Consider the following 119,017-nt stretch of genomic DNA (forward strand, 5'->3'; position numbering starts at 1 on the left):
TCAAGACCGGACCTTCTGCATTAGGTTCCGATGTAAGGACCAAACGATCATAATGAATCGTGTCCCATTCAACATTTGCTACGGCAAAACTAAGGCCCGGCCACCGGCCACAGCCTCCGATGTAAGGACCAAATGATCATAATGAATCGTGTCCCATTCAACATTTGCTACGGCAAAACTAAGGCCCGGCCACCGGCCACAGCCTCCGATGTAAGGACCAAACGATCATAATGAATCGTGTCCCATTCAACATTTGCTACGGCAAAACTAAAGGCCCGGCCACCGGCCATAGCCTCCGATGTAAGGACCAAACGATCATAATGAATCGTGTCCCATTCAACATTTGCTACGGCAAAACTAAGGCCCGGCCACCGGCCATAGCCTCCGATGTAAGGACCAAACGATCATAATGAATCGTGTCCCATTCAACATTTGCTACGGCAAAACTAAGGCCCGGCCACCGGCCATAGCCTCCGATGTAAGGACCAAACGATCATAATGAATCGTGTCCCATTTTTCATTTACTACGGCTAAGGAAGGAAGAATTAAAATTCTCATATGTACAAGCATTTTGCAAACGCAAAGTTACCAAAAGTTGGTATAACAAAATCTTGGGTGTCTTTCTGTTAAAAGGACTTCGCCCCGATGGTAACCGCCGTATTCCGGCACTGCCCCACTCACATACTCTATATCGAGGATTGTGCCCGAAATTCGATAAAGGCGACAAGGTCACAATGACCCAAGCCAAAGCTCAGCAAATTCCCCCAAAACGGGGACTGCTACATCAAAAACTTTGCCAAGGTTGAAAAAATACTGACCCTAAAGAAAATGCCTATCGTAATTCGGAGACATCTGAACTTATGAAGCATCGGATAAGTCCCACGGGACGGTGAATTAACGACTATGAGTCGACCTGTCCTAAAACGGACCAACAATCATGACAAAAAATAATGGCAAACATTCAAAACGAAGAAATAAGAAGGTAACGACGAGCTGCCGGAACCACCGGTTTTCGGGAATTATCCACTTCCCGTTACTCCGATAGATCGCAGATCCGGGAAGTGTGGGGCTATCTGTATACGGTAAAAACCGGATGTGAGCCAAACCGGTTGAACGGGAACCGGGGGAAGGAACAATGATGCGCCCGAGGCTACTCGCCCTTGATCGAAACAGTGCCTGGGCCGAAGCTGAGCAAGGGCACCGACTGATCTGCCCTCTGCATCGTTGAAACGGCCAAGCCCGAGGACTCGGGATTTCATGGCCGTTGGTCCGCATGACCGTTAGTCCGAGTGACCGTTTGTCCGTGTGGCCGTTGCAGACGGGTCACGCGCCAGTAACGTCCGGTCATGGTCAACTACCTACCATGCGTGTGTCAGACGGCGCCGTCAGTCTAATCCCACCAAATTCGTGCAGAGCAGTCCTTTTTATTATTATTTTATTAACTCATATTGTATGAGAACCATGGGAGTGCCACTATAAATAGGGCATGTCCCCTTCCTTTAAGGGGGTTGGCTTCTACATTTTCCAAGAACACTTGTAATAGAAAAATATATATGCAATCTCTCTCTCAATATTTGATCCGGCCAAGGCCGTTTGTTTCCATTTACGTTGTGTTTCTTCCATTAAGTATTCAACATGACTTCTAAACGTTCATGTCCGTAGCAAATTAAGCAAATCACCGTTACTAGCCATTTTATTACCAAATACTCACACGCTTATTTTCCGCTATCAAATATATATATCAAGATCCAAGCACATATCCTATACCCGCGTACAAATTCAATTGGTTTCCCAATTTCGGGGTAAACAAAATTGTATAACCTTGTATTTGAATTTGAATAGTCAAATATGTAATCTTTGATAATCTTATCAAGTTTGGATCTACCTAATTATGTGCAATTTGAATTTGAGTTGAAAATAAAATCTTTTATGAATTTAGATTTAAGATAAATATTTCTTTTAATTCCTTTCACATATTTCTTTTTTAAAGCTACCACAGAGATATGTAGACCCCAACCTCTCAAAAAATATATCAGAGTGCATACGTAAATTTTTACAGTTCGTGCTTCGCATAACTACCCCGTGTAAGCTCCTTAGTATGATACATATACGCATTGTGTTAGTGTTGAGATCAATAATATGATATACAGGTGTAAGCTTCAATCAAATAAAAACAACCTACAACATCTTAGAATATGTCTTCGTGTTTTAATTCTCATCCTTTTTGTCTCTTATCTAAAAGGATGGACTTTGCCGTCTATCTAGATTCACCTTTCCTTTAACCTGAGCTGGCAGGTTAGCAAAGTTGGTGTATCTTATAGCTTGTGTGAGGTTATATTATGGGGAAGCAAGTAAATCAGTCACTTAATTTGTCTCCCTAAAACAGTGGGTAAAAGTGAAGTTCATCTCATCTTACGGTGTCTTAATTAGATTCATTGCCCCGTCCATCTGCCAAGGCATATGATTTGTCATGAAAATGCAGTTCATAAGTAATACTGAGTTAAATGTCATCACAAATCTAACTTAGATCCTTTCAAAATCTCTCAAGATTCATCCACTATTCTTTAAGCTACCACCAGAATCAAGCTTAAAGATGTCCGAGGGAGGCTTTTTCGCAATACTGCGCTGCTCAACTTATGCACCATTTGTATGCCCATTAATAAATCAATTATCTCCCACCTCAAATATTGTTCAAAGCTAGGAAATTGTCTATGTACCACCATGGTGACAGTAGTAAAGATTTCATAAGCAACTCAAGTCATAAAGTATTTAACAAAGCCATATTTGTTACTGCATCTGGCCTTCCACAATTCCATAATAATTACAGGGGTGATCCTATAAACAAAAGCAGCAATGGGATTACATTTGCAATCTTATACGCAAAATACTGCTAAGTTTTCGTTAAGATCAACTTCCGCTTATACTGAAGTTGTTGTATTTGGCAGTTGTTGAATGATTATTAAAATCTATTGCTATAACTTTTAGTCTTTTTAACTATACGTCCATTCGATATGAATTGTGAATTCTGTTTTTAAGTTCTTATACAATTCTTAATAGTTTCGCCTATTGTACATTCTTGAATTTTGTAATTGTGGATTGCATTTGTAGTATGCCATGAGCCTGACATTTTTATGGTCTTCTAACATTACAATATGGAGAAGTAAATGAAGATTTTCCTCTTGATGATGTTTTTCATACACTATCAGCAAACGGGTACCATCAGAGCTATTCGGATACAGGGATTATTTCTTAGGCATTGTAGGTGTTAGATGTTGGCTTCTGTATAGTCTTTTCAATAACATTTGATTTTGACGCTGGCTTAACAGGTATTGTTGCACTCACAATTCTGTGAATGAAGATAATGATCATAGGAACAATTCACCAAGCAAACCATCATATTCTGTTATGAAAAGATCTTCAGCTACCTCTTGAAATAGTACTTCAGCAAAAGACTGCATTGGAACCTCAATGATAAGCTCAACAGAAGTTCAAGGAAATTATTCCTATGATCCTTATAATAGAAATATATTGTGGATGTTTTCAGGGGGAAACGGAAGTCCGTGAAGTTCAAGTGTCTCCAAAATTTAAAATTTCAGCTTAAGATGATTGTTGTAACGATTTCACATATTAGTTACATACAAACATAGAAGATATAAGGTGAAAGTTGTATGTTCCCAGTATCTTCTTGGTATAGTCGTTTTGTGAATAAAGTTACCATACAGAAATTTTTCATGTCTTTGATCTGTGAACTTCTGAATTTAAGTTTTTTTGACATTGACAATGATATAGTTCAGAGTAGCGCTTTGCACAATGCCACAAAGAAGATTTCAAAAATTATTGTACGAAGTTGGATCACAAATTTATTTGATTGGCTAGTACAACATTGACGGTTGTATGTGCATGATGCTCATGTCTTTGTGCATTATCCTTTGTCAAATGATTTATGGTCACTTTAACATCAAATTTTGATGCTAAAAAATACTCATCCATGTTAAAACTACTATGCTTTAAATTATAAATTTTTTCACATTTATGTCACAATTAATTTTATTATACCTAAATATATATTGTCTAAGAAGAGCACGCTTATGTTCTGTTAATACTATTCAAGATGATTAGAACTTAAAGATAAGATTGCTACAATTATCACTCTTCGCTCTTTTTTCTTTGAAACAATCTGCGCACCGCGCGGGTATGTATGCTAGTATAAAAATAATATTATACTATATTTGTTTCGATCTTTATGGCTTACCTAAATTTACTCTGTGCTAAATTTTAAAAACAAGAAACAGATTTATGAAACTTATAGTCTTTTTTTACACATGCTACAAGATTTTTGTGGCTATAAAAATATAATAAAATGAGAAATTTAAAGTGAAACTATTTTTAGATATAAAAATATGTCATTATTTCTTGAAATGAGATAAATGAAAAGATTAATACTAAATTATTTTCAAATATAAAAAGCTGAGCAGATGGATTAGTAAACGACTATATTTCTATGTTGAAAAATTCTTGGCCATAAAGGTTATTCTTCTCAAAGCTATAAGTTTCAATGATAATAACTCGTCCAAAAGATAATTTTCTCTTCCTTTTTTGTCAAAATAAAATATGGAAAAGGGCCAAAATTACCCCTGAACTTTGAGAAATAGTTTATTCACACCCTTTGTTATACTATAGAGCCAATTATACCCTTATCATTATACTATAGGATCAATTATACCCTTTGTTATACTATAGGGCCAATTATACCCTTATCGTTATACTATAGGATCAATTATACCCTTATGTGTAACAGCTGTCACGTGGCATCATCCCAGACCTTCAAAATTATTTTTCCCTCAAATAATTTTTTACCCACTAAAATAACGCAACGCGACCCGAATTTATTTTATCCAGCCAAACTTATACGGACCCAACCCATTTACCCTAAAAACCATCTCCCTCCTAAACACACTCTCTCGCTCTCTCTCTCATCTTCTATGACCAAAACACACATTGTTGGTGCTGCAGCCGCTGCATGCTCACTAAGATTTCTGATTGTGAGGAGTAAGGCAGATCTAGCTCTTGAAATGTTGATGAAAACAGCACACACCTATTTGATGAAGTGGTGAATATTATTAAGAACAGGGCTCTATATCAACCAGTGCCTCGTGTTGTCTTTGTCATTTATATGTCTTAAAAAGGTCTTAGTGGTTTTGAATACTCAATAGCTGCTATATGAAGTTTTGGTGCTCTCCTCATACTCATCTTCATGGAGTTTTGGAGAAGTCGGCGATTTAGTTTGACGATAGAGAGAGAGAGAGAGAGTGTTTTGGGGGGGGGGGGGGGGGGGGGATGGTTTTAGGGTAAATGGGTTGTATCTGTATAAGTTTGGCTGGAAAAAATAAATTCGGGTCGGGTTGAGTTGAATTATTTTAGTGGGTAAAAAATTATTTGAGAGGAAAATAATTTTGAAGGTCAGGGATGATGCCACGTGGCTGCCGTTACACATAAGGATATAATTAATCCTATAGTATAACGGTAAGGGTATAATTGACCCTATAGTATAACGAACTGTATGAATGAACTATTTTCCAAAGTTCATGATAATTTTGGCCCTTTTCCGAATAAAATAATGCTGCCGTCATGTCTCTCTAGGGGAGAATTTCATCGCTTAGAAAAAGTACAAAAACGAAAACCAGAGTATTGCAAGCAATTTCCAAAGTACTCCTTCGTTTCAATTATTTATCTCAGTTTGATTTGGCATAGAATTTAAGAAAGTAAAGAACATAAATTTTAAAAAATAAAGAATATTTTTTAATCTCATAATCTTAAATTAATTAAATGTATAACATATCAAAATGTCATTAATCCTATCATCTTAAATATATCATGTGAAATGTTAGAAATCTTATTTTGAACAAACTAAAAAGAAATACAAAACAAACAAATTTAAATAGATGTATTTAATGTATCCTACTGTCTAAGGCGAGAGAGGCATTTGGAGCTTATCATGATTAAACGTGGCGTAATAAGAACTTTGTCCTATTCCCACTGTATATTATTACTTTCTTTTATTATATCAAAAAAACGTCGATGGTATAAAACTATATAATTGGAAATAAACAAGAGAAACAAACTAATAATTTTGTAGAAAGGAGGGAGAGATTGTATTTCACTTCTTGTTGATATCTCTTACAAATTGAGAACTTAACCATCTATTTATAGAGATGGTAAATCTCTTGATGAAGTCATCAATGACAACACCAAGAGTTAAAATCAAACTTCTGTTGCTTCATTTCTTCATTTCATGCATGTCACCAAATGTACATGTACCTTGCTTCATTTTCTTCATTTCATACATGTCACCAAATGTACATGTACCTATTCTTTTTAGGACATGTGGAAAATCTAGACTCTATGGACATTCATATATATATATATATATATATATATATATATTTTATAACACTCCCCCTTGGATGTCCATTGATAGATAATATGCCTCGTTAAAACCTTACTAGAAAAAAACCCAGTGGGAAAAATTCTAGTGAAGGAAAAAGAGTACATATTTCTAATAATATACATTTTGGTTGCCTCATTAAAAACCTTACAAGAAAAACCCAGTGGGACGAAACCTTGTATGGAAAAAAGAGTACAACATGTATTAACTTCCCCCTGATGAGAACTTCAGTCCAAATATTTGAGTCTTCGCATTCCAATCTTGTGCACCATCTTCTCGAAAGTTGCGGTTGGTAGAGACTTGGTGAACAAATCATCCATATTATCACTTGAACGAATCTATTGCACATTGATATCACTATTCTTTTGGAGCTCGTGTGTGAAGAACAACTTTGGTGAAATGTGCTTTGTCCTATCTCCTTTTATGAATCCTCCTTTCAATTCGGCAATGCATGCTGCATTATCTTCATATAGGATTGTAGGTATTTTATCACATTTCAAACCACACTTTTCTCGAATGAGATGTATCATTAACCTCAGCCACACAACTTCATGGCTCGCTTCATGAATAACTATTATCTCAGTATAATTTGATGAGGTATCCACAATAGACTGCTTTGTAGATCGCCAAGATATGGCAGCGCCCCCACAAATAAATACATAGCCTGTTTGAGATTTAGCTTTGTGTGGGTCAGATAAATACCCTGCATCGGCATAACCAACAAGATCGGGACTGCAATTGCTAGAATAAAATAAGCCCAAATCGATAGTTCTCTTTAGATACCTCAATATGTGTTTAATTCCGTTCCAGTGTCTCTTTGTAGGAGCACAACTATGTCTCGCTAACACATTAACTGAAAATGCTATGTCAGGCCTTGTGGTATTGGCAAGATACATTAGTGCACCAATTGCACTAAGATATGGTACTTCTGGACCAAGAATTTCCTCATTCTTTTCTTGAGGTCGGAACGGATCTTTATTCGCATCAAGTGATCGAACAACCATCAGAGTACTTAATGGATGTGCTTCATCCATATAAAATTGTTTCAACACTTTCTCTGTATAGGCAGATTAATGGACAAAAATGTCATTTGTCAAATGTTCAATTTGCAAACCAAGGCATAATTTTGTCTTTCCAAGATCTTTCATCTCAAATTCCTTCTTTAAATAATCAATTGCCTTTTTGAACTCTCCAGGAGTTCCAATAAGGTTTATGTCGTCAACATATACAACAAGTACAACAAACTCCGATCTTACTTTCTTTATAAAAACACATGGGCAAATTGCATCATTTGTATAGCCTTCCTTTAACAAATATTCACTAAGGCGGTTATACCACATGCGCCCGGATTGCTTCAAACCATTAATAGATGGCGTGCCTCGTTAAAACCTTATTAGGAAAAAACCCCGTGGGAAAAAGTCCTAATGAAGGAAAAAGAGTGCACATATCTAATAATACGCTTTGAGAGCTGCCTCATTAAAAACCTTGCCAGGAAAACCCAAATGGGACAAAACCTTGGTCAAGGGAAAAAAAGTACAGTGCGTATTTTCTCCCCCTGATTAAAGCATCACATAATTCTTGACGATGATGTGACAAATCTTGTATACTAACTTATCATATCTTGAGATTGATAGAGCTTTTATCAGATCTGTCAAATGATCATTTGACGAACTGGTTGATGATCTGCATCTTCCTTTCTCAGATAGAGTTGCATCATCGCCGTATAATATTGTTGCAATCAGGACAAGTACACCATGACTTGCTTCATAATCTGTTGTTGTCTTTCTATGATTTGACTGTCATGACAATAATCCTTTATGGAAATAGATAACACATCTGGATTGAATTCTTAAGTCGATAAGATGAATGCCCTGTATGTCCAAAACACTTGACAATATTGGTTAGGACAAATACATTCATGTTAGGGCTTTCATTTGCAATATGCAGTTGATCTATTTCAATAACTCCATGTTGGAGTAAATTATATCATGCCTGTAGTTATATCAAGATATATAAATGCATCAACTGCACAAATATATGGTACTTCAGGACCATTTCAATTTTCTCATTTCAGCAGATATAATCAAGTGTTTTTGGAAACTCTTCAAGAGCTCCAATAATATTCAAGTCATCAACTTGCATAATAATATGAAAGGTTCTGATTATCATATAGAGACAAGGGTAAACATGATCTTATTTGTACCCTTCGTCAGTAAATATTCATTAAGGCGATTTCAGTACATCAGCCTTGATTCATTTAATCCATTTAAGGATTTTAAACAAGTTTCCCAAGAATTTGTATATGCTTCAGGCATTTTGAATCCTTCAGAAATTTTCATATAAATTTTGTCAAGTAAGCCATATAAGCTGTGGCAACTTCCATCATTATAAATAATGTGACATTTTCTGATGTTTGGACTGCTGGCCCAATAAACATTACGTTTACCAAGATGCATCATTTTACTTGGTAATTATTTCCCCATCAACATGCTTTAAGTGACGTAGAAATCAAATCCTCACAACCTTATACAATATTGCGCGCTATATTGTATCAAAATACTGTCGACAAGATATCATGTTGTATCGGTTCGCAATTCGACATAACTTACTGAGATCTTATCACTTCATTATTTTCAGGTACCTGAACCTCTCATAAGGTTTCATGAAGTGTTATGTCGACGGCTCTTCAAGAGCACTTTGCCTCCTTATTATGATCATTTGCTCCTCCTTTTTTTTCAAGGATTATTATATTTGGAACCGATTGGTCTACCATGCTCCATGCATATTGTAGACTCTGTCCTTCAGGGACATTAGGAGCATTTTGCAGATGAAGTATGAAATAGTTGGGTCAGCAATTGCTTCCAGCATTTGACTTGAATTATCTGAGGATCATACTGATGATAATTCACAACATATTTCTTAGCTGCTTATTCTCTCCCCTTTATTTTAGTGACATATGTCCCCATTTTCTTTGGGAAAATCCATCTGTGTGCATCATGGTATATCCATTAATCATGTACCGCACATCAAATGCTAAAAGATGGAAATATCTAGTTCCTGATCCTGAACCAAATATGAGGGGAGAATTTATCAAAATTTATTGATCTGAAGCACACAAGTGCTGTTGTATGCAATATATCATATCTCAGACCAACATCTGAAACTCTGTTCTCATAAGCAATGGTTTGGCTGTATTATGGAGGCATCTAATGCCAAACCAACTTAGATATAAACCAGCATTATCAAGATGATTGTCTTAATTACATATTCTGAAAATTGTGCTTCCAACTCAATCATTTTGAGCAAGCAACTTCGTAAATGTCAAATTGCTAGTTGACAATAAACATACATGAGACCGTCTTATAGATGCATCTATTTAAGACATCACATTACAGGTGAAGGGGCCCACATTCACCTTTTATATTTTTCAGAATTTTGGGGATTCAGTCCCAACATTAGCTGGTGTAATCAACTTATCATGAGAACAAGCAACACAAACAAATTCTTGAAGAATCTTCTAGTTCTTCAATATGTTTTAATACTCAATTAGCACATCAGATTTAAATCAGGACGATCAAAATGGTCTTGTCAACTGATAAAATTATCTGTACCCGTAAACTTCAAGTTTACTATGACGAGTGCTATTTCTTTTAATAAACTTCTGGTTTACTATTGCATGAAATTGTATATCAATAAACTTCTAGTTTATCGTGGTATGTGATCTCATCATGCTCGGGTAACATTTCACTTGTGTATTTCTTACCTATAGTAACTTGAAGATATTTAATATTCCAATCATTTGTAGTCTCAATATGATAACCATTTTTATTGTTAGTAAACTTCAGGTCTACTACAGTGTTCCGATCGTACCAATTACGATCTACGATGAATGGTATTATCATATATAACATCTTCAAGAGACTTCAATTTATTTATCATAATCAGATATTATTTGGACATTGCTAGTGTCATGATACTTGTAAATAAAAAATTAGCTCTTCTGGAGCCTTTGGTCATTAATTTCTATTACCAAATATTTCTTATCCCTCTTTTATCCCCTCACAAAAGCAAGTTATCGATTAGTTTACTTCTGGTACCATGAAAACAAATTTCTGAGTTTGCTACTTCTAGAGTAGATTTCTGAGTTTACTACTTCGGGAGTAAAGCATAGAATATTCAGAATATTACTTCTCAATTATTCTACTTCTTCTGCAGATGATTCGTATTATTTTCACAACCAAATGCACTTTCATATTTATAGGCTTTACTACATACTATTACATTCACTTCAGGGAATGAACACGTATTTGCAACATTTATCAAATTTTCTCATTCTTGAGGAATGAAATATAATCATTTGAACGTGCCTTAAGCATATCAAATAGTGATAGCTTATAACCTCTTTTAAGATACTGCTACTTCAGGAGCAAATTGAGCTATACATATGATGTAGAGATTTTTTTTTTCTAACACATCTTCAGTTGTAATCACAACAAAGCCAACAAAATATTACCACTTCCGATGGTTAATTTTCTTTCTTCAATTTCTGCCAGAGCGTAAGCTTGTATATGCTCATATTTATAATCAAGTTATAAATCCACAAAAAATAAACAAGGTAAAGACGTTACCTGATGAACGTGGCTAGATTATAAAAAGGATGTTTGATTTTTTTTTTTCATCCTCATGTAAAATTCAAAGAATCTAGCTGGAACACATCCAACAATGAGCATGGCTCTAGTTTGCTGGAATGTTTGGTGCTATATTTCTTGTACCGGGCCATCCTTCTACCCAATTCTGACAAACTCATGCTGACGCATGGCAGGACTATATTTTGAGGAGTATCACCATGTCACCTGCAGATCACTAGCACAATACACACATCTTACACATAAGAATTAAATAGATACGTAACTGGGGGTGAAATTGTCCACCAATAAGGACCTTGACTCATCCTTATCAAAAGAGGCACCATTAGATATAAAATATAGAGAATATATTTCTCTCCAATCTCACGAGATTGTATCCAAATAAAACTGTACATGCATCACTAGACTAAAACACGTAATTATAATCATAGGTGATGGACATATTTATTCAAGCTCAAAGGAACCAAAGAGCATAAGTAATTAATACTTATCTTATAAATAGTAGAAGGATTTCATCATTGGCTGAATTTTGAGTTGCTTCGATCTTTCTAAAGCACATGACCAATATGGCAGAGTCTCGTGCTGATAACGTGTTATAAAACTATATAATTGGAAATAAACAAGAGAAGCAAACTAATAACGTTGTAGAAAGGAGGGAGAGATTGTATTTCACTTCTTGTTGATATCTCTTACAAATTGAGAACTTAACCATCTATTTATAGAGATGGTAAATCTCTTGATGAAGTCATCAATGACAACACCAAGAGTTAAAATCAAACTTGTGTTGCTTCATTTCTTCATTTCATACATGCCACCAAATGTACATGTACCTTGCTTCATTTTCTTCATTTCATACATGCCACCAAGTGTACATGTACCTATTCTTTTTAGGACATGTGGAAAATCTAGACTCTATGGACATTCATATATATAGTTTATAACAGTCGATATATTATATAATTGAACTTGAATATGGATTTGAATTCGGAACTTTGGGAGTTCAAAATATTCATGAATACTTCATTAATTAATTTTTATAAAGTGGAAAGTGCATATAAAAAAGATAGATTCTCTCTTTATGTGTTTACTCTAACTGTAATCCGTACTCCGTGTTTCTATGTTATATATTAGTTAATCAAACCGCGCGAAGAAACAATTTTGTTAATGTAAATTTTGATAACTAAAATAAAAAATAAGTTATGTAATGTAAGTCAAAAATAAGTTATATAATGTAAGTCATACAATAGTTATATTGCAATTCTAAGCATGTCGAGAAAAATATAAATAACCAAAAATTACAAATCAAAGGTCTAAAAAAAATAGTAGATAAATCAATATAATAAAGCACTACCTATATTATTTTTTGTAGTTTTATAAGACAAAGTTCTTAGGAACGCCCTTTCACTTAGGGGAAAAATTATGTAATGTGAATTCTTGCCTTCCTTTCTAGTAAAATGTTGTTCATAAACAATATTCATTAATATGAATTATATTGTTTATTAGTAGTAATTAGAATTGAAAAGTGATCATCTATGTATATAGTTAGAGACTTTTAGTGTTGTAATTTTAATGCTGTTCATAAGCATTGCTCCTACTAATTATTACAAGTAGTATTTATTAGTAGTTATACTTGAAGACCTTTTGAGATTTCTAAAATAAAGTTGACGAAAAAAAAGCAAAACAAAATAGAAATAACTAAGTAAAATTGTCATTTTAGATAAGAGTCATGAGGCCTTCTATTTCATCATTTTTTTTCACCCTCGAGTTTCTCTCTAACTAGTGAATCCACCCGCACTTCGCGCGGATTAGACTTTTAAATATTAAAATTGAACATATACTAATGTTGAATTTTTATAAAAGAAACAATATTTATTAATCAAACATCTTTCATTATTCTACCATTTTCTAATTCATAATTATTTAGATAATTTATACTGAATCTTTTGACTGAAAGAATATACGAGACATCAAGATCCTTCTTGCTAGCATGCAAAAAAATGGTGATGAAATAAATAATTAGCTAATTTTTTTAGACAATTCTTTTTCAATATTCCCGGTCTATTTTGTAGATTTCATCTTATATATTATTATTAATTACCATACAAATTTAAAAACTCAATTCGCTTTTTAGTAGTATATTGAGAAATAGAATTTAATTTTACCGACATAATTTGTTAAACTAAACCAAACCTTCTAGCTAACATGCAAAAATATGGCGATGAAATAAATAATTAGCTAATTGTTTGAGACAATTTTTTTTCAATGTTCCCAGTTTTTGACAGTTTATTAAATCTCTAATAATCTCCTACTAAAATAATGAAAAATAAATATAGAAAAAGAATTAGTTACCTAGCTAAAATAATTTTAACAAAGAGGATATCAAGCCAAGAAAAAGTAGAAAAAGCAAATAATTAAATAGTTAGTATAAATAAAATTAGGCCATCTAAAATATCTCAATTATAAGAAAATTAGATACATTGGGTGAAAGAGAGATTATCAAATGATTCTTTTTTTGAAGTCAAATTTAAAGATTACTAATTTTAAACTATTCAGAGAAAGCAAATAGAAAAGCATTACCAAAAAAGATATTCATGTCAAGTGGTTATAATGCCTTGTCCTTCTCCTAAAATCTCCCCATAGTCATCTTTTAGTCTTATTTTCATCAATCCACCATTTGGTCTTTTCCTTATCCTGCGAGAAATAATGCATCACAAAAAATGATGCACTACCAATGAAAATTGTCATAAAAAAAATTATGTTTTTGTTTTAGGAGTTAGGATCAACATAGGATACAAAAAAACTAATTTACTGGATGAAAATCTTAGAAAGTAAGATCATACACGATATATTTGTTAGTAAATACTCTTTAGTGCATAATAAAACATATACGAAGGCATAATACATGAAGAATAGCATACCCAATTAAAAGAAAAAAAGATATACAGTATAGGGCCAACAATAGAGTATCAATAAGCAGATGAATGAACTTGCCTCTGTAATTTTCGATGATAAGTATGCATGGTGAAAAAACGGCTTTACAAATCTACAATACAATTACCAAGAAAACATGAAAAATCAAACAATAAGGTAGAAAATTGAGGAAGATAAAGAATTTAAGATCAAGGAAATAAAATATTCCAATAAGAAAATATAAAAAGAAAGTTGAAATTGAGAAAGCAAAAAAGATAAATGGGTAAATGATTATGGGATAAATAGAAAATGCTAAATGCAAAAATGATGTCTGAATATATCCTTAGCATGTATTTATAGTATATTGTGTTTGGAATATGTACAGATTACATAGAAGAGGGGAAATAAACCACTTAATTACTCATTAGTTAAAACACTAATAGTTAATGTGCATACGTGCATAGTGGAGGGGAAATAAAGACCCTATTTACAAGTTATTAAGAGTGCCTTTAAAATCTAATTTCAAAGTAACGTTTCAGTATGAGAGAAGTATACAAAACTACCATTGGGATGCAACAATTAAGAAATGGGAATTAGCATTTACTGCATGTACGTCGGTAAACCTTGCAAAGGAATATTTAACGCATGTCTTTTTGTTTTTTTAAATCCAATTAGTTAGTAAATGCAAAGAAATGCAAAAAATTGAGAAAAAAGATAAATAGGAATGATAGCCATAGAGAGGTGTCACATCACCTTGTTTATGCCTAGTTTTATATTATATATAGATTGTACTAACTACAGTCTTAGGTATTTCATTAGTTAATTCTTTTAACTCGATAGATAATACATCACAAATTATAAACTTATGCGAGCACATCCGGTCCGCAATAATTTACTGATTTCAATTAAATTACTATTACATTTCAGTATCCATACTCTTCTTTCATTATTTGACACAGTTCATTTATTATATTTTCCAAAACCAAAGAAAAAATTATTTTCTAACATTTTTTATTTTTCTCTAATCCTTTATCTTATTTTAAGAACGGAAAAGGGCCAAATATACCCCTGTACTATCGGAAAAAGGCCAAATATACCCCTCGTTATACTTTGGGTTCAAATATACCCTTGCCGTTATACTTTGGAGCCAAATATATCCCTCGTTATACTTTAGGTCCAAGTATACCCCTCATTTTCAACAAACAAACACGTGTCATCATTCTATTGGCCTATTTTAAATTATCCCCTAATTAATTAAAATTTAACCCATAACCCAGTATCTAATTAAAAGACAATACATGCACATACCCGAAAAATTAAAAGCAAGCTTCCAGTCTAAATCATCATCCTGTATTTCTGAATGTTTTGCTCTCTTATTGTAGGGTGACAAGCTGGAGATAGTAATATTAAATGGTGATGGAATTCGTAGGGAAGAAATGGATCTGAGGAAAGACTGATTTCTTGTGTCCCGTTCCTTAGTTTCTTATTCGATTATCAATGAGTGTAATGAAGTGAATTTCGTAACTATGAAAAGATTGGCAATTTAAACTAATTTAAACTAAAAAAGAAAGTAAGTAGCTTAGGGGGGTTGTTGGGATTCATTTTCAGCTCATGACCGTGGGGTGTCCTTGAGAAATTCTCTGTAGGGCTTTCTCCCTTAAAGGACTTTATCTCTATCTGGTATGGTTTCATCAGAATGGAAACCTTTTGTCTCAAGTTGGTGTGTTTACTGGACAACTTTGGGATCATAACGGTGCTTTGATTCGATCATATGCTTGTTGACACCCAATTTTGTCCCTCCTTTATTTCAATTTATTTACTTTGGCTTCTAAATTTATTGACGAGTTAAATACTGTATTTTCACTATTTATTTCTATTACTACTACTATTAATATCACTACTTTTTTTTTTTAACATTACGAGCATTACATTATCACAACCTTTTTTTGATGATTCGTCATCATTTCATTTTTTCGGGTTTGAACTCATTAAATTAATTACAGAACAACGCTTTGTTAAATCCTTATCTTTCACATATTAATTATTAATTGTCTTCAGATAGTATATATTGTACTAGTTGTTAAATTAGAAGCCTAAAAATAATTAAATAGAGGAGGAAGGATCAACAAATTTCAGCCAAATTATTATCCCATTACCCATTTCACTATTCAAACGGACCAGCCCACATTACCCGGTCCAGCCCAAACCTTACCCGAACTCACCAGCCCAAACAACAACACAACGACCCGGCCCACTTATTTTATCCCTAAAACCTAATGAAAATCAGTCCCTTTCTCTATCTCTCCTCCCTTTCCTTTTTCCCTTTTTCTCCGCCTCCCTCATCTCTCATCTCTCTCTCTTTCTTTTTCCTTTTCTTTCCCTCTTTTCCTCACCCCCACACCGCTCCTCTCCACTCGACGCCGCCGCACCCCTACCCTTTCCTCTCTCTTCCCACTACCGCCGCTCCTCTTCCCTTGTCCCCACACACGCTCCCCTCCATTCACCCGACATCACTCCTCTCTTTCCTCTTCCTCTCCACTGACCCATGCCTCTGCTCCCTACTCCCTCTTGTTCCCCACGCTCCTCTCTTCACTTTAACACAAACGAAACCCTATAAATGTGATCCGAAGTTGAACGATGTTTGGGGGGGGGGGGGGGGGACGATCTTCCGCACTTGGTTTGGCCTTTCCGGTGAACTTTAACCACGACCAACAATTACTCGACTTTCGTTTTTCATTTTTTGAAACTTTAACCATTTTAATCGATTTCGTTCGAGTTCGAGCATAGATTCGAGACCCCGACACCTCAGTTCATTGCGCACAAAAAAGGTAAACATCGATACATTTATTGCTTATAGTCTTTAGTTTCTGTTTTAATTAAAATGTTAGCTTATTCTGTTATATTTCAGTAGTTATGTAGTTTCTTGGCTGTCATGTTATTTGTTTGATGTTTGGGAGCTGTTAGGATTGGCGGATAATTGCTAAAAGTGAATTTAAAAGACGTATACTATATTTTGGATGTTTAGACTGAATCGCCAGGACTTAGAACCTATTTAAAGTCGAATATACATAGGATATACAATGGGTTATCAAGGTAAGAAGGAGATATACGTCGATATACATATGATATACACACCGTGGTGGGTATATCTTAGGTATATTGTGTATGTGTTTAAGACAGATCAGCACTGAATCATCTCCATAATCGTCTTTCATCTGTAAGTTTAAGTTTCTTGTTTTGGTCGGCTTAATATTATGTCTAGTGCCACCTTATCGACTTCGGATAGATTAGGCTATTAATGGGCCCTTTATATATTTGTTTGATTGGTTTAGCCTGTTTTGGTTACTGCCTCAACCTCAGCTGAGTTAAGATAAATTCACCTAATCATTGGCAGTCCTATAAATTTTGTTCAAAGTGGAAATTATCCAATTAGGAATTCATCATAAGCTGTTTAGTCCATATGCCTTAATAACTCTGTGCTTGATTCATGTTTGTGTCTTAGCCTGTTGATTCAAGGTAAGATATTTACTTGGTTACTTTAACTACCTCTAATATGTATTTAATTATGAGAAGGTTCATGTGCTAGTGTTTTGTATACATTATTATTTAACTTCAGCCTGTGTTGAAATATTGTTTGGTCGTGTTAGTTATAGATGTCAGTCCTATCTAATATAGATAAGTGAGATTAGGCATCAGCATGTTTGTATCTATTTACTCAGTATAGTCCCATGATATGAATGGTAACCTAGTTTGGGTTTCAATTTGAATCTTATACATGTTCGCATGCTGTTTTGTTAGAGTTGATTAGGTTAGTTGTCACATGATATGACTGATAGCATCTATGTGTTTATGTCTTACTTTGGTTTAGTTTAACTTCAATTTTGTTTTCAGTCGTTTGAATAAGTTCATGTGTAGATGATCACGTCGATAGTGTTTGACTTCTGATTTAGCATGGTCATAATTTTCAGTCCAGTTTAGATTGGTTTAACCATCTGTTAGTTCTCAGAGAAGATGATCTTGTGTTCATTAAAGTAGAATTGTTTGCTTTCCGATGTGTCTGTTAGGCTAGGAACTGGTGTATAAATCTTACGGAATAAGTCAGTCTTAATGTTGTCTAATTTCAGTCCAGTGAACTCTAAAGAATTTCCTATGAGAGTATACATGAACAGAGATTTAGTCTCAAATATTTGTTTCGTCTTGTTTGGTTTTAAGAGGATTCAAATCTGTTAAAGTCCAGTAGAAATGTCCATCTGATAATTAAAGAGTTTTCAGTTTAATGGATCTTTTTTCCATTTAACTTCTCATGTGCCATTAAAAGAGAAGCATGGGAATATAGCATAACAGTTTAAAACAAGGCAGAAGTCACTATGCCTTATCAGTTGTTAATAAAATATCCATGCTCTATGAATCACTACATAATTGTCTATGGTTGTCCGAGTGTGTAATACCCATCTAGTAACTTCATATCAAACTTAACTATCGTTTTGATGACATAACATGATTCTGTGTTTCTAGATTCAGCTCATGCCTGACCATTATGTAAACATAGCATTGAATTTGGTTTGGTATGACCATCAGTACCTTGATTTTTGGACTGTTTGAATCCTGTATCGACAGTTCATTCTCATTAGTCTTGCATAGTTGGTTTCCTCCTTTAGAACACTGCAGCATTGCATTTCCTTTGGACATCTGTACTGATCCCAAACATCAAACCTTGCTAGTGTCCTATTTTTTTTTAACTCTGCATTACTGATTATGGTTCACCATTTCCCCTGTTCCAGATAGCTCATCATGTATCATTGAGTGGATTTTGCACCTCCTTTTTAAACATGTTGCAACTTGCCTGTTCTTTTTTTTTCATTTTTTGATCGAAGTTGCTGTGGCATTTTTGTTATATTCATACCTGTTTCTTCTATGCTGTCTGCCCTGTTAAGTTGATTATTGCCCAGAAGTTTAGCATTTTTTGCCTCATTTCTGCTAAATCAAACCCTTTGGCAAAAGAGTAATAAGGATTCATGCTTAAATCTTTTAATGTCCAAGTCTGCAGTTAGTTCTTTCTTGGACTTGGCTGCCATTGCATAAAAAGTAATTTGAAACACTGATTGCAAAGTCGGTTTGAAATCCTCTCCTGTTTGTTATCTTAGTTGAGACCCTCCTTATGTTTGTTCTCTAAAATCATAATGGCCTCTAAAGCATTTTATCTTGTGTGGTATTATGACCTGCATTTTTGATCATGTACCCTATGTCTAAAAAATCTCTCCCCAAACTTTTGCTCTTCTCTTCTGCTTCTCTGAACATGAACCATTCCATCTTCTGCCCAGTTCTCCTGATGGTGGTTGCTCTATTTGCCCCTTGTTGCACCTTTTCTCTTTGTTTTTTTTTTTCTTGTTGTATGTATATATGACTGATATATGTTAGCTTATACATCCTTATGAATGGGTACACCTGAGATATACCAAAATACATATAGTATATACACGATCTACAAACTGTTTCGAGTGTATATCTTACGTGTTTAATTTCATTCATCGATTATATACTAATCCTTTTCTTCATTGTTTTTTTTTTGCATGAACCTCGCATACGAGTCTTGGACTCGTCATCTCTCGCATTCGATGTTGGGCAAAGCCCAACGTAATTTCTCTATCGAGTCACCCCCATACAGTAGCAGCTAATCTGCAGCAATATATGAAGAAATTTGTTGGGCCGAAGCCCAACAATCAACAGACCATAGCAGTTCTGGAAAGTGGGCTGAGCCCATTTACATTACATCTATTCTATTTTATTTTGTGCGCATTTAATGTGTGTTGTATGACTAACATTTTTGTTTGTTAATCTAGATGAACCTTAGTGACATTAAGGGGTTTAGTTTAGTAATGGGTAGTTAATTCCACAAAAATTACATTCCATTCTATTTTCTAAATTGTTATAGTATCTATAATATTTACTTGGAGTAATTGATATTTTCAAAAAATGGTATGCCTACATATCTTCAAGCTAAAAGAATCAACATCCACTCTTATTATCTTAGAAGTTTAAAACATAACAAATCTTACACTAACATTAATTTATTCTAAGAAATAAAAATCAATTAGTTTTTTTTACGGATAGCTTTTCACTTTAATCCTTCTCCCAACATTTGGAATGCATATTTGTTGAAACAACCTTAGCGCAATATATACATTAAACCATTAGTCTCTATATGAAACCTTTAAAATTATTTTAACATTAATCCCACAATAACTCTTTAAATTTGTGAGTCGGCATAACGCACTTTTCCTTCAAATACACATAAGCATCATATGTCCTGTTTCTTTTAATCTACTTTAAATTCTTTATGCAACTATTATTCTTCTACAAATTTTACTTTAAATAACTTTAGGAATACTTATAAGATATCTTCTTAAACATTTAAAACATCATATTTACACTCAACCTAATTAAATTTTAGTCCGGTCGGTTAACCATTGTTAATGGGTCTTAAAGGGTGCCTCATACCTTCCCTTTAGACTAATTGAACCCTTATCCAGAATCTTAAGTTTCGCAGACCTTAAACAGAGTTAACTTTAAATATAACTTTAATAAACTTTAGGTGTCCTAATTCACCATAAAATAATTAGGTGGCGACTCCTTTAATGTAAACAAAAACAGGAATCTCCAATACGTCATACTTCTAACTTTAACTCTTCTGGTTTATATGGGGTATGACAGCTTGGCGACTCCGCTGGGGATGTCTTAGGTTCTAACCATAACGGACTTAGTTTAAATAGGCTTTGTGTGCTTATTTGAAATCACTTTATTTACTTGTTAACTATTTTTTACATGTTATTAATTGTGTGTTTGATATAAACTGTTTATGTGTTACTGCTTTGATAAATTGTCATTCCGTTCATATTTCTTCCACTTCTGGAAACTCACACTATCACACGTACACGCGAGGTGTGTTTTGCGCACCCGCAAATTTCTTTCGTAGAATCCAAATTTTAGGAGAGTTGGCGTATGCGCGGGGTGCTCGAATAACGGGGACCGCGTAGCCTTCTCACTCGAGTTGTCCGCTCGGGAACCTTGCGTCTAGTAAACCCACTCCTAGTCAACCTAGGATAGAGCTAAACCAACACCTTTTATTAAGGGCATACATTTCATATCCTAGGAGGTTTAATACCCTTGGTGTATTAAATCCATTAGATGACTTTACCCAAACGTCCAAGCGGGTTCACGACCCCGAGTGACACCAATCACACTCTATGTGCATGTTTGAAGGATAATCGTGCCTAAATATTGACTATTTGCTCTAATTAATTAAACTTTAGGAAGGAGGGGATGACTAACGTTTCTATGACAGGTATGGATTTACATTGGAGTACAACAAATGACGAAGATCAAGGACATAAAAAACGGAGCTAGAAGTTAGACATAGGAAATTGTATTTACTTTACTCAGATTAGGAAACACTTCATGTTGTATTCATTTGATATGTAATAAATGTTACACAATTTTTTGTACTTTATTTTTGGGAAATAGAATTTATCTAATTAATCAAAAGCAATGGGATGACGTATTATGGCACACTTTACCCTTCAAACAAATGATAAGCCTACCTCTGGCACAAAGAGGTCACATGCATATTAGGACGCATTATTATTGTTTGATATAATCGTTTACATTTGTTTGACAACTTGTTTGACTTTATTTGATGAATTATTTGCTACATGACTTACTTCACTCTATGTGACCATGACTTTACCTACTTGACTCTATGTTATGAGACTAACATCATTTTGCATTTTTTCTTATATCCCCAAAAAGAGTTGATTCGTGTCGACACCGAGACACCGACCATCCGGGATGCCGAATTAGGAGAGACTTTGAAGAATCGGACTTGTACTCCGTCCCCTATTCGCCGATAGTTTTGGTAGACTGAACATGTAGTGAACTTCTATTTTTAAAAGCTTGAATCATGCTCAAAACTTTTGTTTGTTTTGCTTCATCTTTTCGAAGCTTAAATTGCAAAAACTATGAATGCATTTCTGATTTTCCTTAATCATCCATTATTGTTATTTTCTACTTTATTTATCAAAACTGCCAACTCTACGATTGTGACATGAAATGAACGAATAAACAACATACATCCCGAGAGAGTAGCAAAGAAAACTAGGGGACAAGACAAGATTCCACTCGGAAGAAATTGAAATAGCCGATGGGTGATGACATAAGCCTGAAAGCTAGCAATTCAAGAAGAAATCAAAGGACGACATTAGGTTAGACAACCTAGTTTGCAACCTTTCCTTGAACAAGCGTACGACCTACGCTGACCTGATTCCCGTGGCGGGATACGTAGGCAGCCCACATAGGGTTCGGTTGCATTATAACATAAATCCTTATGTAAGGAGAATTACACATGACTTGATTCCTTTGGCGGGATTCGTAGACTTTCAACATACGGGTTAGTCATATGTAGATAGAAAACCAACAAACCTTTTACCATTTACACAACAGAACTACGTTGACCTGATTCCCTTGGTGAGATACGTAGGCAATCCACATCGGGTTCGGTCCCTTTATTAAATTCTCAAACCATATTTTATGAACCTTCTGAACTACGTTCTGACCTGATTCCTTTGGAAGGATACGTAGGCAACCTAAACAAGGTTCGGTCACACCACAACATAAGTTTAGCATACCCTTCTGAACCCAAAACTGGGGCATATTTTAAAAAGAAATAGACAAAGGAACGGTTGGACATTGACAAGTTTAAAGGCTACCAGACAGGAAATAGTATAGACAAACGACTTTTCAATTGTTTCAGAAGTATCACAATCTGAAGTTGGCACAAATATTTTACAACTTACATACATTTACATATATATCTTTCCTTACATACATACATTTACACATATATATTTCACAACTTATATACATATAGTTACATTTCCTTATACATATACTTACATACCTACCTTTCAAATGAAATACTTTCTTTCAATTGATTCACTACTGTTCATCTACCGAGGCTTGAACGGAGATCACAAGATCCAAACAAACAAGACAAATGGAACACCAACAACGTCAAGCTTCGAGTCAACACGAATCAACTTCCCCCTCCCAAAATAAGAATTTTTCTTTGAGTGCAGGAACCTAAAATCGCGAGATCAACAATCAAGTCTATCAATCAAGGCCAAAAAGCATCATTTGGCTCATTATGGCCTCGCCTTAAAAGCCAAACGACTTTATTTCTAACTCTATCTTATTTTTATCACAACAACTTTATGACTTCATTAACAAATATACCTGTTTGCAGGTTAAAAACGAATCAAATCAGGATTACGTGCCATCAATTCAGCCTGTCACGATACCGTCAAACATCATCAGCCAAACGGCTATTCTATCGCTCTAATCCATACTTTATCAATTATTTTATCATATACTTTACCAGCTTTAACCATTTTACTCTAAACTTTGCAGGAATCATTGTTAAGTTTCCAAAGACAGCTGGAGGCATCTCCTAAGACCGCTGGAGGCATCAATATCACACCCCGAGGATAACTATACATTTTAGGCTCGTCCGCCTTTAATAGGACATCATTTCTTCAAAAGCATCGCACTGCATATGCACTACTGCTTTCAAATGCCCGCACTGCAAAAGCACCGCACTGCATATGCACTACACCATCATTGCATTATTACTTTCAAATGCCCAACAAAGGGACAACATCATTGTTCGCAAACGCACAGCATTTAGGATCGTCCGCCTTTAATAGGACATTTAGGCTCGTCCGCCTTTAATAGGACATTTAGGCTCGTCCGCCTTTAATAGGACACTTTAGGATTGTCCGCCTTTAATAGGACACTTTAGGCTCGTTCGCCTTTAATAGGACATTTAGGCTCGTCCGCCTTTAATAGGACACTTTAGGATTGTCCGCCTTTAATAGGACACTCTAGGATTGTCCGCCTTTAATAGGACACTTTAGGCTCGTACGCCTTTAATAGGACACTTTAGGATTGTCCGCCTTTAATAGGACACTTTAGGCTTGTCCGCCTTTAATAGGACATTTTAGGCTCGTCCGCCTTTAATTGGATATCATTTCTTTAAAATGCCTCACATGGCATATGCATCATGTCCTCGAAAACAACCGGAGACATGCTTGGGTTCGTCCACCCTAAAATAGGACATTTTAGGCTCGTCCGCCTTTAATAGGATATCATTTCTTTAAATGTCTCACACGGCATATGCATCATGTCCCCGAAAACAACCGGAGACATACTTGGGTTCGTCCACCCTAAAATAGGGCATATCGGGTTCTTCCACCCTAAAATAGGATACTTGGGTTCTTCCACCCTAAAATAGGATACTTGGGTTCGTCCACCCTAAAATAGGATATTTGGGTTCGTCCACCCTGAAATAGGACATATCGGGTTCTTCCACCCTAAAATAGGACATATTGGGTCATTCTACCCTAAAATAAGAATTCACATTTTATCTTGAATTTTACAGGATTGGCGTCGAGTCTCTGAAGAGAACCGGGGGCATCATTCGGCTATACAGTCTCATATGCATAAGTCATACGGCTACACTATGAATCTACTCTCTACTTGTCATTTACTTTACCAATTCTAACGATTTTACCTTGAACTTCAAAGGAACATCATCAAGTCCCCGAAGACAACCGGAGACATCATTTGGCTGTACGACCTCATTAGCATATCATTGAGTCCCGAAGACAACCGGAGACATCACATGACATCATTTATCATCAAATCCCCGAAGACAACCGGAGATATATCATCAAATCCCCGAAGACAACCGGAGATATCGCATGGCTACACGGCCTCACCTGCATAAGCCAAACGGCTATACACTTACTTTACTCCTTACTTCATTTCTTTATTTCATCATCTACTTTACCTACTTTAACGAATTTACCTTAAATTTCGCAGATATCATTTATCATCGAGTCCCGGAAGACAGCCGGAGACCTTATCACTATCATCTTCAAATGCAACTAGAGATATTATCACATCCTCAGCATACGCATCACGCAGTCATTCAAGTCCCTGAAGACAACCAGAGAGAACATTGGCCACACGGCTTCATTTTTCATTCCCCCATATCATATTTACTATCATCTACACTCTTTATGATTTTACACTTTCAACTTTATTACTAATTTTGACATGAATTTCAATTTTGGCAGAAAATACAACCTGCAGGGACACAGCACAACGTGAAACTTTATCTTACGCAGTGAACTGGGGAAAATTTGCTGAAGAGGAATACCAAACTCACCAGCAAAGGTCACGGATCTACTCTCGAACTCAATTCCGCCTATGTCCACAAACACGCGATACATAGGTTAATTTCTCTTTCACATCCTCCACTAAAACTCTATTTCAATCAACTCTTTTCACAATCTCATATTCCTTTCTACATCCCCAGCGTCTCCATAACTCAACACTGGGGCATGTTTGGAGAATTTACATCGTGTCTAGTAGAGTCCTACTTAAAGGTGTGTTGCGCGCCACATTTATAATTAGGAGGCTATAAGCATATGTTCCATTCTTGAACGTTCTCGTCACCTGTCTACCACCCCCGCAAGATTATGAACCTACAAAAACTTTTGAACTACACATGGCCTGATTCTCGTGCAGCCCGAGATATGTAGGCAACTCGAAACTGAGATTCGGCCATAATTTTCCATAATTCCTTCCGTCCTCATAATATTTTCCACCAATTTTCTTAAACCGTACTTTCTTACAAATTCATATTCGTTGGTCCAAACAAAATTGGCTACTACGTCAACTTCTTCGCTCGAAGATTCTTACATCATCTCCGGTCGAAGAGGGGCATCTGTTGACACCCAATTTTGTCCCTCCTTTATTTCAATTTATTTACTCTGGCTTCTAAATTTATTGACGAGTTAAATACTGTATTTTCACTATTTATTTCTATTACTACTACTATTAATATCACTATTTTTTTTTAACATTACGAGCATTACATTATCACAACCTTTTTTTGATGATTCGTCATCATTTCATTTTTTCGGGTTTGAACTCGTTAAATTAATTACAGAACAACGCTTTGTTAAATCCTTATCTTTCACATATTAATTATTAATTGTCTTCAGATAGTATATATTGTACTAGTTGTTAAATTAGAAGCCTAAAAATAATTAAATAGAGGAGGAAGGATCAACAAATTTCAGCCAAATTATTATCCCATTACCCATTTCACTATTCAAACGGACCAGCCCACATTACCCGGTCCAGCCCAAACCTTACCCGAACTCACCAGCCCAAACAACAACACAACGACCCGGCCCACTTATTTTATCCCTAAAACCTAATGAAAATCAGTCCCTTTCTCTATCTCTCATCCCTTTCCTTTTTCCCTTTTTCTCCGCCTCCCTCATCTCTCATCTCTCTCTCTTTCTTTTTCCTTTTCTTTCCCTCTTTTCCTCACCCCCACACCGCTCCTCTCCACTCGACGCCGCCGCACCCCTACCCTTTCCTCTCTCTTCCCACTACCGCCGCTCCTCTTCCCTTGTCCCCACACACGCTCCCCTCCATTCACCCGACATCACTCCTCTCTTTCCTCTTCCTCTCCACTGACCCATGCCTCTGCTCCCTACTCCCTCTTGTTCCCCACGCTCCTCTCTTCACTTTAACACAAACGAAACCCTATAAATGTGATCCGAAGTTGAACGATGTTTGGGGGGGGGGGGGGGGGGGACGATCTTCCGCACTTGGTTTGGCCTTTCCGGTGAACTTTAACCACGACCAACAATTACTCGACTTTCGTTTTTCATTTTTTGAAACTTTAACCATTTTAATCGATTTCGTTCGAGTTCGAGCATAGATTCGAGACCCCGACACCTCAGTTCATTGCGCACAAAAAAGGTAAACATCGATACATTTATTGCTTATAGTCTTTAGTTTCTGTTTTAATTAAAATGTTAGCTTATTCTGTTATATTTCAGTAGTTATGTAGTTTCTTGGCTGTCATGTTATTTGTTTGATGTTTGGGAGTTGTTAGGATTGGCGGATAATTGCTAAAAGTGAATTTAAAAGACGTATACTATATTTTGGATGTTTAGACTGAATCGCCAGGACTTAGAACCTATTTAAAGTCGAATATACATAGGATATACAATGGGTTATCAAGGTAAGAAGGAGATATACGTCGATATACATATGATATACACACCGTGGTGGGTATATCTTAGGTATATTGTGTATGTGTTTAAGACAGATCAGCACTGAATCATCTCCATAATCGTCTTTCATCTGTAAGTTTAAGTTTCTTGTTTTGGTCGGCTTAATATTATGTCTAGTGCCACCTTATCGACTTCGGATAGATTAGGCTATTAATGGGCCCTTTATATATTTGTTTGATTGGTTTAGCCTGTTTTGGTTACTGCCTCAACCTCAGCTGAGTTAAGATAAATTCACCTAATCATTGGCAGTCCTATAAATTTTGTTCAAAGTGGAAATTATCCAATTAGGAATTCATCATAAGCTGTTTAGTCCATATGCCTTAATAACTCTGTGCTTGATTCATGTTTGTGTCTTAGCCTGTTGATTCAAGGTAAGATATTTACTTGGTTACTTTAACTACCTCTAATATGTATTTAATTATGAGAAGGTTCATGTGCTAGTGTTTTGTATACATTATTATTTAACTTCAGCCTGTGTTGAAATATTGTTTGGTCGTGTTAGTTATAGATGTCAGTCCTATCTAATATAGATAAGTGAGATTAGGCATCAGCATGTTTGTATCTATTTACTCAGTATAGTCCCATGATATGAATGGTAACCTAGTTTGGGTTTCAATTTGAATCTTATACATGTTCGCATGCTGTTTTGTTAGAGTTGATTAGGTTAGTTGTCACATGATATGACTGATAGCATCTATGTGTTTATGTCTTACTTTGGTTTAGTTTAACTTCAATTTTGTTTTCAGTCGTTTGAATAAGTTCATGTGTAGATGATCACGTCGATAGTGTTTGACTTCTGATTTAGCATGGTCATAATTTTCAGTCCAGTTTAGATTGGTTTAACCATCTGTTAGTTCTCAGAGAAGATGATCTTGTTTTCATTAAAGTAGAATTGTTTGCTTTCCGATGTGTCTGTTAGGCTAGGAACTGGTGTATAAATCTTACGGAATAAGTCAGTCTTAATGTTGTCTAATTTCAGTCCAGTGAACTCTAAAGAATTTCCTATGAGAGTATACATGAACAGAGATTTAGTCTCAAATATTTGTTTCGTCTTGTTTGGTTTTAAGAGGATTCAAATCTGTTAAAGTCCAGTAGAAATGTCCATCTGATAATTAAAGAGTTTTCAGTTTAATGGATCTTTTTTCCATTTAACTTCTCATGTGCCATTAAAAGAGAAGCATGGGAATATAGCATAACAGTTTAAAACAAGGCAGAAGTCACTAGCCTTATCAGTTGTTAATAAAATATCCATGCTCTATGAATCACTACATAATTGTCTATGGTTGTCCGAGTGTGTAATACCCATCTAGTAACTTCATATCAAACTTAACTATCGTTTTGATGACATAACATGATTCTGTGTTTCTAGATTCAGCTCATGCCTGACCATTATGTAAACATAGCATTGAATTTGGTTTGGTATGACCATCAGTACCTTGATTTTTGGACTGTTTGAATCCTGTATCGACAGTTCATTCTCATTAGTCTTGCATAGTTGGTTTCCTCCTTTAGAACACTGCAGCATTGCATTTCCTTTGGACATCTGTACTGATCCCAAACATCAAACCTTGCTAGTGTCCTATTTTTTTTTAACTCTGCATTACTGATTATGGTTCACCATTTCCCCTGTTCCAGATAGCTCATCATGTATCATTGAGTGGATTTTGCACCTCCTTTTTAAACATGTTGCAACTTGCCTGTTCTTTTTTTTTCATTTTTTGATCGAAGTTGCTGTGGCATTTCTGTTATATTCATACCTGTTTCTTCTATGCTGTCTGCCCTGTTAAGTTGATTATTGCCCAGAAGTTTAGCATTTTTTGCCTCATTTCTGCTAAATCAAACCCTTTGGCAAAAGAGTAATAAGGATTCATGCTTAAATCTTTTAATGTCCAAGTCTGCAGTTAGTTCTTTCTTGGACTTGGCTGCCATTGCATAAAAAGTAATTTGAAACACTGATTGCAAAGTCGGTTTGAAATCCTCTCCTGTTTGTTATCTTAGTTGAGACCCTCCTTATGTTTGTTCTCTAAAATCATAATGGCCTCTAAAGCATTTTATCTTGTGTGGTATTATGACCTGCATTTTTGATCATGTACCCTATGTCTAAAAAATCTCTCCCCAAACTTTTGCTCTTCTCTTCTGCTTCTCTGAACATGAACCATTCCATCTTCTGCCCAGTTCTCCTGATGGTGGTTGCTCTATCTGCCCCTTGTTGCACCTTTTCTCTTTGTTTTTTTTTTTTCTTGTTGTATGTATATATGACTGATATATGTTAGCTTATACATCCTTATGAATGGGTACACCTGAGATATACCAAAATACATATAGTATATACACGATCTACAAACTGTTTCGAGTGTATATCTTACGTGTTTAATTTCATTCATCGATTATATACTAATCCTTTTCTTCATTGTTTTTTTTTGCATGAACCTCGCATACGAGTCTTGGACTCGTCATCTCTCGCATTCGATGTTGGGCAAAGCCCAACGTAATTTCTCTATCGAGTCACCCCCATACAGTAGCAGCTAATCTGCAGCAATATATGAAGAAATTTGTTGGGCCGAAGCCCAACAATCAACAGACCATAGCAGTTCTGGAAAGTGGGCTGAGCCCATTTACATTACATCTATTCTATTTTATTTTGTGCGCATTTAATGTGTGTTGTATGACTAACATTTTTGTTTGTTAATCTAGATGAACCTTAGTGACATTAAGGGGTTTAGTTTAGTAATGGGTAGTTAATTCCACAAAAATTACATTCCATTCTATTTTCTAAATTGTTATAGTATCTATAATATTTACTTGGAGTAATTGATATTTTCAAAAAATGGTATGCCTACATATCTTCAAGCTAAAAGAATCAACATCCACTCTTATTATCTTAGAAGTTTAAAACATAACAAATCTTACACTAACATTAATTTATTCTAAGAAATAAAAATCAATTAGTTTTTTTTACGGATAGCTTTTCACTTTAATCCTTCTCCCAACATTTGGAATGCATATTTGTTGAAACAACCTTAGCGCAATATATACATTAAACCATTAGTCTCTATATGAAACCTTTAAAATTATTTTAACATTAATCCCACAATAACTCTTTAAATTTGTGAGTCGGCATAACGCACTTTTCCTTCAAATACACATAAGCATCATATGTCCTGTTTCTTTTAATCTACTTTAAATTCTTTATGCAACTATTATTCTTCTACAAATTTTACTTTAAATAACTTTAGGAATACTTATAAGATATCTTCTTAAACATTTAAAACATCATATTTACACTCAACCTAATTAAATTTTAGTCCGGTCGGTTAACCATTGTTAATGGGTCTTAAAGGGTGCCTCATACCTTCCCTTTAGACTAATTGAACCCTTATCCAGAATCTTAAGTTTCGCAGACCTTAAACAGAGTTAACTTTAAATATAACTTTAATAAACTTTAGGTGTCCTAATTCACCATAAAATAATTAGGTGGCGACTCCTTTAATGTAAACAAAAACAGGAATCTCCAATACGTCATACTTCTAACTTTAACTCTTCCGGTTAAAATGGGGTATGACAATGCTCACAGGTCATATAGTATTGGCAACCATTGAAGAAGCTTTTCGAAGCATTCTTTTAATTTTTCGGATACGGGTATGGATCTTTTAATTGGATATCGGGTTATGGGTTAAATTTTAATTAATTAGGGGATAATTTAAATAGGCCAATAGAATGATGACACGTGTCCCTCTATTAAAAATGAGGGGTATATTTAGACCCAAAGTATAACATGGAGTATATTTGAACCCAAAGTATAACAGCAGGGGTATATTTGGACCCAAAGTATAACGAGGGGTACGTTTGGCCCTTTTCCGATAGTACATGATACATTTGGCCGTTTTCCGTTTTAAGAATTCCAAAAGATATTTTCTTGTAACTTGTGGTACCCTTTGTATTCGAAGCTAATGTGGTTCTACACTTTTGCTCTTAAGTAGAAAATGATTATATTCGTGCTTCTATTTCATTTGAACTAATAGCCAGAGCTTTTCGGGAAAAACAAACACTCATGTATGCTTACTATCATGGCACCATCTTCTTACCACCATATTTCCATCATGACTAAAGCCTAAAGTAAAGATATACAAACTAATATACATTAATAAATTAGCTTATGGTTTCACCTGTTGATGGAGGAAGAAAGCTCATACATTTTGACTTCCCCATTTTCTAAAATCGGGTATCAACTTAACACTGGAAGATGATCTAGCAAATAGAATAAAATCCACTTGTGTGTACCATACTATAAGCATCATGAAGAAAAGTATAAAAAGTTGGAGTGGCTTAAATAGAGAAGTATTATATGTTCCCCAGCCTCCTCAGCGTATGGGATGATACTCATCAAAGGGAATTTTCAAACAAAAATTATGAATTTTTGGTCCCTTTTTTGTCTGGCTGCTGGAGTTCTTTTGCATTGACTCATTTAATCTTTTTCCCAGTAACATATTCTTCTGATGCAGAATATGAGTTTGATGAAATCCCATTAAATGATTTCGATGAATCTGTTGTAGAACGTAAGTAATTGTGCTCTGTAAAATGGATTCATCCATGCCATGTTCATTGTTATTCATAACAATTACCTGATATCCATGATAAGCGAAGTTTGTCTGAGTTAGAGACTTCACATGGCGAGTCACTCACTTTGCAAACCGAAATATCAGGCACTACAATAAAAAGTCAAACCAAAGGAGCAAATATATCAGAAAGGGAAAAGACAGCTATGTATTTTGAAGTTAAACTACATACTATCAGCAAAATGATGAAATCTGAGTTCGTTTCTGAACAATTATTCCGGACAGGCCAACCTAAAACATGATAGTGCCGCAACGAATCTAAAATCCGACATAGATTCAACGAACTGGATACAGAGAAACATGAAATACCAACCAAACAACTCAAAAGTGAGAAAGAGGATATTTACCTTGGCAAGGGATGAAGAAGAGGGAAAGAAGGCGTCGTTAGGGAAGAGGAGATTCGCCAGGGTAAAGGAGGAAGAGAGTAGAGCCAGCTCTAATCAAGCGATTAAAAGAACCGGCACTTTATTTTTCACCGAAGAGATGTGACAGTTGAATATTGGAGTACTAAATTTAATGAAGCAGTATGTTTAAATCATTTTTAGAAGGGAGAAACGTAAAAAATTGACAAAAAAGATAAATACAAATTCTGAGTTTTTAGAGCGTCACGTTACCGGGTCTATGTCCTGGCTTTATATATATAGAGATTTCTTAGAAAAATATTAATTAAAAGGAATTTTTGACTATTTTATTATCATTTATATCTTAGTAATCTCTCTTCATTAATACTTAAGGATAAAATGAAAAAAGAAAAACATAATTAATTTTATCTTAAATTTCTAAAATGAGAAATAATTGAGACAATTATTTTTTAAATCACGATTGTTAACTTGAGACAGAGGAAGTACAAGAATTGTACAAATCTCTTAAATATGTAAATCAATTTTATTTCCTCAACAAAATCTAAAATAAGTAAAGATAAAATAAAGAACCACATGTAATTCTTAATTAAATCTTTATCCGAAAAAGAAAATTGAATTTTCTGATTAAATCTTCTTTCCTTTTCCTATGATCTTGACCTGCCGCTAAGTGACTTCCGAAAGCTCTCACTATGAGTAAAAAGCTCTCAATAGTATATATATATATATACACACTAGGTAATAGGCATGTGCACAAATCGGTTCAATCCGAATTTCCGAACCGATTCGAAATAATTCGGATAATTCAATTTGGATAATACAATTCGATTTCAATTTACAAATGCAATTGTAAAATATTACGGTTTAACGGTTCGGATACGGTTGGCTTCAATTATCAACCGAACCGATCCGAACAAACCAAATTTATATGCCACTAGTGACTAATATGACTAATTTGGTATATGCAAAGTGGTGTTGGCGGATTTGTATGCTTGCACAAGTTGTCAAGCTCTTGTTTTGCTACTTATATGCTATTATGCTTGCAAGTTTATGCTTTTTTCTTGGTTAATATCTTGGTTATAAGGCTGCAAATTTAGAATCTCATTATTTTTTGTTATGTTTACTCTAAAACTGAAATGAAATAGTTACTTGTTTAAATTTCGAATAAACCGTACAAATCGATTTGTGTAACCGAATCGAAATAATAAAAAACGAATCGAATTGAACCTAGAATGGATCGAGTTTGGTTGAGAATTTTAGAAAGTCGAAATTCGAAATTTCAACTCGATGATGGCCAAAACCAAACCGAACCGATTCGTGCACAGGCCTACTAGGTAATAAACCCGCGCTTCGCGCGGTCATGAATGACCTCATTAAGTTTATGAATAGTGAAAGTAAAAGGTAGATTATTGTTAAAACTAAAGATAAGTAATACATCAATAAATTAGAAGATTTGGTATTGTCAGTTGTCACATATATATATATATTAAGAATCGAAATGATTGCAAATTTCTTTGATCAAATTTTATTCAACATATTTTCCAAATGCTTTCTTGATATAATTGGCTTCTCAATATTGAACGATTATGAAATAATTTAACATCACTCATCACTTTCTTTATTTTTGTGTACACGAAAAATATAAAATATTCAATATTACGGCTTACAATATACTCATTCTCAAGCCTTTAGCATCAAGTTTTCCTTGCATTATTATGTAATTCTTTTAGTGCTCTTTTATGTCATTGTCCATAAACGCCCCGAGATGTTCCATAATAAAAAAATGTGCTGTAGAACAGTTTCAATTTCCTTAAATTGCCAACAACAACCCATAATTAAAAACATCAAAGCTAAAAGAACAATAAAGCCACGAGCAAAGCCACTTTGCTACCTCGGTCCTCGAAGCTGTCATAACTCTTATGTTTCTGAAAGCAAAGTCCGATGCCGAAAGAATTCACCATTGAATTCCTTGCTTCTCTTAGTAACAATTGCATTCAAACCCTCAGGTTTTCTTAAATCTATTTGAGAAGTTTAGTATGCCTTTCCGTTATCAACCGGCAAAGACTCGTTCCTGATCAAGAACAATTTGGGAATATCGAAAGCTAAAGCCTCCCCAAAGTAAAAACAGTTAGATACCTAAAGGTAAAATCTTTTCAAAGTAAAACACAGACTTCTCATTTTCAACCTTGAACAAAATTATGCACTAAAAGTAATTTCAGTATCAACTCGAGCTTGACACCTAATATAAAATCTATCCCTGTACTTTCTCCATTCTTATAAAAAAACCAAGTACTTTCTCCAATCTTTTGACTTGAGTTTTTCATTTAGGAGGAAATCAATTATTTTATAACTGTCACGACCCAGCTAGGGACCGTGACGGGTACCCGGGGCTAGTCACCGAGCACCACTCGCTCTAATACCCATCTTACTCATTTAGTGCTCTTTTACCAATTTTATACACGAATTGTAGGAAAATCATATTTTATATAGAAACATAAATACTTATATACATTTGCCTCTCGGCCATCAAAATAATATATACATAATAATAACATCTTGTGAGACCATCTGACCCACACTGCGTATCTACGAGCCTCTACTGACATACTAAACATATAGACGGAACAAGACTCCGTCGTGCCCAAAATATGCATATATACCAAAAGAAGAATCATAAGCACCTCTGGATCATGGAGTGCTCTCAATCAGCTGACAGCTACTAAGGGTCTGGACCAAGCTCACCTCCCTGTCTACCTGTGGGCATGAACACAGCGTCCAAAGAAAACGGACGTCAGTACGAACATTGTACTGAGTATGAGAGGCATAAACAATGAAGAAAGACAGTGATAATATAATGTGAACATCAATATGAAACATCTGAATCTGAATGACAATCATAAAAGAAGTAATGCATGCTGTCTTACTCATACTCATCATAATCTCATAAATGCATAATATGCAAGCTGCCCGTCCATATCGGAACGGTGTGATAATCAATAACATTAGCCCGCGTCCAGGCCTCCCGCGTCCGGGGTACCATCTTATGCCGCCCACTAGTGGTGTCTGCCCATGCCAAAAGGTCATGGTGTATCCGTATAGCTGCCTGCCTTGGCGGTGACTGCCCGGCCAACTAGACGCGGTGTAATATGATCATGACATGCTCATCAAAAATACTTATAATAATATGCTTATCATAATATGCTTATCATGGTACATGCATAAGACTCAAGATCAACTATACTCTATCGGGGTGGCGTAAGATCGTGATCCCCCGATTTCATTATGGAGCAATTATTGACATTCTGCCTCACCTTGAAGGAATTAGTACATAAGGTGAGTGTAAGCAATAAATAGCATCATTATCAATATGGCATCATCATATCATATATCTTATCTTATATAGGCATTTATGGACTTAGGCTTCTAGCTTTCCGGAAAATAGGAACTCATGAAGAGGAAAAGAACTTATGCTATAGGATTCATGCCATTAGAAAGAAAGGACTAGCCTCACATACCTTTGTCGTTTAGCTATGTTATCATTCATTTTCCCTCCCCCAATGTCACGTCGTTACCTTCACGGGAGAATTTGTATTAACATTAGTTAATCGACTATAAGAACGCGTCGTTATTTCTAGAGAAAATTGGGCATCATTTCCTTTATATATATTGCCTAGCCCGAACTTCCAATTAATCTCCGATTAGCACAACAATACCAACAACAATAATAGCAACCTAGCAACCTCTCTTAATTCTTTTTCCCACTCACATCATTGACATCTAAGATTATACAATAGGCAGACCATTATACGCTTCGCATACGACACCTTATGCACTTGTTTTTCTTCCAAATTTACGAGCCACATTAATAGTAACAAAACAACAATATCAACTATCCGATTTCCGTCATTAATTTCGTAGTTCTCATCTCACAATTTAACTATGCCTTCGATGAATTTAAATATACCTAGGAGAAGAGAATTATTACCTCAATAGGTGGAGGAAAACCTTAATTTTCACTCTTGCATACTTGAAATTCTTGTCGAAATAGCGTCTCCAAAACAAATGCTTGGCCTAGAGCAATTGGACTTCAAGACTAAGAACAGTTTTATTATAATGGATCCTCCAAATTGGAAATGTTTGCTGCTAAGTTTTCTTTGGCCCTTTCCAACTTATTTATCCAAAAGGAATGCTACAACTATGTAATTATTTCTTCCACCATTCTTATAAACATTATCATTCTCTTGTGGGACCCATAGGGTCTTATTGTCCCCTTTGTCTAAGTATACAAGAATGGTACACGTACCAAGCACTTGGACCAAACCAATTGGTCTTCTATCCACTAACATTGATAAATCATATTTAATCAATCCCCAACCTCCATTAATATTTTTTTACCTCAATTTATAATAAATCGTGCATTAATTAAAATCGAGTATTAAAAGCACTTTATTTCATATCTCTCGTCTTTAACTTATGTCGATTAGCTTACGAATAATTCGACGTACAAAAATACGAAATATAACAGTGTCCTTTCCAAAATAGAAATATATAAGATTGGACGTATATATTTTTGTTGCTGCCTCAAAGTAGAAACTCACGTACAACCTCTCCAAAATGGAAATATATTTTTGTACTTGCATAATTTTGTTGGTGCCCCAATCCTTAGTCGTACAAGACATATCATCTCTAATTCATATAGCAATCAAGTCTTTCTCAGTGGAATGCAGGTCCTACAATAAATGATGACCTTGCAGATAAATTCCAAGAGGTTTCCACCTAACCATCTTATACTTAGCATAGTCATTTGCTAGTTATTTCCCTTTATTACACGTGCATATCTACAATTGACACCTATTCATGTAATGATAATTAATACCATTATTAATTCCTTGCTTTCCCACTTTATCCCATCATTTAATCGATTGCCTATATAATTAATTTCTTGATCTCAATCTATTTAAAAAGTAATCATTTATTCATTTTTTTATATACTTCATATACCCACTATCATGACCATGTAATATAACACTAGTCCACACCCTCGTTTGCCATACATAAAATATAATTTCCAATCACCGTCATTACACTTGTTAAGGCCCAAATTATTTTTGGACTTCATTTCTCACATATACCAAATTCTTGTTTTTCATGTTTAAATATAACCAAATTCTCCGGATTCAGATAAATTTCCTCATGTTGGACGGTTCACTTTCCTAGTCCAAAATACAGAATATCATAGCTTAACCGTATTTCACTCAAATAAATTTTAAACCTCGACGAAACTTATTTTCTTCTATTTGTTTAACTTTTGATATTTATAACACATCTGCACCATTAATCTAATCACCTATAACCTTGGGGGATAACCTCGTGTCCATTACTAATATCATTTAACTCGTACACTTTCCAACGCATGGAAACACGGGATGTAACACTAACAATAGTGAGTAATTGTATACCTCTCAGCAACTCAACATGTCCAAACAATATTTTGGATTAGCTACTCTAATATTGTTGATGTTCGCCTAAACTGTTCTGAATGTCAGGGAAGATGGACACTTTCATATTGCACATATAAAAGGTTTTCATACTCCATTTTTTCTCACACATCCATTGATGTGCTAGGAATTTATAACTTGTCGAACATGGGTTGTGCGTTGTTAACTTCTAACTGATTTAACCGTCCTAACCATATTACCGTATGATTGTATTCAAGTAGAAGCTATTGTTTTGACGAATAATAACTATTCTACGAACCTTTCACGTTCTTAACGACATTGTTGACTCTTCTTTCGCATCCACCATAAGAAATTTACACTTTTGTTTCAACCTTTTGCCAAAATAAAGAAATTTAAAAAAATCGAATAATACAATCATATAAACTGAGAATAGGCAAAGAGTAAAATGGAGAAAGAAGGATAAAAATACTATAAAAAAATAAAAAATAAAAACAGAAAATTATTTATAGAGTCTTGCAATGCGTTATATGCATATGAATTAAAGCTACTAATATAACAATAGGGCCATGGAAGATAAGGCCCAACCTTCAGAATGAAAACTTGCAGCGCAATTCCAAATATGCCAATAATTCCTGCATTTATCTCTTCAATCTTGCACAGATTCGTGTTCCTTTGATTCCAAATTTTCATTTTCATTGTTTATTGCAAAGTTTGATCTTTGATTTCTGAATGATTTTTATACAGAGGGATATAAGTATCCAAAGAAGATGGAGAAAGAAGGCTTTAGAGATCAATAGTTTTCACATATCAGATTTGGAGAAAGGAAATAAAGTAGTTCTCTATTAATGGAGATAAATCTCCTCTCAGCAGTTTTAACCAAGAGGAAGTTAGGGAGCCACCAGTTACCTAAAACCAATAAGGGGAAAGGTAAAAAGAATGGAAAAGTGAGTAGGTATTATGCATAATACATAGTATAATACTGTCGGAAACAACAGTTTCATCAAACTTCAAGAGACTATTGGCCTTCTGAAGCACATGTTCAGTAAACGTTAGAAACTTTTGGCTTTTGAACTTCTTTAAAAAGGTTACGGTTTTTATCACGACTTTAGGGCTACTATGATAACATAAAATAAATGGAAGAATAGGAGGGAAAAACAAAGAATTGAGGAAAATAAAACAAGAATCCTAAACCTAGTCTATCCTCCGATCCCCCCACTTCATCTCTTTCTTCACCCAACTTTTCTACGGATAGTTCCTATTTGGATTTTACGGCGAAAGATGAAAGGGAAAGAAAATAAGATCTTAGCTGGTGTTATTTTTTCTATTCGACGATCATACAGGGTAAACAAACCAACTTATACACGGAAAACAATAAATCAAATTTCGTTTTTATTTTTTGTTTCACAAGCCAGAGAAAATCTTTTGTTGCAATTATCGCGTAGTCTCCTATGATTTGATGTGTATTCCTATCTGTTGTAGCATTTATTTTGTATCTTACTATTTTGGTGTTTGCTTTCTTGAGTCGGGATGCTTTCGAAAACAGTCTCTCTATCCCATAAAGGTAGAGGTAAGGTTTGCGTACATCCTACCCTCCCCAGACCCATTTATGAGACTACACAGGGTATGTTGTTGTTGTTGTTAAGCCATCTAATTAAAAATAGATGCTTCCAAATAAATAGTAGTGCACGATTTTAGCGAACCATTGAGGTGCAGCGAACAGAGCCAAAACTCTTAAATTGCCGATGATGGACTCTTGTAAAATATCAAAAATATGATATCGGAAATCAAGTAACATAAAAATATGTGGAGCAGATCATTACCAGTTAGATTTTTCTGCACTCAAATTACTATGCGTGGACTCGGTGCTCTAGTAAAAATAAGAAAAAGAGGAAAAAAGTTTCACCAGAATTATCTTGGACTCATATTCTGCCAAAACCTATACCGAAATACATGAAATAAAACACCAACAAGAAGCTGAAGAGCTTGTACCTTTGGATATTTCCCAACGAAGATAAACTTCTCTGATATTGTTCAAGAAGGCAGTCAATGGAAGTTTGGATATTTGGCTTTCCCCTACAAAGGCTTTTAATGAACCCGAATAATACTGATAAAATTACGGAACTAACTTATCTCACAAACATATACAAAGCGGCAAACAACTTCTTAATTAGTGTCTTTATCTAGGCATTTAACATTAGATGAAAAACTCATTAAGTGAACACATTAAAGATTAATCAAATCTCACAAACATATAATGGAAACAACAAACAATATTTTAGTGTGTCACTATACATGCATAAAACATTATATGAAAAACCATCAAGCGTACACATGGAAGATTAATCAAATATTCAAAAAATGGACGACAAAATAATCAAAAGATACAAACTTTATTGCGACATAACTGAAGTGGTGAAGGTTCTTTATCACCCTAAATTTTGAAATTCAGTAAATTCAAGAAGTAATATAGGTGTAAACTTTTAAGTAACTATGATTAGAATAGAGACAAAGTTATCTGAGAAATCTCAACTAACCCAACTACCAATCCTTTAAAAATGTGAAACCCCAAAAACCACGTTGGAGGGGGAAAAGTTAAATAACCCAACTCTTGAATAGGTAATCGACGAAAGAGAAAGCAATGAAATTGAAAGTAACGTCATACGATAAGGGGCACAGATGCTTGTAGTTTGCGCATGTTATTCTCTGTTTTTAGTGCCATTTTGTATGTTTTTTTAGGGGATGTTCCTTCACTCGAAGCATTCGATAAGGTGGCCTCGATAATTTCCTATAAAGACTTTTGACAAAAGGCAAACGAAAATCCATGAAGGGCATTGCCCACATTCGTCAACCTTTTTCTCTACTGATCACAGACATTCAAGATTAATAAAATGTTATCAAGTGGGCAACAAATCACCAAAAGATGCAATTTTATTTGGTCTTTAACTAAAATGAACCAAGAAATCTGAATATAGAATACAGAAATATATGAAACAACAATCAAACATGAATGAGAACTTCAAAAATTGAAAATATGGAAGACCAAATTTACCGTTAGCGACCGTGAGAAAGAAGAGATCTTTTTTTTTTCACTGTGTAAGTGAGAAAAAAGATAGGAAGAAGCAGATGAGCGGAGGCATTGTAATGGAGAAGGAGATTTGCCTACAGGCTACAGCGGAAGGAGTAAGAGGAACTGCAAGAGACGCATTGTTCTATTTTTAATTCCCCGAAAAGGTGCCTTTTCAGTTTTTTTTTTTTTTTTTGGTTATGAATAGGAGGGAAAACTGGAGGCAAAGGTTAATAGAAAATTCAAAAAAGAATAAAATAGATAAATATGTTTCTTAGGTTTTTAGGCTGGCGGGCCTTTTATATATATATATATATATATATATATATATATATATATATATGAAAAGTGGGATCATTTTAACCTAAAAGTTAATTTACAAACTTATTCATCAAAAGCGGATGACAACTTCAATCAAACGCTCCTATGTAATTTTATTGTATAAAAATGTAATCTTACATTTTAATAAATAACAAAAAGTAAAAAAAATCATAATAATTAGTAAGAATTAATTACTACACATAGTGTGAGTCTCTTCAATTACCTGCAATTAGTATACTCTTTAAAAATTAATATAGCATTCAATCTACTTCAATTTACGCGTACACATTTGCTTTCTCTAATAAAGCCTCATTCCCTATATATAACAACCCATTAATATAGAATTCAATTTACTTCAATTTAGTGGTACACATTTGCTTTTGCTAAAAAAGCCTCATTCACTATATATAGCCGCTGCTACAAAAAGTGCACACGCACTTGCTATCTCTTATGTTGTTTGGTCAAGATTATTTTTTCCCCAATTTTTTTTTTTAATAAGTGCTTATTTTAAAAAAGTGAGGTGTTTGGTCAAGCTTATGGGAGAAAATAAGTGAGTAGGACAACCCGTTTGTCAGAAGCTAAAAAAATTAGTTTTTTCCCAAAAACATTTTTTTTAAAAACATTTTTGTGAAAAATACACTTAGAAACACTTTTTCAAAGTTTGGCCAAAACGAATTGCTGCTCAAAAGTACTTTTTAAATTAATTGGTCAAACACAAATTGTTTTTCGCCAAAAATATTTTAAAAAAATACTTTTCAAAATAAGTTAATTTTAAAAGTTTGGCCAAACAAATTAGTGATCACATAGTACTAAAGTACCAATAAAAAAGTAGTGTCTTACATATTAACCGAAAAAAAGAAAAACAGCCCATTACATCTTCATCACTTGAGGAAATCAATGCCAATCCCTAATCTGCCGCCTTTTTCTTGCCTTCTATACGGTATATATTCCCCCTTAGTCTAACTTTTCCCCTCTCACCTATAAATGTTCACTTATTGCTATGGTATGTAGGAGAATGAAGAGTTAGGAGGATAATTAATTATGAAGAACAATAGTTAGAACTTAGAGGAGTATAACAATTATTTTTGCAAATACCTAACCATCGATTAAACTTGAATATGGATTTGAATTCGGAACTTTGGGAGTTCCAAACTTCAAATAATTGGTGAATACTTCATTAATTAATACTCCCTCCGGATCAAAAAGTGTCACTTAACATTTTTTTCTTGTGTAAAAAAAAGTGTTCACTTATCAATCAAGAAAGGGTTAACCTTGTTTTTCCAGATTTGCCCAATTAAGTGTTATATGATCAAATTTCAATGTCTATTTAATTAGGGGTAGTTTAATCAAATTATCTATTTTTATCTAAAAGTTAGTATTTTCTTAGGGGATTTGCAAATGACCAAGTGAAATTTTTTTTATCCGGAGGGGAGGGAGAGAAAGAGATTCTCTGACCGTGGAGAGCACATATATTCAAACTGCACTTCCGTACAAGAATTGTACAAATCTGTTATATATTTCATCAACAAAATCAAAATAAGTAAAGATAAAACAAATCAATGTATATATGGGAAAGGGGTCAAATATACTCTTCTACTTTAATTTATTGGCTAATTTTGCCTTCCGTTAGTTAAAGTAGTCAAATATATCCCTCTATTAACTAAAGTATACACATATACCCCTTGAATGGATGAAAATCTCATCAGCCAAAATTACTCATTTAGCTTAAGTATACACATATACCCCTTGAATGGATGGAAATCTCATCAGCCAAAATTACTCATTTAGCTTAAATCACTCATGCTCGACCCGACCCGACCCAAAAATTAATTCCCCCCCCCCCCTCCCACCCTAATATACCCCTCTACGCTTCTATTCTTCAGTCAAAACACAAATCATCTGCCTAGTTCGAGATTGAGTCGTAGTTGATTGGTTGATTTAATTTATTCAGTCTGTTTAAAAAGAAGTGTTTGAGGGGAAGGTGGGATGACTTTGAATGATTGGAATGTGTATCTGTAATCCATTTGTTTGTAAAAACATCATGCCTGGTTGAGTGGTTGTTGACATAGCGGACAAAGAAGGTTTCAGTACCCAGGTACTGTGAGCCTACTTAATTTATGGTCATTTCTTAAGAAAGACCACAATTGAAGCAGTGAAAATGTGCTCACTGTGGATCTTGTAATGTTATTGCTTTTCTCGGATGATCGAAATATCCTCTGGATTTATTCTTTAGTGTTGTTAGTCTTTAGCAAAATATGCAAGTTAAACACCATCTGGTGTTGTGCCAATGTGTAAGAGTTTTCGCATGCTCACGTAGTTTATATGCATAGCATAGCTGCTGTAAGATCTAACAAAATATGTGCCATTTCTTGATAAAGCTTAGACTATATAGAAGCTATATTAGAGGCAGATTAACCTGTGTTGGATACCAAACTCAACTTGAAGGCATTTTTAGTTTTTGATTGGTGTCGACTAATTACTGATTTAAAATTACCTGAGTTATCTACTGGTGTCGATTTCATTGCTAGCCTGGGATGAATAGTTAAACTTAACCTGGGATTCGCTTACTTAGCTGAAATTTCATGCTTGATTGAGGTTAATCACTCATGGTGGGAGGGAAATGAAATTGCAAGAGGGAAATGAATTTGAGGGAATTTTGGATAAATGATACAAAGGCCCCTAGTTTACATGAGTTAGCAAGGAATAGTAATGGCATTTATGGAAATCAAAAAGTGGGGAGGATGCTAACCTACTACCTACCTTCATGTAGTAGGTTAGCAAAACCCATATTACTACTATATAAAGGACAATCAAAGGGTATTTGTAGTCCTCACAAAAGTTTCCAATTTAATATTAAACTTTTCAATTAATTACCTCTAGGTCCCAAATTTATTTTTTAATTTTATTGTCTACTTTTCATTATTTTACTTTTACTACCATATATAAGGGAGAATACCTATTTTTGTAGTCTTCACGTAAATTTTTATTTAATTTTTTTTACCCCTAATTAAAATTTTAGTGGCTTTGTGAATCTTCACATTTTGGTAAATTTTGAAAACTTTAAGGACTTTTTTCATGCCCCTAAAAATGATGATTATGAAAAAAGTTATAGAGGTCCCTCAAAGCATACTCATACATATTAAATCTTTTACGTAGAAATATTATTAAATTTATTTCAAATTATATTTTTCCTTAAGAGTTTATTATAGACACATAAAGAGTTATCATGTCATTCAATTCTATCTTAATATAGGCTTAATTATTGAACTAAAATATTATTCTGATAATACTATTTATTAGTTATTAATGTTATTTATCATTTGCTATTTTAATTTTTTATTCGTCCATTTAGTAATTTCTTTTTAATTTTCTCCTACAATCTTATGTCGTACATGCTGGCGAACATAAGTAATTTATAAGTATTTCACTTAAGTTTGGATTAAGTTTTAACTTAAGAAAATAAATATAAATAACTTATATCATTGTTAAATACTTCAAAAATGTATCAAAAAATGTAAATTATAGTCCCTCCGTCTCAATCGAAAAAATGAATTCCGAAGTACGATAGTTAATTAATAAATTTTATGTGCACACACTATTAAAATAAAATTTATTTACTATATTAAAAGAGTAACTATAAAATATTAGTTTTATATATTCTGAAAATGTTTGAAAAAATAATGTAGTTAAAGAAAATACAATTTTATTTTCAAACAATAATAATACTAGACAATTGCAAGAATTATATTTTTTTACTTTTGTCTTAAATATTAAAATATTTTGCAAAATATCAGATAATCAATATTTTATATCGTTTAGGATAAAATAGTTACGTTTAACATGAAATTTTTTTTACAATGTAGATTTCATAAAATGGTTTATTAAATTAAGAAAAGGTAAAAAAATGTTATTTTTTAACATGCATCTTTTGAAAGGTAAAAGAAAGCTTAAAGTCAGAACAATTAATTCTATTGACTTTTCAGTTTTTTTTTTCTGATTTAATTTGAAAGAATCTACAAAAAATTCTTGTAATATCAAGGCTTTTAATTATTTATATTTATTTGTAAGTTAACTTTATTTATTTCATCATCCAACAATATTTGCGCACAAATATATTTGACATACATTGAATACTGCAATATCTTTGGTAAAAAATAAGTTAGCCAGTATGAATTCAATTCAAAGAAACAAATGAAATTAGTTTAACATATGGACACTCAATTTGGATCATCAGAGACTTTAATCTCAAAAAATTTAACTAAAGTGGAAATTAGAAGAGCTTTCAAATGTTTGATTTTTTTTTTAAATCTAATATATAAACTAAGAAAAATACTTTCCGTTAATTTTCAAGTACGTTTTTGTACTTTAATATTTTAGAAGTCTTTCGAAGTATTAGATTGATTTTCAAAAGATAAAGCAGCAAAAGCAGAAAAATTTAAAAGATATCTACAAATTAAAATTTTAACGTCAGTAAGCTCGGGCCAAATGACACTAGTATATATATATGGGAAAAGGGTCAAAATACCCCTCTACTTTGGGAAAAGGGCTAAAAATATCCTCCATTACAAATTTGGATAAAAAAATACTCTTCCATCATTAAATTTTTCAAATATACCCCTGTCTTAACGGAAATTCCCAACATAATCCGATTTCATTCTTAAACCCGACCCAACTAAATAAAAAACCCATATGAGTTACTCGCTCCTGTGCCTAGTGGCTCCAGATGTAGGACTCGGGAACAAGTTGGTCGCATATGGGTTTTTTATGTAGTTGGCCCGAGTTTAAACGGAGCGGTTTAAAAATGAAATCGGGTTATTTTGAGAAATTCCGTTAAGACAGCGGTATATTTGAAAACTTTAATGATGTGAGAGATATTTTGACCCAAATTTATAATGGAGGATATTTTTAGCTCTTTTCCCAAAGTAGAGGGCATTTTGACCCTTTTCCCTATATATATATATATATATATATATATATATATATATGAATGTATGTATGTCTGTATATATATATGTATGTATGTATGATGGATAGCTTATTTGTTACCTTTAAATGTCCGAAGCGATGAAGATTGTTTTCAATCCAATTTGCAAAATTGTTATGAAAATTATGGTTAATTAAATACGATAGTCAGTAGTATGATTAGGAAATGAAATGTATCCTCCCTAGTCCCTTCACCCAGCGCAAGTGATCTTTCAAGGCAACTTTCCGTTAATAATTTTTGCTTAATACAATATTGGTCAATATATAAAGACTCTTGCTTACAAAACTAGATATATCCAACCTTCCTACACATTCAAGAAGTAAAGACAGCACAAGAAAAAACAGGAATTAGGTGGATAGATCCACCCAAACCCAATTGGACAACATGTATATTTTTATGTCAAATCCGAAATGGGAAATAGTTTTAAATCCTATCCGAACTCCAACTTCAGACAGGGAAAAAACAAACCTTAAAGTTTTCAACAATATTAATATCAAATAAACTTTTCAACAAAGTTCCAATCAAGCAAATTCATACAAAATATAACAAATACATAATTCATTTGGGATTCTGAGCAATTTCTTTGCTAGATAGTGCGCTTCGTATGCTCAAATTACATAATGACTTTGGCCTTGTCCCTCAGAATAAATTTCTGTATTTTCCCTGAAGAATTGAGTGGCAAATCACCAAAGATTACTGCGCTTGGAACCATATAATCTTGCAGCCAATCTTCACAAAACTTGATAATTTCTTCATCAGTCACAAAACACCCTTCTTTCAATTTCACAAAAGCACAAGGGGTCTCTCCAAGAACATCATCAGGTCTTGCTACAACTGCAGCCTCCAACACCATAGGATACCTAATCAAAACACCTTCAATTTCAAGAGTACTTATAATTTTTTCCCCAGATTTGACCACATCAACGGCGCGATCCTTCAATTTTATATACCCATTTGGGTATTTAATTCCAATATCTTTAGTCCTATACCACCCTCCCTCAAAGGCTTCTTCAGTTCTTGAAGGATCTTTCAAGTACCCCATCATCATAGCATTGCCTCTAAACATAATTTCCCCTGTGGTTTCCCCATCTGCTGGCACACTTTTCATACTCTCTGGATCTTTCACATCAACTTCTTCCGTTATAATGTTGTGAATCCCTTCGCGAATTTTCACGTTAGTGTCTTCATCTGAATTGGGATGATCATCTTGATATTTCCTAGGCATTGATATCATTGGACCAAGTGCTTCACTCATACCATATGCATGGTTAATATTAAATCCTACCTTTTCCAGTTTGGTCATTATTTCTGGTGGTGGCAACACCCCTGCTACTGTTACATTCACTTTGTGAGGTAAAAGGGGCTGATTTGTGTCTATTGCATCTGCAATTTTTCTAAGGATTATTGGTGCACCACAAAAATGTGTCACATTGTGAAGGTAAATGGACTCCAAAATTTCTTTTCCATTGATTTCTCCTAGGCAAATATTAGTGCCACCCAAAGCAGCTACGGTCCAGGGTAGACACCATCCGTTACATCGGAACATATCCACTGTCCACAGAAAAACAGGGCTTTTTCCCATCTCATACCGAAAAATGTCAGCAATTGCATTCAAATAGGCAGCTCTATGGCTATACACAACTCCTTTAGGCTTCCCTGTTGACCCTGAAGTGAAATTGATCGAAATTGGATCAAATTCGTTTTTTGGGTACACAATCTTAAAATTAGGTTGCCCCATTTCAAGAAGTGTTTGGTAATCCAGGATCTTTGGTGGTGCTGATGATACTAGGGGTTCTTTTACATTGTTACTTTCATGGATTAAGACCACAAGATATGGCTTGTCTTTTTCTTGAAACATTGTAAGTGCTTGAAGCACTAGTTCAGTGAAGTCAGAGTATACAAAAATGACTTTGGCCTCTAATTGTAGAAGTATTTGTGACAAAGTGGCAGCATCTAGCTTTGTGTTAAGTGCAGAAAGGACTGCCCCTGCCATTGGTACACTAAAATGCAGCTCGTAGAGTGATGGTACATTAGGTGCCACTGCTGCCACCTGTTTAGTATGACAAAAATAAGAAGCTAAAAACTAAAACAAAAATAGTAATGACATGCACAGACATGAAAAAGGTATCATTCGCTAGCGCTTGTTTAAACATCAACTGCTTTCAAAGTATGTTTTAATTTTACATGTAACATTCCCTTTTTAAAATGTCGACATTATATATGAACGACGTTAGTCAAGAAATTATCAATTGCTAATTATCAGCTTCCAAAAGTTGAAAACAGGAATGAAAAGAAACAAAGAAGATGTTGATTTTTCCTCTTTACAGGGGCGTTGTATAGATTTTAGAATATTTTGAATCAAAGACAAGTACCATACAGTTGTTATGCTTCATTTTATGTGTTTTAGTTTGATTGACAAGCAATTTAAGACAACAACAGAGACTTTTGAATCTAATGCTTTTTGAATCTTATGGTCTTAAACATGTCATGTGTGATAATAAATTAAAGAATTACAAGATATGGAAGGTGACATTTTCCAAAACAGATTAGAGAAAAACTAGAACACATAAATTAAAAGGCGGAATAGCCTGGTAGGCCCCTGTACTTGTCTATTTTTGTCATGCCGGTGTTCGTACTTACGGGTTTGCCAACTAAACCCCTCTACCCTTAAAAATTGAGCATTTTAAACCCCCTTTGACCATTGACTAAGCATATGTAGCGTTAATCGTGCTGAGTTGGACAAATGCGTGAGATACACGCGTATTAAAAGCGTGAATGTTATATTTATGATCAACAACAACAACAACATACTCAGTAGATTCCCACAATGTGGGGTCTGGGGAGGGTAGAGTGTACGCAGACCTTACCCCCGCCTTGAAAGGTAGGGAGGCTGTTTCCGAAAGACCCTCGGCTCAAGAGAGAACAAGACAAAAAGGTTAGATAAGGACAAACATATCAAAACAATATGAAAATGAGAAACAACAAAAGCGAGAGAGTCATGATAAACATTAGCTACCATATATAAATAAGATACTCGAAGTATAAGACCCAACAATATAAGCAGGAATCAAATGGCAATAAACGAATGAGCAAAACTACAACTACTTGGACGAAGAAAGAATAAGCGAGACTACCTCCTAGCCTTCTATCCTAATCTGAGTCCTCCACAACCTCCTATCTAAGATCATGTCCTCGGTAAGCTGAAACTGCGCCATGTCCTGTCTAATCACCTCTCCCCAATACTTCTTTGGCCTATCTCTACCTCTCCTGAAACCGTCCATGGCCAACCTCTCACACCTCCGCACTGGGACATCTGTGTCTCTCCTCTTCATATGTCAAAACCATCTCAGTCTCGCTTCCCCCATCTTGTCCGCCACCGATGCCACTCCCACCTTGCTCCGGATATCTTCATTCCTAATCCTATCCTTCTTAGTGTGCCCATATATCCACCGTAGCATTCACATTTCCGCGATTTTCATCTTCTGAACGTGAGAATTCTAGACTGGCCAACACTCCGTCCCGTACAACAAAGTCGGTCTAACCACGACTTTGTAGAACTTGCCTTTAAGTTTTGGTGGCACTTTCTTGTCACACAGCACTCCAGAAGCGAGCTTTCATTTCATCCATCCTGCACCAATATGATATGAAACATCATCGTCGATCTCCCCATCTCCCTGAATAATAAACCCAAGATACTTAAAACTTCCTTTCTTCTCGATGGCCTAGGTACCAAGCCTCACTTCCTCGTCAGCCACATATGGTACGCCACTGAACTTGCACTCTAAGTATTCTGTCTTGGTCCTACTCAACTTAAATCCTTTAGACTCCAACGTCTATTTCCAACCCTTCAGCTTAGTGTTAACTCCGTTACGAGTCTCGTCAATCAAGACAATGTCATCCGCGAACAACATGCACCAAGGCACCTCACCTTGTATTTGTCGCGCCAATCCATCCATCATCAAGGCAACTAAAAACGGGCTAAGAGCTGATCCCTGGAGCAACTCCATCAGAACATGGAAGTGCTCCGAGTCTCCTCCTACTGTCCTTACCCTGGTCTTAACTCTATCATACATGTCTTTTATCGCTCTAATGTACACCACAGGTACACCTTTATCCTCCAAGCATCTCCATAGAACTTCTCTTATCACTTTGTCGTAAGCCTTTTCTAGGTCGATGAATACCATGTGCAAGTCCCTCTTCTGCTCTACCAATCTCCTTACAATATGAATGGCTTCTGTAGTCGCCCGGTATGAATCCGAACTGGTTCTCTGAAATAGACACACCTCTCCTCACCCTCATCTCCTCCACCCTTTCCCACACTTTTATACTATGACTTAGCAGCTTGATACCTCTATAGTTATTGCAGCTTTGAATGTCGCCCTTCTTTTTGTACAAGGGAATCATTGTACTCCACCTCCATTCTTCGGGCATGTTCGCCATCTTGAAAATGACATTAAACAACCCAGTCAGCTACTCCAAGTCTACCCTGCCCGCATTCTTCCAAAATTCCCCAGGAATCTCGTCAGGTCGGGTTACTCTTCTCCTGTGCATCTTACGAACAACTCCTTTAACCTTATCAATCTTTATACTCCTATAATATCCAAAGTCGCGATACTTATCAGAGTACTCCAAATCTCTCAGTACAATGTCTTTGTCCCCTTCTTCGTTCAAGAGTTTATGAAAGTATGACTGTCATCTCTGTCTAATGTGATCTTCCTCCACCAACACTATGCCATCTTCGTCCTTGATGCATTTCACTCGATCCAGATCGCGTGCCTTCCTCTCCCTCGCCTTGCCAAGCTTGAACAACCTCTTATCCCCACCTCTGTCCTCTAGTTCTGCATAAAGGCGTTCAAAGGCTGTCATTTTTACTGCTGAAACTACCAACTTCGCCTCCTTTCTCGCCATCTTATACTTTTCCCTGTTCGTCCGCTTCTCTTCATCATCCTTACTGTTTACCAACTTCGCATACGCTTGCTTCTTTGCTTCCACCACCCATTGGACTTCTCCATTCCACCACCAATCCCTTCGGTGCCCACTACGGCGACCTCTTGAGACCCCCAGTACATCTCTAACTGCTTCCCTAATGCAACTGAATGTCCTATCCCACATACTGCTCACATCCCCCCTACTATCCCATGCTCCCATAGCCATCAACTTCTCCTCCATCTTTAGGGCACTAGACAACATCAAACTCCCCCACCTAATCCTCGGTCGGTCATCCACGACCCTCGCCTTCTTCGTCCTTTTTATCTCTAAATCCATCACCAATAGCTTATGCTGGGTCGTAAGATTCTCATTCAGAATGACCTTGCATTCCTTACAGAGACCTTTATCATCTTTTGTCAAGAGCAAAAAGTCTATCTGCGTCGCAGCCACCGAGCTACGGAAGGTTACCAAGTGCTCCTCCTTCTTCGGAAAACTCGAGTTGGCTACCACCAATACAAAAGCCTTTACGAATTCTAGGAGTGCGACTACTCCTCTGTTCCTGTCCCCGAAGCCAAACCCCCCATGCACATCGTCATAACCCCTCGAAACAGACCCAATGTGCCCATTGAAATCTCTTCCTACGAATAACTTCTCAGTAGGCGGTATACTACCCACAACTTCGTCCAAGTCCTCCCAAAAGCGTCTTTTTTCCTCCTCGTCCAATCCCGTTTGTGGCGCGTAAGCACTAATTTTCAAAAGAAGAAAAAAAAAAGTTTCCAGCCTGTTCATCTTCTTGTTAACCCTCATTAAAAAAACAAAAAAAAAAAATCAACCTTCACCCATGTTCATCTTCTTCTTGCAATCTTGATGGTGGAAAAACCAAAGCCATCTTTGTAAATCTTCTTTCAACAATAAACATACCAATGCAGCACAACAAAAAAACCAATACTCAACCATTACCCTTCTTTTCCCCCACATTAACTGAAAATTCAAAAAGAGTTAAACCTAAACCCCCCAAAACACATCAATTTCTAAATTCTTCCACAAAATTAATCACAATCCTACACCAAAAATTACCAAAGGGACAAGCCAAAATTCCCAATTTATGTTCTTTCTTTCTTCTTCTTCTCCATCCATTAAAACCCCCCATTCATGACCCGACCCGAAAAGTTTGAAACAAAAAAATTGACGACTTTATAAGAATGAAAGTGAGGTAAGGCATCAGATACAAATTACTTTTACTAATAAAAAATAAACATTCAGATTAGATTTTTAGTGGGAAATGCATTGATTTTGATACCTCCCTCAATATTTGGACAGTTTCTATATCTTCACACACTTGAGAGAATAGATTGACATAAAATAGTTTGTATAAGGATAGTTTAAATGTGGATATTTTAGGTATGTGGTTGTAACAAAATAAGCTTAATTATCTGTTGGTTTTTGGTGGATGGTGGTGGCTGGAAGAGGGAGATGGCAGGGTGGACGGAGAAGAGAAAGGTTTGGTTTTTTTTTTTTCTCTTAGAGTTTAAGTTTGAAGCACTGTCAGTGTATAAAAAATTTTACACCATCAGGTAACTTTAAAGATAATTACCATAATTTTTTTAAGTAATATTTTTTTACCTTTTTCAAAAATTACAATTAAAGGTAATTTGACTTCTAATTATAATGTAATTGAAATTCTTTCCTAGTTTTAAGACTATTTCCTTTCCCAGTCTAAGACTCTTCTCTCTTTATCATATTGTCATGGCAGTGACGGAGCGCCGATGTTGCAGTTATTTTCTTTTCCTTTTTTTATTCCTTCCTTTTGTATACGGTAAAAATCGGATAAGCGTAAACCGGTGAGACAAGGAACCAGGGAAGAAAGGCATAAGAACGTACACGGAGACTTTCGTTCAAGAACGGAGGGATGTCTAGACCGAAACCAAGGTAGGGTCCCATTTGGTCCAGTTTCTCGGTCACCGAGTTGGTCGAGGCTACTAGTCCAGCTATATGAGGCCGTTGGTCCGGTAAAGCCGTTGCGCATGAGCCACGCGTCAGTAGAGTCCTACCATGGTCAACTACCAACCATGCGTGTGTCAGACCGTACGGCCAACCTAACCTCACCTAATCAGCTTAGAGTTGTCCTTCTTCCTTTTATTTTAATGATTTATATTGCATGAAGTCCATGGAGGCAACATTATAAATAGGGCACGTCCCCCTCCTTAAGAGGGGTTGGCTTCTTCATCTTTAAGAACACTTGTAATAGCAAAATATATATACAATCTCTCTCAAATATCAGATTCGGTCCATAACAGTTGTTTTCATTTCCATTATATTTCTTCGATCAAGTATTGTATGTTATTTAGCAAACTCTCACGCCCACAACCAATCGCTAATCATTAATTGCTTCGCAACGAAACGTTCATACATTTCATTTCCCTATAACATATATTGAGATCCGAACACATATCCTATACCCACTTACAAATTCAATTGATTATCCAAATTCGGGGTAAACAGTTTGGCGCCCACCGTGGGGCTAGGATAATAGTGGTCTTTGGTCTTGATTTCTATCATATTTATATTCATCAAAATCAAAAACATCTCCTGTTCGTCTCTGCTAGAACGGACCAAATGGCTGGAATCGAAAAATCTGGTCACGTCAACAACACCGAGATTGTGGCGGAAAATGAAGGCAGCGGGCTACAAGGATTGCCAAATCCCGCTGACCCGAGCCCCGTCGATTCGAGGGAGGTCCTCAACCGGCAAAACACCGTGGACCAGGAGAATGCCGCCCTACGGGCCACTGATTTTCTAAATACTCACAATTCTATTACTTTGTCCCGGACACAGGGCCGGAGAGAACCGGATGCACCAAACGACAATGTTAACTTACGTTTAATTTTTGAAATGTTGCAGGAACAAAGATCGGCAATCGCCGAGCAAGGAATCGCGATTGCCCGGTTGCAAAGCGGAAAAGATGAAACAGAGCCGGATTAGACAAAGGATGTTGCCAAAACCGGAAGGAATGAGGCACGAATGGTTGAGAGCAATGGCTCCGGAGTTGGTTCTTCTACCGAGGTTCTGAAGATGCTCGAAACTTTGGCAAAACGGGTAGACTCAACCCAAAAGAGGGTCGAAACATACAATTCTCGGGTGGACCAGATCCCGGGGGCTCCGCCTTTACTGAAGGGGTCGAATTCGAAAAGGTACATCCAAAGGCCTTTTCCTCCGAGCGCAGATCCGAAATTGATCCCAAAGAGGTTCAAAATGCCGGATATACAGAAATATGATGGCACAACGGACCCGCACGAGCACGTAACCTCATACACTTGTGCTGTAAAAGGCAATGATATGGAGGAAGATGAAATTGAGTCGGTGTTGTTGAAAAAATTTGGGGAGACTTTGTCAAAGGGAGCATTGACGTGGTACGATCATCTGCCCGAGCATTCGATCACTTCTTTCGAAATGCTCGCCGATGCCTTCGTAAAAGCTCATGTCGGTGCCAAAAAGGTACAGGCCCGAAAGACGGACATCTTCCGTATATCCCAAAGGGAACGAATGAAGCTCCCTCCGGTTTCCGAAGAATGGGCCGCACAGGCTTTCACAAAGGGGCTCAATGTTAGGAGCTCGACGGCTTTGTTCTAATTGAAGGAGAGCCTGCTGGAGTACGAGGTTGTGACATGGGCTGATGTCCATAACAGATACGAATCAAAGATTCGGGTGGAGGATGATCAATTCGAGCTTCCCCCGGGGCCGATTAATACGAGCAGGAATTTTGAGAAACCAAAGAAAGGTTACGAAATGAAGACCGAATCGTCAAAGGAAAGGTATCAGCCATACTCCCATTCGGAGAAGCCAAGTTTTAGGTCGGATAAATCGAGGGATAGCCCAAGCCATTTCTCCGGTCGAGGAAACAAACGTGTCGAGCGCCCGTCGAACAGTCGGGGTCTCTCATTCAGGAGCGATGCCGGAATCTCTGCGGGCAACAAGGACTTACCGAAGATATCAGAGTACAACTTCAACGTCAATACCTCGGGCCTAATCTCGGCCATTGGTCGTGTTCCGGATGTAAGATGGCCAAGACCTCTAAGGTTGGACCCGGGCCAACGGGACCCGAGCATGGTGTGTGAATACCACGGAACCCATGGTCACAGAACCGAGGATTTTCGCCAATTGAGATAGGAGGTAGCCCGGTTGCTGAAGAATGGTCATCTCCGAGAGCTGCAGAGTGAATGAGCCAAAGGTCACTACAAGGAAAGGGAGGCCCATCGAAGGACCGAGACAGAGGAACCCCAACATACGATCAACATGATAGTTGGTGGCACCGATGAACCTCGAGGGCCCGTAATGAAACGAGTCAAGGTCTCTGTTGTTCGTGAGAAGCGCAGCCGGGATTATGTACCCGAGGGCTCTATCTCTTTCAGCAACGAGGACGCGGAGGGCATCATTCAACCGCACAATGATGCATTGGTAATATCTATACTTATTTTTAAAACTAAGGTTAAACGTATTTTGATTGACCCAGGTAGCTCGGCCAACATCATCCGGTGGAGGGTGGTCGAACAGCTAGGGCTGCTCGATCAGATGGTACCGGCAGCCCGGGTACTCAACGGGTTCAACATGGCAAGTGAAACCACAAAGGGGGAGATCTCATTGCCTGTGAACGTCAATGGCACCATTCAACAAACGGTGTTCTACGTGATCGAAGGGGACATGAATTATAACGCACTGCTGGGCAGACCCTGGATACATAGCATGAGGGTCGTGCCCTCAACCCTGCACCAGCTGCTAAAGTTCCCCACCCCGGAAGGGATAAAAACCATCCGAGGTGAACAACCCGCAGCAAGGGAGATGTTCGCAGTAGAGGAATCAGCACCTCGGCCCAAAGCACACCGGGTTGGGCCCGAGGCATGGAGAGGATGACTTCGAGGTACCTAGATCGTTCGTCATGCCGGATGACTCGGATGCAACCAAGTCAACCGTAGAAGAGCTGGAGCAGATCATCCTGTTCGAGTACCTACCAGACAGAAAGGTATACCTGGGCACGGGGCTTACCCCGGAGCTCAGGAACAAGCTAATTGCATTTCTTCGAGCTAACGCAGATTGCTTCGCATGGTCCCACGTAGATATGATAGGTATATCACCGGAAGTAGCAACTCACAAGCTCATCTTGGACGGGAAGTTTCCCCCGGTGAAGCAGAAAAGAAGGCCCATGGCGGAAGCAAAACACGTCTTCGTTAAAGACGAGGTAACAAAGCTTTTAAAAATAGGTTCTATCCGGGAGGTAAAGTATCCGGATTGGCTTGATAACGTGGTAGTGGTGCCCAAGAAAGGTAATAAATTTCGAATGTGTGTTGATTACAAGGATTTAAACAAAGCATGCCCGAAGGATTCATTTTCGTTGCCTCACATCGATAGAATGATCGATGCGACGGCCGGGCATGAGATGTTGAGTTTTCTCGATGCTTACTCCGGGTATAACCAAATTCGGATGCACCCGGACGTCCTTCATCACCCGGTATGGGACTTACTGTTATAATGTAATACCTTTTGGCCTAAAAAATGCCGGTGCAACTTACCAACGCCTAGTTAATGGGATGTTCGAAGAACAAATAGGAAAAACAATAGAAGTTTATATTGACGATATGGTTGTTAAGTCCCTGGAAACAGAGGACCATTTGAAGTATTTGCAGGAAACCTTCAATGTGCTCCGCAAGTATAACATGAAGCTTAACCCGGAAAAATGCTCCTTCGGTGTCCGGTCCGGTAAATTCTTGGGTTTCATGGTGTCAAACCGGTGTATTGAAATCAACCCGGACAAAATCAAGGCCATCGAGGATATCGAAGTAGTGAATAACGTCAAAGGAGTACAGAGGCTCACCGGAAGGATAGCGGCGTTGAGTCGTTTCATATCGAGATCCTCAGACAAGAGCCACCGCTTCTTCTCCCTACTAAGGGAGAAGAACGACTTCGCTTGGACACCGGAATTCCAAAAAGCTTTGCAAGAATGTACGAGGTACTTGTCTAGCCCCCCGTTGCTGCACACACCGAAGGCGGACGAGCCGTTTTTTCTCTACCTTGCTGTCTCCGAAGTAGCGGTAATTGGCGTTTTGGTCCGAGAAGAATCAGGTACGCAATTCCCTATCTATTACGTGAGTAGAACTTTGGGGGATGCGGAGACCCGTTATCCCCATTTGGAAAAATTAGAATTGGCATTGGTAAGCGCTTCCAGAAAGCTCAAACCCTACTTCCAATGTCACCCAATATGTGTAGTGACTACTTACCCTCTGAAAAATATCATGCATAAACCGGAATTGTCGGGTAGATTAACTAAATAGGCTGTAGAAATTGGCGGGTATGATATCGAGTACAAACCCCGGACGGCCATCAAGTCCCAGATCTTGGCCGACTTCGTGGCAGATTTTACCCCGGCCATGGTCCCCAAGGTCGATAAAGAGCTCCTGCTGACCTCGGGAAGGGCCTCTGGTATTTGGTCTCTGCACACGGACGGGGCCTCGAACCTCAAAGGTTCCGGGCTAGGAATTGTCCTTAGAACCCCGGCCAAGGTAGCCATTCGACAGTCCATTAGAATTGCTAAATTAACTAACAATGAAATCGAGTATGAGGCTATGATTGTAGGTCTGGAATTGGGCCGAAGTATGGGGGCCGCAATAATCGAGGCAAAGTGCGATTCGCTTTTGGTCGTAAACCAGGTGAACGGCGTCTTCGAGGTTAAGGACGAACGAATGCAGAGGTACCTTGAAAAGACCCAAGTGATACTACATCGATTCAAAGAATGGACCATGCAGCACATACCAAGGGAGCAGAACAGCGAGGTCGATGCATTAGCAAATTTTGGATCCTCGGTCGAAGGGGAGGAAATCAACACCGGGGCAACGGTGCACTTGCTAAACACGGCAGTAGAAAATGGACACGCCGAAATAAACACAATGGGTTTAACTTGGGATTGGCGCAACAAGTACACCGACTACTTGCGTGATAGGAAGCTCCCGAATGACCCGAAAGAGTCACGGTCATTGAGGACCAAAGCAACGCGTTTTTGCTTGGTAAACGGCCAATTATATCGGCGGTCTTTCTTTGGAGACCTGGCCAAGTGTTTGGGTCCCGGAGAGACGGAGTATGTGATGAGAGAGGTGCACGAAGGAACCTGCGGCAATCATTCCGGTGCTGATGCTCTGGTCCGAAAGATCATCAGGGCCAGTTATTATTGGAACCGGATGGAAGAGGGCTCGAAGAATTTTATTCGTAAAAGCGACGGGTGTCCGAGGCATGCTCCGATGATTCATCAGCCCGGGGAGTTGCTGCATTCGGTGGTTTCACCTTGGCCTTTCGTGAAATGGGAAATGGACATCGTGGGTCCATTATCGTGGGCACCAGGTAAGGGCTGTTTCGTTTTGTTTATGACTGATTACTTCTCTAAGTGGGTTGAAGCGCCGGCCTTTGAAAAAATCAGAGAAAAGGAGGTCATTGACTTCATATGGGATCACATCATCTGTCGTTTCGGCATCCCCGCCGAAATAACTTGTGATAATGGTCCTCAGTTCGTGGGTAGCAAAGTCAACAATTTTCTCGAGGGATTGAAAATCAAGAAAATTGTGTCAACCCCGTATCACCCGTACGCAAACGGGCAGGCGGAATCCACGAACAAGACAATAATCCAGAATCTGAGGAAAAGACTTGAGGCATCAAAGCATCATTGGAGGGAAATATTGTCGGAGGTGCTGTAGGCCTACAGAACCACATCCAAATCAAGCACGGGGGAAACCCCTTTCTCGTTAGTTTACGGGGCTAAAGCCCTTATCCCCGTAGAAGTTTGCGAACCGACTCTCCGGTTCAGGTATACCACCGAGGAATCAAACGAGATGGCCATGGCCGCGCAGCTCGACCTCACAGATGAACTTCGCGAAAACGCGTTAGTCCGTATTACAGCCCAGAAACAGAGAATGGAAAGATACTACAATCGAAGGGCCAATTTTCGACACTTCCAAGTTGGGGACTTGGTGCTTCGAAAGGTTACCTTGCACACCAAGAATCCCAACAAGGGAAAGTTGGATCCGAACTGAGAAGGCCCGTATAAGATAACCGGGATAATGGGCAAAGGATCATACCAGCTGGAGTCCATGGATGGGCAACGGCTGCGCAATAATTGAAATGTGGCTAATCTGAAGAGATACTACTGCTGAGGTAAAAATACCCCATTTTTCTCTATTTTTTACCTTTCTTTTTTGCAGGAAACCGAGTACCAGGCAAAGAAAGGAGTCTAAATCTGAAAACACGTGTTGCACTCTTTTCCTTAGTACGGTTTTGTCCCAAAAAGGGTTTTCCGACAAGGTTTTTAATGAGGCAACAAGTACAACGTGTTACTCGACAAAGATAAGGGACCGATACCCGACAACCCGAGGTCACACCCTCCGAATGGGGACTTAATAGCACTCACCCGACCTTGCAGCTCAGATAAGTGCTAGGGGAATACTATGCCCTCATCGAAGGTTACCCCGGTCAAAGAAGACGGAGAAACTCAATACTTGCTACGGCAAAATCAGAACAGGGACCGGTCATCGGCCATAGCTTTCGATGTAAGGGCCAAACGATCATAATGAATCGTGTCCCATTTAGTATCTGCTACGGCAAAAATAAGGCCCGGCCATCGGCCATAGCCTTCGATGTAAGGACCAAACGATCACAATGAATCGTGCCCTATTTAATGTTTGTTACGGCAAAGGCAGAAGGAATGAAAATTCTCATGTATACAAACTTTTTGCAATACAAAACTATCGAAAGTTTGGATAGCAATATCTTGGGTGTCTTTCTGTTAAATGGACTTTATCCCGGTGATAATCACCGTAGTTCGGCACTACCTCATTCGCACACCCTGTACGGGCACTATGGTCGAAATTCGACAAAGGCGACAAGGTCATAGTGAACCGAGCCAAAAATCATTGAAAATTTGACTAAGGCAACGAGGTCACAACGATCCGAGCCGAAATTTTCTAACTTCCCCAGAAGGGGACTGCCACATCAAAATTTAGCCAAGGCCGAGAGTTGGGCGCCCGAAGAACTACCAGCCCTAAAATATGCCTAAAATACTGGCCCCGGTGAACTAGCGACCACGGGTCAGTTTGCCCTCAAAACGGACCAACAATTCTGGCAAAAATAATAGCGAACATTCAAACAATAAAACAAGAAAGATGCATTTCTCATTCATGCAAACTTGTACAAAGGGTGTTTTACACCAAAACCAAAGGCAATAAAGTAAAAGCCCAAGTACGGGCCCTATACTATCCGGCGTGACTGGAGGCGGAGTGTTCGGACTCGGTCCGCTCGGAGTCGTCTGATTCAGACCCGAGAGTACGATTGGCTTCTTCCTCGATCCTTTTGGCTTCAAGTATCAAGGCCGGAAGATCCGTAAAGCCGTGCTCAGCTTGCTCGAGGGTGATCCTCCGAGACTTCCACTTCTCATACTCGGCAACTATGATAGTATGAGCCTCGGTGGCCTTCACACTCTTCAAAGCTTCCTCCAAATCGGCCTCGGCCTTGGCCAACTTTGCAGCCAAAACACCCCGACTCTCTTCGAGGACACCCTGCATTCGAGTGGCCGCTTCGAGCTCGGCCTTGAGGGCATCGTTGGCATTAACCGCTTCTGCAAGCTCAGTTTTTAGGGCATCAAACATCTGGGCCCTTTTCTCCGCTTTCTCCTCGAACGTCCTCATGCACTCTTTGTACAGGGCAGCCTCAGATTCGAGCAGTCGGTTCCTCTCGGTTGAACTAGTAGCATCGGCCTTCACCAAATCTAGCTCCCCCGGTGTTGAGAAACGGTGATCTCGAGCTCATCTAGCCTCGAGGAAAAATGAGTCTTATCCCGGCTAAGGCCGATCTTGTCAGCTTCGAGACTCCGATTATAATCGGCCATAGCGGCCAGCTCACTCTTTAACTGACGATTTTCGTCCTTAGCTGCGTCAATCTCGGGTCGGAGGTTGGAAAGAGCGGCCGCCCGGTTCAACTCCTCCTCCTTCTCCCTAAGAAGGTGCAGGTATTTCTCCATTTCCCGACCCTGGGCATCCAGTTGGCCCTTAAGATCATCTACTTCTTGTTGGGCACGGACGAAGGCCTCATTGACGAGCACCACACTCTTCAAAGGGAGCGAGTCAAAAACTTGAAACAAAGCAAGGGAAAGGGTTTCAAACGAAATTATGCGACGATGGCTAAAAAACTTACCCGGTTACCCGCGTGCATGCCCTCGTTAATGAGGCACTGCCAAGAGACAAGAGGCCTCAAATAGCTCGCCACGCCCACCGGGCGGGAAAGAAAGCTGCAGTCCTCGGGGACGGTGACCGTAACCGATCTTGTCCTTATTCGCTCCACGCTTGGGGCAGGGAAGATACTCACCAATCTGTCCCTAGCACCAGATTCGGAGGTCCGGCTGGCCGACCTCGTGGCCCGAGGGATCGGGAGGTGCCCGAATCCTGCAGCTTCGCCGGTTGCAGGAGGAGTGCCCGAGAACATGTCCTCGAATTCATCCACCCGTGGAGCCGGAGTAGAGGAACTTGGAGCAGCCTCAGTGTCTTCAGCAAAGGCCGGGGGCTCCGTGGTTGTAGCAGGCTCTATGGGGACTTCGGTCTCCGAGGCCGGTTCAGTCCTTTGTTCGGCTTCAGCAGCGGCCGCCTCCCCGAGCCTTCTTGTCCTTTGTAGGGGAGTATCTTCTGAAGAAGTTTCACCTGAAATGTCGACGAAGTCAATCGACCTTAGTGGAGCAGGGGAAAGAATTTCATCCGCACCTGAGTGTGGAGCTGGAACCAAAAGCCCTTCCCCAGTAGAAGGTAGGGGTGGAACGGAAACAGCCTCCTCTGGGATTGGAGCCACGGAGGGGGTTGCACCGACTCTCCGAATAATGATATCGGGCTCCGTTTCGTCCCTTAAAGACCGAGTGACGCTCCTCGCCCTCTTTTTTGGCTTCTGCCCTTTTTCGGAGGGCCTCTTCCTCTTAGCAGCATCGGCAAGAATACGGGACGAGCCCGCTGTATCAAACTCGGATGCCGACGTTGCAGGAGCAGCCGCCGATTCCGGTCTAGGGACCACCGAGCCCTTAGGCAGACCTGAAAATCGAAGATGTTAGCAAAAGTTGGAGGATGTAACAACCATGGATAGTAGAAGATGCAATGAACACGAATGGAAGCAAAGTATTACCGTGGTTCTGGGCGACCCATCGGCCACGTGACAGGTGGCCCCATGTCCGGTTATCGTGGGGATGCTGGCTAAGGAGCGCAGTAACCCATTCGCTCAGATTGCGAATGACCGGAGGAATGCATCCATTGGCTAATAGAAATAAGGAAAACGGTGAGAAAGTGAGATCAAAATTTGACGAAGCCTACTAAAGCGATTACTTAAGGTTTCGGACTTACGTTTGTCGTTCCATTCCTCCGGGAAGGGCATGTAATCAGCCGGAATGATGTCCTCGGTCTTCACCCGGACATATCGCTCCAGCCAGCCCCTGTCTCTGTCTTCGTCCATTTTTGAGAAAAATGGATTCCGGCTACGCTTGGCGAGTTTTATTACGCCACCCCGGAAAAGCCTCGGGGAGTATAAACGTATCAGGTGGGCCAGCGTAAGCTCCTTCCCGGCATTATTGGCCAGCAACCGGAGGCATGCTATGACCCTCCAAACGATCGGACCAATCTGTGTCAAGGTCATGTCGTAGGTCCGACACATTTCCAGGATGACCGGAGGGTCGAGCTTGAGAGTGAAAGGGTAAGTGTACACGTAAAAGAAACCTTCCCGGTGGTCGGTGATTGATTCGTTTGGTCCGGGCGCAAAAACCCATACCGGACGGGTGTCCCACCCGCAGTCAGCCCGAACCATGTCGAGTTTCTCCTCGGTAATAGATGAGGGTTATCGCCTCACGTCATATCCCCTATCTGATACCGAAGAGGGCTTTTCGACCTCAAGATCTTTGTTGAAGTTGGGTTTGGCCGGTATAATGTCCGAGGCGGTAGGCTCGAAAGTGCACTTTGTTTTAGCTGGGGATGCAGGCTCGGTTCCTGGAGATGAAACCGATGGAACATCATGGAAAGTGGTTTCAGACATTTTGGAAAGAGGAAGTTCGGAGTCAGAAAGGAAGTTAAAAAAGAGAGAGGGAACAGATGATTCAAGAAATGACGGAGTAAGAAGCAACGACACTCGAGCAAAAGCAGCTAGCAAAGAGGGTGGCAATGTTGTTTCTTTTTACGCAATGGAAGCAATGGATCAACAGCAAACTTGCTATGGATGATGACTGTATGTGGTGAAGATGAAGAAGTGCAGTAAAGAGTGAAAAGGAAGAGGGAATGGATCGTGAAAATGATAAAATGAAGAAGTGCAAAGGCCTTATATAGGTGAGGGCTGTGACGGTTACGATTCCTCAGCCAACCGGGGGGCGCCACGTGCCCCATAATTAATGTGGAGTGACTTGAAACGACGGGCGTGCGGCGATTGTCAGAACCGGCCAGCGAGGATAAGACACATGGCCGATAAAGGTAAAACGTGACGCAACCGTTCCCGCCAAAAGGAAGAGATAACTACGGTTAAAAGGAATCACCGGTTTCTTGATTCATCCACTTCCCGTTACTCCGATAGAAATTCGGTCCGGAAAGTGTGGGGACTATCTGTATACGGTAAAAACCGGATAAGCGTAAACCGGTGAGACAAGGAACCGGGGAAGAAAGGCATAAGAACGTACACGGAGACTTTCGTTCAGGACCGGAGGGACGTCTAGACCGAAACCAAGGTAGGGTCCCATTTGGTCCGGTTTCTCCGTCACCGAGTTGGTCGAGGCCGCTAGTCCGGTAAAGCCGTTGCGCATGAGCCACGCGTCAGTAGCGTCCTACCATGGTCAACTACCAACCATGCGTGTGTCAGACCGTACGGCCAACCTAACCTTACCTAATCAGCTCAGAGTTGTCCTTCTTCCTTTTATTTTAATGATTTATATTGCATGAAGCCATGGAGGCAACATTATAAATAGGGCACGTCCCCCTCCTTAAGAGGGATTGGCTTCTTCATTTTTAAGAACACTTGTAATAGCAAAATATATACACAATCTCTCTCAAATATCATATTCGGTCCATAACAATTGTTTTCATTTCCATTGTATTTCTTCGATCAAGTATTGTATGTTATTTAGCAAACTCTCACGCCCACAGCCAATAGCTAATCATTAATTGCTTCGCAACAAAACGTTCATACACTTCATTTCCTTATAACATATATTGAGATCCGAACACATATCCTATACCCACTTACAAATTCAATTGATTATCCAAATTCGGGGTAAACACCTTTTTTTTCCTTAAATTATTCCGTTCATCAATCATTTTTGTTGGTTTCAAGAATAGCTAATTGGACATTCTCATTTATAAGAATAAAATAATAATGTGTAATCAGGAATATATATGGAAGATGGAGGAAATTATCCAAGAAACTTTCCGTGTTCTATGGGGAATACAAAATGGAAAATGAGACTAACACTTCAAAAAACACATAATTTTCATGGCAAAATCCCAATAAATCCTACAAATAAGGAACAAAATAAAAATTCGTCCAAAAAAGTTAGCTATGATTAATCTAGATATGATTTTTTTTTTGTTGGAAAAGTGCAATTGTTGTGGGCTGAAAGAAGAATGCAAAAAAGACTGCATAGTGTAGGAGAAAGAAATGGGTTTATATGTGTGTAGACGAAGGAGAAAGAGAGGCAGATGGTGGTTGAAGAAGCCAATGAAAAATAAAATGGTTGGACTATTTGCCAGACAAGGAGGGCGAATGGGAGAGAAAGAAAAAAACCAGTATTAGAGCCTGTTTGGATGAGCTTATGCCTATAAGCTGCAAACAGCTTATAAGCTAAAAAAAATAAGTTGGGGTAGTCTAACTTATTTATTTTTTTTGCTTATAAGTTGTTTTCAGCTTATAAGCTGCTTTAGATAAGCTAAGTCAAATGGGCCCAATTATTTTTTTGAGCTTATTTTAAGCACAAAATGACTTTAAGCTGGCTAGTCAAACACTCAAAAAAGCTAAAAACAGCTTATAAGCAACTTATAAGCAACTTTATAAGCCAATCCAAACGGGCTCTTAGTGTTTAATGTTTTGACCCTCTGTTTGGATGGTTGTTTCACGTGGTTCATTAATGTACAATATGGTATGGTACAGTATGGTATTGTATTGTATTAATGAACACAATGTTTGGATAGACTGTATCGTTTGTTGTGGTTTAATAACATTTGTATTGTTTGTTTTGACTGTATGGTATTGTATAATAACTTGTAAGTTTACTAAAATACCCTTAACTCTTAATTAGAAATTAGTTAATATATATTAATAAAACTCAGGTAAAGAACAAAACAGGAACTTTAAAAAATAAATAGGTAGTGAGTGGGAGTGGTGGAGGGGTGGGTGGTGTGAGGTGGGTGGTTGTGGGATGAAGGTGGGGTAGTGGGTGGTAAGGTGGGGGTGGGGGTGGGCGGTGGTGAGGGGTAGTGGGTGGTAGTGGTGGAGGAGTGGGTGGTTGGGGGATGAGGGTGGGAATAGTAGGTGGTAGGTGGGGGTGAGTGGTTGTGGGGTGGGTTAAGGAGTGGTGAGGGGAAGTGGGTGGTGGTTGGGGTGGTGGGGGTGGGTGGCAGAGGAGTGGGGTAGTTGGGAGTGGGGGTGGGGTGGGTGGTAGGGTGAAGGTGTGGTGGGAGTGAGTGGCGAGGGTGAGGTGGGGGTGAGTGGTAGGGTGGGGTGGATTGTGGAGTGTGGGGTATAATGGACAAATGAAATATGTAACCACGGAAAAATCACCAAATCCGTGATTACAAAAATTGAGACTTTTCATGGTTATATAACTATGGGATAAACCACGGGTTTACAACACTATACCACATAATTTTAAGAACAATGAAAACAATCATGATTTCATAGAGAACCATACATTAATGAACCACGGGAAACCACCATCCAAACTGGGGGTTAGAGAAAAAAAAATATTAAGAAAAACTTGGTAACCTGCAACAACGGGTCAATATTACCTGATGGTGTAAATTTTTCTATACACTAACAGTGCACCAAACTTAAACTTTTTTTTTAATAAGAAAAAGGAATAAATTTGGTTTTTTCACAAAGCTATTTTAAAAATAAATAAATGATGATATGGCATTATTTTATCTAGGTGGATCTGACGTGTCGTTCATGTCAGGGCGAGTGAACCACACACAACATCATAGCGGTATAAAATACTTGTTTTGATTGAGTTGGTAAATCCCTAAGTGACATGACAAAAATGGACAACTACAACTACAAGAGCCTCCACGCTTTTCTGCCAAATTAAAACAGAAAAGTACACATTCACTTGCTCATGCATGTTACTTCCAAACTATGGGGCGATTGACTTTTCCAGTGAATTCATGTGTCTAGATGTTTTCCTATGGTCAGAAGCCATATCAATTGCACCTAGTCATCAATTTTGCTAATGTGAATCTTTAACATATTAATGTTAAACACGACAAAGTCAATTATTAATATAAAATGCCAAATCAGAGCCAACACAAAAAGGCATAAGTACTATAGGAATAAATGATAACACTGATATAAGAATATTTTTTTCCTTCAAGGCGCGTATGTGCCCTCGTCTAAAAGATCAAATTTTATGCGAGACACGTTTAATTTATTTACAATATGAGACGAGGACTTGTGTCGCATTTGTTTAATTAGACAGAATGAAATGGTAATGCAAAACATTTTAAAGTAAAACACTCGAATAAGGAACAAAAAAGTCAAAAACGAGTATGCACAGTTGCACACCGTTACACGTGATTAATCTTTTTTCTTCAGTTTTAAAGCATGAAATGAAGTACATATTTAAGCTTAGTAGTAGATATTATAATTTAGTTGTTAATCTATTGCTAAATAGATTGTAAGTAGCTAATAGAATATTTTGATAACCTGGCATTCGTAAATCGCTAAATATAATTAGCTACGAACTTTTACTATATATTTAGCTACAACGTCTGTCCCTAATTTCCATTTTTTTTTTTTTTTGTGTATGTGTTTTATTTAAGCTGTTCGTAACTTAACCATGATTAATATATAATCTTATTCCTATGTATCACTTAACCAATAGAAAATTAACAATAGTTCGGTAAATAGTGTACCGCGTACGAGTAAGTTTTCCAGTATGCATGCGTATTTATTTTTCCGTTTATTTTTTTATTGTCCCAATGAATTTGGGTGGGCATTGCACAACCGGGACCACAAACCCACTTGTGCAGTGGAAATTAAGTGTTCACATAACTTATGTAATACTATATGTAAGCAGTGGCGTATCTAGCCTAGAAAGTGAGGATTCAATCCCTAACTATCAGTGTGAAACATAAATTTATATGTAAAAAATTATTAAAATTATAATAAATAGTATATATGGATTCATAACTTTAAAAAATATAATGAGTTTAGTATAAAAATCTTAAAATTGAACCCCTAAAATTTAAATTCTAAATCCGTCTTTGTACGTAAGATACACAATAAAAATCTTTTACACTAATATTATATGACTTATTATACTTGTTTAAATGACAATTGTGAATTTGTCCCCACTCAGCCTCTTATGTTGACACCATTACTCAAGTTATGCACTTTCTTTTAGAGGTTTGTGGAGAAACTGCGAAGGACTGGAAAGGAACAATTAGGGGTCGTTTGGTAACTCGTTAGGATTATGTAGGTATTAGTAATGCAGGTATTAGTTATGCATGATTTAGTTATGCATAAATTATTTCTTTGGTTGTTGGTTTATTATATTAAAAGTTAATAAATATTATATACTTCTTAAAACTAATTTGTTTACAATTAAATTAAAATATTATTTATTTAAAAAAACATTAAAATATTTATTAAAAAATTATATAAAAATATGATTTAGAAAGGGAAAGTATTCAAGTGGGGAATGATAAGGGTAATATTGTCATTTCGACTTTTAATTCATGTATTAGTTATTTCATCTTCTACCCCGCATAAAATAGTAGATAGATTTCCCTCATAACTTATACATGTATTAGTTATGCGAGTTTCTAAATTGCAAACCAAACGTCGTACTAATTTTATACTTGAATAACTTATTCCTAACTAGCTACCAAACGCGGTATAAGTATGCAGAAATACATGATTAAAATGTCTCTTTACTAGCTACCAAACATGGTATCAATTAATGCAGAAATTAATACATGAATAATTTGTCTCTTGTCCAGCTACCAAACGACCCCTTGGGTGATCGGGTCTTAGAATCCTCAGGAAAGTGTAAGCACCTGTATACAATTTTGATTTTGATTTCTATATATAGATGCTAGAGCATGAACTTGAGGGGCCTGTTCTGTCGTTACTATAGATTCTTGAAGCAATTAATAGTATGAGCATTCGAAATGGTTTTGAATATCTAGTAAGTAGACAAAAGATGGTTCGTTAATGGAAAAAGACCACTCAATATATATTCTTCTTCAATTATTTACTAATAAGTCAAGTCTCTATTAAAATGAGACTTTAAATCTCATGATCAGATCCAAGTAGAAGAAATAAGTAAAGGAATTAATATTTGTAGATACTTAGCAGGCAAGCTTAATAAGTCAACCAAGTCTATGTCCGTAAGGGACATAATTCAGGAACTACGTCTTCTTTATTTTTTTATCTTTTATTTTTTAATTTATGGGTAAAAAGGATAAAACCCTTCTTCTACGCATCAATTAGTTTGCGTGAATGAATGAGGTTCGCCTTGTTGACTTGGTTGAGATCAAGTCTCTAACATGCATGGTAGACCAAGATTGTCCCCACTACTAGAAATAGTAGTTTTTCCAACCAACATTCAGTAAGAAATTTGCGCTATATCATGATTTTCTCATCTCATTCCTATCGAACCAGCTCACTGGAAAAATGCATGGTAGAAAATAGGTTGTTGTTGAAACGTTGGGAAACTTCCTAATTTTTTTCTCGTAAAAACACTACTATTTAGGTTTTTCGCACCGACATTCAGTGAAAAATTTGTGCTATAAGACATGATTTCCCACCTCATTCCCACCGAACCAGCTCACTGTGAAAATGAATGGTGGAAAATAGGTTCTCATTGAAACGCTAGGAAAATTCTTTTTCGTGTGAAAACACTACTATTTAAGTTTCTCTAACAGACATTCAACAGGAATAGCCACTAAATATTTTTTAGTGGGAAAATAGTAATTTTTTTTAGTAGTGCCCTTATTAGGCTTCTGAGTTCATACGAGATCCATGCCTATCTACATTGATAATTCCGGGGAAGATCTTAAAGAAATCAATGGCTCCCTGCTTACTTTAATTTGCCTTCAGTAAATTAATTTGCAGAAAGAAGGTTATATATATCTCCAAAGAACTCTTATACAGAAAGAGTGTGTATATATATATATATATCTTGAATGGAGAAGTGCAACTACTTTCGGCTAAACGTTGCAACAGAAATTTTACTAAGGATGTTCAAGGTTTAATATATGTACGTATAAAGTGAATTTTCGGCCTATGTATATAATTCTCTGAGAAAGAGTGTTAAACTGATTATCTTTCACTCTATGTGACCACACCACTAAGACTGACCAAGTATATATGAAACTAGGTATACGATAATGGAAAGTTCAACGATGCATGCAAGTATTGCCGATGAAGTAGATACAGTACATGTTATACTCTGAGCCCTCCACCCCAAAGATGTGTCACTTTTGCTGACCGTTGATTCTCGAAAAGAGAAAACTGACACATATTTTAGGACGGAGGGGAATAGATGATATAATCTTAATTAATCATCGACTTACGAGTAATTGAAAGGAGGAAATTGACACTTACAACATCACCAGGGGAGACTCCAAGCTGAGAAAGAGAAGAAGCAAGCTTGACCCATCTTCCGTTCAACTCTTCCCATGAATAACTTATATTTCCATGAATTAAGGCTACCTTTTTGCGGTAAACAAATGCAGCACGTTCCACAAAACTTAGAGGTGTCAACGGTATGTGGTTTGCAGGGCAAAGTACCAATCCCTCCATGTTTTTCTCTCACGTTGTGGACGAGTGACTCCACAGTTGCTCTTGCTCTACCCTATTTATAGTTGTAACGTAACTATAGAATATCAAAATGATGCTACTAATTTAAAAACTAGTTCTAAGAGCCAGACGCCAGAAATTCGACCACTCAACATTTTCTTTTTGAATTGTTATTGCCTTCTACTTTAGTGCTACTCGTTCAGTCCCAGTTTGTTTGACACTTTTCATTTTTTGAGAGTTAAATGAGTTGTTTTTTTACCATAATTTTTTTATGTCTTTTAAATATTTTAAATTGTTAATTATGGTGACTTTTCAAATATGTAAATTTTATTTCAAAAAATTTAAAGATTTTATGTTCGAACACACAATCAAAATTAAAATTTTGATTCTCGAAAGCGAAAAGTATCAAATAAAATAATATCTTATTTTGGGACCCATCTTATATTTATACCTCATTAGCAGTCAATGTTGAGCGCATGATGTAATGTGGAAATATATAGTAATTCATTTTAAATTCCTCAAGATCATAACACCGCGTTTTGACGTGGTCGCTAATTGTTAAGCTGATTGCTTGCTTAGTTCCGTAATCATCAATTATACTACATATATGCCAAACCGACTAATATTCCACTCTCGAAATATATACTCCATATACTAATAATAATGAGTATATAATGGATCTAAGGTTGACCTTAATTATAACCGCGTGCTATACCGTGTCTTAGATCTACCAATGCTTAAAAGAAGATCAATTTGATGGAGAATCTTTATGCACTTTTATTTTTAATACATACTTTGCTATCTAAATGCATCAATGTGAAGAGAAGGAATTGCACAGAAACTTCTTAAAAAGATTAAGATGGAATCAGCTCGTGGAAATAAAATCTTATACTTTTAATGAGATAGTTTAATTCAGTTACGATATGGCTCTGCTCGTGAGGGGTTGAGATCACCTCTAGTACATTTTGCTCAATTTTTTCTCCGGTGATCTTTTGATTTTCGCCACCTGTTAATTACTTAATCTGATAGCCAGTATTTTTTTTTTTCTTACTTTATACACCAATGCAATTTTTCTAAGATCTAAATTCAACCACATTTAACCTTCTCGTCACCCTAGGTTGTAATTCAGAGCTTACATCCAGAAAATCTTGTGAAAACTTTGAATTGTCACTTGTCAGCATATATATACCAGAAGTTTGTGCTGACACTTTTTGCTTTTCGAGATTCATGTAATTTTTCATAAGAATTGTATTTATACTCCATTCTTCGTATAGTTTTTGAATATATAAATTTTAATTTTATACTATAAATTGACCTACTTCAATCTAACTTTAAAGTTTAACCAAACTTGGAACAACGTTTACGCAGACCTTATTCCTACTTTGAGAGATAGAGAGGCTATTTCTGATATCCTTGGCTCAAAAGAATATTAATCATTAGATTAAGTAGGGACAAGTGGCAGAAATCAATATAGATGCCCCTGAGAAAACTTGAGCAAATTAATATACTGGAGGAGATCTCTTCCCGATTGAGAGTGCTACTTTAGAGTTCTTTCCTTAACGGTGCTTATACAACACATAGATTAGAAGTTTTGTTATATTTCGTTTGTCCTAATTTATGTGACACTTTCTGCTTTTTAAATTCAAATTATGTGAACTTTGACCAATATTTTAGAATATATTTTTTAATTATATTGACATGAGAAGAATTGCAGCTTATAATACCTTTTATATTGCTTTTGAGTGTTTAAATTTTGATTCTAAAATATTGAGTTGATATAATTCAATTGTATCTCGACGATATACAACAGTAAGAGTAGTTAAACTACATTGTTGTGTACTATAAAGGTACAAACATGTGAACTGTATACCTCGACGGTATATAAGTACATATCTTTTGAATATTTTTATAAATATAATTTTGAAATAGGTATAATTATATTATTTTTAAAAATGAGTATTTTTTGGGTAATTATTTTTTATTGCACGGACATTTTTGTTAATTGAATCTAATGTTCTGCAGGCCAAGAAGTTGGGTAACGTTTAGTTGGGTTATGTATGTATTGGATCATAATTGGGACTAGTGCTATAGTCGAAGAATTTGACAATTTGATTAGTACTGACAGTTCCTGGCCCACAAAAAATATGAGTGATTTATGGGTCATTTGCACTTTTGTCCCAATTTTGTGCTGGTCTTTATTTTGGCCCTTCAAATGGGCTGGTCTTTATTCTCTGTCCTTAGCAATCAAACCTATGTCTAGGGGCATAAGTTATGCATGTACTATCTTCAAGTTATGCCAACACCAATAAAGAACTTATGCCCCTATAGTCATAAGTGCGATTTTGAAGGAAAAAACTTAAAGACAAGTTCATTTAAAGGGAAAAAAAATTAAAGACCAGTCCGTTTGAAGGGAAAACCGTGCAATTACTTCGTGATTTGTAAGGTATCTTTTTATCTCACAAAAATATAGATCTAAATTTTGTGAATCCAAATGTATCAGATTTCGATTCACCTTGGTGTGAGACAAAAGAGTACCTCACACAACTATTGTTAGTTACATGAGACACATAACGTGACAAAGAGTTGAAGACTGTATGAAAAATAAAAGGAAATAAAATAGAAAGAATAAATATTAGTTCCGCTGTTAACGGGAAAAGTTAGATATAGGCTTGACTAAGAATTATTGAGAATCTTCTTCGATTACCTGATTTGAACCATTACCCCATTAAATTAAATTGAGACATTATTGTCAGAGATAGGGCAACAATTTTAGGCTTGGTATCGTTCGCGGCAACCGTCTATCCTCGATGTATATATATATATATATAGGAAAATTTAAACTTTATGGGTGTGTTTGGTACGAAGGAAAATGTTTTCATGATTTTCTTATTTATTTTCTTGTATTTAGTACATAAACAGAAAATATTATCCTAAAAGTATTTATGTATAATTTAGGCAATCACTATGGACGTTGTAGGTGGGCGTAGGGGTGTGGGGATGTTAAGATGGGGGTTGTGGTGGTGGCGGGGTGTGTTTAAGGATGGGAAGATCAGACAATCAACATGGGATGTTTCCCTAGTAGATTCTACTAAGGAAGTCATCTTCCTTATTTTCCTCCATACCAAACACATGCCATATATATTGTGATTTAGGGAATCATTCGGCCCTCTAGCTCCACCCTTGGACCAAGTCATCTATAATTTTACCCTTATTAACCACCTTAACAAAAACATAGCTGGTAATTGTTCATGCTCATTCATAGAAAACATATTCAACTCCTTTACTTGGTGTAATTTCATTTTGCAGTCATTTTGGAGTTTGTTTATTTTATTTTATTTTATAATTCTTATTTTAACTTAATGCCAATCATAGAGTCCGCCAAAAACGACCTTAATTGCCTCGTTGTGAATTGGGATACACAAGATTTTGGTCACTACGGTCTCTCGTGAAGTGATCATAATAAACTATAGTTGAGGAGCAACCTCCCCTCCTTAATATTGATAATCTGACTACATTTGAGAATCATTGGCTGATCATGAATTCGACTATTAAAGTAAATTAGAAGGCCTGCGAAGTAAATGGTAGAGGATAAAATGGTCTAGAAGACTTTGACGGAAACATTATCATTCGACTAATCAGGGACAGATGAATCTGTCAATTCATGACTGTTAGATTAAATGTACACCGACATTTACCGAACTTGTAATTATCAATTTGATTTTTTTTTAAAAAAACTCGTAAGAGCCTACGTAACCAAGATGTCTTGGCTCTTAAATAGGACTACCGTCCAAATGGGTTCAGGGCCCAGGCGAAGACGAAGTAAACGGCAAAAGTCGGTAATTGTTTAACTTGAACTTGTGTGGAAAATCTAGCTCTTCAAGACTTGACTTATAATTACTTGAAATTTCTTCATGTTGAAAAGTCTTATCCACTACACTTGGTTCCAAAAGATAATCTTGTCTAATTTTGCCATATCTACGTGTTCGTTAGGTGAAACATGTAGTTTTCTCCAGAATAGCCGTTGCAGTCATACGATTACGTGTGAGAAAATTCCTTTGTCAGTAATAGTAGTACTAATTTTGTCAAAAAAAAAATAAAATTTGAAGTTCTTATAACAATATATTCCGCACTTTTACAGTAAACGAAGGGTAAAAATTAAAAACCACCAATTGAAGGGGCAAAAATTAAAGACCAGTGCCTTTGAAGGACAATCCGTGCAAAAAAAGGGACAAATTTGATACCCCGGCACTAGGCATTTTGTTGGATCGGAACAGCAATGTCTTCTTAGTAACAAATAGGGATTATGGTAGGGTGACAAAACTATTGACTAGACTTGGTTTACAAGATGAACTCAGTCTAATTTCACTACGTCAAGTGAGGTTTTTAGTGAGATCTGAATTCTGTTTAGTATATGGTGAAGTTACCACACATTAGATTGTGATATCGATATACATTTTGTCATATCTAAAACGCCTATGTTACTACAGGTGAAGAGAAAATTCTGTATTTAGATTCTTGACATTTGTTTCGGCTATTTATGATGACACACATACATGACCCAATCAAAGAAGCAAACTTGACAATTACAATTCTGTGGAAAACTGGGAGAGTACAAATTAATCGTAGAGGGTTAAAGTGTTCACTGTTCAAACTTTTTGTCGTAGTTCCATAATATCATCTAAAAGGTAGTCAACTTTTCATTAAATATGAATGAAAAAAATAAATACTTTAATACAATAATTTCCCAAACTGAACATTCCAGCATGGTTGGCATTCTGACAAGTTGTCATTAATAAGACGCACGTATATCCAGATCGACAGCTAATTTCTCCTTTAAAAAATTCAAAAGATTTGTCAAGCTTCAATCTTGCACGTGCTTCAAATTCAATTTATTAGTTACAGCTTGTAGTAGCAACAAGAGTACTGCTAATGCCGTTGAAAGTCGAAGAAACGAATGAACATAACTCTTTACACTTTCAATTAAAATTGACAATATTATTCTACTCCATAATTTATTTAATCATGATTATAAACAGAGGCGGAGCCAAGATTTGAAGATTTTGGATTCGGGATTCAAATTCTTTAAACTTAATGGGTTCTAAATTACTCCCTCCGGATCGAAAAGAGTTTCCACTTAGCCATTTGCACACCCCTTTAGAAAATACTAACTTCTAAACAAGGTAATTTGAATAAATTGCCTTTAATTAAATAGATATTGAATTTCATCACATAACACTATATAGGGGCAAATCTGAAAAAATAAGGTTAATTCTTTCTTAATTTGATAAGTGAACACTCTTTTTGATCTAAGAAAAAAAATGTTAAGTGAACATTCTTTTTGATCTGGAGAGAGTAATAATTTGTACATATTTGATAAGCTAAGTTGCTCGGACTCTCCAAAATGGTTGTCGCACTCGTGTTGGATCCTCCAAAAATGCACTACTTTTGGAGGATCCGACATGTATCCGTCGACATTTTTGAAGAGTCCGAGTAACATAGTTGACAAGAAATCTAATACAAATATACGATTCGGGCCAAAACAACTGGGTTCGGCCAAACCCACGCCAGAAGAGCTAGCTCCGCCACCGTTAGAATTTTAGGTGAAAACAAACTAACAACTACTACCGGTCAATTTTGTATTACTGCAGAGACCTAAATCAAGAAAAAGCCAGCAGGATGCAAGCCAATCAATAATGACATATTTCAACAACTTGTAAACAGAAACCCAACCAAAAAAAACTGAAAAATGAAAGGAAGACCAGTACTATTCTGTAGTAATTTGAATAACAAGGTAATGGGGGTTATTCAGCTGCTTGTAGCAATTATCACTGCAGTTCTACTTATCACAACTTTGTTCATGTCCAGAGAGATTAAGCTGCAGGACATTGGAAAAAAGCCTCAGTTGAACACATTATCCAGCTGCAATTTCTTTTCAGGTAAATGGGTATTTGATAATCAATCTCGCCCTCTTTATAATGGGTCGAATTGTTCGTTCATTTCATTCTTGGATGATGGAATGGCTTGTCAGAGTTATGGGAGAAAAGACCTCAACTACCTCTATTGGAAATGGCAACCCCATGATTGTGACCTTCCAAGGTAGTAGTAGTATTTTTCTGTTTTTCTTCTATTTTTTCGGCTTTTGGTTCTTGGGTATTGTTTGTTTTGGATTGTAATTCTTGATTTTGGCAAAGATTTAATGCCACAGCAATGTTGGAGAAGTTGAGGAACAAGAGGCTTGTGTATGTGGGAGATTCACTCAATAGGAATCAGTGGGTTTCAATGGTGTGCATGCTAGAGTCATCAATCCATGCTCATCTCAAACATGTTCACTTCAATGGTTCTTTGGTCACATTAAAAGCTATTGTGAGTTTCAACTTTGCTAGTATTTGGTTTTTGAAGCTTGAAAATGCAGTGGGCTTAGATCTTGTTTCAAAAATTGGTGAAGGAATACAATGCTACCATTGATTTCTACTGGGCACCATTGTTGGTGGAATCTAATTGCGATGATGCATGGCATCATCGTGTGAAGGATCGCGTACTGAGAGTTGATTCAATAGAGAAACATGCTAGATTTTGGGAAGATGCTGATGTACTTGTCTTTAATTCCTATTTATGGTGGAGACTGGATTTGACTGTTCTGTGAGTACTTAGCCTTGCAACCTTTAACCACTCATATGAAGTACTTAATTTCAAAGATTTTAGGCATAATATCATGTCCATTAAATATGATAGATTGTGTAATTTCAGGTGGGGATCGTTTGAAAGTACAGATGCAAAGTATGAACAATTAGGGATGCTGCATACATACGAATTGGGGCTTAAGACATGGACGGATTGGTTGGACACTCATGTCAACCGCACCAAAACTAGAGTTTTCTTTGTTAGCATGTCACCCACGCACAGCAGGTATATAATTCACAACTTCTCTTTATAAAAGTTTTTGTAATTGCACCATTGAACCAGAAGCGGGTTTGAAGTTTATAAGTTTCTATAATAATCTCAAGTTAATACTATCATAATAATTGTGTCAATTGCAAATATTTATAGAATTTAGTGATTTCTTAATATGTATACAAGAACTGGGAAAAGCTAATAAGTTCACCTGAACCCGTAACTGACCCTCTAGATCTGCAGTTGCATTGAACACGCTATAACAACACCACTTACTACTAAGCTTCAACCCAAGCTAGTAGGGTCGGTTGTATGAAACCTCAATATCATATGCTCCATTTAGGGTCCATAATATTTCAATACTCCGTAAAGAGTTTTCTAAACATTAGGAGTAATCTAAAATACTCTAGTAAGCACTAGTCTTCTACTAGTTGGTATCACCTGTACGGATTTGTTAACTTCTGTTTCTGTTTATCTTTTGCTAGATCTGTCGGGACTCAAGATATTCTAGATCTTTTGAGATACTAACTTCTTTGCATATGATTTTTGGTCTACCTCTCCTTGTTTTGACACACTTATTATATGATTTTAAAAAATATGAAAACAGGTTATCCAATTAATCATAGTAGTAACAATGGTTTAGCAAATATGACTGATAAATATAATGGCAGGGGTGAAGAGTGGGGGAAGGCAGAGGGTAAGAATTGCTACAATGAAGCAGAGCCAATTTCTAATGTCTCTGAGTATTGGGGATCAGAATCAGATCCAGAAATGATGAGATTGGTGGAAGTAGCCATCAAGAAATTGAATGAGAGAAGTGGTATCAAAGCAGATTTGCTAAACATTACTCAACTTTCTGAATATAGAAAAGAAGCTCATCCATCCATCTACAGAAAGCACTGGGATCCTCTAACCAAAGAACAATTGACAAATCCAAGTAGTTATGCAGATTGTACACATTGGTGTCTTCCTGGAGTCCCTGATGTTTGGAATCATTTTTTATATGCATACCTTCTTTACTTGTGACCAGTGTGGAATGAGGCTAGTTCTTACAAAAGCGGTAAGAATGTAACTGGATCATTTGTTCTTTTAATGAAGATTCTTTGTGTTGTTAAAAGTTTGAACAATGAAGATTAATGACAAGTGCCAAATTGATCAAGTCATGTAGGAACAGACCTAAAGAGTTTATCAGTCTTTACGATGTTTTGAATTGCTCTATCACATTTATTTCTGGAACATCTGCTCTGTGCTCAATTAGTGCATTGCACCATGTCCTTAGAGCAGTTAACATTAGAGACTTGGTACACAGTCCGCAAGCGAAGTGCGTAAGCGCCCACTGATAGCAGAGAAGGTTACCGTTGGCAATGTAGCTGAAGACACAACCCAAACAAGCCAATCCGGGGTTACTGTTAAGCAGTCTCATTGGCTACATAATTAAAAGGTGCCAATCCCTCTAGGGAGATGTAGGAGAAAGTGTAGATATAGCAAAAGAGGTCGTATGTAAAATAATCTAAGGGAAGAAAAAATTAAAGACGGAAAAAGCTCAAATATGCCATCGAACTATCAGAAAAGACTCATTCATGGCACTCGTTAACAGTTGGGCTCAAAAATGCCACCGCCGTTACCATCTTGGGTCATATATGCCATTAGAAAAGATTGAGGTTTATACTGAAATTGAAAAAGGCTCAAATATGCCACTAAACTGCGAAATGACTCATATATGTCACTCGTAAAATGAAGGGCTTACATAATGAACACGTACAAAACCTGATAGTAATAGAGTTCTGTTATGGAGTAATGGCATATATGACCCAAAATGGCAATGGCGGTGACATTTTTGACCCCAACTATTAACGAGTGGCATGAATGAACCTTTTCTAATAGTTCGATGGTATATTTGAGCCTTTTCTGAAGTTAAGATCTAAGAATTCTGAAGACAGAGGAGAGAAGTGAACATTAAGGGCGCTTGGTTCGAAACCAGGATAATCCACGATTATAGTCCCAAGATTATACTCTGGATAATCAATCGCACCTTTTATATGGAGTAAGTTATAGCAAATTCTGGTATAAAACTGATATTGGTTTTAACTAATACCTCCAACCAAACACTTTACAAATCTTATTGTAAAATTCATACTAGATAACCCACCTAATCCCTTAAACCAAACGGCCCCGAAGGAATCGAAAGATCAAAAGAATTAACTTTTGTTCTCTGTAATACGATGATTGCACAAGAAACTACCCAAATAACAAGGGGAAAAAAAATAGAACAATAAGGAAAATTTGATACTAACAGAAACTAAAGATTCCTCCGACACTTTTTGTATAGCAATGCACATAAGCAGAGCTCACTATTTGGGAGATTATAGATCAATTTAGATAATTGTAAATTTTACACGATTAGAAGATTATTAAAAGTTACTCGTACAAGAGGAGAAAGGAACATAGAGAACATTATCTTGTTGTTCGGGAGATTAGAGCCCAAAATCTCAAGAAATCAAAACTTTAAGGTTTCATTGTAAAAGAGAAGTAATGGAACGAAATTATTATGATACCTCACGTTCACAATCAATTTTTTTGCCTTGTGTATGATAGTCTCTGTTAAAATCAGTGAGAAGGGCTTGAGTAATTCAAGGGGCTACACTTTGAGTTCAGAATACTTCAATGCATAGTTAGACTTTTTGATAAATTTAAGAGTTGCTATTTAATTTTACCAGCCGATGCGACTCTTGAATAGTTTATTCAAAACTTTCGCAAACGTAGAGATCTAAAATGTGCATTTGTTCAAACTTTAAATCGAAAACCATTAAAAGGAGCAAAAATAAGGAAAACAAAAGAAATAAGTAATGAATACAACTTTTATTAATCGGAATAAAGAAAAATCCTTTTCATTTGCCACTTTGATAAGGCATTGAGCCGACATTCTCTCCATCTCAATTTATGTGATATAGGTTGATTAGACACGAAATTTAAGATAAAAAAAATATTGTAGTTTGACTACTCTCTCCATCCCAATTTGTATAAATCATTTCATTAATAGTAAAAAGGAAAAATTTAAATTAAAGAATTTCTAAATTTAAAAAATACATCATTCTTTTTTAGACGAATTAAAAAGAAAAGTGTATAACATTGAGTAATAAATTTACACGGAGAGATACTTTCGCTTTCAATAAAGTTCAAAAGCACTTGCCCCTCCTCGATCTCGCTCATGCTTACACCACAGTTTAAAAACAACTAACTAATTCTTTTCTTCGTTGATTGATATTTCAAATTAAAGTATTAAAATAATACTCCTAATTTATCTTCATTTAATAACAAGTTAGTATCATATTAAACTCTAAAAATGGAATGGTTCCTGAATTTAAATTTTTAAGTTTGTGAGAATAAAGAAAAGGTATCAAATATTTTAGGCTGGTGGAAAGAGGATGTCGAATAAATTGGGAATGATAAAGCAATATTAGTAAGGAATTTGTTATTGCTGCAGAGACAAAAGGCACCTGGTCCCAAATCAGTCCCAAATTTGGGTTGTTGCACTTGGGGGTCAAAATAATCAGCCTAGTTGGTTGCTTCTTTGACAAGCTCCCCATTTTCATCTCACACCACTACTTCCATTTCCCACCAATTCCAAAGAGGAAACCCACCGCAAAAAAAGAAAGCAAAAGCCTGAAAAAGCATAGGAAACCAATTAAGGGAATGGGTATTCAGCTAAGTTTTCAGTTATTGATAGCAATTATTACTGCTGTTCTAGTCATTACAGCTTTGTCTATGTCTAGAGGGATTAGGGAAGCTCCAAAGTTAATTGAGAAGGAGACCAAGAAAAGCTCATTATCTAGCTGCAATTTCTATTCTGGGAAATGGGTATTTGATAACCAATCTATCCCTCTTTATAATGGGACAAAGTGTTCTTTCATGGATGATGGAATGGCTTGTGAGAAGTATGGTAGAAAGAATCTTGATTATCTTTATTGGAAATGGCAACCCAATGATTGTGACCTTCCAAGGTACAGTATTATTCTGTTTTTCTCTTACTTTTTTTTTTCTTGGGTATTTGGTTTTAATTCTTGATTTTGCAAAGATTTAATGCCACGGCGATGTTGGAGAAGTTGAGGAACAGACGGGTTGTTTATGTGGGAGATTCACTCAACAGGAATCAATGGGTTTCAATGGTCTGCATATTAGAGTCACAAATACCTAATCGTCTCAAGTATGTTCACTATAATGGCTCTTTGGTCACCTTTAAAGCTATTGTAAGTTTTAATAATTGCTTCTCCAAAACCCCATCTTACTTGTTTGATTGCAGTTGCTAATTAGTTTTTGTTTGTGAACATTGGTGAAGGAATACAATGCTACTATTGATTTCTATTGGGCACCATTGTTAGTTGAATCAAATTGCGACGATCCATCGTATCATCGTGTGGACGAGCGCATAGTGAGAGTCAATTCTATAGAGAAGCATGCCAGAATTTGGAAAGATGCTGATGTGCTTCTCTTTAATTCTTATCTATGGTGGAGATTGAATTTGAAGGTTCTGTGAGTACATCTTTGCAACCTTTGGCCATTCATAAGAAATTATGGTCCTTAATTTCAAGATTTTAGGCGTAAGGTGTTCATTAATATGAGAGTGATTTGTGTAATTCCAGGTGGGGATCTTTTGATAGTGCAAATGCAAAGTATGAACATTTGGGGATGTTGCGTACATACGAATTGGGGCTACAGACATGGGCAGATTGGTTGGAAACTCATGTTAACCGCACCAAGACTAAAGTTTTCTTTGTTAGCTTGTCACCCACTCACAGCAGGTATGTAATATTACTTTTTTCGGTCCCAAATATTAGTCGATTTAGCAAATAGAATTTGTTTCCACGTTTTAGAAAAACAAGAAGTCAGTGCTGTTTTCTCAATGTGCTCTTACTGTTAAAATTAGTGAAGTGATATTAAGTGTGACATATTAGGAGATAAATGGTGGTTTCGACAATACTCTCACCACTAAGCTATTCCTGAAGTAGTATAATGGACTCATCATTTTTACAGATGCTTGGCCATTTCTGAACAACCTTTATAACTTCAGTGCCCTCAACAACCCTTACTAGAAGAAATTATTAATTGCATCTTTGATTGCCTCCTACAACATGAAACCAAGGGTGGGATGGCAAGTCCAAGAAAATAAGTATAAATAAGTTGGAGCTGATGTCAAGTTCCGTGTTGTAGTAAGTCTCCTGTGATATTAGATCATGTCATGATTCTTCTTTTAAATTTGACTTTGGGGTTTGTACTTTGTATATAGCTAGTTCATTTTTGACTTTCAATTAGTTTATGAGTTCACGCATACTGACTGAGTCATAGGAGTACTAATTTAATGAAGAAACATAAAATGGCAGGGGAGAAGATTGGGGGAAGGCAAATGGTCTGAATTGCTACGACGAAGCAGAGCCAAATTCTAATGCAGCGTATTGGGGATCAGATTCAGATTCAGAAATGATGAAATTGGTCCTTCTTCGGAAAACTCGAGTTGGCTACCACCAATCTAAAAGCCTTTGCGAATTCCAGGAGTGCGACTACTCCTCCATTCCTGTCCCCGAAGCCAAACCCCCCATGCACATCGTCATAACCCCTCGAAACAGACCCAATGTGCCCATTGAAATCTCCTCCTACGAATAACTTCTCAGTAGGCGGTATACTACCCACAACTTCGTCCAAGTCCTCCCAAAAGCGTCTCTTTTCCTCCTCGTCCAATCCCGCTTGCGGCGTGTAAGCACTAATTTTCAAAAGAAGAAAAAAAAAAGTTTCTAGCCTGTTCATCTTCTTGTTAACCCTCATTAAAAAAAACAATAACAAAAAAAAAAAATCAGCCTTCACCTATGTTCATCTTCTTCTTGCAATCTTGATGGTGGCAAAACCAAAGCCATCTCTCTAAATCTTCTTTCAACAATAAACATACCAATGCAGCACAACAAAAAAACCAATACCCAACCATTACCCTTCTTTTCCACACATTAACTGAAAATTCAAAAAGAGTTAAACCTAAACCCCCCAAAACACATCAATTTCTAAATTCTTCCACAAAATTAATCACAATCCTACACCAAAAATTACCAAAGGGACGAGCCAAAATTCCCAATTTATGTTCTTTCTTTCTTCTTCTTCTCCATCCATTAAAACCCCCCATTCATGACCCCACCCGAAAAGTTTGAAACAAAAATATTGACGACTTTATAAGAATGAAAGTGAGGTAAGGCATCAGATACAAATTACTTTTACTAATAAAAAATAAACATTCAGATTAGATTTTTAGTGGGAAATGCATTGATTTTGATACCTCCCTCAATATTTGGACAGTTTCTATATCTTCACACACTTGAGAGAATAGATTGACATAAAATAGTTTGTATAAGGATAGTTTAGATGTGGATATTTTAGGTATGTGGTTGTAACAAAATAAGCTTAATTATCTGTTGGTTTTTGGTGGATGGTGGTGGCTGGAAGAGGGAGATGGCAGGGTGGAGGGAGAAGAGAAAGGTTTGTTTTTTTTTTTGTTTTTTTTTTTTTTTCTCTTAGAGTTTAAGTTTGGTGCACTGTCAGTAAAAAGTTTTACACCATCAGGTAACTTTAAAGATAATTACCATAATTTTCTTAAGTAATAATTTTTTACCTTTTTCAAAAATTACAATTAAAAGTAATTTGACTTCTAATTATAATGTAATTGAAATTCTTTCCTAGTTTTAAGACTATTTCCTTTCCCAGTCTAAGACTCTTCTCTCTTTATCGTATTGTCATGGCAGTGACGGAGCAGCGATGTTGCAGTTATTTTCTTTTCCTCTTTTTATTCCTTCCTTTTTTTTCCTTAAATTATTCCGTTCATCAATCATTTTTATTGGTTTCAAGAAAGCCTAATTGGACATTCTCACTTATAAGAATAAAATAATAATGTGTAATCAGGAAGATGATATGAAATATATATATATGGAAGATGGAGGAAATTATCCAAGAAACTTTCAGTGTTCTATGGGGAATACAACAATGGAAAATGAGACTAACACTTCAAAAAGCACTTAATTTTCATGGCAAAATACCAATGAATCCTACAAATAAGGAACAAAATAAAAATTCGTCCAAAAAAGGTAGCTATGATTAATCTAGATATGATTTTTTTTTTTGGAAAAGTGCAATTGTTGTGGGCTGAAAGAAGAATGCAAAAAAGACTGCATAGTCTAGGAGAAAGAAATGGGTCTGTATGTGTGTAGACGAAGGAGAAAGAGAGGCAGATGGTGGTGGAAGAAGCCAATGAAAAAGAAAATGGTTGGACTATTTGCCAGACAAGGAGGGCGAAGGGGAGAGAAAGAAAAAAACCAGTATTAGTGTTTAATGTTTTTAGAGAAAAAAAAAATATTAAGAAAAACTTGGTAACCTGCAACAGCATGTCAATATTATCTGATGGTGTAAATTTTTCTATACACTGACAGTGCACCAAATTAATTTTTTTTTTTTAATAAGAAAAAGGAATAAATTTGTTTTTTTCACAAAGCTATTTTAAAAAAAAAAAATGATGATATGTCATTAGTTTATCTAGGTGGATTTGACGTGTCGTTCATGTCAGGGCGAGTGAACCACACACAACATCAGAGGGGTATAAAATACTAGTTTTGATTGAGTCAGTAAATCCCTAAATGACATAACAATGGACAACTACAAGAGCCTCCACGCTTTTCCGCCAAATTAAAACAGAAAAGTATACATTAACTTGCTCATGCATGTTACTTCCAAACTATGGGGTCATTGACTTTGCCCGTGAATTCATGTATCTAGATGCTTTCCTATGGTCTGAAGCCATATCAATTGCACCTAGTCATCAATTTTGCTAGTGTGAATCTTTAACATATTAATGTTAAACACGACAAAGTCAATTATTAATATAAAATGCCAAATCAGAGCCAACACAAAAAGGTATAAGTACTATAGGAATAAATGATAACACTGATATAAGAATATTTTTTTCCTTCAAGGCGCGTATGTGCCCTCGTCTAAAAGATCAAATTTTATGCGAGACACGTTTAATTTATTTACAATGTGAGACGAGGACTTGTGGTCGCATTTGTTTAATTAGACAGAATGAAATGGTAATGCAAAACATTTTAAAGTAAAACACTCGAATAAGGAACAAAAAAGCCAAAAACGAGTATGCACAGTTGCACACCGTTACACGTGATTAATCTTTTTTCTTCGGTTTTAAAGCATGAAATGAAGTACATATTTAAGGTTAGTAGTAGATATTATAATTTAGTTGTTAATCTATTGCTAAATAGATCGTAAGTAGCTAATAGAATATTTTGATAACCTGGCATTTGTAAATCACTAAATAAAATTAGCTACGAACTTTTACTATATAAATAGCTACAACGTTTGTCGCTAATTTTCATTTTTTTTTTGTGTATGTGTTTTATTTAAGCTGTTCGTAACTTAACCATGATTAATATATAATCTTATTCCTATGTATCACTTAACCAATAGAAAATTAACAATAGTTCGGTAAATAGTGTACCGTGTACGAGTAAGTTTTCCAGTATGCATGCGTATTTATTTTTCCGTTTATTTTTTTTTATTGTGTCAATGAATTTGGATGGGCATTGCACAACCGGGACCACAGACCCACTTGTGCAGTGGAAATTAAGTGTTCACATAACTTATGTAATACTACTATATGTAAGCAGTGACCAATCTAGCATAGAAAGTGAGGGTTTCAATTGAATCAATAACTATCCGCGCGAAATATAAATTTATATGTAAAAAATTATTAAAATTGTAATAAATAATATATATGAATTCATAACTTTAAAAATATAATGAGTTTAGTATAAAAATTTTAAAATTAAACCCCTAAAATTTAAATTCTGAATCTGTCTCTGTATTTAAGATGCACAATAAAAATCTTTTACACTAATATTATATGACTTATTATACTTGTTTAAATGTCAATTGTGAATTTGTCCCCACTCAGCCTCTTATGTTGACACCATTACTCAAGTTATGCACTTTCTTTTAGAGGTTTGTGGAGAAAATGCGAAGGACTGGAAAGGAACAATTAGGGGTCGTTTGGTAGCTGGTAGTTGGTTTATTATATTAAAAGTTAATAAATATTATATACTTCTTAAAATTAATTTGTTTGCAATTAAATTAAAATATTATTTATTTAAAAAATATTAAAATATTTATTAAAAAAATTATATAAAAATATGGTTTAGAAAGGGAAAGTATTCAAGTGGGGAATGATAAGGGTAATATTGTCATTTCGAATTTTAATTCATGTATTAGTTATTTCATCTTCTAACCCACATAAAATAATAGATATATTTCCCTGTATACAATTTTGATTTTGCTTTCTATATATAGATGCTAGAGCATGAACTTGAGGGGCCTGCTCTGTCGTTACTATGGATTCTGGAAGCAATTAATAGTATGAGGATTCGAAATGGTTTTGAATATCTAGTAAGTAGACAAAAGATGGTTCGTTAATGGAAAAAGACCACTCAATATATATTCTTCTTCAATTATTTACTAATAAGTCAAGTCTCTATTAAAATGAGACTTTAAATCTCATGATCAGATCCAAGTAGAAGAAATAAGTAAAGGAATTAATATTTGTAGATACTTAGCAGGCAAGCTTAATAAGTCAACCAAGTCTATGTCCGTAAGGGACATAATTCAGGAACTACGTCTTCTTTATTTTTTTATCTTTTATTTTTTAATTTATGGGTAAAAAGGATAAAACCCTTCTTCTACGCATCAATTAGTTTGCGTGAATGAATGAGGTTCGCCTTGTTGACTTGGTTGAGATCAAGTTTCTAACATGCATGGTAGACCAAGATTGTCCCCACTACTAGAAATAGTAGTTTTTCCTACCAACATTAAGAAATTTGCGATATATCAAGATTTTCTCACCTCATTCCTACTGAACCAGCTCACTGGAAAAATGCATAGTAGGAAATAGGTTGCTGTTGAAACGTTGGGAAACTTCCTAATTTTTTTCTCGTAAAAACACTACTATTTAGGTTATTTCACACCGACATTCAGTGAAAAATTTGTGCTATAAGACATGATTTCCCACCTCATTCCCACCGAACCAGCTCACTGTGAAAATGAATAGTGAAAACTAGGTTCCCATTGAAATGCTAGGAAAATTCTTTTTCGTGTGAAAACACTACTACTTAAGTTTCTCTAACGGACATTCAACAAGAATAGCACTAAATATTTTTTAGTGGGAAAATAGTAATTTTTTTGGTAGTGCCCTTATTAGCCTTCTGAGTTCATACGAGATCCATGCCTATCTACATTGATAATTCCGGGGAAGATCTTAAAGAAATCAATGGCTCCCTGCTTACTTTAATTTGCCTTCAGTAAATTAATTTGCAGAAAGAAGGGTTATATATATCTCCAAAGAACTCTTATACAGAAAGAGTGTGTGTGTGCGTGTGTATATATATATATATATATATATATATATATATATATATATATATATTGAATGGAGAAGTGCAACTACTTTCGGCTAAACGTTGCAACAGAAATTTTACTAAGGATGTTCAAGGTTTAATATATGTATGTATAAAGTGAATTTTCAGCCTATGTATATGATTCTCTCAGAAAGGATGTTAAACTGACTATCCTTCGCTCTATGTGACCGCACCACTAAGACAGACTAAGTATATATGAAACTAGGTATACGATAATGGAAAGTTCAACGATACATGCAAGTATTGCAGATAAAGTAGATATAGTACATGTTATACTCCGATCCCTCCACCCCAAAGATGTGTCACTTTTGCTGACCGTTGATTCTCGAAAAGCGAAAACTGACACATATTTTAGGACGGAGGGGAATAGATGATATAATCTTAATTAATCATCGACTTACGAGTAATTGAAAGGAGGAAATTGACACTTACAACATCACCAGGGGAGACTCCAAGCTGAGAAAGAGAAGAAGCAAGCTTGACCCATCTTCCATGCAACTCTTCCCATGAATAACTTATATTTCCATGAATTAAGGCTACCTTTTTGCGGTAAACAAATGCAGCAAGTTCCACAAAACTTAGAGGTGTCAACGCAACGGTATGTGGTTTGCAGGGCAAAGTACCAATCCCTCCATGTTTTTCTCTCACGTTGTGGACGAGTGACTCCACAGTTGCTATTGCTCTACCCTATTTATAGTTGTAACGTAACTATAGAATATCAAAATGATACTACTAATTAAAAAACTAGTTCTAAGAGCCAGACGCCAGAAATTCGACCACTCAACATTTTCTTTTTGAATTGTTATTGCCTTCTACTTTAGTGCTACTCCTTCGGTCCCGGTTTGTTTGACACTTTTCGTTTTTTGAGAGTTAAATTAGTTATTTTTTTACCGTAATTTTTTTATATGTCTTTTAAATATTTTAAATTGTTAATTACGGTGACTTTCCAAATATGTAAATTTTATTTCAAAAAATTTAAAGATTCTATGTTCGAACACAGAATCAAAATTAAAATTTTGATATCTTATTTTGGGACCCATCTTATATTTATACCTCATTAGCAGTCAATGTTGAGCGCATGATGTAATATTGTAATGTGGAAATATATTGTAATTCATTTTAAATTCCTCAAGATCATAACACCGCGTTTTGACGTGGCCGCTAAATGAATCGGACATTTTAAGGAATGTTATTTTAGATGAAAAAAGCTTCAAAGTTTGGCTGACGTGCCAAGGATTAAAATAGATAATGACTTCATCGTCATTCGTCAAGCTGATTGCTTGCTTAGTTCTGTCATTATCAATAATACAAACTTTTTGTTAAGCTGATTGCTTGCTTAGTTCCATAATCATCAATTATACGAATTACATATATGCCAAACCGACTAATATTCCACTCTCGAAATATATACTCCATATACTAATAATAATGAGTATATAATGGATCTAAGGTTGACCTTACTTATAACCGCGCGCTATACCGTGTCTTAGATCTACCAATGCTTAAAAAATCAATTTGATGGAGAATCTTTATGCACTTTTATTTTTAATACATACTTTGCTATCTAAATGCATCAATGTGAAGAGAAGGAATTGCACAGAAACTTCTTAAAAAGATTAAGATGGAATCAGCTCGTGGAAATAAAATCTTATACTTTTAATGAGATAGTTTAATTCAGTTACGATATGGCTCTGCTCGTGAGGGGTTGAGATCACCTCTAGTACATTTTGCTCAATTTTTTCTCCGGTGATCTTTTGATTTTCGCCACCTGTTAATTACTTAATCTGATGGCCAGTATTTTTTTTCTTACTTTATACACCAATGCAAATTTTCTAAGATCTAAATTCAACCACATTTAACCTTCTCGTCACCCTAGGTTGTAATTCAGAGCTTACATCCAGAAAATCTTGTGAAAACTTTGAATTGTCACTTGTCAGCATATATATACCTGAAGTTTGTGCTGACACTTTTTGCTTTTCGAGATTCATGTAATTTTTCATAAGAATTGTATTTATACTCCATTCTTCATATAGTTTTTGAATATATAAATTTTAATTTTAAACTATAAATTGATCTACTTCAATTTAACTTTAAAGTTTAACCAAACCGGGAACAACGTCAGTATAATTTCACAAATGGGATCTGGGAAGGATAGTGTGTACGCAGACCTTATTCCTACTTTGAGAGATAGAGAGGCTATTTCTGATATCCTTGGCTCAAAAGAATATTAATCATTAGATTAAGTAGGGACAAGTGGCAGAAATCAATATAGATGCCCCGGAGAAAACTTGAGCAAATTAATATACTGGAGGAGATCTCTTCCCGATTGAGAGTGCTACTTTAGAGTTCTTTCCTTAACGGTGCTTATACAACACATAGATTAGAAGTTTTGTTATACTTCATCTGTCCTAATTTATGTGACACTTTCTGCTTTTCAAATTCAAATTATGTAAACTTTGACTAATATTTTAGAATATATTTTTTAATTATATTGACATGAGAAGAATTGCAGCTTATAGTACCTTTTATATTGCTTTTGGGTGTTTAAATTTTGATTCTAAAATATTGAGTTTGATATAATTCAATTGTATCTCGACGATATACAATAGTCAGAGTAGTTAAATCACATTGTTGTGTACTATAAAGGTACAAACATGTGAACTGTATACCTCGACAGTATATAAGTACATATCTTTTGAATATTTTTATAAATATAATTTTGAAATAGGTATAATTATATTATTTTTAAAAATGAGTATTTTAAATTGCAATTTGGTTTTTGCAAGTTAAAATATTGAAAAGATCCCATTTAGAAATAGCAAAAGACAGAAAGAATACACTCAGGATGCGGTAGTCATATAAATATAGACAAATACATAATTTTTATATCAAATTTGAAAGGGAAAGTAAAAGAAAATATGCTACCTTTAAAGTTTAAACCAATCACCACATAATGTCACCTTCTCATCTTAATTAAATTGTCAAAATTGAAATTCGTATTGAAACTTCATATGTCGCTTTTGGATAGGATGATCACTGAAACACCCATAGTGCCATAAACTTTGGTAATCTAAACCTGACGACCAAAAGGGTATAGGAGGTCAGAGTCGTGGAATTGAAGTTATAACACCTACCACATATGCTTGATAGAGAAGATGAACGGAGCAATTCGTGTTGATAACGTATTGTAAAATCATTTTAAAAGAGTTAGTACAACATATCAAAAGATGAAGCAAGAATAATAAAGAGATAAAGAGAGACAAGATATGAGAGTTTTCTTATTCATCCAAGTATATATTCAAGTGTTGTTCAAGTCACTACAATATGAATCCCTATGCCTCTATTTATAATGGTGCATAGAGGCATATAAAAGGGTAGTTATAAATATGACATTCAACATATGAGAATGTGGGGAAGATCATGGGTGAAGTGGGAGACAATCCATTAAACCTTTGAGATCAGGGAGGAAGTGAGAATTTATTTCTAGAGTGATGGGCATCCACACTTAATATTTCATAACATGAGGTAATTATTTTTTATTGCACGGACATTTTTGTTAATTGAATCTAATGTTCTGCAGGCCAAGAAGTTGGGTAACGTTTAGTTGGGTTATGTATGTATTGGATCATAATTGGGACTAGTGCTATAGCTGAAGAATTTGACAATTTGATTAGTACTGACAGTTCCTGGCCCACAAAAAATATGAGTGATTTATGGGTCATTTGCACTTTTGTCCCAATTTTGTGCTGGTCTTTATTTTGGCCCTTCAAATGGGCTGGTCTTTATTTTCTGTCCTTAGCAATCAAACCTATGCCTAGGGGCAAAAGTTATGCATGTACTATCTTCAAGTTATGCTAACACCAATAAAGAACTTATGCCCCTATAGTCATAAGTGCGATTTTGAAAGGCAAAATTTAAAAACAAGTCCATTTGAAGGGAAAAAAATTAAAGACCAGTCCGTTTGAAGGGAAAACCGTGCAATTACTTCGTGATTTGTAAGGTATTTTTTTGTCTCACAAAAATATAGATCTAAATTTTGTGAATCCAAATGTATCAAATTTCGATTCACCTTGGTGTGAGACAAAAGAGTACCTCACACAACTATTGTTAGTTACATGAGACACATAACGTGACAAAGAGTTGAAGACTATATGAAAAATAAAAGGAAATAAAATAGAAAGAATAAATATTAGTTCCGCTGTTAACGGGAAAAGTTAGATATAGGCTTGACTAAGAATTATTGAGCATCTTCTTCGATTACCTGATTTGAACCATTACCCCATTAAATTAAATTGAGACATTATTGTCAGAGATAGGGCAACAATTTTAGGCTTGGTATCGTTCGCGACAACCGTCTATCTATATATATATATATATATATATATATATATATATATATATATATATATATATATATATATATATATATGAAAATTTAAACTTTATGGGTGTGTTTGGTACGAAGGAAAATGTTTTCATGATTTTCTTATTTATTTTCTTGTATTTAGTACATAAACAGAAAATATTATCCTAAAATTATTTATGTATAATTTAGACAATCACTATGGAAGTTGCAGGTGGCCGTAGGGGTGTGGGGATGTTAAGATGGGGGTTGTGGTGGTGGCAGGGTGTGTTTAAGGATGGGAAGATCATACAATCAACATGGGATGTTTCTCTAGTAGATTCTACTAAGGAAGTCATCTTCCTTATTTTCCTCCATACCAAACACATGCCATATATATTGTGATTTAGGGAATCATTCGGCCCTCTAGCTCCACCCTTGGACCAAGTCATCTATGATTTTACCCTTATTAACCACCTTAACAAAAACATAGCTGGTAATTGTTCATGCTCATTCATAGAAAACATATTCAACTCCTTTACTTGGTGTAATTTCATTTTGCAGTCATTTTGGAGTCTGTTTATTTTATTTTATTTTATTTTATAATTCTTATTTTAACTTAATGCCAATCATAGGGTCCGCCAAAAACGACCTTAATTGCCTCGTTGTGAATTGGGATACACAAGATTTTGGTCACTACGGTCTCTCGTGAAGTGATCATAAACTATAGTTGAGGAGCAACCTCCCCTCCTTAATATTGATAATCTGACTACATTTGAGAATCATTGGCTGATCATGAATTCGACTATTAAGGTAAATTAGAAGGCCTACGAAGTAAATGGTAGAGGATAAAATGGTCTAGAAGACTTTGACGGAAACATTATCATTCGACTAATCAGGGACAGATGAATCTGTCAATTCATAACTGTTAGATTAAATGTACACCGACATTTACCGAACTTGTAATTATCAATTTGGATTTTTTTTTTAAAACTCGTAAGAGCCTACGTAACCAAGATGTCTTGGCTCTTAAATAGGACTACCGTCCAAATGGGTTCAGGGCCCAGGCGAAGACGAAGTAAACGGCAAAAGTCGGTAATTGTTTAACTTGAACTTGTGTGGAAAATCTAGCTCTTCAAGACTTTGACTTATAATTACTTGAAATTTCTTCATGTTGAAAAGTCTTATCCACTACACTTGTTTCCAAAAGATAATCTTGTCTAATTTTGCCATAGCTACGTGTTCGTTAGGTGAAACATGTAGTTTTCTTCATGTTGAAAAGTCTTATCCACTACACTTGGTTCCAAAAGATAATCTTGTCTAATTTTGCCATAGCTACGTGTTCGTTAGGTGAAACATGTAATTTTCTCCAGAATAGCAGTTGAAGTCATACGATTACGCGTGAGAAAATGCCTTTGTCAGTAATAGTAGTACTAATTTTATCAAAAAACAAATAAAAAAAATTGAAGTTCTTATAATAATATATTCCGCACTTTTAAAGTAAAATTTGAATTAAATTTATATTCAAAATAAAGTTATGTTTTGATTAAAAAATAAAACACTTAAACAAGCATAAAAACATAGTTAGAAAATATAGGAGAAAGAGTAGTTGTAAATTGGTGAAACTTTAAACAGTCATAACTTTGCGCTCGGATATCCGATTTATGCAATTTTTTTTTGATTTTGCATATTTTTCCGAGATCTAGCAGCGCAAGCCGGGCCGATTTTCTAGAAAACCTCTTTTTTCCCTTCCAATTTTAATTTTCCCCCAAATTGGCGGGAAATTTTTAGTTTTCTTTACTTATAATATGATGATGCGCAATAGACTTCAACATAAAAATTTCGGAGTAATGTAGCTGTGAATGTCAATTTCACTTATGTGGTTTCAATTTTTGAAAATAAAGCTCACTAATTTTCTCAACATATAGGATAAAACTAATTTTATTTCGAAAATTGATTCACGAAATGCAAAAAAAAAAACAGTTTTTTTCATTAATTTCATGAAATGCAAAAAAAAAAAAAAAAAAAAAATTTCATTAGTTTCACGAATTGCAAAAATAAAATAAAAAATTGTTGCGTTTCGTGAATTGCACAACAAAATGCAAAAAAAAAATAATTTGTTGCATTTCGCTACACATGTAGCGAAATGCAACAATTCATTCGGCACCGGAATAGTGTGAGTGTGGGTCCAACGAAATACCCATTTTGGTCTAAAAAAAAAATATACTATTTTGAGCTAATGGCTGCAAAAATAACCATTTTGGCTCCGGACTCAAATTTTCTACTTTATATACTGATCCTTCTATTGTGAATAAGAGAAAAAGTAGTGTTTTTAGATACGAGTTACTCCGTCTTAAGCAGTACATGGTGAAACTTTGTATTTATCCCCTTGCTATTTTTCTTGGAAGAACTCCGGACAATTCTTCACAGTATCGGCCATTTATGATGACACACGTAAATGACCTAAACAAGAAGCAAACTTGGCTGCTATATTTCCGTGGAAAATTGACATAGTAGTACAAATTAATCAAAACATCATTTAACATTATTAGTTGAAAAGTCTCTGCTCACTTTAATCTGATAACTATAAAGGCCCACCTACATAACTAAACATTAAACTCAAAAAACATAAGAAAGGACAGAGAAAAAAAATGGAGTTCTTTGGATCATCACTGGCATTTTCTTGTCTCTTTTTCTTGTTCCTAACAGGAACTTTGGCACAAGATATTGGTTCAATTATAACCAGGGACTTGTTCGAAAAGATGCTGAGTTTTAGGAACAACAATCAATGTCCTGCGAAGGGATTCTACACTTATGATGCATTCATAGCTGCAGCCAATTCCTTCCCAGGTTTTGGTACTACTGGTGATGATACTGCTCGAAAGAAGGACATCGCTGCCTTTTTCGGTCAAACTTCTCACGAAACTAATGGTAATTTGGCTTATCCCTCTATCCTTGTAATTTAATCTGTTGTACCGAGTTGTATTGTCTTATCTAGGTTACTAATTCCATTTATTACTAGCAGTTACCGGTAGTTATCTTTTAAGTGATCTGATTGTGTGTACAACAAACAACAACAACATACCCAGTATATATTCATCTGGTGGAGTCTGAGGAGGGTCGAGTGTATGCAGACCTTACCGGTTGTTTTCGATAGACCCTCGGCTCAAGTGATCTGATTGTGTGTAAAAATTGAAATATATAAGTGAACCCTTTGCTCTTTCGCAGGCGGTGCTTCAGGAACATATGAAGGAGGATATTGCTATGTTAGGCAAATCGAGCAGTCAGACAGATATTATGGTAGAGGACCCATCCAATTGACAAGGTAAGACAGATGAATAGAATACCAATCATTAAAACGTTACCTTAAAATTAATCCTGATAGTCAACAACAACATACTCAGCGTAATTTCACAAGTGGGGTTTAGGGATAGAGTGCATGCAGACTTTACCCCTACCTTGGTAGGTAGAGAGGTTGTTTCCGATAGACCCTCAGCTCCAAGCCTGATAATCAATTTCTTTATAAAGATAATAAGAGGAGGGGAATCTATATAGTGTCTTGATGACTGATTTTGAAATTAATGATAAACTTTTGCAGCCAAGCTAACTACGACCGAGCTGGAAGGGGTATTAGAGAAGACCTAGTGAATAACCCTGATTTGGTAGCTACAGATGCTACAATATCATTCAAAACAGCAATATGGTTCTGGATGACACCACAGGATAATAAGCCATCATGCCACGACGTTATCATTGGGCGATGGACGCCGTCAGCAGCAGATATATCGGCAAATCGACAACCTGGCTACGGTGTCATTACCAACATCATTAACGGTGGACTTGAATGTGGCATGGGTCAGAAAGAGGAAGTGGAAAATCGAATTGGATTTTACAGGAGGTATTGTAGTATGTTGAATGTTGCCCCTGGAGACAACTTGGACTGTTACAATCAAAGGAACTTCGCCCAGGGCTAGACTAGAATGGAAATCGTGTTATGTATTACTCATCAAGATGTTAGTCCACAAGTTATATTTGGCTTTAATGAATAAAGGGATTGTGTATGCCCGTTTAAAATAGGTGATATATTGCTATTTATCTTCCTGAAAAGAACCACTAATTCCTCTATGGAGCGCTTCGAGTGAAGCTGTTGTAGAAGTGAAAGTAAAAGTTCTATTCAGAAATAAAAGTTTCTTGCACCACGTCAGAGACTCGGAATATATATGATTTATGTTGTAGATTTTGATTTTTTTTAAAAGAAAAGTTTAAATCAAATTGATATCAACTGCACCATATAAGATATAACATGTACAAATTCAACTACTTTCTCTCTCATGTTTTTCGAGTAAAAATTGTACACTTTTATAGTGGGGAAGTAAAATTTTAATTAGTAAAAGAGTATAAAATAACCTCTTACCGTCTTGCTAGATAAAATATCTTAATTTATCTTCCGTTATACTTTAGGTCATTCATACCCAAATCTTCTTGTATTTATCATGACCCTGATGGACTCCAATCTCAATTAGGATGGGGGCTTTAATTTTAGGGAGAGTTACGCATTTGACTCTTTTAACCTTGACAAAAATAGAGGGGAAATGGTCAAGAGAGCCTTGGTTGAAGATTCAAATCATTCGACTGATCAGGGAGAAAATGAATCTGTCAATTCATGACTATTATTACTACTATATTAAGTAGGCGTTTGGACATGCGATTTCATCTCATAATACTACAAAAAAAAGAGGTAATCAACGGAAGTTTTTAAACGGAGGGTATTAATACCTCCACTAATTGCATCAATTTACAGAGATTAAAAGAGCCCCCATGAAATTATGTAATTAGCAGGGGTTGTAAACATCCACAACCTTAAAAAAAGAGCGCCATATTTAAACTAAATTATAATAATTTAACGGAGGTTTGTAACCCCGCTAGATACATAATTTATTGGAGATTTAAACAACTTAAAATAAAAAGAGGTTTAATAGCGGGGTCAGTCTAACCTCAGCTAAATTATATCAACTTGCGGTGGTTCGGAGCCTCCGCTATCTTATTTATAAAAAAGCGCGGCATTTAACAAAAAAAAAAAAAAAAAAACCAAGCTTTTTTGTTTCCCTCTTTTTTTTTTTCACCCAAAATATTTCTCACTCGTCTCGCTCTCCTTCTCACTCTAGCAGAAGAGAAAATTATTTCATGGTTCTTCTCACTAATTGCATCTATTTTACCGGTAAGTGTATTTTTTTTTTTTTTTGCTTCTTCTTCAATTGCCTCTTTCTTAAGGTTTATTTTTTTATGAAATTTTAAGTAGAATTTAGCTTTGCTTCATTTTTTTCCTCTTTTTTTTTTTGTATCAAATTTCATTTTTGTGTGAATTTTGCGTGTTTTTGAATTGCATGTGGTTTTCTCGATGTTGATTTGAAATTTGTTCGAAATTTGAAACTTGTTTTCTTTGATTTTGATTTTCTTCTTTGATTTTAGTTTTCTACTTTGATTTTAACTTTCTGCTTCGATTTTAGAACGAAGCTTCGATTTACTGCGATTTTGAACGAAGCTTTAGGTTTGTATTTACTTTGATTTTAGTTTTATGTTTAGATTCTACTTCGATCTTAGATTTCTGCTTCAATTTAATTAGAAATCTAGAAAGACTTTATGTTCGTATTTTAAGCTTCGATTTACTTCATCTTTTTGCACAGGTATTGTTCGATTTTGCAATTTTAGGTATTATTTGTATTTTAGGTATGGTACACTTGTTAGTGTTGTACACTTGTTTCATCTTCTTCACAGGTTAGTGTTGTACACTTGCTTGACTTGTGTAATTATGGGCTGATTGATAGGAGTAAGTGTAACTATAATTTGAATCCGAAAACTAGAGCTTGGCATGCTAAAATGGATGTTGATGAGCTAGGAGCTGGACTGATTTTGTTCTGGGTTTGACAAAATAATCTCAACATGTATGATGCACATGCTTTTCTATTGTTCTTTCATCAAGAGTATTTCCGGACTAGGCTTCGGGTGAAACTATTGCATTGTTACCCCTATGAAAATAGTCCTAATTGCACATTCATGCTGAGCATTGAAATCACGACTTTGACCAAATAAAATTATTAAACAAATGTTTGTGTAAATAATCCTTTCAATTAAGCAACTTTACCTTATTGAGTAGTGATCCAGACTGATAATTCATCAGCCGAAGTTTCCAGATGTTATTTGTTGTGTGCCTGCAGTGGCAAGGACTAGGATGGAAATGATTATTGTTGCATTCTTAAATGTGTGGAGGAGAAATTCACTCATTTGATTGCTACTATAGTACTATCAATCTCACAATTATGTGTCAACATTTCTAAAACCACAATTCTGATATTTTATTTACACCTTCAATGGTTATCAATGCTGGTGGCAGGTTGTTTATGATAGTTTACGTCGTAAAATGTAGAGATTTGATTTTATGAATATACCAATCAAGGTAAATGACTTTTGTAACTGTCCTTTCTTCTATTGACATAACAAAGTATGATCTTATTAAATAAGATATCTGCACTAAGGTGAAGAAGCCTCCTCAAATGTACCCTTGCCTATCGAATTAGGTTTCCAAATCAGACAACGTAGATGTTGGAGTAACAGTTGACATTAGATAGTAAAGGTTAACAATGCCACAATGTTTAGATGAATTTGCAGAAACGTAAGATAAAAGTTAACAGGCATATACGAATTGAATTTTGGCATTCGCAGAATTCTTTGGTGAGCAGAATAATGGACTAGATTTTTTTTTTATTCTTTATGCAGTAGTAGTTATTGAAGAGGAGAAAAACTTGTTCTTTCCATTAAGTGTGTCTTTGGAAACATCAAATTATTGCTGCTTTATTTATTTGAAGTAACTTGATATGGAGAAGCTTTCTTTTAGCTTTGGTTTTCTCAAGTATATGTGTCAATATGTTGATAATCATAACTGAATTGTTGCAATCCATTTTGGTTATTGAGAGGTTGCTGGAAAATACTGCACGGGTTTTTGAAGAGATATGAGGAAAACTACTTGGATTAGTTGTAACTTTCTGTTTAAAAGAATTAGTTACAATTTCTTGATATGAAGTGTTTGCTTCTTCTTTTTTCCGCTCTCGCTAATCTTTATGCATCTTTTTCTCTTGCAAGGATATAATATATGTAATTTGTCTACTAAGTTTCTTTTTGGTTTGGTTTACAAATGATAAAGAAACTGATTGTTTTGTTTTAATAGGATTGCCAATATATTGAAAGCCGACAGGATTAGTTTGTGGACCTTGTATCATTGCACTGTTAGCTGCGTTTTTCCACATATTAAGGTAGTTGTTTTATTGAATTAAATTCTATCCATGCCTTTGTAGTTGCTTTTATTTTATTATTATATTTTCATGTTGGTATATTGTTGACCCAAATTTTTTCAATTATGTACGTTTTATTTAGGAAAAATTTCAGCTAGCAGTGAGTCAAAGTACTGTGGATGAGTCTGAAATTTCTCCCAACGATGCTGTGGGTAAGGTGCTAGGAAAAGAGCATTCTGGGAGGGTAAGATATTTGGGATTAGGAGCTACTCCAAGCACTCATTTTAAACAAACAAAACCTCGTGTTGGTGGTATTAGAATTCCAAGTAATGATGTTGGATGTTCTTCTTTCGGATGTCAAGACAAGTACAATAAATTGTTGAATACTTTCAAAGCCTACATGATAATGAAGGAAGGGTCAATACCAGAACAGTTTGCTGGGATCTTTGGTTCACCTCCTACAACGGTAAATCAATTTGCTCATTTTAATTTTCTGCTTGATTTACTGGGCTCTTCACTTCCCTACAATTTGCTTGATTGCCCACTTACGAGGTTTTAGTTTTCTACTTAATTTAGGAAGGGTTTTTCTAAATGTGCATAACTTTTTGTTCCTGCTATTAATTACTTTTGTTGTGTCCTAAGGTTGACCAGAAATTTAACATCTGTTTAGCAAAAACAACAATTGTTTCTTTATCTTCTGTTTTGACATAAAAGAGATGCATTTAAATCATCTGTTTCTTTTAGTGCATAAATAGTATGTTTGAGTATGAAAATCTGAGTTTTGTATCCCATGTTTAAGAATCTGAATTCATTACTGCTATTCCTTTTTTTTTATTATTCCTCGTAAGGCAGTAGCACGTACTATCGTTCATGGTATTGCTAAAAATTTCAGGAAGTAGGAATTATGAAACCATTAGAAAAGACATTCATAATAAGATGTTGATTCCATCAAAGTGGCAGAATTTCAGAACAGGTGTGTTGATAATTGCATGTTTGGTTTGTATTGCCACGAAGAGTTGTTTAGAAACTAATTTATAAAGACTAACTTACGTAAACGGCAATGTTGTAGCACGATCTTAACGTATTATACTATAATTATTATACTAATTAACGACTAACTGATGTTTTATTTTGAATCTTCTTAAAGGAGACCAAGCAGAAAAAGCCTTCAGGTCTTTAAAGTCTTGAATTATGATAGCTTTAGGATAGGTGTATAGCAATATAGTAACATATATAGTTGTGCCTGAGATCATGAAAGAGAGGAATTAGAAATCAATGAAACAATTTGTGCTAAGGCTAGATGCTTCTCAAAATAATTCAGCGATGGGATCTGAAGAAGAAAACTACTACAACAACCTTATTAAAAATATCGTTGTTTTTATTCTTCTCTCTGATCGCAGTTTCTTTCTTGTCCTTGACCGGACGGTTTGATCTTGTAAGTCAATGTGTATTTACCTTAATAAAGCCAATTTTAATGCATACTTATAATTTCAGTTAATAGACATGTAATAAAAAGTAGCTACTCCATCTTGTGTTGAGACTCAGATTTTCCACTACTAGTATTTTGTATTTGTGTTTTCCAGTTTATATAGGTACAATATTGACCTCTAATCAAGTTCATATGGATTCTGCATAAGAAATGAAGCTGATGATTTGATAGTTGATATAATTCAAACCTAAGGAGATTCACATAGCTACTAATATAATGGCATTGCCTATTTGCTTGTGGGCTACTGGAAAAAGTCTTTGTTGCTTAAAAATGTGGTGACTGATTATTTGTACTATCCTTAGTTGTGTCCTTTACTGTGGATTAGTTTCTGGTTCCCATATTCTCTGTATTTGTGGTACTGTTATATACCAAAATTCATATTTTGGTTTGAATTTGCATGATTTAAGCTGGCAGCTACTTCATTTCAGCTACAATAACCCAATTGTATACCAAGCTCTGAATTTTGTTGTATCGGTGATCCCTGTTTTTCTTAATTATCCGATCTTTCGGGTAATGTATTCACAAATCTCTCTTTCTTTGCAGCCAAGTGACGTAGGTAGCAGCTAGCGGATCCATGGATTCAAGATTTTCTAGCTCTAGTAATGATGTAATATGATTAGTTGACTAAAGTGGATTTTTTGACGATTTCAGTTGATGACATTTACTTGTCTTAGTATTTTGTATGCTTTAATGGAATGTTGATAATTCTCAATTTTGATATTCTGGTTTTAGTGTTAAAATATTCATATTTGTATTAAAAAAAAGTTCGAAAAGTTGTTTTTTGTAACAAATATATCTATTCTAGAATATATCTAAAAGTGTGGGGGTTTAAACCCAAATAGTTATAGTAAATTCCGAGGGTTTGTAACCTCCCTTGTACCCAAAATGTACCATAGACAGAAAGTGCAATTTGCGGAAGTTTATAACCTCCGCTATTTGTTGTCACGGAGGTTGGGCAAACCCTCGCAGTAAGCTGCGGCAAATTGATTGGGGCGGCGTTAATGGCAGGGGTTTGGTGAACCTCCGTGACAGCAAATAGCGGAGGTTATAAGCTTCTGCAAGTTGCACTTTTGACCTCCGCGAATTGCATCTTTTTTTGTAGCATGATGAAATCATGAGATGAAATTAGCGTTTGGACATGCGATTTCATCTCTGATTTCATCTCATGAGATGAAATCCCAAATCATCCAAAAAGACATGATTTGAGATTTTAAATCATGATTTCAAAAAATATAAATGTAAAATTTTACCCATATGTTTATATTTTATAAAAAAAGACCCATAAGTTGGTAAATATATTTAGCAATCATGTTTACCAACCATTTGTATTAAATATTAATATGCAAGTTGGTAAAATATATTTATCAATCATGTTTATCATGTGGGAGGATTATATTAAAGAGTCGTTACATTACTATTCATGCTAAATTTTTCTTTTTATTGAACTAAAGTTTGATCAATTGATGTTATATTTTTTAGAAAGGTCTTCTAGTAGCGTATTAATTTTATTATGAACTTATGATTTTCTCATTTGGTAAGATTGTATGAGAATTGAAATTTTTTTGATGGTTTTCACAACTTGTGGGGTCTTTATGTTTATAAAAAAAAAACTACAACTTAAGAAATCTAAATTGCATGTCCAAACATGATTTCATCTCATGAGATGAGATGAAATCATGTCCAAACGGCTCCTAAATGTACATAGACATTTCAAACATGCCGAACTTGTAGAAAAATAATCAGAGAACTCGTAAAAGCCTAACTAAGATTAACGTCTCGACTCTTGACTTTCAAGGACTTCTCTGTCCTGAGCGAGTTCAGGACCCAGTTGAAGCTTGAAGTAAAACTGCAAACGTAGGTAAATAGAAGCGGTAAAATTATCTTATCAAAAGTATGATTCTTCCAACCCTGTTCATTTTGACCCCCCAAATTCAACTGAAATTGATCAACGCATCTTTCAAAATATTTTTAATAAGATTTTTTCTTTGGTACGTGTTATACAATCGTAATGAAGAAAAAAACTTATATAAGGTACTTTAATAAATGGAAAAGGGTCAAATTTGCCCTCTAACTATTGTTTATAGTTCAGATTTATCCTTCGTTAGAGTTTTGGTTCATATTTACCCCTTCCGTTAAGAAACTTGTTACATTTGCCCTTATCACTAACGGAATGCTGACTAGGAGCCCTTATTTTCCACATAAATGCCATGTGTATATATAATTTTTCTTTTATTTTATGATATACCTATTGAATTTTGCCATGTAATATTTGTTTTCTATTAAAAAAAATATAATACCTAATCTTCTCTTCCATCAAACCACCACTTCCCCTTCTTCTCCGCCAATGTCACCGCCGTCCACCACCCTCCACAGCCGCTGGTTAATTTACTAAAAATTAACCCATTAGATAGAAGTGATTGAAGATTTAATTTATGCATAATTTATGTTTCCAATCGGAGTTCTGGAATCTGATTAATCGAAACTTGAAGTAGCTCCGGAGAGTTGTATCAGCATTGTAAGTAAATCATTTATTTGTTGCTTATTACCACATTCGTGGTATATTTAATTTTCGGGTATGTGAAAAAATCTGTTCTTCTTTATGTTGCTCTTTGTGGTAGATTTTTGGATTAAAATTTGGATGCAAGAGCTTCTCACCACATTATTCGGGCTGTAAATGTACTAGTAATTATTTTTTCCCCTTTTGCAGAAGCATTTACATTTGGAGTCTATCAGAAGAAGAAGAAGAAGAAGCCATGTGTGTTAGATTTGTGGAGGGATATTATTATTCCCATATAATTTACTTTTACTTATTAGAAATGCAATCTCCACTTCACCATTAAATCGTTTTTCTTTCTTTTGATGTCTTAAAGCCTCTTGCAGACAACAAACAAGAAAAAAAAAAAAAAATCATCAATAGATCCTTCATTAAAAAGAAAGAAGATACCAAGTGGGGAAGTAATGGGTTAACTTTTACTAAATTAATTGGCAGCGGTGGATGGCGGTGATCGTGGCGGAGAAGAAGAAGGGGAGTTGGTGGTTTGATGGGGAAGGAGATTAGGTATTGTATTTTTTTTTGATAGAAAAAGAAAATTATATGGCAAAATTCAATTGGTATGTTATAGATACACATGACATCTATGTGGAAAATAAGGGCTCCTAGCCAGCGATCCGTTAGTAACAAGGATAAATGTAACAAGTTTCTTAACGGAAGGGATAAATATGAACCAAAACTCTAACAAAGGGTAAATTTAAACTATAAACAATAGTTGGATGGTAAATTTAACCTTTTTCCCTTTAATAAATTATTATATAAAAAAAACAAAGAAATTAGAACTATTAAGAGTTATACCAATTGGGTTATGCATGATATATTAGATAACTCACCTAATCCCTTAAACCAAACGGCCCCGAAGGAATAGAAAGATCAAAAGAGTTAACTTTTGTTCTCTGTAATACGATGATTACACAAGAAACTACCCAAAAATGACAAGGGAAAAAAATAGAACAATAAGTAAAATTTGATACTAACAGAAACTCAAGATTCCTCCGACATTTAAAAAAGATTTTTTTCTTCTTTTTGTATAGCAATGCACATAAGCTGAAGTCACTATTTGGGAAATTATAGATCAATTCAGATAATTGTAAATTTAACACGATCAGAAGATTAGTAGAAGTAACTCGTACAAGAGGAGAAAGGAATATAGAGAAAATTATCTTGTTTATTATGATACCTCATGTTCACAACCAATTTTTTTATCTTATTCCTCCTCTGGAATAGTGTTTTCAAAACTTTCGCAAACGTAGAGATCTAAAATATGCATTTGTTCAAACTTTAAATCGAAATCATTAAAAGAAGAAAAAATAAGGAAAAGAAAAGAAATAAATGAATACAACTTTTTATTTATTGTAAAGGAAATCCTTTTCAATTTTCATTTGCCACTTTGACAAGGTATTGAGTCGACAGTCGTCATTAATAATTTACACACATACCCAGATCGGAGAGATACTTTCGCTTTCAATAAAGGTCCAAAAGCACTTGCTCCCTCCTTGATCTTGCTCAATTACAGTAGTGCCAATTTATTCTTCTGTGATTCATATGAAATTTTAAATATTATTTTAAATTAAAGTATTAAATTAATAATCATATTTTATAGTAATTTAATAAAAAATATCATATTAAAATCGTCAAATTGAATGGTTAATGCATTTGAGTTATTAAATTTGCAAGAGAAGTATTATTTTATTATTATAACAAAGAAAGGAGGAATTACTACAAAAATATCATATTAAAATACTCAAATTGAATGGTTAATGCATTTGAATTATTAAATTTGCAAGAGAAGTATTATTTTATTATTATAAGAAAGAAAGGAGGAAGTAAGATCTTTTGGCCTCTTACAATTCGAATAGAAGATTTTTTTTCCCCAAAGCTCGCATGTGGAAGAAATAAAAATCTCCTATAAAAAGATCATAAAATTAAATTTTTTTTACAAAGGGCTAAAAATTTATTTCTCCCTAACGAAAGGGTCTTGACTACTCCATTCATTCCATAATAAGTAGTGTTTTTAGTTTATGTACGTCTCTTAAGAAATTACTTACTTCTAGAAAATTATGAGTGTTTTTACTAACTTACCTTAATTAATGCCTAGAAAAAGAAAAGTTATTTAATGATTCTTAATTATAAATAAGGGTAAGTTTGAAACAATAAAATTATAAATAAAAATACGTTTGAAAGAATAAAATTAATTTCTTATTGAAATTCTAAAACACCACTCATTTTGAAACAAAAAAAATCTAAAACACCACTTATTATGCAATAAAGGGATTATAAAATATTTTAGGCCGGTGGAAAGAGGATGTCGAATAAATTGGGAATGATAAAGCAATATTAGTAAGGAATTTGTTATTGCTGCAGAGACAAAAGGCACCTGGTCCCAAATCAGTCCCAAATTTGGGTTGTTGCACTTGGGGGTCAAAATAATCAGCCTAGTTGGTTGCTTCTTTGACAAGCTCCCCATTTTCATCTCACACCAATCATGACTACTTCCATTTCCCACCAATTCCAAAGAGGAAACCCACCGCAAAAAAAGAAAGCAAAAGCCTGAAAAAGCATAGGAAAATGAATGGAAGACCAATTAAGGGAATGGGTATTCAGCTAAGTTTTCAGTTATTGATAGCAATTATTACTGCTGTTCTAGTCATTACAGCTTTGTCTATGTCTAGAGGGATTAGGGAAGCTCCAAAGTTAATTGAGAAGGAGACCAAGAAAAGCTCATTATCTAGCTGCAATTTCTATTCTGGGAAATGGGTATTTGATAACCAATCTATCCCTCTTTATAATGGGACAAAGTGTTCTTTCATGGATGATGGAATGGCTTGTGAGAAGTATGGTAGAAAGAATCTTGATTATCTTTATTGGAAATGGCAACCCAATGATTGTGACCTTCCAAGGTACAGTATTATTCTGTTTTTCTCTTACTTTTTTTTTTCTTGGGTATTTGGTTTTAATTCTTGATTTTGCAAAGATTTAATGCCACGGCGATGTTGGAGAAGTTGAGGAACAGACGGGTTGTTTATGTGGGAGATTCACTCAACAGGAATCAATGGGTTTCAATGGTCTGCATATTAGAGTCACAAATACCTAATCGTCTCAAGTATGTTCACTATAATGGCTCTTTGGTCACCTTTAAAGCTATTGTAAGTTTTAATAATTGCTTCTCCAAAACCCCATCTTACTTGTTTGATTGCAGTTACTAATTAGTTTTTGTTTGTGAACATTGGTGAAGGAATACAATGCTACTATTGATTTCTATTGGGCACCATTGTTAGTTGAATCAAATTGCGACGATCCATCGTATCATCGTGTGGACGAGCGCATAGTGAGAGTCAATTCTATAGAGAAGCATGCCAGAATTTGGAAAGATGCTGATGTGCTTGTCTTTAATTCTTATCTATGGTGGAGATTGAATTTGAAGGTTCTGTGAGTACATCTTTGCAACCTTTGGCCATTCATAAGAAATTATGGTCCTTAATTTCAAGATTTTAGGCGTAAGGTGTTCATTAATATGAGAGTGATTTGTGTAATTCCAGGTGGGGATCTTTTGATAGTGCAAATGCAAAGTATGAACATTTGGGGATGTTGCCTACATACGAATTGGGGCTACAGACATGGGCAGATTGGTTGGAAACTCATGTTAACCGCACCAAGACTAAAGTTTTCTTTGTTAGCTTGTCACCCACTCACAGCAGGTATATAATATTGCTTTTTTCGGTCCCAAATATTAGTCGATTTAGCAAATAGAATTTGTTTCCAAATTATTTGACGTTTTAGAAAAACAAGAAGTCAGTGCTGTTTTCTCAATATGCTCTTACTGTTAAAATTAGTGAAGTGATATTAAGTGTGACATATTAGGAGATAAATGGTGGTTTCGACAATACTCTCACCACTAAGCTATTCCTGAAGTAGTATAATGGACTCATCATTTTTACAGATGCTTGGCCATTTCTGAACAACCTTTATAACTTCAGTGCCCTCAACAACCCTTACTAGAAGAAATTATTAATTGCATCTTTGATTGCCTCCTACAACATGAAACCAAGGGTGGGATGGCAAGTCCAAGAAAATAAGTATAAATAAGTTGGAGCTGATGTCAAGTTCCGTGTTGGAGTAAGTCTCCTGTGATATTAGATCATGTCATGAATCTTCTTTTAAATTTGACTTTGGGGTTTGTACTTTGTGTATAGCTAGTTCATTTTTGACTTTCAATTAGTTTATGAGTTTACGCATACTGACTGAGTCATAGGAGTACTAATTTAATGAAGAAACATAAAATGGCAGGGGAGAAGATTGGGGGAAGGCAAATGGTCAGAATTGCTACGACGAAGCAGAGCCAAATTCTAATGCAGCGTATTGGGGATCAGATTCAGATTCAGAAATGATGAAATTGGTGGAAGTGGCCATCCAGAAATTGAATGAGAAGAGTGGTCTCAAAGTAGATTTGCTCAACATTACTCAATTGTCTGAATACAGAAAGGATGGCCATTCATCAATCTACAGAAAGCACTGGGATCCTCTGACCAAAGAGCAATTGTCAAATCCAAGTAGTTATGCAGATTGTATACATTGGTGCTTACCTGGTGTTCCTGATGTTTGGAATAACTTTTTATATGCATATCTTCTTTACTTGTGATCCGTACAGAACAAGACTAGTTGGTACAAAAATAGTAAAAAAATAAAATTAATTTTTTCTTGAAAGGACTGAATCACCCTATTTCATTCCTTTGCTAAACTGATAGTCCAGGCTCAATTAGAGCACTAAACCATGCCGTTGAAGGGAAAAAAGCTTATATGTACATGTTTATACCAAATCAATGAATGCAAGACTTGTGTTTGTAATTGATTCTCACTTTAAGTTGTGTTTTCATGTAGTTAAAGGGATTGTTTTTGCATAAATATCGGATCTGAGTACGTATTTTCTGTTGTTAAGCCCTCATGACTCAATAAAGGAAACAGAGTACACACCCCATAATTTGTCTGAAACACTTGGGGGAAAACAATCCGTCAATTGCCAAGGGTGGATGTATGAATGATCTATATATAATGTTCAAATCAGCTTATGTAATCCATGTTTGTCCAACATAGAATACACATCTGCCAACCCTGGGGTATGAACAATTGGTACTTTTGATTGAAACACGATGACAAAATAAACTTGCAACGACACCCGCAAGGGTGGCTCAGTTGGTTGAGCATGGGGCTTCCATAATGGAGGTCTCAAGTTCGAAACCCCCTGCCTACGACAACAGGAGATTTGCTTTCTGGGTCGAGCTCGTCGCACATGGCTTGCCTAGTGCGGGTTATCTCTCCTGTGTGATAGGCGGGCTATTACACAAGAGCGGGGTTTACCCTGTGCGCACCCAAAGGGTAGCGGCTGTGGGTTCCCTTGTCATTAAAAAAAAAAAATGAAAAAAGGCTAGCAACAACAATAGGAAAATAGAGACACCGAGTTACGTCCGGGGGCAATGAGAAGAATCCCGCTAGAAATTGTTGAAGCGTGTTAAAAAAGAAAATAACTCTCAATGTTTTACACTTATGCCCAATAATAGAATAAAAAATTAAAAACACTTCTCTGTTGATGATTAGTCCAAGCCAGAAAAGTATATCAACACTGAGTTCGCTAGTGTAAACATGAAAAATGTAGTCTTCGATTTGTCTATCAGAAGTGATGGAAAATCTAGGACGCCGTCTCTATACATCGTTCGACCTAATGAGAAGAATCCCGCTAGAAATTGTTGAAGCGTGTTAAAAAAGAAAATAACTCTCAATGTTTTACACTTATGCCCATTAATAGAATAAAAAATTAAAAACACTTCCCTGTTGATGATTAGTCCAAGCCAGAAAAGTATATCAACACGAGTTCGCTAGTGTAAACATGAAAATGTAGTCTTCGATTTGTCTATCAGAAGTGATGGAAAATCTAGGACGCCGTCTCTATACATCGTTCGACCTAATAGGGTTCTAAATCCTGACACATTGGCAGTTTCTTATCATACAAAAGATTATCTTCTACTTCTGCCTAATTAACTAGTCCAACGGTCAATTCCAACAGGCGTTCTATTGATTAAGTATGCATTAAGAGAATAAAATATATTTACCTAATTAGATCACTTATAAAGTAATTATAAACAAATCTTTGAAATAATATTGCTTCCAAATGTTCCAGTTTATGTGATGGTATTTGACTTGACAGAAAGCTTAAGAAAGAAAGAAATATTTTTTAAATTTATGGTCTAAAGCACGTCATACATATTTGTGTGACTAAAAGTGTCTCATTAAGGATGAAATGATAAGTTTAAAACTAAATTATTTCAAATCGTAAGAAATATATAACTCGAATCATTTATTTATCTTATTCAAGAAAGAACAACAAATTGAAGTAGGCAATCAGGAATGGTAAAGCGTGTTATTATTAAGCAGTTGTACCTTTTGTCAAGATATATGAGTCATAACAGCTGATTGATTAGAAAAGAATATATCTAGTAGTAACAAGAATTCTACCCAAGACTAACTCAAGTGTTTTCCTCCCAACTTTGTCCATAATATTCATCCAAAATGGATTATAATAATACGGGTAACGTGACCCATTGTGTAAGCAAATGTCGCACTCATCAAAGGTAAGTGCAAGTGTTGAGATCAAGCAGCCACATAATTTGAGTCCGGCGCTAAAATGACACTTTTTTGGACCTTGAAGACAAAAATGGTATGTCTTCTTTTTTTTATACCAAAAGGGGTTTTTCGTTGGTTATTCAACGAAATGTTAAACCCATTTAACATTTCTGTCAAATGTTTAAAAAAAAAAAAATTGTATTTCGTTAGGTAGGTGGCGAAATACAATTTTTTTATATTTTTTTTTGTATTTCGCCACCTAACTAGCGAAATGTAATTCATTTTTTTTCCTTTTTTTGTTTTTTTTAAATCCACTTTTTCGTGTTTTTTTTAAGTTTCCTAAAATAAAATTATGAAAATATAAATTTTTTAGGACGCAAAAAAATCAATTTTCCTGATTTATTATTTCAGATATTTTAATTAATTAAAAAAAATCAATTTTTCATTTCAAGACATAACTTTATTTTGAATATAAATCTAAGTCAATTAGATAAAAACATAGTTAAAAAATATAGGAGAAAGAGTAGTTGTAAATTGGTGAAACTTTAAACAGTCGTAACTTTGCGCTCGGATATCCGATTTATGCAATTTTTTTTTATTTTGCATATTTTTCTGAGATCTAGCAGCGCAAACCGCGGCCGGGCCGATTTTCTAGAAAACCTCTTTTTTCCCTTCCAATTTTAATTTTCCCCCAAATTGGCGGGAAATTTTCAGTTTTCTTTACTTATAATATGATGATGCGCAATAGACTTCAAAATAAAAATTTCGAAGTAATGTAGCTGTGAATGTCAATTTCACTTATGTGGTTTCAATTTTTGAAAATAAAGCTGACTAATTTTCTCGACATATAAAGTTCTAAAATAACCTTACAAAAATATAACATTTAAACCTAAAGTTTCCAAAACTACTGCAGTAAAATACTGCTTTGTACAAAAAATAATATTTAACGTAGTATTTTACTGTGTTATTGGACTTAACCGCGCCGTTATAGTTTAGTTTTCGAGAAAAGGATCAAAATAGTATATTACATTTAGGTTTGGACCTAAAACTATATATGTTCTCTTACATGGAGCGTTATGTTTGCACAAGTGGTGTGCTTTCAGTCAACTCCCAAATATTTTGTTAAAAATTTAACAGAAAATGGCAAAAATGCTCCTGAACTGTTAGAAAAGGTCTAAAAATACCCTTCATTCATCTATTTTGCTACGAATACCCCTCAATTCAACTTTTTTGTCTCATTTATGCCCTTTGACTAACGGTCAATACTAATTTTTTTTTTAAAATATGTAAATTATGACATTTTATTACTGGCAAATTATTTTTTTTTTTAAATTTGGAAAATGGTTTTTTTAGAATCAGGAAAAATGAATCTCATTTTTTAAACTTGCTTTTTGAAAAGAAATGAAAAATTGGATTTTTTTAATTAATTAAAATATCTGAAACAGTAAATCAGGAAAATTGATTTTTTTGTGTCCTAAAAAATTTATATTTTCATAATTTTATTTTAGAAAACTTAAAAAAAAAACACGAAAAAGTGGATTAAAAAAAAAGGAAACAAAATGAATTACATTTCGCTAGTTAGGTGGCGAAATACAAAAAAAAAATTAAAAAAAAATTGTATTTCGTTAGGTAGGTAACGAAATACAAGTTTTTTTTTATTTTTTTTTGTGTTTTCTTTTTGTATTTCCGTCAAATGTTAAAAACAAAATAAAAAAAAAATTGTATTTCGTTACCTACCTAACGAAATACAATTTTTTTTTTTTTTGTGTTTCCTTTTTGTATTTCCGTCAAATGTTAAAAAAAAAATTTAAAAATTGTATTTCGTTACCTACCTAACGAAATACAATTTATTTTTATTTATTTTTAATTTTTTTTTGTGTTTCCTTTTTGTATTTCCGTCAAATGTTAAAAAAAAAATTAAAAAAAAAAAAAATTGTATTTCGTTACCTACCTAACGAAATACAATTTTTTTATTTTATTTTTTTTGTGTTTCCTTTTTGTATTTCCGTCAAATGTTAAAATTGTATTGATACAAATTTAAATTTAAACCTGCTTTTTGAGAAGAAATGAAAAATTGAATTTTTTTTAATTAATTAAAATATCTGAAACAATAAATCAGGAAAATTGATTTTTTTGTGTCCTAAAAAATTTATATTTTCATAATTTTATTTTAGGAAACTTAAAAAAAAAACACGAAAAAGTGGATTTAAAAAAAACAAAAAAAGGAAAAAAATGAATTACATTTCGCTAGTTAGATGGTGAAATACAAAAAAAATACAAAAAAATTGTATTTCGCCACCTACCTAACGAAATACTTTTTTTTTTTTTTAACATTTGACGGAAATGTTAAATGGGCTTAACATTTCGTTGGATAACCAACGAAAAACCCCTTTTGGTATAAAAAAAAGGAGACATACCATTTTTGTCTTCAAGGTCCAAAAAAGTGTCATTTTGGCGCCGGACCCCACATAATTTCTCATTAAAACTCAGTTTGAAAAGTCTACCCACCCCTTCAGTCTGCTACCTATAAATACCAACCTTACCATAACTCTCAAATCACACAACTTGATATAAATTTAATTAAGAACAAAATGAAGTTTTGGGCAGTGGTTTTGTTTAGTGTCTTGTCTCTAACAGGAGCATTGGCACAAGATGTTGGTGCTCTTGTTAGTAAAGACATGTTTGAGAAAATGTTATTGCATCGCAACGATGCGAATTGTCAAGCCAAAGGATTCTATACTTATGATGCTTTTATAGCAGCTGCGAGGTCCTTTGGAGCTTTTGGAACTACTGGAGACACCAACACTCATAAGAAGGAAATTGCTGCATTTTTGGCTCAAACTTCTCATGAAACTACTGGTATATATAGTTTTCTTAATAACTCCTTTCAACAATTAATATGCTTGAGTGTCCTAGCTTTACATTTGTTAGAAAATGACAAAAATATACGGAATCAAGGACAATGTCATTAACGACCCCATGATTCAACAAACTCTTAGCTAGGCTTTTAGCAGGAAAAAAAAAATTAAAATAAAGAAAACCCAGCATATCAGAATAGAGGACAAATTTTCATGTGTATCAGAAGAGAAATCAGAACTTGGATTGGGCCTAATATTTATCTCCTGTGCATGCCCAACATCTTTTACCAGCTCTTTACAAACCTAATAAGAAATAACTCACTGTAAAGTGAAAAAGAGAAATTTTCCTAATCAATGAGGACACTCATTTTTAGATACTATGCACAACCTTTCTAACAACGTTCAACAAACATATATGTACATATATGTGCATGAGAAAATTGACCTTATTTCCAAGTATGAGACCCATTAATATATAGTACTACTAGTTAAATTAAAATGAGACTCATTAATATATAGTACTAGTTAAATTAACCTTACACAAGATACATAATATGAATTATGATGATAAATAGGGGGGTGGGCAACAGCTCCGGATGGTCCATATTCATGGGGATACTGCTTCAAGCAAGAACGAGACAACCCTCCAGATTACTGCGTCGCAAATCAACAGTGGCCTTGTGCTCCCGGTAAAAAATACTTTGGTCGAGGTCCCATCCAAATATCCTAGTAAGTGGATATAGTATAATATTTGGTTTTAATTTGTTATACCAAGTTATCTATTTTATTTTTAAAGTCGCTTATTCTATATGTTTTGAACGGCTACTTGTATAAAAGGCTAACCCAGTAAGAATTTAACTTATATACACTAACAATATAAATAATTTTACGCTATAATAGTGTTTTTTGATCTTTAATACTATCGTTTTACTTGTCTTAGTTTTCAAGTTGCTATTATCACTTTTTGTGGACGTAGTTAACTGTAGTTATCTAGAGCCTAGAGGTGATATGATAGTGTAATGCAATCTAAATTTATAGAAGGCACCAGAGGTCGGTGCAACGATGCGAAATTGACTTTATCTAAATCCATTACTTTTCATACGAAACATAAATCAGTGTAAAAATTTATTAAAATTGCAACAAAGAGTACATTTGAACCCATTATTCTTAAAATATAAGGTGTTCAACACTAAGAATCTTACGGACTGAAACCTAGAATTTAAACCCTGAATGCTCTATTATTAACTCAAGTTACTCAACTATCAATTATTTTATGACATGCAGCAACTACAACTATGGACCAGCAGGAAAAGCCATAGGAGAGGATTTGTTACAGAATCCAGATGCTGTTGCAAATGACCCAGTGATTTCATTCAAGACAGGCTTCTGGTTCTGGATGACACCCCAACAACCAAAGCCATCGGCACACGATGTGATTACTGGTACATGGAAACCATCAGAAGCTGATTCATCTGCTGGTCGTGTCCCTGGCTATGGTTTAATCACCAACATTATCAATGGAGGAATTGAATGTGGAAAAGGTTCTAATCCAAATATGGAGAATAGAATTGGGTTTTACAGGAGATACTGTCAGATTCTTGGAGTCGATCCTGGCAACAACTTGGACTGTGGTAAACAAAGGCCTTTTGGGCAGTAGACGCCTTAAATAAAGTCTGCTAAGTTAGTCCTCTAATTTATACTGGAAAAGTTGCTACCAAATATGTGTGTGTACTTTCGTGTTCCATAATGAGGCGTAAATAAAGTTTGGTTCATCCAAACTAAGATCTCTGCCTATCTATGTATACGTTATACAGTGATTAATATACCAGTGATTTGTGTTACATGTATGTTCTCTTCCTGTTTTCTCTGCCTAGTGACTGGTGAGAAATACATTAATTATTAAAATGATTTGAGTTATACGTTAAAAGAACTTTACACACTATTAGTGTAACTCAACACGTTATAGTAGTTTATTTATCATTTATTTTATGATCAGACGACCACCTATACATAGAACTTCAAACTCTAATCAAATCTTAAGACTACAATAACGGAGCTTCTTATGAAAAGGTAAGTAGACAATAAATGGTCAAGATCGGGATTAATTCCACCAAAGAAAGGACGAATAAGAGAAATTAAAACAGAAAGCATTTTCAGAAGATGGTTCCAATTAGTCGGACGTACAGCGGTATGGTGCAAAAAACTGATAATTAATGTGGCAATGTGCATATTATTTTCCACTTAGTGCTTATATAACCACTTAACTTATTTTCCAATTCAAAGTCAATTTTTCCTGGGGAGAAATTAATATGATAAGTCTGTTGATCAAGTTATAAACTCGAAGTGGAGGAAAAAAGAGCATTCCTTCTTCTTGACCGGAGCCTATCTAAAAGTCTATCTCGTTGTGGCATGCAAGATTTTTTCTCTTAACCTTTTTCTATATGGTTTTTTTTCCCACGTTTAAAAATGAGACATAACTATTTGTTGGGAATAAAATAGACCCGCAAAAATAATATTCACGGTATTAGTGATAAACGCGGAACACAAAGTTATGATTAAATCAGCAAGAATAAAATGCAGCAATAATGACACCAAGATTTTACGTGGAAACCCTTCTGAATAAGGGAAAAACCACGGCCAAGAGGAGCAGCTGATATCACTATAGTAAGGAATTTTACACTGTGTAGTCACGAGTATAAATACTCCAAAGACCACTACACACTCAAAAAAGAAAAACACTCCTTTGATTTTTCCCACCTCACTACAATATCACTCACACTCTATTTTTCTTCACAGACTATTTTCTTACAGTCTATGGAATACCTCACTTTGCTCTCACTCAGATGTATTATCTGAGATTTTGGTGTGTATAGCAAATGATCTTGGTGTATTACAAATGAACCATAAGCTGCCTATTTATAGGAATGAATTTCCTATGATGAGGTAAGCGCTTACGTCACGACTATGATGAGGTAAGCGCTTACATCACGAAAATGTGAACAAAAGAATTGGCTTGTTGGCCAATTCCACAATTGCTACAAATGTGATTTTGTCAAAGGAAGAAAAATCTTCCTTCCTTAAAATATGGGATAGGGGACTGGACCCCACAAATCTCCCCCTCCAGTCCCATTCACCTGAAGGAGGGTACACTGGCTTCTAATTTGAGTGCATGCCGACAAGTTCTTTGCACAATTCGAACTTGTCTCTCGGTACCGCCTTGGTCAGCATATCTGCAGGATTTTCATTCGTGTGAATCTTCTTGACTTGGAACAATTCGCTTTCCAATTGCTCACGAATCCAATGATATCTGACATCGATGTGTTTTGTTCTCGCATGGTACATGGAGTTCTTGCTCAAGTCTATTGCACTCTGACTGTCACAATAAACAACATACTCCATTTGCTGCAATCCAAGTTCTTGAAGGAATCTCTTGAGCCATATCATCTCTTTGCCAGCTTCAGTAGCCGCAATATACTCCGCTTCCGTTGTAGATAGTGCGACACACTTCTGCAACTTTGACTGCCATGATATAGCTCCCCCTGAAAAAGTAAACAAATATCCAGTAGTGGATTTTCTGTTATCAAGGTCACCTGCCATATCAGAATCTGTATAGCCCTTCAAAATTGGATTTGATCCTCCAAAACACAAGCATTCATCTGATCTTCCTCTTAGATACCTGAGTATCCACTTCACAGCTTCCCAATGCTCTTTCCCTGGATTTTCGAGAAATCTGCTAACAACACCGACTGCATGAGCAATATCTGGTCGAGTGCATACCATTGCATACATTAAACTTCCGACGACAGAGGAATAAGGAATCTTGGCCATTCTCTGTTTTTCCTCTGTTGTTGTAGGACACATCTTTTTGCTCAATTTCAGATGACCAGGAAGAGGTGTGCTAACCCACTTAGCACTCTTCATATTGAAGCGCTCTAGTACACGTTCTATGTACTTTTTCTGCGACAAATAAAGCTTCTTTTCATCTCTCGAACGAGTAATTCTCATGCCCAAAATCTGCTTAGCATGACCCAAGTCTTTTATTGCAAAAGACTTACTCAACTGTTTCTTCAACTCGTCAATCTTGGAAGCATTTTTGCCTACAATCAACATATCATCCACATATTGCAGAAGGATGATAAAGTCACCATCAGAAAATCTTTGTACAAACACACAGTGATCTGAAGAAGTCTTCTTGTAGCCTTGCTCCCCCATAACAGACTCAAACTTCTTGTACAACTGTCTGGGAGCTTGCTTCAATCCATAGAGACTCTTCTTGAGTTTGCATACAAGATTTTCTTTACCTTTTGCCTTGAAGCCTTCAGGTTGTTCCATATAAATCTCTTCTTCTAAGTCACCGTGAAGAAAAGCAGTCTTCACATCCATCTGCTCAATATCCAAATCAAGAGTAGCAGTCAAACCAAGAACTGTCCGAATGGAGGACATTTTCACGACAGGAGAAAATATTTCGTCAAAGTCAATACCTTTCCTTTGACCAAATCCCTTAACAACCAATCTAGCTTTGTATCTGGGCTTCAAGCTGTGTTCTTCGGCTTTAACTTTGAACACCCACTTGTTCTTCAAAGCTCTCATGCCCTTAGACAAGTTCACCAACTCATAAGTATGGTTCTCACGCAGAGATTTCATCTCATCTTGCATAGCTTCAATCCATTGATCCTTGTGCTCATCTTCCATGGCCTCCTCATAACATTCAGGTTCTCCCCCATCAGTGAGTAATACATACTCATTAGGTGAATAACGGGAAGAAGGAACATGCTGTCTAGTAGACCTTCTAAGTGGAATATCTGACTCATCCACGACTTCATGAGTAGGAGCATCTACTTCATCAATAGCAGCATCGTTATCATCATCAACATGCTGATCTGGAACATGATTCTGGGCATCACCATCGTCATCGAGCCCACCAACTTCATCAGCATTTGTATGAGGAACTTGATCAAGATTAACTAAACCTTCAGAACTTGAAGATTTTATCTTCTCCGCTTTGTTAATATCTTCAATGGTTTGATCCTCCATGAAGATAACATCACGGCTTCTCACAACTTTCTTCTCAATTGGATCATATAGCCTGTAACCAAACTCATCAAGGCCATAACCAATGAAGATGCATTGCCTTGTCTTGGCAGTTAATTTCGACCTTTCATCTTTAGGCACATGTACAAAAGCTTTACAACCAAACACTTTCAAGTGGTCATAGGAAACATCCTTTCCATACCAAACTCTGTTTGGAACATCACTTTGCAAAGCAACCGCAGGGGATAGATTAATAACATGTGCAGCGGTCAATAAAGCCTCACCCCAAAAGGAATTTGGCAACTTTGCTTCAGAAAGCAAACATCTGACTTTTTCCATCAAGGTCTTGTTCATCCTCTCTGCTAAACCATTAAGCTGAGGAGTCTTAGGAGGAGTCTTCTGGTGTCTGATACCCTGTTTCTTGCAGTATTCGTCAAACGGTCCACAATATTCACCACCGTTATCAGTACGAATACACTTCAGCTTCTTTCCAGTTTCTCTTTCAACTGAGGCCTGAAACTGCTCAAAGACACCCAACACTTGGTCTTTAGTCTTTAAGACGTAGACCCAAAGTTTCCTTGAGCAATCATCAATAAAGGTAGCAAAATAAAGTGCACCACCCAAAGTCCTTGTCTTCATTGGACCACATAAATCTGAATGCACCAACTCAAGCAACTCTGTCTTTCTTGAAGGAGGATGAGACTTGAAAGAAACTCTATTTTGTTTTCCAGCCAAGCAGTGCTCACACTTTTCTAATTTAGCACTTTCGAAATTTGACAATAATTTCTTTTTGGCCAGAACATTTAGTCCTTTCTCGCTAATGTGGCTAAGCCTCTTATGCCATAACGTTGAAGAGCTATTGCTCTCAACTGCATTCACCATATCAACACAGGTAGAGGCCGTAGTCCAGTATAGACCACGACGTTTTTCGCCACGAGCCACAATCATGGAACCTTTAGTAAGCTTCCACTTTCCAGCACCATTGGTACTGACATATCCCTCATCATCCAAAACACCAACAGAGATCAAGTGCAAACGAACATCAGGTGCATGCTTTACATTGTTTAAAACTAGTTTAGTTCCAATACTAGTTTTCAAACAAATCGTTCCAACACCAGCCACCCTGGATACAGTCTCATTACCCATACTCAAAGTTCCAAAGTCACCCGGAGTATAGGATGAGAAAAATTCCTTCCTTGATGTCACATGAGATGCGGCACCACTGTCCACAACCCAACTTGACTCATCACAAGCAATATTTATCATATCTGCATCAAGTACAGTAATAAGATCTTATGTAGTGACAGCGGCAACACGATTGCCATCTTCTTTCTTTTCCTCCTTTTCTCTATTCTCTTTTTTCAAAATCCGGCAGAACTTCTTTGTGTGCCCTTTTTTCCCGCAATGATAGCAGTCAATATCTTTAAGTCTGCTTCTGGATTTGCTTCT

General features: G+C 35.7%; 8 protein-coding genes and 1 long non-coding RNA gene across 15 annotated transcripts; 6 read left to right on the forward strand and 3 right to left on the reverse strand.

The window, feature by feature from the left end:
• Positions 1 to 46,487: 46,487 nt before the first annotated feature.
• On the reverse strand, positions 46,488 to 70,147 carry LOC132622713 (probable CoA ligase CCL13). The gene is made up of 2 exons (XM_060337366.1): positions 69,806 to 70,147; positions 46,488 to 48,068 (listed from the first exon to the last, which is right to left on the reverse strand). The coding sequence occupies exons 1-2, from the start codon at positions 70,001 to 70,003 to the stop codon at positions 46,632 to 46,634; spliced, it is 1,635 nt and encodes a 544-aa protein (XP_060193349.1). The 5' UTR covers positions 70,004 to 70,147; the 3' UTR covers positions 46,488 to 46,631.
• On the reverse strand, positions 60,744 to 62,809 carry LOC132622712 (uncharacterized). Of its 2 annotated transcripts, XM_060337365.1 has the most exons (5): positions 62,353 to 62,809; positions 62,138 to 62,266; positions 61,729 to 62,046; positions 61,169 to 61,668; positions 60,744 to 61,082 (listed from the first exon to the last, which is right to left on the reverse strand). In XM_060337365.1, the coding sequence occupies exons 1-5, from the start codon at positions 62,807 to 62,809 to the stop codon at positions 60,744 to 60,746; spliced, it is 1,743 nt and encodes a 580-aa protein (XP_060193348.1). The 2 variants fall into 2 exon arrangements, with proteins under 2 accessions (XP_060193348.1, XP_060193347.1); XM_060337364.1 differs by having other exon boundaries at positions 61,169 to 62,046.
• Positions 70,148 to 75,610: 5,463 nt separating the features above from the next.
• LOC132622715 (protein trichome birefringence-like 34) lies at positions 75,611 to 78,050 on the forward strand. 3 transcript variants are annotated; one of them, XM_060337369.1, is made up of 6 exons: positions 75,640 to 75,791; positions 75,866 to 76,096; positions 76,206 to 76,363; positions 76,446 to 76,639; positions 76,748 to 76,906; positions 77,563 to 78,050. In XM_060337369.1, the coding sequence occupies exons 2-6, from the start codon at positions 75,976 to 75,978 to the stop codon at positions 77,915 to 77,917; spliced, it is 987 nt and encodes a 328-aa protein (XP_060193352.1). In that variant the 5' UTR covers positions 75,640 to 75,791; positions 75,866 to 75,975; the 3' UTR covers positions 77,918 to 78,050. The 3 variants fall into 3 exon arrangements, with proteins under 3 accessions (XP_060193350.1, XP_060193352.1, XP_060193351.1); XM_060337367.1 differs by having other exon boundaries at positions 75,611 to 76,096; positions 76,192 to 76,363; XM_060337368.1 differs by lacking the exon at positions 75,640 to 75,791 and having other exon boundaries at positions 75,831 to 76,096.
• A 1,760-nt stretch (positions 78,051 to 79,810) lies between these two features.
• Positions 79,811 to 82,736, forward strand: LOC132622716 (protein trichome birefringence-like 34). Of its 2 annotated transcripts, none has more exons than XM_060337371.1 (5): positions 79,811 to 80,892; positions 80,967 to 81,138; positions 81,228 to 81,421; positions 81,532 to 81,690; positions 81,923 to 82,386. In XM_060337371.1, the coding sequence occupies exons 1-5, from the start codon at positions 80,585 to 80,587 to the stop codon at positions 81,951 to 81,953; spliced, it is 864 nt and encodes a 287-aa protein (XP_060193354.1). In that variant the 5' UTR covers positions 79,811 to 80,584; the 3' UTR covers positions 81,954 to 82,386. The 2 variants fall into 2 exon arrangements, with proteins under 2 accessions (XP_060193354.1, XP_060193353.1); XM_060337370.1 differs by having other exon boundaries at positions 79,815 to 80,892; positions 82,270 to 82,736.
• LOC132622717 (uncharacterized) lies at positions 82,279 to 88,464 on the reverse strand. 2 transcript variants are annotated; one of them, XR_009575972.1, is made up of 2 exons: positions 87,829 to 88,464; positions 82,279 to 82,807 (listed from the first exon to the last, which is right to left on the reverse strand). It is a non-coding gene; the product is annotated as an uncharacterized LOC132622717 (long non-coding RNA). The 2 variants fall into 2 exon arrangements; XR_009575973.1 differs by having other exon boundaries at positions 82,279 to 82,810.
• A 5,872-nt stretch (positions 88,465 to 94,336) lies between these two features.
• On the forward strand, positions 94,337 to 95,937 carry LOC132621322 (acidic endochitinase pcht28-like). The gene is made up of 3 exons (XM_060335544.1): positions 94,337 to 94,669; positions 94,967 to 95,063; positions 95,337 to 95,937. The coding sequence occupies exons 1-3, from the start codon at positions 94,390 to 94,392 to the stop codon at positions 95,710 to 95,712; spliced, it is 753 nt and encodes a 250-aa protein (XP_060191527.1). The 5' UTR covers positions 94,337 to 94,389; the 3' UTR covers positions 95,713 to 95,937.
• An 804-nt stretch (positions 95,938 to 96,741) lies between these two features.
• LOC132621323 (uncharacterized) lies at positions 96,742 to 101,231 on the forward strand. 2 transcript variants are annotated; one of them, XM_060335545.1, is made up of 5 exons: positions 96,742 to 96,956; positions 97,423 to 97,513; positions 98,961 to 99,045; positions 99,167 to 99,490; positions 101,057 to 101,231. In XM_060335545.1, exons 1-5 carry the CDS (start codon positions 96,923 to 96,925, stop codon positions 101,078 to 101,080), a joined length of 558 nt encoding a protein of 185 aa, XP_060191528.1. In that variant the 5' UTR covers positions 96,742 to 96,922; the 3' UTR covers positions 101,081 to 101,231. The 2 variants fall into 2 exon arrangements, with proteins under 2 accessions (XP_060191528.1, XP_060191529.1); XM_060335546.1 differs by having other exon boundaries at positions 96,748 to 96,956; positions 97,423 to 97,465.
• Positions 101,232 to 105,420: 4,189 nt separating this feature from the next.
• On the forward strand, positions 105,421 to 107,909 carry LOC132622235 (protein trichome birefringence-like 34). Its single transcript, XM_060336803.1, has 5 exons — positions 105,421 to 105,964; positions 106,039 to 106,210; positions 106,300 to 106,493; positions 106,604 to 106,762; positions 107,352 to 107,909. Exons 1-5 carry the CDS (start codon positions 105,633 to 105,635, stop codon positions 107,701 to 107,703), a joined length of 1,209 nt encoding a protein of 402 aa, XP_060192786.1. The 5' UTR covers positions 105,421 to 105,632; the 3' UTR covers positions 107,704 to 107,909.
• Positions 107,910 to 112,226: 4,317 nt separating this feature from the next.
• Positions 112,227 to 114,378, forward strand: LOC132622236 (basic endochitinase-like). The gene is made up of 3 exons (XM_060336804.1): positions 112,227 to 112,538; positions 113,113 to 113,266; positions 113,822 to 114,378. Exons 1-3 carry the CDS (start codon positions 112,271 to 112,273, stop codon positions 114,192 to 114,194), a joined length of 795 nt encoding a protein of 264 aa, XP_060192787.1. The 5' UTR covers positions 112,227 to 112,270; the 3' UTR covers positions 114,195 to 114,378.
• The last annotated feature ends 4,639 nt before the right edge of the window (positions 114,379 to 119,017 follow it).

This window comes from Lycium barbarum, chromosome 12 (assembly GCF_019175385.1).
Source record: "Lycium barbarum isolate Lr01 chromosome 12, ASM1917538v2, whole genome shotgun sequence".
NCBI classification, from domain to species: domain Eukaryota; kingdom Viridiplantae; phylum Streptophyta; class Magnoliopsida; order Solanales; family Solanaceae; genus Lycium; species Lycium barbarum.

Excerpts from the sequence above, each read along its gene's own strand:
- LOC132621323 (XM_060335545.1), top strand. The coding sequence starts at position 96,923 with ATGGTTCTTCTCACTAATTGCATCTATTTTACCG. Across the intron at positions 96,957-97,422 it reads TAATTGCATCTATTTTACCG|GTATTGTTCGATTTTGCAAT; the intron begins GTAAGTGTATTT and ends CTTTTTGCACAG. Across the intron at positions 97,514-98,960 it reads TTGTTTCATCTTCTTCACAG|GATTGCCAATATATTGAAAG; the intron begins GTTAGTGTTGTA and ends TTGTTTTAATAG.
- LOC132622712 (XM_060337364.1), bottom strand. The coding sequence starts at position 62,809 with ATGGTTCGGGCTGACTGCGGGTGGGACACCCGTCCGGTATGGGTTTTT. Across the intron at positions 62,267-62,352 it reads GGAGGAATGGAACGACAAAC|CCAATGGATGCATTCCTCCG; the intron begins GTAAGTCCGAAA and ends TATTTCTATTAG. Across the intron at positions 62,047-62,137 it reads ATGGGTCGCCCAGAACCACG|GTCTGCCTAAGGGCTCGGTG; the intron begins GTAATACTTTGC and ends TTCGATTTTCAG.
- LOC132622713 (XM_060337366.1), bottom strand. The coding sequence starts at position 70,003 with ATGGAGGGATTGGTACTTTGCCCTGCAAACCACATACCGTTGACACCT. Across the intron at positions 48,069-69,805 it reads GAGTCTCCCCTGGTGATGTT|GTGGCAGCAGTGGCACCTAA; the intron begins GTAAGTGTCAAT and ends CATACTAAACAG.
- LOC132622235 (XM_060336803.1), top strand. The coding sequence starts at position 105,633 with ATGAATGGAAGACCAATTAAGGGAATGGGTATTCAGCTAAGTTTTCAG. Across the intron at positions 106,211-106,299 it reads TGGTCACCTTTAAAGCTATT|GAATACAATGCTACTATTGA; the intron begins GTAAGTTTTAAT and ends ACATTGGTGAAG. Across the intron at positions 106,494-106,603 it reads AGATTGAATTTGAAGGTTCT|GTGGGGATCTTTTGATAGTG; the intron begins GTGAGTACATCT and ends GTGTAATTCCAG.
- LOC132622236 (XM_060336804.1), top strand. The coding sequence starts at position 112,271 with ATGAAGTTTTGGGCAGTGGTTTTGTTTAGTGTCTTGTCTCTAACAGGA. Across the intron at positions 112,539-113,112 it reads AACTTCTCATGAAACTACTG|GGGGGTGGGCAACAGCTCCG; the intron begins GTATATATAGTT and ends GATGATAAATAG. Across the intron at positions 113,267-113,821 it reads GGTCCCATCCAAATATCCTA|CAACTACAACTATGGACCAG; the intron begins GTAAGTGGATAT and ends TATGACATGCAG.
- LOC132622716 (XM_060337370.1), top strand. The coding sequence starts at position 80,585 with ATGGGTATTCAGCTAAGTTTTCAGTTATTGATAGCAATTATTACTGCT. Across the intron at positions 81,139-81,227 it reads TGGTCACCTTTAAAGCTATT|GAATACAATGCTACTATTGA; the intron begins GTAAGTTTTAAT and ends ACATTGGTGAAG. Across the intron at positions 81,691-82,269 it reads TTGTCACCCACTCACAGCAG|GGGAGAAGATTGGGGGAAGG; the intron begins GTATGTAATATT and ends ATAAAATGGCAG.
- LOC132621322 (XM_060335544.1), top strand. The coding sequence starts at position 94,390 with ATGGAGTTCTTTGGATCATCACTGGCATTTTCTTGTCTCTTTTTCTTG. Across the intron at positions 94,670-94,966 it reads AACTTCTCACGAAACTAATG|GCGGTGCTTCAGGAACATAT; the intron begins GTAATTTGGCTT and ends GCTCTTTCGCAG. Across the intron at positions 95,064-95,336 it reads GGACCCATCCAATTGACAAG|CCAAGCTAACTACGACCGAG; the intron begins GTAAGACAGATG and ends AAACTTTTGCAG.
- LOC132622715 (XM_060337367.1), top strand. The coding sequence starts at position 75,747 with ATGAAAGGAAGACCAGTACTATTCTGTAGTAATTTGAATAACAAGGTA. Across the intron at positions 76,097-76,191 it reads CATGATTGTGACCTTCCAAG|ATTTAATGCCACAGCAATGT; the intron begins GTAGTAGTAGTA and ends ATTTTGGCAAAG. Across the intron at positions 76,907-77,562 it reads ATGTCACCCACGCACAGCAG|GGGTGAAGAGTGGGGGAAGG; the intron begins GTATATAATTCA and ends ATATAATGGCAG.